The 144179-nt window shown below is 48.2% G+C and overlaps 2 protein-coding genes across 2 annotated transcripts; one reads left to right on the plus strand and one right to left on the minus strand.

Moving 5' to 3' along the window:
• Nucleotides 1-662: 662 nt before the first annotated feature.
• On the plus strand, nt 663-56153 carry LOC140199298 (insulin-like growth factor-binding protein 2). Its single transcript, XM_072261113.1, has 4 exons — nt 663-1100; nt 35228-35433; nt 47133-47273; nt 55971-56153. The coding sequence occupies exons 1-4, from the start codon at nt 758-760 to the stop codon at nt 56133-56135; spliced, it is 855 nt and encodes a 284-aa protein (XP_072117214.1). The 5' UTR covers nt 663-757; the 3' UTR covers nt 56136-56153.
• Nucleotides 56154-73792: 17639 nt separating this feature from the next.
• LOC140199299 (insulin-like growth factor-binding protein 5) lies at nt 73793-99190 on the minus strand. Its single transcript, XM_072261114.1, has 4 exons — nt 98607-99190; nt 85534-85757; nt 85012-85131; nt 73793-78577 (listed from the first exon to the last, which is right to left on the minus strand). The coding sequence occupies exons 1-4, from the start codon at nt 98947-98949 to the stop codon at nt 78455-78457; spliced, it is 810 nt and encodes a 269-aa protein (XP_072117215.1). The 5' UTR covers nt 98950-99190; the 3' UTR covers nt 73793-78454.
• Nucleotides 99191-144179: the final 44989 nt, after the last annotated feature.

Here is a 144179-nt window from a genome sequence, read left to right on the forward strand (position 1 = left end):
CTAGAATCAGGCGGCCGCACATTCTTTTCTAATTCAGCCGGCACTAGGACTCAACGGAGCCCGCCCATCTCCACTCCACCCGCTGTGAATTTGTCAGGCACAGGGATCCAGCAGATCGGTTCGCGTGTGTACAACACTGGCGCTAAGACCCAGCGGAGCCCTTCCTTTCCAGAAAGCTGGCTGAAACTGGTGGACCAGTGCTCTCCTTTAAAACCTCCGGCACCAGCGCTTGCTGGAGTCTTTTCTCTCTCTTCCCCTCACTGCTAGTGAGCCGGAACCCGGCAGAACCCCACTTGTAACCCGCCCGTGCCAGGACCCTGCGAAGACCCTTCCGTCTGAGTAGTCGGCGAGCACTGGGATCCTGCGGATCTGTACTTTGTTATAACATCTCCGGCGCTAAGACCCAGTGGAGCCCTTCCTCTCTAGAAAGCGGCTGGGAACCAGTGGAGCCGTTCTCCCCTTGTTAGACCACCGGCATTAAGACTCAGAGGAAGCCTCCCTCCTGCGAGGCGGCGGGCGCTGGGAACCGGCGGACTCCCGGAACCCACGGTAGTCTCTCTTCGGTAAACCGGCAGGCGCTGGGAACTAGCGACCCCATGCTTCGGTGCTAAGACCCGACGGAACCTGTCCTCAAGTAATCCGGCGGTCACTGGGACCCAGAGGATCATTCCCTCCAGTTGAGCGAAGGGCGCTGGGACCCGGCGCTGCCCCGCTCCACCTGCCGGTTGGACGCCGCCGAGTTGGTGCGCGGCAGACAATGGGCGCCGCCGGGCTGGTGGGACTGGCGATGTTGGTGCTGTTGGCGAGCGGCGGGGTGGCCGAAGTGGCTTTCCGCTGCCCGCCCTGCAGCAGCGAGCAGCTGGCGAGCTGCACGGAGCCGGCCGGCTGCAGTGAAACGGTGCGGGAGCCGGGCTGCGGCTGTTGCTGGAGCTGCGCCCGCACCCTGGGAGAGGCGTGTGGGGTCTACACTCCGCGCTGCGGCGCTGGACTCCGCTGCTACCCCCGCAGCGACACCGAATTCCCGCTCCAAGCTCTCGTCCAAGGGCGCGGGCTGTGCGCCAAGCGCAGGGATCTGGAATACAATCGCTCCCGGGACGCAGGTAAAACTCCGGCAACTCCTCCACCCCACCCCCAACCCACGTAAAAAAAGTTTGCAAGGTGCCAAAAGTTGAGCAAAGTTTGGGTTTACGGTATTGATGAGAAGAGGGATCTTGGGCGCCCTGAAAGTGGCTACGCAGGTTGATAGGGTAGTTAAGGCATGTTTGCTTTTATTAGTTGAGACATTGAGTTCAAACGTTAGAGAGTCACGTAGCAGCCCTGTAAAGTTGGTTAGATCACACTTGGAGTATTGTGTGCAGTTCTGCTCACCTCATTATAGGAAGGATGTCGAGGCTTTGGAAAGAGTGCAGGAGAGGTTTACGAGGTTGCTGCTTGGATTAAAAGGTATGTGCTATAACGAGAGGCTGGATAACCAGAGAAACTTGGGTTGTTTTCTCTTGCTCCATCCCATTGTGAAAAGCTAATGGAGACTTATCCAGAAAGACTACTGTCTGAAAGAGCTGCGAGATGCGGCTCAACTAAGCACTGAGCAAAGAGGAATGAATATCGGTGAAGTGCTAACGTTTCAGTTTTTGAATATCTAGTTTTTCATGCTTCATAGTTTCTCTGTCCTTTGGGCTCCACTGTGAAGAAAGGAGCATGTAATTCACAAATAAAAATTCCAGTTAAATTGAGCAAAATCCATGGTTGTACTACTCAGTTACAGTTGCAAGAAAAAATTTTGTGAACCCTTTGCAATTACCTGGTTTTCTGCATTAATTACTCAAAATGTGGTCTGATTTTCATCTAAATCACAATAGTAGACAAACACAATCTGCATAAATGATAGTACAAATAATTGTACTGCTCCTGGTCAATATTGAGTACACCATTTAAACAATCAGTCTATGTTCAAAAAAAGTACGTGAGCCTCTGGGGTAATGCCTTCTACAATAGCTATTTGGAGTCAAGTGTTCCAATCAATGAGATGAGATTGGAGGTGTGGGTTGTAGAGGTGCCCTACCCTATATTTAAAAAAAAGTCAGGTTACTGACGGAGCCTGCTCTTCTTAAGAACAATCTGTTCACGTGCACCATGCTTTGATCAAAGCAACTTTCAGAGAGGCCCTTAGAAGAATTATAGAGATGCATGAAGCTGGAAAAGGCTACAAAAGCATTTCTAAAGACCTGAATGTTCATCAGTCCACAGTAAGAGAAATTGTCCACAAATAGAGGAAACTTAGTCCTGTTGCTACTCTCCCTAGGAGTGGGCATCCAGCAAAGATCACACCAAGAGCACAACATGCAATACTGAAGGAAATGACAAAGAACCCAAGGGTAACAGCAAAAGACCTGCAGAAATCTCTAGAACTTATTCATGTGTTCACTATAAGAAAAACACCAAACAAGAATGGTGTCCTTCCATGAACACCATTCTTGTTTTGTGTTTTTGGTGCTCTTCAAAAAATCATTGCTGCATGCCTCGAGTTTACAGAAGTCCACTTGGATGTTCCACAACACTTCTAGGACAATGTTCTGTGGACAGATGAGACAAAAGTTGAACTTTTTGGCAGAAATGCACACTGCTATGTTTGGGGGGAAAGGGGCACTGCACATCAACATTCCGATCCCTACTGTGGAACACGGTGGAAGGAGCATCGTGAGTTGGGGCGGCTTTGCTGCCTCAGGGCCTGGACAGTTTGCAATCGTTGAGGGAACAATGAACTCAAAATTGTATCAAGACATTTTACAGCAGAATGTCAGGTTAGTGGTCCATCACCTGACGCTTAATAGAAGTTGGATGATGGAACAAGACAATGATACGAAACACAAGAGTAAGTCAACAATAGAATGGTTTAAAACAGACCTGGCATGACCTGACGAGGGCTGTTCATGCAAGGTATCCCAGAAATATTGATGAACTGAAGCACTTTTATATGGAGGAATAATCTAAAATTCTTCCTCACCATTGTGTAGGTCTGATCAGCAGCTCCAGGAAATGCTTGGTGGAGGTTATTGCTGCGAAAGGAGGTTCTACCAGTTATTAAATTATTAGATTATTAGTTTACGAGAACACTCAGTCCTCTTTTATTGTCATTTAGAAATGCATACACGCATTAAGAAATGATACAATGTTTCTCCGGAGTGATATCACAGAAAACAGGACAAACAAAAGAGTAACGCTGACAGAACCACATAATTATAACATATAGTTACAGCAGTGCAAAGCAATACCATAATTTGATGAAGAACAAACCATAGGCACAGTGAAAAAAAGTCTCAAAGTCCCCAGTCGATTGAGTCCCTAATAGCAGGCGGCAAAAGGGAGAAACTCCCTGCCATAAACCTCCAGGCACCATCGACTTACTGATGCCTTGGAAGCAGCTGACCCCAGCCGACCCTGAGTCCATCCGTCTGAAAACTCCGAGCTTCCGAGCAGCCTCTCTGATACAGCCTCCCGAGCGCCATCCTCTGCCGAGCGCCTTCGACCTCTCCCCAGCCGCTGAAACAGGCAAAGCCGAGGATTTTGAGTCCAGCTCCAGAGATTCCGGTTACCGCACAGTAGCAGCGGCAGCAAAGCAGGCATTTCCGAAGTTTTCCAGATGTTCCACTGTGCTTTCACGTCTGTCTCCATCAAATCAAGATTGTGCACGGTCCCCTACTTGACAGATAACAGATATTCATCACCGGAGTGGCCACGTGCGCTGTCATCGCGCCGCTATCTTCTCCCCCTCCCAGTTTACGTACTTTTTCCAGCCTGGACTGTGAATGATTGAACAATGTGTTCAATAAAGATATAAAAAGTATAATTGTTTGTGTTATTAGTTTGGGCAGATTGTGTTGGTCTACTATTGTGACCTGGATGAAGATCATTACCACATTTTGAGTAATTAATGCAGAAGACCAGGTAATTGCAAAGGGTTCACAACCGTATGTGGACAAAAGGTTGGGAGCTGAATACTTTATCAAGCACTGTATATGCAACCATATACAACCCTGAGATTCATTTTCTCGGAGACAATTACAGGAAAATAAAGAAATACATTGAATTTGTGAAAAATACATGAAGACTGACAAACAACCAATTTGCAAAAGAAAGCAAATTGTGCAAATCAAAAATAAATAGTATTGCGAACAAGTTGTATAAAGTGAGTCTGTACGTTATGGAATTAGCTCAGAGTTGAGGTGAGTGAAGTTATCCACACTGGTTCAGGAGCCTGATGGTTGTAGGGTAACAACTGTTCCTGAACCTGGTGATGTGAGACCCAATATTCCTGTGCCTTCTGCCTGATTGATAGCAGTGAGAAGAGAGCATGGCCTTGGATGGTGGGTGTTTTTAATAATGGATGCTGTTTTCTTGTTAGAGTGCTCCTTGTTGATGTGCTGAATGATGGGAGGGCTTTGCCTGTGATAGAGAGTGCTGTATCGATCATTTTCTCTAGATTAGATTAGATTATGAGGACACTCAGTCCTCGTTTATTGTCATTTAGAAATGCATGCATTAAAAAATGATACAACGTTCCTCCAGAGAGATATCACAAGAAACACAGGACAAACCAAGACTAAAACTGACAAAGACCACATAATTATAACTTGTAGTTACAACAGTGCAAAGCAATACCATAATTTGATAAAGAGCAGACCATGGGCACGGTAAAAAAAAAAGTCTCAAAGTCCCGATAACCTCATCATCTCACGCAGACAGTCGAAGGGAGAAACTCTCCCTGCCATGAACCTCCAAGTGCCGCAAACTTGCCAATGCAGCACCACTGGAAGCACCCGACCGCAGCCGACTGAGTCCGTCCGAAAACTTCGAACCTCCGACACCGAGCACCATCCTCCGCCGAGCGCTTCGACCCTGTCCCGGCCACCAAGCAACAAGCAAAGCCGAGGACTCGGGGCCTTCCCCTCCAGAGATTCTGGACCACACAGTAGCAGCAGCAGCGAAGCAGGCATTTCAGAAATTTCACCAGATGTTCCTTCGTGCTCTCACGTCCATCTCCATCAAATCAGGATTGTGCACGGCACCCTGCTTGACAAATAGCAGACATCACCACCGGAGTGGCCGCTGCGAGCTGCCTCGCGCCGCATCTTCTTCTCCCTCTAGGCTTCCTTTCTTGGTGTTTCCATACCAGGCCATGGTGCAACCAGTCAGTATGCTCTCCACTGCATCTACAGAAGTTTGTCAAAGTTTTAGATGACCTGCTTAATCTGCAGAAACCTCTAAGAAAGTAGAAGTGTTACTGAGCCTTTGATGTGATTGCACTCGTGCTGGTCCCAGGACAGATTCTCTGATATGTTAATGCCAAGGAACTTTTAAGTTACTGACCTTCTGCCCCTCTGCTCCCCTAATTAGGACTGGCTCATGGACCTCCAGTTTCTTCCTCCTGCAGTCGTTAATCAGCTTAATGGTTTTGCTGATACTGAGTGAAATGCCATCTCAAAGGTTCATTTAATATCAAGGTGTACAACTCTGAAACTCTTCTTCTCTGGATAGCCACAGAACCAAGAAAGAAAAACGATGTCATCCACCCCTCTCCGCACAAAAAAAAAATGGAATAGGCACGCTGGCCCCAAATGCCCCACTCCTGCGCACAAAAAACAAGAAAGATCAGGGGAAAAACACAGTCTATAAAAAAATCTATAAGACCGAGAAAGAAAAAGTCTTTAGTCCAAGTCCATATCCAAAACGCAGAAAACCTGGGTAACATTTTCTGGGCACAGCAGCAGCCTCCTCCTTCTCAGATAACGGTTATCCCCAGCACCCAAAAGGCAGGCAACCAGCACTCACCTTCCACATTCACCTCCAAACAAGAAGCAGGTTATCCTGATGCATTTCAAATCATAGTCGGAGACTCGAGACAGGCTTGTTTGAAGAAAACCATGCCCAATTACCATCAGTATATAGCATGTAGCACCAGACGTTCCAACATACTAGACCAAGATAAGGAATGCCTACAGTTCTGTATCCAGACCGTATTTCAGAAAATCTGATCACTTAGCTGTCCTTCTCCCATCTGCATGCTTACTGCAGGCAGAGGCTAAAGAGTAAATCTCCAGAGATTGACAACAAAGAAATGATCGCAAGAGGCAGAGGAGCGATTTATGGGATTGCTTCAAGTCAGTGGACTGGATCGTGTTCAAGATCTCATCGAGGGATCTGAATAAATGCACCATGGTTGTAACATACTTTATTAAAACAGCTGCTGACAAGTGTGTCCCCACAACATCATTCCGAGTCTTCCCCAGTCAGAAGCCCTGGATGAACCATGAGATCTGAAATCTGAGAGCCAGAGCAGAGACATTCAAGTCTGGTGACCAAAAAAGTTACAAGAGGTGTGGGTACAAACTCTGGAAAACCATCTCATGGATGAAGTGGCAATTCCGGACCGAACTTGATTGAATGAAGAATGCTCAGCAGTTGTCAGGGCTTGAATACTATTGCCTCTTATAAAGTTAACTCGAGCAACATACGAGACAGTAGGGCTTCGCTTCAATTCTTCCTGTGCTCACTCTGACTATCAAAATGTGGAGGAATTACCACGAACTCACACATCCCCCAATGATCCTATGATTTCAGTCTCTGAAGCTGATGTGTGAGTCACTTTCAGGAGGGTGAACCCACCTAAAGCATCTGACCCTGATGGGCTACCTGGCCGAGTAATAAAGACTTGTGTTGATCAACTGGCTAGTGTGTTCACTGAGATCTTTAGCCTCTCACTTTGGTAGTGTGTGGTACTCACCTGCTTCAATTACACCGATGCCTAAGAGGAGCGTGGCGACCTGCCTCAGTGACTGTCACCCAGTAGCACTTATGTCCATAGTGTTGAAGTGTTTTGAGAGGTTTGTGATGAAACAACTTGCCTACCAGAGCAGCAGGTCTTCAGCAGATGCCATCTCATTGGCTCTTCACTCAACCCTGGAACATTTGTTCAGCAAAGATGCATGTGTTAGAATGCTCTTTATTCAGCACTCAATACCATCAACCCTCAACTAATCAATAAGCTCCAAGACCTTGTGCAGTTGGATCCTGGATTTCCTCACTTGCAGACCGCAGTCAGTTCAGATTGCCACAACATCTCCTCCATGATCTCCATCAGCACAGGTGCACCACAAGGCTGTGTGGTCTACTTTCTTTACCCTTATGACTGTCAAGCTAAGTACAACTCCAGTGCCATATTCAAGTTTGCTGATCCCACCACTATCATAGGCCAAATCAATAGGAGGGAGATTGAAAATCTGGCTGAGTGGTGTCATAACAACAATCTCTCACTCAAGAGCAGCAAGACCAAGGAGCTGATTATAGACTTCAGGAGAAGAAAACCAGAGGTCCATGAGTCAGTCCGGATCAGAGGTGCAGAGGATAAGCAACTTTAAATTCCTAGATGTTATTTTAAAAACACAGACACGAAGAATTCTGCAGATGCTGGAAATTCAAGCAATACACATCAAAGTTGCTGGTGAACGCAGCAGGCCAGGCAGCATCTCTAGGAAGAGGTACAGTCGACGTTTCAGGCCGAGACCCTTCGTCAGGACTAACTGAAGGAAGAGCTAGTAAGGGATTTGAGAGGGGGAGGGGGAGATCCAAAGTGATAGGAGAAGACAGGAGGGGGAGGGATGGAGCCAAGAGCTGGACAGGTGATTGGCAGAAGGGATATGAGAGGGTCATGGGACAGGAGGCCTAGGGAGAAAGAAAAGGGGGGGGAACCCAGAGGATGGACAAGGGGTATAGTGAGAGGGACAGCAGGGAGACTTCTCAAGCTTCCGCTAATGCCCCACCTCCCCCTTGTACCCAATCCGTTATTTATATACACACATTCTTTCTCCCTCTCCTTTTTCTCCCTCTGTTCCTCTGACTACCCCTTGCCCATCCTCTGGGTTTCCCCCCCTCCCCCTTTTCCTTCTCCCTGGGCCTCCTGTCCCATGATCCTCTCATATCCCTTTTTTAATATAATTTTTATTGAGTTTTCAAAGTGATACATGAGAAAATAATATCTACCCTCCCCCCTCCCCTTAACCCTCCCCCCCCCCAAAATATACTCCTACCTAAAGAGAAAAGAAAAAAAAAGAACCGCCTGAATATTGGAAGGTTTGCACAAGGCCAATGGGATAAAAATAAATTTAATATATTTTTTTACTTTCCCCCAAGGAACTAAGATCTTCATCATCATCGGAGCTATAAATAAGGGGTCCAAATATTCAAAAATGTTTCATATTTATCTCTTAAAATCTAAAACATTACTTAGCTTCTCAACTGTCATAGTTCCCTGGGGAACCTCTTTGAACTTCACCATGTTGCTATGTGTTTCCCTCCCAATCATCCAGGCAAAAAGAAAAAAAAATAGATAAGATACAAAAAAAAGAAAAAACAAAATACCCCCCCACTAATGTTGTGAATGAAAAGATACACAACACTACCCCCCTCCATTGTGTGGGTTGTGGCTAAAGCCACGCTTGCACACATGAATAACGAAGCGGTTGGTCAGTGTTCCTTCTAGCTCCCCCGTAACAAAAAATTGTATGTATATAAAAAAAATTAATGTCATTATTCCCAGCTAATATTCCTCAAATTTTAAGCTTTCTTCCCCTCCCTCATAATTAATAATATATTTATATATTCATCCACCTAAAAATCCAACAGGCCTAATCCTTGATCCAGTCTTCATCTTCAATCCATCTCGTTCCCCCAGGTTTGTTCTTGTATCTGGTGAATAGTCAAAGAGTCTCGCACAAACTCCTCCGCTTTCCGGTAATTGTCAAAAAATCTTTTTTCTCCACCAGGGAAAAAAATCTTCAAGGTTGCAGGATAACGCAATATAAATTGATAACCGTGATCCCATAGGGCTTTTTTCAGTGGATTAAATTTCTTCCTTCTTTTCAACAATTCATAACTTATGTCAGGGTAGAAAAAAATTTTCTTCCCTTCTATCATCAGTGGCCCTTCTCTCTTCTTGGCAGCTTGGACAGCCACCTGTAGAATCCTTTCTTTGTCTTGAAATCTTAAGAATTTTATTAAAATTGATCGTGGATATTGGTCATCTTGTGGTTTTTATCTTAGAGCTCTATGTACCCGCTCAATTTCAATTGATCGGTCTTCCTCTTTCATTTACAAGGTTTTTGGGATCCATCTTTGAAAAAATTCTGTTGGATTATCTCCCTCTATACCTTCTTTAAGACCAACAATTTTAATGTTGTTATGTCTACTAAAATTTTCCAACACGTCCACTTTCTCCAAGAGTCGATTTCTTTCGGTGTTCCAGACAAGCACATCATTTTCTGTTTTTTCCAGTCTATCGTTAATATGCTCGATTGTTCTTTCCGTCTTCTGAAGTTTCTTATCCATTTTATCCTGTCTTTTCATAGCTTTATCATAGCACATCTTCACGTCTGTAAGCTCTGTTCTTAATTTTCTTAGTTCAGCTGTTAACTGCAATAAACCCTCTCATGTCTCCGTCGTCTGCTTTACTTCCAGTCTCTTCCAGTCCTTCCTCCTCTTCTTCATCTGTATTCTCTGCGATACCCAATTCTGACTCTGAGTCGCTTTCAGTTGCAGTGGCCGTCGGTTCTTGTAGTTTAAGTTGTGTCGATTTGCGCATGCGCAATTCCGGCATCTTCTTCCGAGAGACCGCTACCGCCGCCATTGTTCCCTGTTCTTGTATGCCAGAGATAAAATGCGTCTCCTCCGAAGGAGATCCAACCTGAATCCAAGGCTCCATCGCTGCAGTAGGCCCTTTTTTTTTCCCATCTTGCGGCGACTTCACAACAACAGACTTCTTCTGTTGCGGTTTATGAGGCATATCGTAGAGTAGTCTTACGAAGTTTATAAGTAGTTTTTGGAAAATATTAACTTTACTTTGCTTAAACGGTACTTTGCTGATTTTTTACGGGAGAGCTGGATTTACACGTCTCAATCCCACGTCATCACGTGACGCACCCCCCCCCATATCCCTTTTGCCAATCACCTGTCCGGCTCTTGGCTCCATTCCTCCCCCTCCTACTTGCAAATCTCTTACTAGCTCTTCTTTCAGTTAGTCCTGACGAAGGGTCTCGGCCCAAAACGTCGACTGTACCTCTTCCTAGAGATGCTGCCTGGCCTGCTGCGTTCACCAGCAACTTTGATGTGTGTTCCTAGATGTTATTATTTCAGAGGACTTGGCCCAGCGCATAAGTGCAATAATGAAGAAAGCACAACAGTGCGCCTACTTCTTTAGAGATTTGGCATGACATCTAAAACTTTGATAAACTTCTGTTGATGTGTAGTGCAGAGTATATCGACTGCGTGCATCACAGCCTGGTATAGAAACACCAATACCTTTGAATAACGAAGTCCTACAAAAAGTAGTGGATACAGCCCAGTCCATCACGGGTAAAGCCCTCCCAAACAAGCTCACATTATCCATTAAATGCTCCCAATGACGTGCATCTCAAATAGCCTCTGACAACAAAGTCCAGCTCCTGACGTTCACATGTGGCTTAGCTGCTAAGCTCAGCAGAACTGTTCCTACTGACATGAGAAAGGGGAAAAGGCAGGTTACTGGTACATCAAAACCAGTCACAGAAAGGCAGCATCCATCATCAGGGCTTGTCAATATTGGTTGGCAGTTCATCAAGGCGAAGGAAAACTTTGATCTCAAACCTCCGCTGCCATGCATCTTTAGCCACTTGTGGGGAAGGCTTCGAGAGTAAACCCCAAGGAAAAATCTAGAGCTGGAGTTCCTAAGGCAGTCCTATGTGGAGTTCAATGCTGACTGACAACTCCTGTGGTGCGGCTGGTACCAAAAGATGTCAGTCTTTGCCGTTCCTTTGGATTCACCAGCTGTGTGGAGAGGGGGAGGCAGCTGCATAGGCAACAGCTTAGTCTCTGTTATACTGCCCTGGCTTGCGTCTTTGATTTGACAGATAGGACATAACACCCATGGTTGACCCTGGCCAACAGAGGGTCAGTAACCTTAAGCCAATCCACACCAACCCCAGTTACTCACCTGAGGACCATACCCTTCCTAGCCATGGCGATTCCTCCAATCATCTCATTACATTGACACTGTGTGAGTCTCCAGCTTCATCACCCAACCCCCCCCCGAGTACATTTCAAATTCTAGCCACATTCCCCCTCAGAACCCCTTTAAACCTTTTGCCCCAGATCTGCGTCCTCCAGTTTTAGATGCCTCTATTATGGGGTAAATTTCCTCCTATTCACCACATCAGCTGTATCAAAATGGAAGTCGAGTTTATTGTCATCTGCAAAAGTCCGTGTATGCGCAGGTGCAATGAAAAACTTGCTTGTGGAGCTCCACAGGAAGATGGTTTTCTTGTACCATGGTGAGCTCCACATGACAGCTCTGGCTGTACTGACAATTTATAAAGATCTCCTGTAATTTTCCTGCCCAGAAGCTGTAGATGCTACAGGGATTTACACCTGTACGAACCCTTACTGCAGCACCTGTTGACCCTGTGATCTCCGTCTTGGGGGCTGACCTCAGGGCATCTTTCAATAGGGTGAGCCCTTGCAAGGTGTCAGGCCCTGATGGTGTACCTGGTCAAGTACTGAAAACATGATCCAGCCAACTGGCGGCAGTGTTGTGAACAAAGCGGATGAGCTTAGAGCGTGGATCAATACTTGGAGCTATGATGTGGTGGCCATTACGGAGACTTGGGTGGCTCAGGGACAGGAATGGTTACTTCAAGTGCCGGATTTTAGATGTTTCAGAAAGGACAGGGAGGGAGGCAAAAGAGGTGGGGGAGTGGCACTGTTGATCAGAGATAGTGTCATGGCTGCAGAAAAGGTGGACGTCATGGAGGGATTGCCTACGGAGTCTCTGTCGGTGGAGGTTAGGGACAGGAAGGGGTCAGTAATTCTGCTGGGTGTTTTTTATAGGCCGCACAATAGTAACAGGGATATCGAGGAGCAGATAGGGAAACAGATCCTGGAATGGTGTAATAATAAGAGTGGTTGTGGTGGGAGATTTTAATTTCCCAAATATCGATTGGCATCTCCCTAGAGCGAGGGGTTTAGGTGGAGTGGAGTTTGTTAGGTGTGTACAAGAAGGTTTCTTCACATAATATGTAGATAAGCCTACAAGAGGAGAGACTGTACTTGATTTGGTTTTGGGAAATGAACCTGGTCAGGTGTCAGATCTCACAGTGGGAGAGCATTTTGGAGATAGTGATCATAATTCTATCTCCTTTACAATAGCATTGGAGAGGGATAGGAACAGACAAGTTAGAAAAATGTTTAATTGGAGTAAGGAGAATTATGAGGCTATCAGGCAGGAACTTGGAAGCTTAAATTGGGAAAAGATGTTCTCAGGGAAAGGTGCGGAAGAAATGTGGCAAATATTCAGGGGATATTTGTGTGGAGTTCTGCATAGGTATGTCCTGATGAGACAGGGAAGTTATGGTAGGGTACTGGAACTGTGGTGTACAAAGGCTGTAGTAAATCTAGTCAAGAAGAAAAGAAAAGCTTACAAAAGGTTCAGAGAGCTAGGTAATGTTAGAGATCTAGAAGATTATAAGGCTAACAGGAAGGAGCTTAAGAAGGAAATTAGGACAGCCAGAAGGGGCCATGAGAAGGCCTTGATGGGCAGGATTAAGGAAAACCCCAAGGCATTTGACAAGTATGTGAAGAGCAAGAGGATAAGACGTGAAAGAATAGGACCTATCAAGTGTGACAGCGGGAAAGTGTGTATGGAACCGAAGGAAATAGCAGAGGTACTTAATGAATACTTTAATTCAGTATTCACTATGAGAAAGGATCTTGGTGATTGTAGTGATGACTTGCAGCAGACTGAAAAGCTTGAGCATGTAGATATTAAATAAGAGGATGTACTGGGGCTTTTGGAAAGCATCAAGTTGGGTAAATCGCTGGAACCGGATGAGATGTACCCCAGGCTACTGTGGGAGGTGAGGGAGGAGATTGCTGAGCCTCCGGCGATGATCTTTGCATCATCAATGGGGATGGGAGAGGTTCCAGAGGATTGGAGGGTTGTGGATGTTGTTCCCTTATTCAAGAAAGGGAGTAGAGATACCCCAGGAAATTAGAGACAAGTGGTTGTTAAGTTGATGGATAAGATCCTGAGAAGCAGGATTTATGAACATTTGGAGGGGTATAATATGATTAGGATTAGTCAGCATGGCTTTGTCAAGGGCAGGTCGTGCCTTATGAGCCTGATTGAATTTTTTGAGGATGTGACTTAAGACATCGATGAAGGAAGAGCAGTAAATATAGTGTATATGGATTTCAGCAAGGCATTTGATAAGGTATCCCAAGCAAAGCTTATTGAGAAAGTAAGGAGGCATGGGATCCAAGGGGACATTGCTTTGTGGATCTAGAACTGGCTTGCCTACAGAGGTCTGCATGGAGGTCGGTGACCTGTGGTGTGCCTCAGGGATCTGTTCTGGGACCCTTACTCTTCGTGATTTTTATAAATGACCTGGATGAGGAAGTGGAGAGATGGGTTGACACAAAGGCTGGGGGTGTTGTGGATAGTGTGGAGGGCTGTCAGAGGTTACAGCGGGACATTGATAGGATGCAAAACTGGGCTGAGAAGTGGCAGATGGAGTTCAACCCAGATAAGTGTGAAGTGGTTCATTTTGGTAGATCAAATATGATGGCAGAATATGGCATTCATGGTAAGACTGTTGGCAGTGGGGAGGATCAGAGGGATCTTGGGGTCCAAGTCCATAGGACGCTCAAAGCAGCTGCGTAGGTCGACTGTGGTTACGAAGACATACAGTGTATTGGCCTTTATCAATCGTGGAATTGAATTTAGGAGCCAAGAGGTAATGTTGCAGCTATATAGGACCCTGGTCAGACGCCATTTGGAGTACTGTGCTCAGTTCTGGTCGCCTCACTAAAGGAAGGATGTGGAAGCCATAGAAATGGTGCAGAGGAGATTGGGGAATGTTGCCTGGATTGGGGAGCATGCCTTAAGAAAACAGGTTGAGTGAACTCGGCCTTTTCTCCTTGGAGCGACGGAGGATGAGAGGTGACCTGATAGAGGTGTATAAGATGATGAGAGGCATTGATCGTGTGGATAGTCAGAGGTTTTTTCCCAGGGCTGAAATGGTTGCCACAAGAGGGCACAGGTTTAAGGTGCTGGGGAGTATATACAGAGGAGATGTCAGGGGTAAGTTTTTTACACAGAGAGTGGTGAGTGCAGGGAATGAGCTGCTGGTGACGGTGGTGGAGGCAGATACAATAGTGTCTTTTAAAAGACTTTTGGATAGGTACATGGAGCTTAGAAAAATAGAGGGCTATGGGTAAGCCTAGTAATTTCTAAGGTAAGGACATGTTCGGCACAGCTTTGTGGGCCGAGGGACCTGTATTGTGTTGTAGGTTTTCTATGTTTCTGTGTTCGGGGACATCTTCAATCTCTTACTGCTACAGTCGGAGGTTCCCACCTGATTCAAAATGTCAACAGTCATACCAGTGACCAAGAAGAGCCGGGAGAGCTGTCTCAATGACTGTCATCCAATTGCACTCATACCTACTGTGATGAAAGGTTGGCCGTGGCCAGAATCAGCTCCTGTCTAAGCAAGGGTCTGGACCTGGTGCAATTTGCCTGCTGCCATAATAGGTTTACAGCGGATAATAAACTGACAGGCTCTCCACTCGGCCTTGGTCACGCGGACAATAGTAATACTTGCGTCAGGCTGCTGTTTATTGATTTTATCTCAGCGTTCAATACAATCATGCTATCAGTACCAATCAACAAGTTCCAAAACCTGGGTCCCTGTACCTCCCTCTGCAACTGGATCGTTGACTTCCTCATTGGGAGATCTGTCAGTGCTGATCCAAAATGATATCTTCTTATCGCTGGCGATCAACATTGGCACACCTCCTGGATTCATGCTGAGCCTGCTGCTCTACTCTCTGTACACCCGCAACTGTGTGGCTAGGCGCAGTTCAAACACCAGCCATAAATTTTCCAGCTACACAACTACTACTGGCAGATTTTCAGATGGTGATGAGGCACACGGGAGTGAGGTAGATCAGCTGGTTGAGGGGTGTCGTAACAACAACCTTGCACATCAGTAAGACCAAGGAATTGATTGTGGACTTCAGGAAGAGGAACACACATCAGTCCTTGTCAAGGCACTGGCAGTGAAAATGGTGAGCAGTTTCAAGTTCCTTGGTGACAACGTCTCTGAACATCCATCCTGGACCCAACACATAGATGCAATCACAAAGGAGGCATGACAGTTGCTATATTTCATTAGGAGTTTGAAGAGACTTGGTATGTCACCAAAGGCTCGCGCATATTTCAGCAGATGTTTGAACGGCGACCAATCAGAGATCGAGAGCAAGAGAAGAGGCGACTCATTCAGCTCAGTGAGCGTGCATTAAAAAGAAGTGTTTCGCAGGAGTTTAAGCTTTTGAACAGCAGCCAATCAGAGATCGGGATTTATTGCAAAGGCAAATAAAAACAAGGCAGGCATAAGCGGAGCGGCCTTTGCTGGAGTGGTCAGTGTTAGAATGGGCATCTGAGGCTTCATCAAGGAGAAGCTGGAGTGCGAGGAGGCATTTCTTCCTGTATAATTGCACAGTTAGAGCAAGCAGGGATTCCAGGCAGGATAGTTGAATGCTCTTCTTGTGGGATGTGGGAAGGCAGGAAGACCTCTAGTGTCCCTGACGACTACACCTGCCAGAAGTGCATCCAGCTGCAGTTCTAACACTCCGTGTTAAGGAGTTGCATTTGGAACTGGATGAACTCAGGATCATTCAGGTGGCTGAGGAGGTGATGGATAGGACATCGGGAGAGGTAGATGCACCCAAGGTGCAGGAGGCAGGAAACTAGTGACAGTCAGGAATGGGAAAGGGGTTAAATAGCCAGAACAGAGTACCCTTGTGGCCATCCCCCTCGACAACTGATACTGTTGGAGCAGGGTGACCTAGCAGAGGAAAGTCACAGCGGTCAGGATTGTAGCACTGAGTCTGGCTCTGTGCTTAGAAGGGAAGGGGGGAGAAGAGCTGAGCTGTGGTGATGGGGGATTCATTAGGGGAACAGAAAGGTGGTTCTGTGGGCAAGAACAAGATTCCCAGGTAGTATGTTGCCTCCTGGGTGCCAGGGACATGGACATCTCAGATAGAATCCTCAACATTCCTGGGACTACTTGACTTGGGAGGGTGAGCAGCCAGAGGTCATGGTCCCTATAGGTACCAGTGATAGAGGTAGGAAGAGTGACGAGGTTCTGCAAAGTGAGTTCAGGGAGTTGAGTTCTTCCTAGCGATGCTGCCTGGCCTGCTGCGTTCACCAGCAACTTTTATGTGTGTTGCTTGAATTTCCAGCATCTGCAGAATTCCTGTTGTTCAGGGAGTTGAGTGCTAAGTTAAAGGACAGACCCCCAGGATTGTGATATTAGGATTGCTACTTATGCCACGTGAGGCCAGAAATGCAGGGGTCATATGTTTAACACGTGACTAAGGTTTTGGTGTAGGAGGGAGGGAATCGTACTTTTGGATCACTGGGCTCCTCTTTTCCAGGAAAGGTGGGACCTGAACAGAGGTGGTTTGTACCTGAACTGGAGGGGGACTAATATCCTAGCAGGAAGGTTTGCTGGTACTGCACGTGAGTTTGGGGGGGGGGGGAGGAGGGGAATCAAAACCTGACTTAACCTATATATTCTGAGTTGCATATATTTCAATACAAGAAGTATTGTAGGAAAGGCAGATGAGCTAAGGGATAGATCAACGCATGGAATTTTGATGCTTTAGCCATTATTTGCAGGAAGGGCAGGACTGGTAGCTCAATATTCTGGGGCTCTGTTGTTTTAGATGTGATACATTAGAAAGGAATTTAAGGGAGAGGAATGGAGTTACTAGTCAGGCAAAATGTCACCCAGTCAGGACAGATTCGAAAATTCGTTTAGTGAGGCTTGATGGATGAAACTAAGGAATAAGAAGGGTATGGCCACGTTAATGAGGCTATATTATAGACCGCCCAACAGTCCACAGATTTAGAGGAACAAATTTGTAGAGAGATCACAGAATGTTGCAAGAAACACAAGGTTGTTATAGCAGGTGATTTTAACTTTCCATATATTGACTGAGACTCCCATACTGTAAAAGGACTAGATGAGACTTGGGAGTCCTTGTGCAGAACACTGTAATGGTTAATTTGCAGATAGAGTTGGTGGTGAGGAAGGCAAATGCAATGTTAGCATTTATTTCAAGAGGTTTAGAAAACAAGAGCAGGGATGTGATGCTGAGGCTTTATAAGGCACTGGTGAGGCCTCACCTTAAATATTGTGAACAGTTTTGGGCTTCTCATCTAAGAAAAAATGTATTGCCATTGGAGATGGTTCAGAGGAGGTTCACAAGAATTATTCCCGGAATGAAAGGGTTATCATACGAGGGACATTTGACAGCTCTGGGTCTGTACTTGATGGAATTTAAAAGAATGAGCGGGGATCTCATTGAAATCTTTCAAATGTTGAAAGGCCTAGACAATGTAGATGTGGAAAGGATGTTTCCCTTGGTTGGGGAGTCTAGGACAAGAGGGAACAACCTCAGGATAGGGGGGCGTCCATTTAAAACAGATGTGGAGAAATTTCTTTAGAAATTTGTGGAATTCATTACCACAGGCAGCTACAGAAGCCAGGTCGTTGGGTTTATTTAAGGCAGAGCCTGATTGGTGCTTGATTGGACACAGCATCAAAGGTTATGAGGGGAAGGCTGGGGAGTGGAGCTGAGGAGGGGATTGAGTGGTGGAGCAGACGTGATGGGCCAAATGGCCTAATTCTGCCCCTATGTCTTATGGGATAGAGCTTGTCAAATATGTTCAGGAAAGTTTCCTTTGGTACGTAGAAGTCTTAACGAGAGACAGTGTGCAATACTTGATTTCCGATTAGGGAATGAGACAGGGCAGGTGACAGAAATTTGTTTAGAGGAACACTTTGCATCTAGTGATCACAATGTCATTAGTTTCAAGGTAATTATGGAAAAAGATAGGTCTAGTCCTTGGGTTGAGATACTGAATTGGAGAAAGGTCAATTTTGATGGTGTCAGGATTGATCTGGCAAATTTGGATTGGGACAGGTGTACTTGGTAAGTGGGAGGCCTTCAAAAGTATAATTTTGCAAGTTCAAAGCTCATAGGTTCATGTCAGAATAAAAGACAAGGATAACAGTTTTGGGGAACCTTGGTCTTCGAGAGATAATGAGGAAAAAGATACTGGTTAAGAAAATAAAAGGTGCATAGCCGATATAGGCAGGTTGGAACAAATGAGGAACTTGAGTATAAGAAATGCAAGAATAAAATCAGGCTAAAAATCTCTAGTATAAAATTGGGAGGGCTGAAAGAAGGCATGAAGTTTCCCTAGCAGACAAAGTTGAAGAGAATCCTTCTATAGATATATTTTAAAAAAAGGATTGCAAGTGACAAAATTGGTCTTTGGGAAAATGATGATCTATATATGGAGCCAAAGGAGATGGGGGAGATCTTAAATGTATTTACTTGGGAGACGGACACAGATTCTCTGAAGAGTCAGTGAGGTCATGGACCCTATACAGATTACAGAGAAGGGGGTGTTTCCTGTCTTGAGGCAAATTAGGGTGGACAAATCCCCATGGCCTGACAATTTGTTCCCTTGGACCCTGTGGAAGGCAATTGCAGAAACCGCAGAGGCCCTAGCAGAGATATTTAGAGGTACCAGAGGACTGGAGGATAGTTAATATTGTTCTGCTGTTTAAGAAAGGCTTTAAGAATAAACCAGGAAATTATAAGCCAGCAAGCCTGACATGTGTAGTGAGAAAGTTATTGGAAGGTATTCTAAGGGACCGGATATGAGTATTTGGATAGACAGCCATTGATTAAGGATAGTCAACATGGCTTGTGTGTGATGGGTCAAGTCTAACTAATCTTGTAGAGATTTTCAAGGAAGTTACAAGGAATATCGAAGGAGGCAAGGCAGTGGATGTTGTCTACAAGGCATGTGACGAAGTACCGCGTAGAGGTTGGTCAAGAAAGTTCAGTCACTTGACATTCAAGATGAGGTTGTAAATTTGATTAGAAATTGGCTTTTCGGGAGATGCCAGAGTGTGGTAGTGGATGGTTGCCTCTCTGACTGGAGGCCTGTGACTAGTGGAGTGCCACAGGGATTGGTGCTGGGTCCATTGTTGCTTGTCACTACATCAACGGTCTGGATGATAACGTGGTTAACTGGATCAGCAGATTTGCGGATGATGCCAAGCTTGGGGGCGTAGTGGACAGCAAGGAAGACACTTGAGTTTGTAGCGGGATCTGAACCAGTTGGAAAAGTAGGCTGAAAAATGTCAGATGGAAATTAATGCAGACAAGAGCGAGGTGTTGCACTTTGGTAGAACCAACCAGGGTAGGTCTTGCACAGTGAATTATAGGGCACCGAGGAGAGTTGTAGAGCAAAGGGATCTGGGATTACAGTTCCATGATTCATTGAAAGTGGCATCACAGGTAGATAAGGTTCGTAAAGACAGATTTTGGCACATTGGGCTGCATAGATTAAAATTTTGAGTACAGGAGTTGGGATGCTATGTTGAAGTTGTATAAGAAGTTGGTGAGGCCTAATTTGGAGCATTGAATGCAGGTTTTGATTGCCTACATACAGGTAAGATATAAATAAGATTGAAAGTGTATGGAGAAAATTTACAAGGATGTTGTCATGACTGGAGGACCTGAGTTATAATAAGGGAAGACTGGATAGGGTAGAACTTTATTCCCTAGGACGTAGAAGATTAAGGTGAGATTTGACAGAGGTATTCAGAATTATGGCGGGTATAAATAAGGTAAATGCAAGCAGGCTTTTTTTCACTGAGGTTAGGTGAGACTAGAACTCGAGGTCATGGCTTTAGGGTGAAAGGTGTAATGTTTAAGAGGAAAACGAAGGGAAACTTCTTCACTTGGAGGGTGGTGAGAGTGGGGAACAAGCTGCCAGTGCAAGTGGTGGATACGATTCTGATTTCAACATTTAAGGAAAGTTTGGATAGACACATGGACTGGGTGCAGGTTGATGGGACTAGGAAATATAAATGCTTTGGCATGGAGTAGATGGACCAAAGGGCCTGTTTCTGTGCAGTGGTTGTCTCTGACTGTATGAACTATGGAGAGCATTCTAGCTAGAATGACATCACTGTCTGATATGGAGGGGCCACTGCACAGGATTGGGAAAAAGCTGCAGAAATTTGTGAACTCAGCCAACTCCATGGGCACTAGCATCCCCAGCATCAAGAACATCTTCAAAAGATGATGCTTCAAAAAGGTGGCGTCCTCATCACCCAGGATATGCCGTCATCTCATTGCTACCATCAAGGAGGAGGTTCAGGAGCCTGAAGACACTCACTCAATGTTTTAGGAACAGCTTCTTCCTCTTTACAATCAGACTTCTAAAATGGACAATGAACCCACGTACACTACCTCACTCTTTGTTTTTCTTGCTTTGTTCTCTTTTTGCATTATTGTTTGATTTTAATTTTTGGAAGTACATTTCTTATTGTGATTGATAGTTATAATGTTTTGTAATGTACTGCTGCCGCAAAACAACAAATTTCATGACATACGCCAGTGATATAGTTGTTGAAGAAAGTGCAAAAATGAGTCTATCTGTCAATTGCAAAAAGATGGAATGCATGGTGATATCCAAAAAGGAGGAGGACCCTATCTGCAGGCTGAGAGTAAATGGGGAAGACATAAAACAAGTACAGAACTTTTGCTATTTAGGATGCTGGGTGACATCAGATGGCAGGTGCGACATGGACACCAAAAGAAGAATAGAGATGGCAAAAAACACCTTTATGAGAACGAAGAGTATACTGACCAATGCTGAACTAAGCATGACAACCCACCTCAGAGTCATGTTTTATGGCTCAGCATGTTGGACAATATCTAGTAACACGAGGAAACGAATTGAAGCAGCAGAGATGTGGTTTTTGAGGAAGATGCAAAGGATATCATGGACGAAACGAATATCTAACGAGGATGTCGTGAACAGAGCAAACACAAAAAGAGAAATAATTTATGAGATCATGAAAAGGCAACGTAACTTCATTGGACATGTGATTAGGAAAGAGGTGTTTGAATGCACGGTAATTATGGGAAAGATTGAAGGGAAGAAAGCAAGAGGAAGACAAAGACAAATGATGATGGAGACAGCAGCCAGAGAACTGGAAATGAATACCAATGAATTGATCCACTTGACCCAAAACAGGAGTGTGTGGGCCATGGCAGTCAAAGCTCAGTCTGGGCATGGCACCTGATGATGATGCCAATGATATTAAACCTGATTTCGATTCTAATTCTGAATATCCTAGGTTACAATGGGACATTGCAGAGCTGGGCTGAGAAGTGGCAGATGCAGTTCAACCTAGAAATGTTCTGCTGCAGCTAATGACAGCAAATATCCAGTCTGTCGTCTTCAATACGTTATCTCCCTGTGCTGCTGCCTTCGGGAGTCCTTGGGAAGTTTGTTTATTGTCATATGTACCAAGATAGAGTGAAAAACTTGCCTCGTGTACTGTTCATGCATTACACAGTGCATTGAGGCAGGAAAAAGTAAAGCAATAACAGGACCCAGAATAAAGTGTTACAGCCATAGAGAAAGTGCAGTGCAGGTAGGTAATAAGGTGCAAGACTATAATGAGGTAGATTGGGAGGACAAGAGTCCATCTGCAGTACTAGGGAGTCACTTAATAGTCTTAAAACAGTGAGGTAGAAGCTGTCATTTAGCCTAATGGTACGTGATTTCAGACCTTTGTACCTTCCCCCTGATTTTTACAAATGACTTGCATGAGAAAGTGGAAGGGTGGGTTAATATGTTTGAGGATGAACACCAAGGTTGGTGGTGTTGTGGATAGTGTAGAAGGTTGTTGTAGGTTGCAGTGGGATATTGACAGGATGCAGGGCTGGGCTGAGAAGTGGCAGATGGAGTTCAATTCGGAAAAGTGTGAAGTGATTCACTTTGGAAGGTTGAACTTGAAGGCGGATGACAGGGCTAATGGCAGGATTCTCGGCAACGTGGAGGAACAGAGGGATCTTGGGGTTTGCATCCATCGATTCAGAGTTGCAGTGCAATTGATAGAGTTGTCAAGAAGGTGTATGATAAGCAACACGCGCAAAATGCTGTAGGAACTTGAGGTCAGGCAGCATCTTATAAAATGAATAAACAGTCGACGTTTCTGGCTGAGGCCTTTCTTCAGGACTACGAAGCAAAGGGGGAATTCGCCAGAATAAAAAGGTGGTGGGGGGGGAGAGGGGAAGGAAACCAGCTGGAAGGTGATAGGTGAATTCTGAGGGGTGAGAAAGGGCAAGGGGTGGAGAATAAGGTATGTTGGTCTTCATTCATTGGGGAATTGATTTCAAGAGTCATGAGGTCATTGCGACTCTATAAATCCTAGTTAGACCACACTTGGAATATTGTGTTCTGTTCAGCTCATTATAGGAAGGATGTGGAAACTCTAGAGAGGGCACAAAGGAGATTTACCAGATTTTTGCCTGGATTAGAGAGCATGTCGTATGAGGATAGATTGAGTGAGCTGAGGCTTTTCTCTTTGGAGCAAAGGAGGATGCGTTAGAACTTGATAGGTGTGCAAGATGATAAGTGGCATTGATGGAGTGGACAGCCAGAGACTTTTTTCCCCCAGGGTGAAAATGGCTAATACCAGAAGGCATAATTTTAAAGTAATCGGAGGAAAATGGAGCACTATGTAGGAGGCAAGGGTTAGATTGATCTTAGAGTAGTTTAAAGGGTCAACAAGACTTAGTGGGCCAAAGGGCCTGTGCTGTGCTGTTGTTTGTTTTAATACCAGCTCATTGCCCCCCCCCCCACCAGGTGAGACACTAACCCCGGTTAGGTGGGAGGTGTACATCACTGTTCTGGCTGATATCTAGTCTCAGTAACTCTCACCATCACCTGACTGAACATTTCACGGTTAGAACTGAGGTGACATTCGCCTGTGGATCAGTGATCGGCAGACTACACAATGAATTTGGTCTTGGAGTGGTACTCCATGGAAACAAGCCCCTCAGACCAACTGCTCTATGCTGACAAACATTCCAGTTTGCTCGTGTTTGGCCCATATCACTCTTAACCTGTCCTATCGATGTACCTGCACAAGTGCTTTTTAAATAGTAATAATGTACTTACCGCGACCACTTCTCTGGCATCTTGTTCCATCGATTGGCCACCCTCTTAGTGGAAAAAGTTGCCCCTTGGGTTCCTGTTCAGTTTCTGCTCTCTCACCTTAAAACCCGTGCCCTCTGGCTGTTGATTCTGCCACTCTGGGGAAAATAACTGCGTGAATTTGTAAAACTCTGGAAAATGCGGCTGCTGTGGCCACACGTCCATGCTTTGCCTGTTCAACTGCAGCTTCCTCCTGGATAGGGAGCGTGGTGGACAGTGGGGAAGGCTAGCAAAGTTCACAGTTGGAAAAATGGGCTGCAAACTGGCAGATGGAATCTAATGCACACAAGTATGAGCTGTTGCACGGTGAATGGTAGGGCACTGGGGAGTGTGGTATAACTGAGACATCTATGAATACAGATCCATAATTCCTTGAAAATGGCATCACATGTAGATATGGTCATAAAGACAGCTTTTGGCACACTGGCCTTTATAATCAAAGTATTGAGTACAGTGGTTATGATGTTATGTTGAATTTGTACAACATATTATTGAGACCAAATCTGGAGTATTGTGTGCAGCTCTGGTCACCTACCTACAGGAAAGTGGTCAATAAGATTGAAAGAGTACAGAGAAAATTTGCAAGTATGTTGCTGGAACTTGAGGAACTGAGTTACAGGGAAAGGTTGAATAGGGAAGGACTTTATTTCCTAGAGTGTATGAGAATGAAGGGAAATTTGACGAGTATACAAAATTATGAGGGGTATAGAAAGGGTAGATATAAACAGGCTTTTTCCACTGAGGTTGGGTGAGATTACAACTAGAGGTCATGGGTTAAGAGTGAAAGGTGAGATATTTCAGGGAAACCTGAAGGGGGAGCTACTTTCACTCAGAGGATGGTGTGAGTGTTGAACAAACTGCCAGCTGAAGTGGTGGATGTGGGTTCAGTTTCCTTGCATTCTAAGGGCGTGTGGGTTAGGGTTAATAAGTTGTGGGCATCCGATGTTGGGGCGAGAAATGTGGCCACACTTGCAGGTTGCACCCAGCACATCCTCGGACTGGCCATTGACTTCGCACTGTATGTTTTGACGTAGATGTGACAAATAAAGGTCATCGTTAATCCTCCCGTTGACCTCATCCAGACCCCTCATCTGCACACCTCAGTCGAGTCTCCCCTCAGTTTCCTCAGTTACAGAAGAAACCCCAGCCACTCCAATTTTTGCTCAGCCGCAGCTTTCCAGGCTGGTAAATCTCCTCCAAACGCACTACAGTCCAATTGCCTCCCTGCTGCAGCATGATATGTTTTTGGGGCTTGTTTTGCTGCTGTTGAGTTCTGTGTTGTTTGGCCGAACATGGTGGGCATGCTATGTTGGCGCCAGAACGGCTGGCGACACTTGTGGGCTGCCCCCAGCTCATCGTTGGGTGTGTTGGTGGTTTCACTGTATGTTTCAATGTACACCTGATAGATTAATCTGACTCTGGCTTCGGGATGTGGGTGCAGTGCTCAGAGATGTTTATATCACAGCGTCACCTTCCTACATCCCATGCTCCAGCTAGTCATAGAGCACAGAAACAGGCCCTTTGGCCCATCTAGTCTGTTCTGAAGTGTATTCTGCCTAGTCCTATTGACCTTTGTCTTGACTGCTCCCATCCATGTACTTATCCAAACTTAAATGTTGCAGTCAAACTCCCATTGACCACTTCCGCTGACAGCTCGTTCCACTTGGTCACGGGGAGAACGTACAAACTCCTTACAGGCAGTGGTGGGAATTGAACTTCCAATCATTGGTGCTGTAAAGCATTAGGTTAACTTCTATGCTACTGTGTCACCTCTCTACTGGGGAGGTGATTGGTAAAGGATCAGAGGGAAGGTGGGGAGATATTTCCTCAGAGACGAGTTGGGCCAGTCACTGGGGTGGGGGGAGTGGGATGAGATGCTCACTGTGTTTATGCGGTGTGTACTCTGGGCCATGACCTATGGGGCTGTGGGCCCTGTGTCGGAAGGTGGGGTCATACTGGTAGTGCTTTCTGTGATATAAACAACATGTTGTAAATTTTCCATGCTCTTTGCCCACGTTCCACAGCTGCAACTGTGGCATCACGGACACTGCTGAGGTGATTTTGGACCTTGGGGAGAGATGATAACAAGACAGGCAAGCAGAGCGGAGTCGGAATGCGAGGTACGCACTCCCGATATCCGCAGGCTGGCTCGTTTCTCAAGATTGTTTCATCTTTTTCAGAGCACTCAGGTGTAAAGGGGAATGAAATGATTGTTACTCTGGATCTGGTGCAGCACGAGAAAAGCACAATAAGATAAAGAACACAATAATTAAAAAATAATAAATATAAATACATCCGATAATTTTTGTACAGAATTTGATTGTATGTCCATAAAGTGATGTTGGGCACAAGAGTATCTGTCACGAGGTGATTGACTGGAAATGATAAAGTAGTGGTGGTTGGGAGTGTGGAGGGGTGGGTTCGTGGGTGGAGGTGTTGTTCAGCCTTGCTGCTCAGGGAAAGTAACTATTTTTGAGTCTGGTGGCCCTGGCCTGGATGATCTCTCCGATCTTGCTCCAGTTCACAAAAATCGCCCTCCTCTCCGGTGGTCTGTGGAGTGAGGCTGCTGGTCCTACCCCATTCCTGCGGGGATTTGGGTGGTCAATGTGGGAACCATACTCTCCCATGGTTGGGGCAGGAGAGGTGTGAAGGAGTGGGGGGCAGTTGTGAGGTGGTACGTCCTTCCCACACAAGTCTCAGTGATCTCCCGACCTATAGACACGATTCTCAGTTCCATGTCCAGTAGCGTATTGGTTCAATATCCACTGCTGTGTGTGAGGAGTTTGTATGTTCTGCCTGTGACTACATGAGTTTCCTCTTGGAACTCTGCTTTACTGCTTTACTCCTATATTCCAAGATTTAGGGCGAGTAAATTGGCGCTGGAAGCGTGTTGACACTTCTGGGCTGCTCAGCGCAATCCTCACTGATATGATTCAATGCAGAACGACGCATTTCACTGTATGTTTTCATGTACGTGTGGCAAACAAAGCTAATTTCTTACACACAAAATGCTGGGGGAGCATCAACGGAGATGAATAAAGAACAAACGTTTTGGACCCTTCATCATGACCGGAATGGAAGTGGGGAAGATGTCAGAATAAGAGGTGAGGGGAAGAGAAGGGAGTACAAGCTGGCAGGTGAGGGGGGAAGGGAGATGATGTGAGAAGCTGGGAGGTGATAGGTGGAAGGGGTAAGGAACTGGAAAAGAAGGAGTCTGATAGCGAGGAGAGTAGACCATGGAAAAAAGGGAAGGAGGAGGGGGACCAGAGGGAGGTGATGTGAAAAGAAGGGGTGAGAGGAGCCAGAATGCAAAAAAGAGGGAAGGGAAGTGGGGAGACAATACCGGACGTTAGAGAAATGGATCTTCATGCTGCCAGGTAGGAGCCTACCCAGACAATGAAGTCTTGCTCCTCCAATCTGAGAGTGACCTCATTGTGGCATTAGAGGAGGCCATGGAATGAGAGTGGGATTGGTAGTAAAATGGTTGGCCAATGGGAAATCCTGCCTGTTGTGAATGGAGTGAAGGTGCCCAACAAAACTATCCCCAAGCACTCTTGTCTTCAGTAGCCAGGAATCTCTCACGATCCGTTGAAGGTGATTTCTGTCCTTGGCGTCGGCCCTCACTGAGAGATGGTTACTGACCTACTGGAAGAGATCCGCGTTTGATGGGTCTATGGACCTGTACTCGCTGGAATTTGAAGAATGAGTTGGAAACCTATCGAGTATGGAAAGGCCTAGGTAGAATGGACTTGCAGTGGGGAGGGGGTGGCAGGTGGGTCTGTGTGCTGGTGTGGTGGGGGCAGTGTGAGGAGGTTGGGCAAGAGGCATTGTGTTCTGGAGGGGTTGGGTGAGGGGCACTGTGTGCTCCAAGGTGGAGGGGAGATGTTGGGAAGGCATCATAGAACAGTGCAGCACAGGAACAGGCTCTTTGGCTCACAATATTGTACCGACCCAATTAAAATTGATCGAATGCCTACATATTGTCCATATCTTTCCATTTTCCTCACATTCATTTGTCTATCTAAGAGTCTGTTAAATGTCCTTAATGTACCTGCCTCTAACACCACCTGAGGCAGCACATGCCAGACCACCCATCACTCTCAGGGTAAAAAAAAAACTTGTCCCTCACATTTCTTTTGAACTTGGCCCCTCCCACCGTAAATACATGCCCTTTGGTATCACCGTGCATGGAGCAAGTTGGTGCTGTGTGACACTGCAAATTCTCAGGCTTCATTTCCAGATATTTCAGGCTTGGCCTTAAACTTTGTTTTCAAGTGGAAAGCTTTGGAGAAAAGGCAGGAGTGAATGTTTTCATCAAAGAGGGAACTATAGGTCAGCAGGCTGAATGCTCCGAACTGTTCCACATTTGTCCACGTTTGTTTTTTTCCGTTAAATTTCCTAGAATTCTGGTGTTTTACGACTTGCTTTACAAGTGTTGCCAGAGCAGCTATCAGCACTCGTGTATTTTCTGCCTGTGTTTACAGAGTGGAGGGCAGGGAGCTGAGATCTGTCACATTCTCCGGCAGTTCCAACCGGAGCCTCCCTCCCCTTCGCAGTGAATCCTGTCCTCACTTCTTTCCGCAGTGTGGAATTGGTGGTGGCACGGTTGTGTAGTGGTTTGTGTAATGCTTCACAGTGCCAGCGATCTGGGTTCGAATTCTGCTGCTGCCGCCTAAGAGGAGTTTGTATGTTCTCCGCGTGACCGCGTGGGTTTCCTCCGGGTGCTCCGGTTTCCTCCCACATCCCCAGCGCACAAAGGTTAGTGGGTTAATTGGTCACACGGGGTCATTGAGCTGTTACCATGCTACATATCGGAAAAAAAATTTAAGCAAATACATATCCACACCAGGTATTGAAAAGGAAAAATGTTCTGGAAAGAGGGTATGTGGCACGATGGCACGGCGGGTAGAGCCGCTGCTTCACACTTCCAGAAAAGGGGACCAGAATGTTCGACCGTTGCCACTGTGCTCAATTTCAAACTGTGGCCTGTGGATTAGTGGACGCCACCTCAGGGTACTTAGGTGCTGCCTGATCCGCTGAGTTTCCCCAGCATTTTGTGTGTGTCGCTCTAGATTTCAAGCATCTGCAAAAACCTCTTCTGCCTCAGGGTACTTGTGGAGCAAGTGACCTCTGTGCTGGCAGATATATTCTGTCTTATGAGGATAGTTGAGTGAGCTGGGGCATTTCTCTTTGGAATGAAAGAGGATGAGAGATGACTTGATAGAGGTGTACAAGATAATAAGAGGCGTAAATCGAGTGAACACAACTGGAGACTTTTTCGTAGGGCGGAAATGACAAACCTGAGGGGGCATAATTTTAAAGTGATCAGAGGAAAGTGTGGGTTATTAAAGAGATTGGTGGGTGTATGGAACACGCTGTCAGGGGTGGTGGTAAAGACAGTGATATTAGGGGCATTTAAGAGCACGTGGTTGAAGGAAAAATGGAGGGCTCTGTGGGAGGGAAGGGTTAGATTGATCTTAGAGTAGATTAAAAGGTGGGCTGAAGTTCTGTACTGTTCTGTCTTCTGTGTCTGTACGCTATGTTGTATGCTACAGGTCTGAGAGGAAAGTGCAAGCACTGGGATTTTATGGGGATGGAAATGGTGAAGGGACTGTGTGTGACCTTGTTGAATGGCATATTGACTGTAGGTTGCCAAATTCTGTTGCTACGTGGGTGCCCTCCGTGGGTAGGGGTCGAACATGGACGTTTTGTCCAAGCTGTCTCCAGTCGATACGCAAGCCAGGGCAGTATGAAATGAAGGGCCAAAGGAACGGCAGACCGATACAGTTTGCACCAACACCGTCGGAGGAGTCGCCTGTCTGTGTTGAGCTCAGCGTCAGACTGCCTTTGGGGTTCCAGCTCCAGCTTTTTCATCAGGGTTCACTCCTGATGCCTTCCCCATGAATTGGTGTAGCCTCCAGGCAGCAGAGGTTTGAGATCAGAGTTTTCCTTCTAGATGAGCTGACAGCCATGGCTGACGAGCCCCACCTGCCTGGATACTACGTCATTGCCTGATGAAAGCTGGTGCTGAGGAAGAGGAGGGGAGCTGAATGGAGGATTGAGCATTTGCTGTGGGAAGACTACCATAAGACAGAAGCAGAATTAGTCTGTTTAACCCAGTGAGTCTGCTCTGCTTTTGCATTATGTCTGATTTATTATCCCTTTCGACCCATTCTCCCATAACCTTTGATACCCGAACTAATTGAGAGCCTGTCAAACTCCACTTGAAATATATCCAATAACTTGACCTCTACAGTCGTTTGTGGCAATGAGTTCAAAGGTTTAAAGGTCTAATTTAATGCCAGAGAAATGTATACAATATACATCCTGAAATGCTTTTTCTTCACAAACATCTACGAAAACAGAGAAGTGCCCCAAAGAATGAACGACAGTTAAATGTTAGAACCCCAAAGTCCTCCCCCCCCAACTCCTCTCCCTCCCGCACGTAAGCGGCAGCCAGCAACATTCCCCCCTCCCCCCCACTGGCAAAAATAAAAGCAAGTACTGGCACCGCCACCAAGCGCTCAGCGTGAGCAAAGCAACAGCAAAGACACAGGCTTGCAGATACCCCAAAGACTTCATGTTACACCCTGCATTTAACATACCGCGGGTTCTCTCTCTCCCTTATAAGGGACAATGATGTCTCCATTTTCCCAGCGAGTGGGGAGACATAACAAACAACTCGCTGGCTTAAGATGTTAAAAGTCTGTTACGTCACTTTCTTCTGAACTCTGTTCCTGAAGATCTTGAAGATCCCGGGTCTTCGGGCCCACAGCAGTAGATTTTCCAACTCCCCCGACGACACACGGGTCTCTTGCCGTGACACCAATCCTCGATCCACTGGTCTCCAGAGCCCCGAGATCTTAGGCTTCCAAATCTGAGCCGGACTCTCAGGCTGAACCCGGGCGTGCCGAACAACAGCCAGTCCTGAAACCCCGATAATGGGTCCCATTCCACAAAGAACCGAAATCAGCGTGTAACTCCAGGTCAGGGTCTTCTAAAGTCCTGAAAGGGAAAAATAGAGATATTAAAGATGGAAGATGCAAGCAAAGGTGTTGCCGTTTAACGCCATCTTAACTTCTCTCCGCCTCCCCAGATTCATTACCCCTGGCTAAAGAAATTCCTCCTCATTTCTATTCTAAAGGAGCAACCTTGTATTCTGAGGCTGTGCCCTCCGGTGCTGGACTCCCCCAGTATTGGAAACATTCTGTCCATGACCACTCTATCTAGACCTTTCAATATTTGATATGGTTCAATGAGATCCCCCTTCATTCTTCTAATCTCCGGTGAGTACAGGCCCAGAGCCATCAAACGCTCCTCATATGCTAACCCTTTCCCTCCCGGGATCATTCTCATGAGCCTCCTCTGGTCTCTGTCAAACTCCAGCACATTCTTTCTGAGATATGGGGCCCAGACCTCCTGACGGTACTCCAAATGTGTCTGACCATGTCTTAAAGTCTTAACATTACACGTATGATCTGCAGAGGGGAGAGCAAGTCTGACAGGTTTGAGAAAGGTGTCAAGAGTCAAAGTTCAAAAGTTCAATAAAAACTTATTCTCAAAGTACAGAAATGTCACCATATACAGTGGATTCTAGATGTTTGGACTGTCTGTTAATCGGGCAGCCACTATTTGGAACACTCTTAAAGAATAAAACCTAATTGGGAAAACAGCTGGGAGTCGGTCTTTGTTTTTTGGGACACTATGTGCTTAATTGGGACAGGAGACTGTTGCTGAACAGTTTATAACTAGTGTCAGTCACATACGTTTGTGTGGCCGTTAGTACACCATACTTAGAGTGAATCATTTTTAAATAGCATCATTTGTGTGTGTTCGGCTCAAAAAGCAGTGATTTTTTTTGTCACTGACTTTTGGTGAGAAATAAAGGCTGATTTATACTCGTGCATACTAACTTAGGCTGTAGCCTACGCAAGTGGGCTATGCCGTTGTGAGCATTTATACTTGTGCGTTGGTGTGTCTGTGTCACTCTGCAATTCACCACCAAAACGTTAGTTGGCGGTGGGGTTTCTATGCCACTGTGTTGAGTTTCTTCGTGTTGAAGCTCAACATGAAGAAACTCAAACTTCAAACAATGGCGACTGAAACTGAAGGAGGGTGAATTTTCTATGCTTGTCTGGCCACCAAGAGACGTGGATGAGGAAATGCATTTCAAGTATTTTCAGGTGTCGGCAGGTAGATTTGGCGATTTGGTACATTGTCTCCAGCCATTTATTTTACATCAGTGTACGCACAGTATACTCTGAGACTGGCAATCACCATTCGAGTTTTCGCTTCAGGCGGAAGTCAACAGGCTGTAGCAGCTAGCTACAAACTGGCGTCAAGCACAGAGTCCTCCATAATTTTGGAGGACTGTAAAGCTTTATGGAAAGCATTGCAGCCAGAGTTCCTTCCCTGCCCTTCAGTCGCCCAATGGGAAGCTATTGCAGCGTAGGAGGAAATGCGATGCTACCAAGTGGACCAATCACAGTTGCTGCAATCTGCGACGCGGTGACGTGTAGTTACATTTTGGGAGAGGTGCACGTTAGCCTATGGGGTAGGGTTGGCGTAGAGTACAGAGTAGGGTACGCTGCTACGCCATACCTACGGCGTACATTTGACGTACAAGTATAAATCAGCATTAAGCAGTAAGACAATTCACAACTGTTGTGCTCACTCCAGTTTCAAACATTCAGGCTTGGAGATGCCAGAAACGGCTGGGAGTGGAAACTACTTCAAATAATGAAAACGACGATTTGGAAGATGCAATCGTCGAAAACATTGTTTGAAGATGGTCGATTATCTGCATTAGGTGTCTGTTCATTTACAGTCAATCAAAAGATTACAGCAGCGTACACTGGATTAACTATCAGGAACTAATACAGTTTTATAGTCCCATCACCAACAAGTAAATCTTCAATGCTGGAAATCCAAGCAGCACATACACAAAATGCTGGAGGAACTCAGGCCGGGTAGCGTCCATGGTAAAGAGTAAACAGTCGGTGTTTCAGGCCGAGGCCTTTCAATCATAACTGGAGAAAGAAGGTGGGGGGAGGAGAGGAAGAAACATGAGGTGAAAGGTGAAACTGGGGTGGGGGGAGGGAGGGGTGTAGTAAAGAGCTGGGAAGTTGACTGGTGAAAGAGATACAGGGCTGGAGAAGGGGGAAGGCAATGGAAGAAAGAAAAGGGAATATAAAGTGTTGCTCCTCCAACCTGACTGTGGCCTCATCGCAACAGTACAGGAAGCCGTGGACTGACATGTCAGAATGGGAATGGGAAGTGGAATTAAAATGGGTGGACATTGGGAGATCCTGTTTTTTCTGGTGGATGGAGTGTGGGTGCTCGCGAAGCAGCCATGCCATGAGTGTCAATTTCTCCAGCATCCGGTAATGTCTCCCCTCAGCATTCCCCATTCTCTCACCTTATCTCCTCACCTGCCCATCACCTCCCCTATCTGTCCCCTCCTATCAGGTTCCCCATTCGAACCTGTATCTCTTTCACCAATCAACTTCCCAGCTCTTCACTTCCCCCTCTCCCTTCCCAATTTCATCTATCACCTCGTGTTTCTTCCTCCCCTCCCATCACCACTTTCTTCTCTTTTTTTTTTCTCTCCAGTGCTGAAGAGGACTCTCAGACTGAAACGTCAACTGTACTTTTTTCCATAGACGCTGCCTGGCCTGCTGAGTTCCTCCAGCATTTTGTCTGTGTTGCACAGTTTTGTAGTACTATAATGGTGTTGGTAGTGTTCTAATTCATTCTGTATTTCATTTAAATACATAAAATTGTTACTCATTTAAAGTGTAGCTTTTTTAATACCTTTTTAACTATTTCCATGAAACTTCAGCTAGTTGGGGAATTGCTTCATTGGGCCAAAATATTCTGGTCACAATGTGTCCCAACTACCCTGAGATTCTTTTTTTTTTTGCAGCCATTCACTGTGGAAAAACACAATTGAAATTGAAGCGCAATAGAAACGATGAAAAACTACACACAAAGACATCCCACCCTGTAAAAACTCATTTCAGGGAGGTAGCACCATCAATTTGCGGGAGATTTCTGGGAGAGGTGGGATGTCTGCAATAGAGTAGCTCCTTAGCAGCCAGCCAGCTAGTTTAAATAACGTTTGCTATGCTAATGAACGAATGACACCTGTTAAACTCACCTCAACATGTCTTTTACAGTCTTAACCCACCATGGGCAATAGAAAAGTCACTGTTGCAAACAGTTCAGCGAGCAACACTGTCATTATTTTGACCCCTATTAGGCAGGGGTAGTCTGGGGTGACGGACGTTTCATATTTTCTTTTTTTGGAACACTCTGCCACTCTGACTTTTTTTGGAACTCTCTTGCTCTTGCTCTCTATCGCGTGCACGCTCTCTCGCTGTCTCTCTATCGCGTGCGCGCTCTCTCTCGCTCGTGGTCGCGCTCACTTGTGCTCTTGCTCTCTCGCTTTCTTGCTCTCGCTGTCTCGCTCTTGCTCTCTCTCGCTCTCTTGCGCTTGCTGTCTCGCTCTTGCGCTCTCTCACTCTCTCCCTTGCTCTCGTGCTGTCTCTCTATGGCGTGCGCGCTCTCTCTCGCTCGTGGTCGCGCTCACTTGTGCTCTTGCTCTCGCTGTCTCGCTCTTTCTCTCGCTCTCTTGCGCTTGCTGTCTCGCTCTTGCGCTCTCTCGCTTGCTTTCTCGCTCTCGTGCTGTCTCTCTCGTGGTCACTCTCACTCGCGCTCGTTTTCTCGCTCTTGCGCTCGCTCTCTCGCGCGCTCTCAAAAAAAATCAATTTCCGGGACATTGTATATAATTTGCTGGCATCAGGGAGCCACTATTAATTTGCGGGAGACTCCCGGACCTTCCGGGAGAGGTGGGATGTCTGCAAAGACAGACAACCAATGTGCACAGGACATCACACAGTGCAAAGGCAAAAAGAAATAGTATTAATAAATAATACTGAGAACATAAGTTGTAGAGTCCTTGAGCGTGAGCCCAAAGATCATAAAGTCCATGATAAACAAGATTTCCATTTAAGCTAAGTCCCTTTTGCCTATGCTTTGCCCATATTCCTCTAAACCTTTCCTATTGATGTACCTGTCCAACAGCTTTTTAAATGTTGGTATTATGCCTATCTCAGCCACTTCCTCTGGCAGCTTGTTCCATATCCCCACTGTAGCCTCTCAGGTTTTAAATATTTCCCTTTTCTTTAGAAAAATAGTGTGTGCATTCATCTTATCTGTGTCCCTCGTGATTTTATACACCATTGGAAGCCTCAAAAACAAACGAGTGCTGGAGGGAAGGGCTGATCTTCAGGGTTGGGAAACGGAGGCTGTTTTCAATTTGGCAAAAAGAAAATGCAATTCCTGGCAACAGCCTGCTCTAAAAATTAATTTTACAAGCTGATTTATTGCTTGTAGCTTGCGGAGGCCTGAGTCCTGGCACGGGGAGTTTGGAGAGAAGCTGCCACGATTCAGATTCCTGGGGGTCGGGACAACTCAGGTTGGCTGATGGGTTTATAGCTGCCTCCAAATCTATGGAGGAGTTGGACCCTCTTCTGAGTTGGTGGGGGAGAGGGAGGGAGAGAGAGAGAGATAAGGGAGAGGAGAGGATAGGAGAGGAGGTGGGGTGACTGCCACTGACCCTCACGGGAGGACAATGACACACACACACACACACACACACACACACACACACACACACCTACCTCCCCCGAGGGAGAGTGACACTGGGAGGGGAGGTACCGAGTGAGCTTCTCACTTTGGGAGGGGCGATGCCGAGAGAGGGTCATACTGGAAGTGGGGGTACCGAGTGAGCTTCTCACTGTGGGAGGGGCGATGCCGAGGGAGGGTCACACTGGGAGGGGAGGTACCGAGTGAGCTTCTCACTGTGGGAGGGGCAATACCGAGGGAGGGTCGCACTGTGGGAGGGTGACACTGTGCCTAGGGTACTGGGGGTCAGGCAGAGTATGGGGGCTGCCACATGCCTGGTGTGACTTTGCTGTACCTCCTTCCTGCCCATACCTTGCACTGTGAGCATTTCTCTGCTCTGCCCTCTGGAAGGTGCTGAGACCCGTGACGTCTGGCCAAGCTCCGACATCAGCGACAATCACCTCAACTATCCGAATGTCAGCATGGTAGGCCGCAAGCCCAGCCGCAGCGGCCTGAAGACCACGGCGGTCATCCGGGAGCGCAACAACGCCCAGTGGCGATCTATGGACCGAGGGAACAAAGGCAGTGAGGAGCCTCGGAGGGTGCGGCCGCAACTGGTAATCCACAGCACTGACCGCTTGTGTCCCCTCTACACACCCCTTGCTCCACCTTTTACCACAATGAGTGTCACTATAGCTTTTACTGTTACTGTTTTCCCTTGTTCTTCCTCAATGCATTGTGATCTGATCTGTGTGAATACTATGCAAGACAAAATTTCCCTCAGTGAGAACTGAACATAGACCATTACAGCACTGTACAGACCCTTTGGCCCACAATGTTGTGCTGACCTTTTAACCTACTCTTAGATCAATCTAACCCTTCCCTCCAATATAGCCCTTCATTTTTCTATCATCCATGTGCCTAAGAGTCTCTTAAATGTCTCTAATGTATCATCTCTACCACCAACCCTGACATTCCACACACCCACCACACTTTGTAAAAAAAAACACTACCTCTAACATCCCCCCTATATTTTCTTCCAATCACTTAAAAATTATGCCCCTTTGTATTAGCCTTTCCTACCCTGAGGAAAATTTCTTTAACTATTCACTCTATCTATGCTGCTTTTCATCTTAAACGTATTTGTTAAGTCACATCTCATCCTCCTTTGCTACAAAGAGCCACAACTCTCTCAAACTATCCTCGTACAACATTCTCTCTAATCAAGGCATCCTCCCTGTAAATCTCCTCTGCACCCTCTCTAAAGCTTCCACCCCTTCCTATAATGAAGCAACCAGAACTGAACACAATATTGCAAGTGTGGTCTCACCAGCGTTTCATAGAGCTGCAACATTGCCTTGAAACTCAGTCCCCGACTATGAACACCAACCCGTCATATGCCTGCTAACCACCCTGTTAACAGTGCAGCAGCTTTGAGAAATGCATGGACAGAGTGGATGTGGCAAAGTTGTTTCTCATGATGGGGGAGTCTAGTACGAGAGGGCATGACTTAAGGATTGAAGGACACCCATTCAGAACAGAAATGCGAAGAAATTTTTTTAGTCAGAGAGTGGTGAATCTATGGAATTTGTTGCCACGGGCAGCAGTGGAGGCCAAGTCATTGGGTGTATTTGAGGCAGAGATTGATAGGTATCTGAGTAGCCAGGGCATCAAAGGTTATGGTGAGAAGGCGGGGGAGTAGGACTAAATGGGAGAATGGATCAGCTCATGATAAAATGGCGGAGCAGACTCGATGGGCCGAATGGCCGACTTCTGCTCCTTTATCTTATGGTCTTATGGAGAGATCTGTGGCTCTCCCCAACCCAATGACGCCTCTATTTCTCCAACCTGCTAACAAACCTAATGCTGAGAATCCAGCCATTAACCCTGTCCTCTGCCTTCAAATTCGACCTTCCAAAGTGAATCACTTAACACTTTTCTGGATTGAAGTCCATCTGCCACTTCACAGTGCAGCTCTGAATGCTATCGATGTCCTGTTGTAACCTTTGACAACCTTCTACACAATCCACAACTCTATCAAGCTTTGTGTCGTCTGCAAGCTTATTAACTCACCCTTCCACTTCCTCATCCAAATCATTTATAAAAATCACGAAGAGCAGAGGTCCCACAGCAGATCCCTGTGGAACACCGCTGGTCACCGACCTCTCAGCAGAATACAGTCCATCTTTTTTTTAATTAAGTGCAATTGTGAACAATAGCCAGATCAGAAATGCTGATCAAGTCAACTAGTTCCCAAAGAGAACTCTGACAGGCCAATCAGATGGTTCACTGCTGCTCAGCGATAGAACACAAAAAAATCATATGTACAATTAAGAAACATTAAAAAATAGTAGAAATACTGGAGTCATGATGAAGTCTGCTGGAGAGAGACATTTGTACACATGCTGTCCTCCATAATTCAAAGAGATTGAAGGATATGGTTGCAGGGTGACAAAACGTGGCGGGAGCACTTGGAACTAAAAACTAATCCCTACCGGGAGAAAACAGCATCTGCTCTTTCCGCACTGTTCTCCAGCAGTTTAAGGACTAAGTCCAGCCAGAACATAACTCACAAGTGCTCTTGAAAGTCAGGTATTAATGCTACCTACCAACAACCAAGCATTGCCATCCTGGTCCCCTTCATGATAGCTTATGAAGAAGCATGTGACTTCCCTCCCAGAGATGATAGGTGTTTGTGCACTCGACTCTTGAAGGCTTGGACCCCATCATCGCAGATGTTTCCAACCACAGCATCTGGAAGGCTGTTCCAAATTCTGATAGCACAGTGAAGGAAGCGTCTATCCAGTGTGTAGGCTCTGGCATCAGGCATAGAAACAGCATGAGCAGGCATAGATAAACTTGATCGTGTGGTGCATCATCTCTCATAAGATGAAGGCAGCATGGTGCGAAGGTCTGCAGGGCTGTGGCTGGTGTGCATTTCATAAAGCACAGTAGCTGTAGCAACCTGTCGTCTGTGGTGTAAGCTACTAATGGCTAGCTTCTCAGGAGCTGTGGCTTCATCTACACCCATAATCCTGAGAGCCTTTCTTTGAATGGAGTGAAGCTGGCTGAGGACACCCTGTGAGATATTCATCCATGATAAGCAGGCATTCTCCATGATACTTCATCCTGGGCTTTGTAAACCGTGGCTCTGCCCTCTTTGTCTAGCTTGATGCCACTTTCCGCAGAGCTCCAAGCCTTTGTCCATCCTTGTTTGAAATAGTGGAAAGGTGTTTATCCCACACCAACTTGCTGTCAATATTAACACCAAGAATTACTAGCTCCTTCTTTAAATCCAGCTTGCAGTTCCCAAAATACCGGTTGGGGTTAGATGGATTCCTCTTCCTAGACATCACCATCGCCTTACACTTAGTAGGCTCAATGGTGACATTCCAGTCATCTGCCCAGGCTTTCATCCTGTCACGATCCCTATTCAGGCTTGCTGCCACTGTATTACTCTCTCCTGCTACAACCACCATGTTCCTTCTGTGAGCAAGCCAATTCTGTATTTGCTCAGCCAAGTTGCCCTGGATCCTATGTTAGCTGACTTTCTGAATAGCTTACCATAGGAACCTTGTTGAAATCCTTAAAAGTTCATATACACCACATCCATTGTTCTATCTTCATCCATTTGTTTTGTTTCAGTAATAATAAACCACTACCAACTGAATTTACCACTACCCTCTCCAGCCACCAATATACACACAAAAACCCGTGCCATCACCAGCATCCCTAACATCTGACCACATTTCCCTTTGGTGACCTGTCCAGTCAGGCTGCTCTAACCCATCCCAGCGCTAAAACTGACACCTTACTCCCTCCCCTTCTCCACGACCCATCCCACTAGACTCCCCCCCCCACCCCATGACCCTTCACTTGACTGCCTCCCCATCCCTGACCCCTTCCTCTCGTATCTACCCCCTGTGACACTTTCCTCTCTATCCTCCTGCTTCTATCTAACCCTTCCCCATCCTCCCCCACCCTGACCCTTCCCTCTACCCTGCTCCACCTCCTCACACTCTCCAACCCGTCACTCATCTCCCTGTTCCTCCTGTCATCCACCCCTCCTTCATCTCCTGCCTCCCCTCCCTCCCTCTCCCTCCCATCACACTCCTCTCCTACCTCTCCCCCCCCATCCTCCATCTGCTCCCACCCACTCCCTCTCCATTGAGGGGTTATCTCATTGAAACCTATTAAATATTGAAAGGCCTGGGTGGAGTGGACAGGAAGGGTGTTTTCTGTGGTGGAGGAATCTAGGACCAAAGGGCACAACATCGAATCGAGGGGCGTCCATTTGGAACAGAGATAAGGAATTTCTTTAGCCAGATGGTAGTGAAGCTCTGGAATTCATTGCCACAGAAACCATCAATGGGTATTTTATAAGTGGACGTTGACATGTTTTTCATTAGTAAGGGTGTCAAACGTTACAGGGAGAAGGCAGGAGAATGTGGTTGGGAGGATAATAAATCATCCCTGATGGAATGGTCGAGCAGACCCAATGAACTGAATAGCCTAATTCTACTCCTGTGACCTATGGTCTTACCATCTTTCAACTTCCTGATATTTTGGGTTTTGTCTGCTCATTCTCATAGAGTCATAGAAGCAGGCAGGCATTCAACACAGAGAGAGGCCATCCAGACCAGCATGTACATACCAACCTTTTGCCATCTACACAGATCCTGCTTGACCACATTAGAATCAAGAACCAGTATCCCAGTGCGGCCCTTCCTCTACAGTGGTGAGACTGATGGGGAATTGCTTTGTCGAGTGCCTTCGCTTCACGCACAATTTTCCAGTAGCCACCCAGCTTACTTCCACTCCCCATTCACATTCCAACATCACAGTCCGTAGCCTCCTCTACTGCCACAATGAAATTGGAGGAGCAACACCTCATATTCTGTCTGGGTAGCACCCATCCTGACGGCATGAACATCGAATTCTGTAACTTCAGGTAATTTCCCCTTCTGTTCATTTCTCTCTGTTTGGATCCCATTTTCCGGTTCCCCTGTCTCCCCTTCTCTTCTCAGCTCCTTATCTCCTATCTCTGCTTCCCCTCCTCCTTCCCCTTCTCTCCTGGTCCACTCTCCTCTCTGATCAAATTCCTTCAGCCGTTTACCCTCCCAGTTTCTTACTTCTCCCTCCACCACCTTATTCTGCCTTCTTCACCTTTCATTTCCAGTCCTGATGAAGGGCCTTGGCCCGAAATGTTGACTGTTTATTCCCCTCCATGGATGCTGCCTGACCTGCTGAGTTCCTCCAGCACTGTGTGTGTGTGTGTGTGTGTGTGTGTGTGTGTGTTGCTCTGGATTTCCAGCATCTGCAGGTTTTCTCTTGTGTTTGTGTGTAGTGAAGTGTGTTGTTCAGCAGCAGTACTGTGCGATACATAAAACATTACTATAAATTACAGTAATAAGATAAATAAGTATTGCAAATTAGTGAGTTAGTATACATGCTCCATTCAGAAATCTGATGGTGGATGGGAAGAAGCCGTTCCTGAAACGTTGAGTGTGGGTCTTCAAGCTTCTGTACCTCCTCTCTGTGCTGGACTTTTTCACCAATGTATCTGCCCCTCTGATCTCACATGTCACACATTCCTGACTGCAAAACAGCGTTACACAAGTTTTATACATCACTAATTAAACGTGCTGAGCTCGGTACCTGACCCTGGGCCCTCGGCACATGCAGCCGAGGCGGAGGCAGGCTACTTGGAACAGTTCAGGGTCGAGGAGCCCCCCCCCCCCCCGCCTCCTGTGGGGAGACTGTAGTGGTCGGGCCTGGTCCTGGAGCAGGCTGGGTCGAGATGGGGAGGGGTGGGGAGTTTAATAGAGGGGAGACATTCAGGAGGGTGTGCTGGAAGAATGGGGGATACTCTCCCCAGGGTGGGAGGGGCAGAGCACGTGGGGTGGGGGGGTGGGGAAACAGGAGAACTGGGTTAGTGGCCTCACTGTGACCAGGGTCCTGCTGTCTCTGGGGTTGGGGGGAAAGGTCAGTGGGAAGTTGCAGAGGACTGACGGGAAGACAAATAATTTCAGAACTGTGGAGAACAGAACGTGGAACGTTGTATGGCACAATACAGGCTCTTCAACGTGCAATCTTATGCCAACCCTTTATCCTAGTCTAACATCAACCCATCCCTTCCATTCCACATAGCCCTTTTTTCTATCATCCATGCGCCTATCTGAGAGTCTCTAAAATGTCCCTTATGTATCTGTCTCTACCATCATTCCTGGCAATCACCACTCTCTGTGTAAAATACTTACCTCTGACATTCCCCCCACCCCCACCCCGACCCCACACTTTCCTCCAATCACTTTAAAGTTATGCCGCTTCATATGCTGCTTCCCGACATAAGCCGGGAAGATGTGGAATCGATATGGGTAGAGCTGCGTAGCACTAAGGGGCAGAAAACACTGGTGGGAGTTGTGTACAGGCCACCTAACAGTAGTAGTGAGGTCGGAGATGGTATTAAGCAGGAAATTAGAAATTTGTGCAATAAGGGAACAGCAGTTATAATGGGTGACTTCAATCTACATGTAGATTGGGTGACCCAAATTGGTAAAGGTGCTGAGGAAGAGGATTTCTTGGAATGTATGCGGGATGGTTTTTTGAACCAACATGTCGAGGAACCAACTAGAGAGCAGGCTATTCTGGACTGGGTATTGAGCAATGAGGAAGGGTTAATTAGCAATCTTGTCGTGAGAGGCCCCTTGGGTAAGAGTGACCATAATATGGTGGAATTCTTTATTAAGATGGAGAGTGACATAGTTAATTCAGAAATAAAGGTTCTGAACTTAAAGAGGGGTAACTTTGAAGGTATGAGACGTGAATTAGCTAAGATAGACTGGCAAATGACACTTAAAGGATTGACGGTGGATATGCAATGGCAAGCATTTAAAGGTTGCATGGATGAACAACAATTGTTCATCCCAGTTTGGCAAAAGAATAAATCAAGGAAGGTAGTGCACCCGTGGCTGACAAGAGAAATTAGGGATAGTATCAATTCCAAAGAAGGAGCATACAAATTAGCCAGAGAAAGTGGCTCACCTGAAGACTGGGAGAAATTCAGAGTTCAGCAGAGGAGGACAAAGGGCTTAATTAGGAAGGGGAAAAAAGATTATGAGAGAAAACTGGCAGGGAACATAAAAACTGACTGTAAAAGCTTTTATAGATATGTAAAAAGGAAAAGACTGGTAAAGACAAATGTAGGTCCCCTACAGACAGAAACAGGTGAATTGATTATGGGGAGCAAGGACATGGCAGACCAATTGATTAATTACTTTGGTTCTGTCTTCACTAAGGAGGACATAAATAATCTTCCAGAAATAGTAGGGGACAGCGGGTCCAGTGAGATGGAGGAACTGAGCGAAATACATGTTAGTAGGGAAGTGGTGTTAGGTAAATTGAAGGGATTAAAGGCAGATAAATCCACAGGGCCAAATGGTCTGCATCCCAGAGTGCTTAAGGAAGTAGCCCAAGAAATAGTGGATGCATTAGTGATAATTTTTCAAAACTCTTTAGATTCTGGACTAGTTCCTGAGGATTGGAGGGTGGCTAATGTAACCCCACTTTTTAAAAAAGGAGGGAGAGAGAAACCGGGGAATTATAGACCGGTTAGCCTAACGTCGGTGGTGGGGAAACTGCTGGAGTCAGTTATCAAAGATGTGATAACAGCACATTTGGAAAGCAGTGAAATCATCGGACAAAGTCAGCATGGATTTGTGAAAGGAAAATCATGTCTGACGAATCTCATAGAATTTTTTGAGGATGTAACTAGTAGAGTGGATAGGGGAGAACCAGTGGATGTGGTATATTTGGATTTTCAAAAGGCTTTTGACAAGGTCCCACAGAGGAGATTAGTGTGCAAACTTAAAGCACACGGTATTGGGGGTAAGGTATTGATGTGGATAGAGAATTGGTTAGCAGACAGGAAGCAAAGAGTGGGAATAAACGGGACCTTTTCAGAATGGCAGGCAGTGACTAGTGGGGTACCGCAAGGCTCAGTGCTGGGACCCCAGTTGTTTACAATATATATTAATGACTTAGATGAGGGAATTAAATGCAGCATCTCCAAGTTTGCGGATGACAGGAAGCTGGCGGCAGTGTTAGCTGTGAGGAGGATGCTAAGAGGATGCAGGGTGACTTGGATAGGTTAGGTGAGTGGGCAAATTCATGGCAGATGCAATTTAATGTGGATAAATGTGAAGTTATCCACTTTGGTGGCAAAAACAGGAAAACAGATTATTATCTGAATGGTGGCCGATTAGGAAAAAGGGAGGTGCAACGTGACCTGGGTGTCATTATACACCAGTCATTGAAAGTGGGCATGCAGGTACAGCAGGCGGTGAAAAAGGCGAATGGTATGCTGGCAGTTATAGCGAGAGGATTCGAGTACAGGAGCAGGGAGGTACTACTGCAGTTGTACAAAGCCTTGGTGAGACCACACCTGGAGTATTGTGTGCAGTTTTGGTCCCCTAATCTGAGGAAAGACATCCTTGCCATAGAGGGAGTACAAAGAAGGTTCACCAGATTGATTCCTGGGATGGCAGAACTTTCATTGAAGAAAGACTGGATGAACTTTCATTGAAGAAAGACTGGATGAACTAGGCTTGTACTTGTTGGAATTTCGAAGATTGAGGGGGTATCTGATTGAAACGTATAAAATCCTAAAGGGATTGGACAGGCTAGATGCAGGGGGATTGTTCCCAATGTTGGGGAAGTCCAGAACGAGGGGTCACAATTTGAGGATAATGGAGAAGCCTTTTAGGACTGAGATTAGGAAAAACTTCTTCACACAGGGAGTGGTGAATCTGTGGAATTCTCTGCCACAGGAAACAGTTGAGGCTAGTTCATTGGCTATATTTAAGAGGGAGTTAGATATGGCCCTTGTGGCTACGGGGATCAGGGGGTATGGAGGGAAGGCTGGGGCAGGGTTCTGAGTTGGATGATCAGCCATGATCATAATAAATGGCGGTGCAGGCTCGAAGGGCCGAATGGCCTACTCCACCTATTTTCTATGTTTCTATATTAGCCATTTCTGTAGTCTGTGGCTGTCCACTCTATGCCTTACCCTAATCCGAATGCATAGAACAGTATAGGCCCTTCGGCCCACGATGTTGTGGTTGCTCAGTTTAGAGAGCATGCCTTCTGAGAATACATTGAGTGACCTAGGGTTTTCCTCTTTGGAGCAAAGCAGGATGAGATAGAACACAAAATAATCTGAGTTCCTCCAGGGTGTTGTGAGTGTTGAGGATGAGATAGAGGTGTACAAGATGATAAGAGGCATAGATAGAATGGATGGCCAGAGACTTTTTCCCAGGGCAGAAATGGCTAATACCAGGGGCATAATTTAAAGGTAATTGGAGGAAAGTATAGAGGGGATACCAGAGGCAAGTTTTTTTTTACGCGCAGAATAGTGGATGCTTGGAATGTACTGCCAGGGGTGGAGGTAGAAGCAGATTACATTAGAGATGTGTAAGAAACTCTTAGATAAGGCACATGGGTGATAGAAAACCAGAGGACAATGTGGGAATGAAGGGTTAAATTAATCTTTAATAAGATTCTTTATCTTTTCCTGTCACCTAATGCACAGACACTCCTGTGCCTAGTGTCACTTTATGGACATACTGTTAACCTTTGTATAAAAGCTATGTGTTATATTTATTGTGTTTGTTTTTAATTATTGTCCTCTTGATCAGATTGGGTTTCTTTTCGTGCTGTGTCAGATCTGGGGCGATAATTATTTTGCTTGCTTTACTCTTGTGTAATGGAAAAGGTCGGCACGGTATTGCTGAAGAGCCTGCCCTGTGCTGTAATGTGTTCTGTGATGTATGTTGGGACGTCCGATAGGGGTAGTACATCGGCAGCAAATGCTCAGGCGCTACGGAACGCTGGTGGACAGAGGGACCTTGGGGTTCAAGTCGTTGTTCCCTGAAAGTGGTGAAGAAGGCAGGTGACATGCTTACCTTCATAGCGTGGCACACAGAATATGTGGGGTCATGTTACATAACACAGGTAAGAACACGCTTGAAGCTCTGGTCGCCGCACGACAGGAGTGATGCGATTGTGTTGGGGAGGGTGCAGAGTAGACTCACCACAGTGCTCGCTGCACTGGAGAACCTCAGTGACCTGGCGGGGGGGAGGAGATTGGTTAGATTGGTTTTATTTGTCACATAAAGATGAAAACCTACAGGGAAATGTGTTGTTTGTGTCAACGACAACAATTTGAGGATGCGCTTGGGGGCAGGCTGCAAGTATTGCTGTGCCTCTGACACGTGCCAATCATAGCATGCCCGCAATTTACTAAGCGTAACCCTTTGGAAGGTGGCAGGAAGCCAGAGCACCGGGAGGGGAAACGGTCATGGGGAAAATGTACTAACTCCTTACAGGTCGCAGTGGGAGTTGAATCCCCGATCGCTGACGTCTGGCGCTGTTAAAGCATTGTGCTAACCACTGTGCTGCAGTGTGCTCCCTGCTTGGACACTCTGGCCTTGTCTTCCCTGGAGCAAAGCCAGAGGGCTGACCTGATGGAAGTATATAAAATTATAAAGAGACATCACAGGGCTGGTAGAATCTCATTCCCATGGTAAGAGTATTAAAAGCAAGGGGGCCTTGACTTAGGGGAGAGGAAGGAGTTTGTTTTCAATTATGCAGAGTGGGTGACATCTGCAATTTGCTGCCAGAGGAGGCGGTTTCTACATTTAAGAAATGTTTGTACGTGCACATAAATAGGCAAGCAATAGAAAGGTCTCATGGGCACCAGCCTCCACAGATCAAAGGCATCTTCAAAAGGTGTTGCCCCAAGAAGGTGGCATCCATCATTGAAGAGCAAAATGTTCAATGTTACACACATTGGAAGGCTTCAACAGAGTGCATGTGGAGAGGATGTTTCCTATAGTGGGGAGAGTCTAGGACCAGAGGGCACTTCCCCAGAACAATTGAAGGATTGGGACACAGAAGCAGTGTTTTGAGGAACCTCCGTGTAGGAGGAGTGTGATGGATATAGAACACTACACCTCAGAGTAGGTCCTTTGGCTCACGATGTTCTGCCGACCTTTCAACCTACTCTTAAAATCAATATAACTTCCATCACACACAGCCCTCCATTTTCCTATCATCCATGTGCCTATCGAAGAGTTTCTTAAATGTCCTTAATCTACCCCACCCGTGGCAGTGGGTTCCACACACCCATCCCCTCTCGGTGTAAAATGAAAGATCAACCTCTGATATACTTTCCTCCAATCACCTTAAAACTGTGCCCCTCCTATTAGCCATTGCTAACCTGGGAAAACAGTTCATCTCGTACACCTCTATCAAGTCACCTCTCATCCTCCTTTGCTCCCAAGAGAAAAGCTCTAGCTTATCAACCTATCCTCATAAGACATGCTCTCTAATTCAGACAGCAGCTTGGTAAATCTCCTCTGTAACCTCTCTAAAGCTTCCACATTCTTTCTCTAATGAGGCGAGCGGAAGTGAGCACCATTTTCCAAGTGTGGCTTAACCAGAGTTTTATTGAACTACAACATTACCTCGCAGCCTTTGAACTCAATCTCCTGACTAATGAAGACCAACACACCAAAAACCTTCTAAACAACCTATCAACTTGCACAGCAACTTGGAGGGATCTCTGGAACCCTCTTTTCCTCCATGCTGCAAAGAATGTTAAGAATCCTGCCTTTGTTTGATTTTCTAAAGCGAGTAACTTCACAATTTTCTGGATTGAACTCCCATCTGCTGCTTCTCAGTCCAGCTCTGCGTTCTATCAATGACTCTTTGTAACCTATGACAACCTTCTACACAATCCACAGCTCCACCAACCTTCGTGTCATCTGCAAACTTACTATCCCACCCTTCCACTTCCTCATCCAAGTCATTTATAAAAATCGCAAAGAGCAGGGGTTCTCATAACAGATCCCTGTGGAACACCACTGGTCACCAGCTTTCAGACAGAACACACTCCATCTACAACCACCCCCTGCCTTCTGTGGCAAGCCAATTCTGTATCCGTACAGAATGTCTCTCGATCCAATGCCTCTTGACTTTCTGAATGAGCCTACCATGGAGACCCTTGCTCTGTGCTTTACTGTTCGGGTGAGTGGAGTCTCACTTTGGAGCAGAGCTGGGTAAGGGTCTCAGAAGTGGACGAGCTGTGGCTGGGTGGTGAGCCACAGTGGTACCAGGCAGTACTTCCACTCTGGGCTTGTCCCCGAGAGGGCTTCTGACCCCCCCCCCCCAACCCCTGTGAGACACGGTGTGGCGGCCCTACACTTCGATGCCCTCAGATGCTGAGCACTAACTCTGTCTCCTTCCTTTTCTACAGACAACATGTCAACTGGAGCTGGACCAGGTGTTGGAGAGGATCGCGTCTCTACGCTTGCCGGATGAACGCGGCCCCCTGGAGCATCTGTATGCTCTTTACATCCCGAATTGTGACCGTCATGGACTCTACAAACTGAAGCAGGTATCTCCATCCACCACTACCCTCTGTCCAACAGTTGAACATAGAGCTACAGTACAGGCCCTTTGGCCCACAATGTTGTGCTCACCTTTTAACCTACTCAAGATCAACTGACCCTGATTTTTTTCTCTATTATCCGTTTGTTTATCTGAGAGTCTTGAACACCCCTAATGTATTTGCCTCTATCACCATCCCTGTTCCATACACCTGCCACTCTCTTAAAAGTTTCTTTCCTTTTGAGTTCTTCCCTTTTCTCTAATCACATTAAAATTGTGCCCTCTCATATTAGCCACCCTGGGGAAAAAGTCTTTGGCTTTACACTCTATGTACACCTCTTATTATCTTGAGCAACTCTATCAAGTCACCTCTTATTCTCCTATGCTCCAACGAGAAAAGCCCTAGCTCACTCAACCCTCATATGACATGCCGATAGATCCAGGCAGCATCCCAGTAAATCTCCTCTGCACCCTCTCAAAAGCTTGCTCATCTTTCCTATAATGAGGCAACATCTGAACACTATACTCCGAGCGTGGTCTAACTAGAGTATTATACAGTTGCAACATTATCTCACCGCTCTTGAACTGGTGAAGGCTGACACGACTTTGGCTATGCGGAAGATGCTAAATAGATGCAACTTGTTGTGACGTGCACATTCCCAATAAGGTGCCTTGTTTGTTACTGAGTGACACAGTGGGTAGTGCTGCTGCCTACCATCTTCGAATCCATCTTCTGGGATTGTCCGTGTGGAGCCTGGACGTTCTCCCTGTGACCCCCCCCCCCCATGTTACCCGTGGGTGCGCCCATTTCCTTCCACGCCTAACCCCATGAGGGTTGGCGCCCCCAGTGTGTGGGAGAGGGGAGTCGTTGTGAATGTGGGTGGATTTAAAAAGAACAGAAGTTAGTAAATGGCGGGGGGGGGGGTGGTGGTCAGAATGGACTCGGCGAGTCGAGGGGACTGCCCCTGACTCTGCATCATGCTGTGGTATCACTGCACGGACCATGGGAGAAGCTGCGAACATTTTCAGAATTGTACATGACAGAAGCTTGCTGCAGTATATAGAGGATTGAGTTCCAATGTTTACCATTGCTTTGGGACTGTGACAAGGCAGTGTGGAGGGAGCTTTAACAGACCCAGCACTGATCCCTGTGGTACTCCAGTCAGAGAGGCAGCCCTCTACTACCACTCTCTGGTTTCTCCATGAAGCCAATGTCTAATCCCCTTACTACCTCATCCTGAATGCCAAGCAATTGAATCTTCCTGGCTAACCTGCCATGCTTGCTGTACCTTGTCAAAGTCCATGTCGACAACATCCACTGCCTTGCCGTCATCCACTTTACTGGTAACTTTCTCAAAAAGACTATAAGATTGGGTAGACACAACCTACCACACTCAAAGCCAAGATGATTATCTCTAATCAGTCCCTGTCTATCCAAATACTTTATATTCAGTCAATTAGAATGTCTTCCAATAACCTACCTCTGATGTCAGGCACACCAGCCTATAATTTCCCAGCTTTTTCCTCAAGCCTTTCTTGAATCGCGAAAAGAAGGTGTAAGATGGCACAATGTAGATGGGGCTTAAATCTGTGATGAATGAAGGAGTGTGTGTTTGGGCAGTGTAGAGGGAGCTTCACTCTGTGTCTGACCCCAGGAGTGTGTTTGGGCAGTGTAGAGGGAGCTTCACTCTGTGTCTGACCCTGGGAGTGTGTTTGGGCAGTGTAGAGGGAGCTTCACTCTGTGTCTGACCCTGGGAGTGTGTGATGAGACAGTGTAGAGGGAGCTTCACTCTGTGTCTGACCCTTTTTTTTTAAACAAAATTCTTTATTACAAATGTCGGTGCTATACAATATTTACAAACCCAGTGAATAACACATTTACTACACTACAAACAGACAATACATGTTAAACCAATATATTGCCATCCTCATCAATGATGGCATTTACACCCCGCGGAGCCCAACGGTCCCGGAACATCTCGACGGTCGCCGTGGACTGTGCGTATTCCTTTTCAATGTTCACCCGGGCTCGAACATACCCCCTAAACATAGCCAGGCAGTCCGCCCGGGGAGAACCTCCTGCCACCCTTTTCCAGGAGCCACAGATGGCAATTTTCGCCAGCCCCAGGAGCAAGTTGACAAGGACATCCTCATCCCTCTGTGCCCCCCTCCTTACTGGATGACCATATATGAATAGGGTGGGACTGAAATGCAACCAGAAGGCGAGAAGCAGCCCACGCAAATACGCGAAAAGGGGCTGCAGCCTCACACACTCCACGTACATATGGTACACGGTCTCCTCCAGCCTGCAGAAGTGACACGCGGCTGGGAGATCCGTGTACAAACTAAAGAACTTATTGCAGGGCACCGCTTTATGCAGCACCCTCCAGCCGAGATCCCCAAGGTGCATGGGAAGGACTCCCTTGTAGAGGGACTTCCACTGGGGACCCCCCTCACCTCCAGGTGGAAAGACCGACCGCCATGGCGTGTCGGGACGGTGGACAAATGCTAGGAAGTGGAGGGTGTGGAGCAGCAGCCCATAAAGGTACCTCCTGCCTGCATCCCTGAATGGGATTGTGGGTGTTGATGAAAGACGGCTCAAGTTGTGTGGATTCGTCTCTCGGGTAAGGCTGCGGGGCCTGGGCCCGACGAGCAGCTCAGCCCGAGTCGTTCCACACACCTGAGCCGCACTGACATCCGTTGAGACAGGGCAAGGGTCGGCCAGGACCCCGCCCTCTGCCAGAGGAGGGGATTCCCGGCCTGAGGCAACCATGTTCCAGACTCTCAGTAGGTCCTGATTGAAGCCGGGCAGCCTCTGCAAAGCAGCACGGCTGACGCCCGCCGGTGGTAGCTGCATATCTTCGGCAAGACAGCAGCCCCTCCGGAGGAAGAAAGTCGCCAACACGTGCCACCTGGGAGGGTGCTCGGCGTACAGGAATCTCTGCAGCGTCCTGAGGCGGAGAGCCGCCAGTCGTGTGCGTACACACACCAGCGACTGTCCGCCTTCTCCTTCTGGGAGACTCAGAACCGCTGCAGAGACCCAGTGCTTCCTGTTTCCCCAGAAGAAGTCCACTAGCTTCCTCTGCATTCTCGCGACAAAAGGGGCAGGGGGGGGCCAAGGTGACCATCCGGTACCACAACATGGAGGCCACCAGCTGGTTTATGACCACCACCCTGCCTCGATAGGAAAGCACCCTGAGAAGGCCTGACCAGCGCCCTAGCCGGGCCATGACCTTTGTCTCCAGGTCCTGCCAGTTCGCCAGCCAGGTCTCCCCAGAAGGACTCAGGTAGACTCCCAGATAGAGAAGACGTCTGGTGCTCCACTCAAAAGCTCTCATCTCCTCCGGCAGGGAGTCCACCTGCCACTGGCCTACTAAGAGTCCGGAACATTTCGCCCAGTTGATCCTGGCGGAGGATGCCGCCGAGAAAACATCTTGGCACTCGCGCATCCTCCGCAGGTCACAGGGGTCTGTCATCATGAGGAGTACGTCATCGGCGTAGGCCGAGAGGACGACCCCCATGTCCGGTTCGCGCAGAACCAGACCTGTCAGCCTTCGCTGAAGAAGGCCGAGGAATGGCTCGACACAGATCGCATACAGTTGACCGGACATGGGGCACCCTTGACGCACTCCTCTTCGGAAGTGGATAGGTCCTGTCAATGATCCATTAATTTTAACTAGGCACTCTGCGGCAGAGTACAGGAGCCGAACTCGGGCCACAAAGTGTGGTCCGAGCCCAAAAGCCTGCAGGGTGCCCACCAGGAAACTGTGGTCCACCCGGTCAAAAGCCTTCTCCTGGTCAAGAGAAAGAAATGCTGCCGGGGTCCCAGTCTCCTGGAGTAGGTGGATCAGGTCCCGTACTAGGTGGACATTGTCCTGGATGGAGCAGCCCGGGACTGTATAAGATTGGTCAGGATGGACCACCTGTCCAATTACCGAACCCAGACGGTTGGCCATTGCCCGGGCGAAGATCTTGTAGTCCACGCACAAGAGGGAGACCGGCCGCCAGTTCTTTAGCAGGCGGAGGTCTCCCTTCTTGGGCAGTAGGACCACAACAGCTCTCCGCCATGAGAGGGGCATTTCTCCGGTGGCTAGGCTCTCCCCTAGGACAAGGCTGTAATCATCCCCCAGGACATCCCAAAAAGCCTGATAAAACTCAACACTCAGTCCATCCAAACCAGGGGACTTGCCCCTCCGGAGTTGCCGAAGGGCAGTGGACAGCTCCTCCCGAGTCAGGGGGGCATCCAGACGCACTGCGTCCTCGGGCTGACCTTCGGCAAATCCTCCCAGACCTCATTACACACCTCTGCATTTGACGGATCAGGCGAGAATAAGGACCGATAGAATGAACGGACCTCGTTGTTAATTCCATCAGGGTCCGTGATGGAGGAGCCATCGGCAGCCAGCAGCTCCACTAGCTGCTTTTGAACTCCCCGCCACCTTTCCAACGAGTAGAAGAAGGGTGAGCCACGGTCCAAATCCTGCAGCATTTGGATCCGTGACCTCACGTACGCACCTCGGGACTGCTGGAGCTGCAGGTTCCTTAGTGCGTCCTTCTTCTCCTGGTATTCCTGCCACAGCTGTTGGTCTCCAGCGGTCGGACCGAGGCGGGACTCCAGGTCAAGCAACGCTCTCTCAAGCCGCTCAACCTCAGAGCTCCGCCTCTTTGTCGACCCCCTAGTGTACTCCCGACATAAAAACCGGATGTGGGCTTTGCCCACATCCCACCATAGCCGTAGGGAGCAGAAATCTCTCCGCCTCTCCTTCCAGGAGACCCAGAAAGCTCGGAACGAATCCCGGAATCGGCTGTCCTCCAGCAGCCGGTTGTTAAAATGCCAATACCCGGATCCCACCCGAGGGTGTAGTGGAGTAAATTCCATCCACACAAGGTGATGATCCGAGCACGACACCGGCCGCATGGAGGACGCCGACACGCGGGAGACATAGGCCCGAGAGATGTAAATGCGGTCTATCCTGGAACCTCCTTCTCTAGACCTTCTCGAGAAGGCGCTAGAGTTGGGGTGAAGATTCCGCCAGATGTCCACCAAGTCAAAGGAGCCGACTAGCTCCTTTAACTTTTTTGCCGATGCTGGGTCGCGTTGGAGGCCCGAACGGTCCTCCGCCTCGAGGGTACAATTAAAATCTCCCCCGAGGATGACGCAATCCCCAGGATCGATGGAGCTCAGCAGGGTGGACAGCTGGCAGAATAGGCGCGTCTGCATCACACCGCACCTGGGAGCATACACATTGATAAAATGCAATGGTACGCCATCCAGGCGCACAACCAGGTGGAGCAGACGGCCGGGCACAATGTCCTGGACTCTTTCAATTACTGGCTGGAAGGTCAGGGCCAACAGGATCGCCACCCCGCTAGAAATGGAGCTGAGGTGGCTCATGTAGACCCCGCCCCACCACTCCAGGAGCCAAGCAGACTCGTCCCCAGGGATGGTATGGGTTTCCTGCAGGAAACTCACCGTATACCGCCCATCCCTGAGGGCTGAGAGATTGTTATGCCTGCGAAGAGGACCCCTGCTGCCGTTTACATTGAGACTAGCTATGGTAAGCTTCATGGCGGGAGCACACTAGGGCTCAGCAGCTGTGCCCATTTCGGTGAGAGCGGAGGCGCCCTCCACCACACTGTCCGGAAAGAAAGCAAGGTTACTTTTTGCCTTCCGGGCTCGAGCGGTACCAACGACACCCTGTGACCCACCATCCCCCGTAGGAGCGAGGCTGCTTCTCCCTCTAATGTCCCTTACTAGGTCATCTAGGAAAGATTTTAGTTGCCGTCTGTCGTTCCCCGCCACCGCATTCCTCTTTCCCTTTCCCTTTCCCTTTCGTCCGAGGATGACTCGCAGGGACCTCACCAGCCTCGGCATGCTGGGCCAGCGTAGCGAGGCTAGTTGAGGCCGGTGCTTGGCACCCTCAGAGGTAAGAATAAAATGCTTAATTTCCTCTACAGGTATCAATGGGGACTTCTCAGGAGGGGTGAGGATGTCCATTATTTCACTATCGAAAGAGTCCCCCTCCAACCCGTCACTGCAGACAGAATCCCCATCGGCCTCCCCGCATGTTCCAAAAGATGGCTGCGCTTGTGACCCATACCGCGCAGCGGGCACCTCGCTCTTACCTGCCCGCTCCACCGTCGCATCAGCCTCATCCACATTTGCGACAGTGGAGGGACAATCCCCAGGGACTCCCTGCAAGTCATTAATTGCTGGGGTCGACGTGCACAGAAAAATGCCCTCCCCAGGGGGCAGGCATAGAGGGGAACCCGGCACCTTTGGTCCAAGGGATTCACAAGCAGCCTGGAGCTGAGAATGAGAGAGCTTTGTCTCGTCTCCTCTTACATTATTCGGTACACTGGCCTCCAGAGAGGCGCTGACTTGTAGGTCCTGGGTGGAGGCCTCCAGGGCTGCCTCATTTGTGCAAACAGGGCTATCACAAGCTATTTGCACAACCACACCATCTTCCCCAGGACTGGTGGCTACATCTGGGGACTCAGGTTTAGAACCAACCCCTACCCGGATTCCCACCCCTTCCTGGGACTCCTCCGCATCTACATCCCCTGCCCTCTTGCGGGAACGTTCCCTTCTCCTCTTCACACCGGAGGTGCACACAGGTGCAGGCTTCACCGATGGGGCGGCGCTCTCTGTTTCCATCGCCCCGTCTGCTTGCGCACCTCCCCGAGCCCCACGCTCCACTTCAGGCGAAATGGGCGTGAGCTCTGCAGCCTCAAAGGCCCGCTTCTTACTGTGTTGGATTTCCCCTTTGCCTTCTTACTCCGCACAGACTCCACCCCGTCCCCCACCTGAACCACAGGGAGAGGAGCAGGGACCGACCCAACCGTAGGAGTAGGGGTAGGGGCAGGGGCAGGGTGAGGGGCTGGGGCAGGATCACGGGCGGGGGCAGGGTCAGATGCAGGCGCAGACGCACGCGCAGGAGTAGGATCAGGGGCAGAGGTAGCTGGGGTACTGGTGCCTGAAATGGGCTCCCTCGGGTTCCGGGCGGCAGGACAGTCCCTCCGAAAGTGCCCCACCCCCCTGCACGCATGGCACCGCGGGCGCTCGGAGCTCCAGTACACCTGATAATCCACTCCCTCATGCCAGACAGTAAACCGGCCCTCAACATCGTCCTCCCTTTCCAGCTGCATGAATACCTGACGCCGGAAAGAGATTACGGTGCGGAGGGTGCGTCTCTTAAATTTGTGTCGGATGGCAGTGATCTCCGACCTTACTTGCCCTAAACAGGCCAGTGGGGGTAGCAAGTCCTCATTTGGAATGAAAGGCTTAACATGCCCAAGCACGATACGTTGCGTGGGGGCCGTCACCAGCTCCATAGGTAAAAAGATGTTGTCTACCGTGACTCCCCTGCTTAGGGCCCGGTGCACTAGCTCTTCATTCGCCAGATAAAACACCGCCTTTCCGAACTCCTTCTCGGTGGCCAGAATACCACCTTTCCCAACAAGGTCCTCCATTGCCTCCGTACACTTTTCTAGTGTCATTCCAGGGCGCAAAATACATTGCACCCCACGTTCCACCTTCACCGACCGAAACAGGGCGTTGTCCGAGGCCGGGGAGGCAGCCGCCCTTGCGTAACTCCCCGAAGGCCCGCGACTCCCTGGAGACCGGTCCGGCATGCTGGCGCTCTTTCCAGTCCTAGAATCCTACAGCGGTGCCGGTTAGAAGTCCTGGAACGAGTCGAATAACTGGCCGGGAAAGTTTGCAGTCGACAGTTCCTCGCTGGCTCGACGCCAGGAAAGGCTCCGTCGGACTTGCAGAGACCCAGGCCGGGAGAGGCCGAAACGTCCTTCCAGATGCTTCGGCACCAACACCGGACGAAAATCAGGAAAACAATGGAGGAGGAATGTTGCCCCGCTGTCAATGGGGGGGGAACGACGGCGTTTGCCTCCGGTTTTGGAGCGAAAAAGGCTTCCTGGCGAGTTGCCAGTGGCCGCAGCTGGGAGCTACGCAGTTAGCAGCCGCCAACAAACCCAGCCCAAAACCGGCAGTAAAACTGCACACCGAGTTTCCACACCAGCGCCGTCACTCACTCGGTTGTCCAAGAGACTTTTAGAGCCACCTCCAAAGTATTCCACGAACTTTATCCAGTAGTTTTGCCTCGATTTCTCCCAGCTCAGTCAGCACAGCTCCTCTCTGTGTCTGACCCTGGGAGTGTGTGATGGGACAGTGTAGAGGGAGCTTCACTCCGTGTCTGACCCTGGGAGTGTGTGATGGGACAGTGTAGAAGGAGCTGCACTCTGTGTCTGACCCTGGGAGTGTGTGATGGGACAGTGTAGAGGGAGCTTCACTCTGTGTCTGACCCTGGGAGTGTGTGATGAGACATTGTGGAGGGAGCTGCACTTTGTGTCTGACCCCGGGAGTGTGTGATGGGACAGTGTAGAGGGAGCTTCACTCTGTGTCTGACACTAGGAGTGTGTGGTGGGACGGTGAGGAGGGGAGCGCGTGATGGGATGGTACGGGGGGGGGAGTTTGTGGTGGGACAGAACGGGGGGAGCACGTGATGGGAGGAAATGGGGGGAAGCACGTGATAGGACGGTATGGGGGGGTAGTGTGTGATGGGATGCTACGGGGTGGGGGGAGTTTGTGGTGGGACGGAACGGAGGGTGCCTCCTCTTCCCAGGGTGGGGTTTTGCTGCTGTTTTGTGATTGTTGAGGCTGACTGGTTGTGTCCCTGTCTGTCTCCAGTGTAAGACGTCGCTGAACGGCCAGCGGGGTGAGTGCTGGTGTGTGAACCCTCATACAGGGAAGGTGATCCCGGGATCGCCCACCGTCCGCGGAGACCCCGAGTGCCGTCGCTGCTGCTTGTTACCAGAGAACGACACCGATCTCCAGCTCCCACACACTACCTGAGGACTGACCACTGTGCCTGGCGTGCAGGGTGGGGTTGGGGGGGGGGAGGGAGGGGGGATGGGGGTTACCGGGTGGACAGGGATTGGGGAGGTTCCAGAGGGGGTAGGGAGAGGGGATGGTGTTGGGGGTGTGGGGTCAGGGTTTCAAAACCACCCCCCCATGGGTTCAGGCTGTGAGCTGAGCTCGGTGGGAGCCATGGTTGCCAATCTCTTTCTGACAGACCGTGCCGTTGGGCATGGACAGCCTTTGAAGTCACACATGCACTGTTGCATGGACAATCCTTTGGAGTGTTGCATGTGCTGATGCATGTGGTGCATGCATGAGTGTCTGGCCAATCCTTTGGAGTCCTGTTTGTATGGATCACTCCAGCATTGGTACATGCAGTGCTGCACACGGAACTCCAGGAGCAGTGCATGCATTGGTGCATTGGGGAGGAGGTGCTGGTGCAGTGTTTGTCCAGTCCGACTGCCTGCAAATCCCTGAGGATCTCACAGCGTTCCTCGCTGCTGTGAACTTTGGAACGAAACATTCTCTGTACTTGGTGTATGGCAAAAGACAGGCCACTGCAGTCAGCAAGGCCCTGTGGGCAGCACCACCCCGCCCAACCCCACCCCACCTGCTGTTGATGGCGACACGAGGGGCTGACACTGCTGTCATCTGGTGCTAAGACCATCTTCTGGAGGAATTGGTGTTTTATTTAATTCTACTGATTGGCATTTTTGAATAAGTAACATAGAACTCTACAGCACAGTACTGCCCACTATCTTGTGCTGAGCCTTGTAACCTGCTCTAAGATCACTCTAACCCTTTCCTCCCACATATGCCTCCATTTTTCTGTCATCCACATGCCTTTCTAAGAGTTTCTTAAACGTCCCTAAAATATCTGCCTCTCCCACCACCCCTGGCAGCGTGTTACAGACACCCATCACCCTCTGTGTATTTAAAAAAAAACCTACCTCTGATATCTCCCCCACTGTACTTAGTAGATATTAATTGCACAGATATTAGCCTCACATGGGACACTGGTCCAAAAGATTAGGGCCTCCGTCTCACCCCTTCGCCCTCTCTTCATTCTGGGCATCTCCCCCACTCCACTCTCAGTCCTGGTGCAGGGTTTCAACCTGAGAAGTTAACCATCCCTCTTCCCCCAGTGGATGCTGCTCAAACCCCCTGGGATCCACCAGAAGTTTATGTGTGGTCCTAGGAATGATTCTTGGTCCCAGGAGACAGGATCTCGCTCTCTGACGCTGGTCTGCCACCTCTGGTTATATACTGGGACTCGTGGACCTGGAACGTAAAACAGAGAACACTCTAATGCAGACCCTTTGGCCCACATTGTTGTGCCAACCCTTTAACCTACTTTAAATTCAAACTAACCCTTCCCTCCCACGTAGCCTTCTATTTTTCTGTTATCAATGTGCCAACCTAAGATCATCTTAAATGTCCCTAAAGTATCTGCCTCTGTCACCATCGCTGGTAGTGGTTCTGTGCATTCACCACTCTCTGTGTAAAGAAACTCTCCTCTGACATTCCCTGTATATTTTCCTCTCATCACTTTAAAGTTGTGCCTCCCTCCTCTCCTTCGCCCCGGGTAAAAGTCTTTGGCTGTCTGCTCTATCTATGCCTCTAGTACTTCCATCAAGCCTCCCCTTATCCTTTCGCTCCAAAGAGAAAAGCTATAGCTCACTCAACCTATCCTCATAAAACATACTCTCTAATCCAGGCAGCATCCAGATAAATCTCCTCTGCACCTTCTCTGGAGCTTTCACATCCACATCCTTCCTCTAAGTGAGGTGACCGGAACACAATAGTCCGAGTGTAACTGTAACAGAGTTACAGCATCGCCTCGCCGCTCTCGAACTGAATCCCCCCCAGTGATTGAAACAACCCCATCAACTTGCACTGGAAGGTGCCAGGCAGACTGCCACGTGGAGCTGGATTGGCTGTGTGTGGTGATGACTGGGGAGTGACGCCGTGCGTTTGGGTAATGATTCTAGAGTCCTTGGGCAAGTGCAGGGAATGCATGGGACCTCGTCTGGCAAGCAGCTGGCTATGTCGCGGGGTCTGTGTTGTAGCTGCTCTGATGCTGTCCTTTGTGGGTCTTTGAGCCGTGGGTGCGTGGAATGTAGCATGAGAAGGTGTAGAGGCAAGGCAGACGGTGCAATGGTGAAAGGTGGGTCAGGAAGAGAGCAACTTTGCAATGGGGAGGGGTGGGGAGGAGAGGTCATACAAACTGGAGGTTGAGATGGCTTCTCAGTCAGAACACCCCTCCCTCATGCTAATACTGGAGGTGCAGCCATCAATGTTGTCATGCTCTGGGCCCATACGGCAGCAGGGTGCCCAGGACCAGAGAGATGGGGACAGGAGTTGGTTCATTATTGTCGCATGTACTGAGATACAGTGAAAAACTTATCTTGCATACTGTCTATACAGATCAGATCATTACATCGCGCATTGAGGTGGTAGACCAGTAACTAAGTACAGAAAAAGTGTAATTGCGACAGGGAAAGAGCAGTACAGGTAAACAGTAAGATGCTAGATCATAACGATGCACATTCTGAGGGGATTTAAAACTAGAGGTCATAGGTTAATGGTGAAAGCTGAAATATTTAAGGGGAAGATGAGGGAACCTTTTCACTCAGGGTTGCGAGAGTGTTGAACGAGCTGCTGGCAGAAGTGGTGGATGTGGGCTCGATCGCAACATTTAAGAGAAGTTTAGGTAAATACAAGGATGGGAGGGGTATGGGGGGGGCCACGGTCTGGGTGCAAGTCAATGCAATAAGGCAGAATAATAGATTGGCATGGACTTGAAGGGCCAAAAGGACTGTTTATTTTGCAGTGCTGTATGGTAAGAGACCATCTTATCAGAACGAATATAACGAACAGCGTGGTAAAATTGTGCTTGACCCTGGTACGTGCTTTCAGACTTCTGTATCTTCTGCCAGATGGGAGGGAGGAGGGGAGAGAAGGGGTGGAGAGTCAGGGACTGTGATTGATTGGAGAGACAACATAGGCTGAATGACCACCGTGATCTTGACATTTCTGTGATTTAGTCCCTGGAGTGGGGCTTGAACAGAACACCTTAGATTCATGAGAAGGGGGTGATCATCCTGCGAACCAGGGATTAGTATTGTGGGAGAGGAGCTGGAGAGACTGTTCGCACATGTGTGTGACTTCTCTCCCCCAGTGCCCTGTGTCACTGACGATCCCCACTAATGTTAGTTAATCCAGCTCCCTCACGCTGTCCCCCAACAACCTCTCTCCTGCAGTGCCCTGTGTTACTGACTCTATCACCACTAATGTTAATCCAGCTCTCTCTCACTGTCCCTCAGTGCCCTGTGTTACTGACTGTATCACCACTGTTAATCCAGCTCCCCCACACTTTCACCCAGCGCCCTGTGTCACTGACTGTATCCCCACTAACATTAATCCAGCTCCCTCACACTGTCCCTCAGTACCCTGTGTTACAATATTATTCTCACTTGTAAGAATTCATTGGAATATTTTGCTGTGTGCTAGTTAACTGGATGCAGGATCAATAGGATGGTGGGAAGCAGAGGGTAGTGGTGGAAACAAGAAAATCTTCAGATGCTGGAAATCCAAACAAAACTGGAGGAACTCAGCAGGCCAGGCAGCATCTGTGGAAAAGAGTATAGTCGATGTTTCGGGCTGAGACCCTTTGGCAGGATGGTGGATAGATGTTTCTCAGACTGGGGGTCTGTGTTTAGTGCTGTGTGCCAGGGAACTAGTGCCGGGCCCAGTCTTGTTTGCCATCAGTATCTGACCTGGATGATTCTCTACACATTCATAGTGAGAGTTTTTTTAATGGACTACCTTTATTTGTCACATGTACATCAAAACGTACAGTGACATGTGTTATGTGCGTCAACGACCAGCTCAGTATGGGGATTGTGTTGGGAGCAGTCTGTAGGTGTTGTCGTGCTTGCAGCATCAACGTAGCATGCCCACAACTCACTCGCTAACTCTAACCTGCTCGTCTTTGTACGATGGGAGAAAATCAGCGCACCCGGAAGAAATCCACACAGTCCTGGGGAGAATGTCCAAACTCCTTACGGATAGTGGCGGGAATCGAACCCGAATCGGTAATCGCAGGTGCTGTAGAATGATTACACTTGCCGCTACGCTATTGACCCCCCCCCCCCCCATAACCATCTAAGAGCCTTTAGCATATCTGCCTTCACTACCACACTTGACAGTACATTCCAGGCACCCACCACTCTATGAAGAAAAATACTTCCCTCCTCTCGCCTCATATGCATGCCCTCTACCCTGGACAAAAGATTCTGCCGTACTACCCGATGCCTGTCATAATCTAATCAACTTCTGTCAGGTCTCCCTTCAGCCTCAGCTTCTCCAGAGAAAACAACCCACATTTGTCTAACCTCTCCTTATATCCAAGCAGCATCCTGGTAAACTCTTCTGCAGCCTTTCCAAACCCTCCCTATGATTGGGAGACCAGATCTGAATGCACTGCTCCAGATGTGGCCTGACCAGAGTTTTATACAGCTGTAACATAGTTTACAATTTCTTGAACTCAGTGCCTCGACTGGTAAGGGCAAGCGTGCCATATGCCCTCTTTACTGCCTTTTTGTCCTGAGCGGTCCCTTTCAGGGAGCTGTGGGTTTGACCCTCTGTATGTCAATGTTGTTATGGGTCCTGCAATTAACAGTGTACTGATCCTTTACACCTGACACGTATAACACTTCACAGCTGGCGATGTTAAACTTCATCTGTCGTTTCTCTGCCCAGATCTGCACCTGAGCTATATCCCCCTATATCCCACACTATCGACAACGCCACCAATCTTTGTCATTTGCAAGCTTGCTATCCTACCTTTTCCTCCAGGTCACTCACATACGTCACAAACAGCAGAGGTCCCAGTACAGATCCCTGCGGAACACCACCAGCCACAGACCTCTAGCCAGAATAAATCCCTTCGACCACTACCCCCTTTCTGCTCTGGGCAAGACAATTCTGAATCCAAACAGACAATTCAGCATAGATCCCATGCTATTTGTTGACCCTCCCTTAGAACACAGAACAGTACAGGGCCTTTGGCCCATGACGTTTTACTAACCTCTTAGCCTACTCTAAGATCAATCTAACCCTTCCCTACCACAAAGCCCTTCATTTCTCTCTCATCCATGTGCCTATCTAAGACCTTAGTTCGACTGCACTTGGAGGACTGTGCTCAATTCTGGTCACCTCTCTACAGGAAGGATGTGGATACCAGAGAGAGTGCAGAGGAGATTTACAAGATGTTGCCTGGATTGGGGAGCATGCCTTATCAGAATAGGTTAAGTGAACTTGGAGCGACGGAGGATGAGATGTAACCTAATAGAGGTGTATAAGATGATGAGACGCATTGATTGTGTGGATAGTCAGAGGCTTTTTTCCCAGGGCTGGAATGGCTAACATGAGGGGCATAGTTTTAAGGTGCTTAGAAGTAGGTACAGAGGGGATGTCAGAGGTAAGTTTTACACAGTGGTGGCTGCATGGAATGTACTGGCAGCGATGGTGGTAGAGGTGGATACTAAGGGTCTTTTAATAGACTTTTGGGTACATGAAGCTAGAAAAATAGAAGGTTATATGGTAGGAAAATTCTAGGCAGGTTCTTGAGTAGGTTACATAATCAGCACAACATTGTGGGCCGAAGGGCCTGTAATGTGCTGTAGATTCCTGTTTCTATGATGAAGAGCCTCTTAAATGTCTCCAGTGTATCTGACTCCACCACTATTCATGGCAGGCTGTTTCCCACACCCACCACTCTCTGTGTAAATAACCTACCTCTGCAAGACCCCTATACTTTACTCCAATCACCTTAAGGTTACTGTATGCCTTTAAGTATTAACCATTTCGACACTAGGATAAAGTCTCTGAACACCTCAATCAAGTCATCTCCAATCCTCCTCCATTCCAAAGGGCAAAATGAGAATGATTCCGGGAATGAAAGGGTTAATATATGAGGAGTGTTGGATAGCTTGGGGCCTGTGCTTGCTGGTGTTCAGAAGAGTGGTGGTGGAATCTCATTGAAACCCATCGAATATTGCAAGGCCTCGATAAAGTGGATGTGAAGAAGATTTTTCCTATAATGGGGGAGTCCAGGACCAGAGGACACAGCCTCGGAACTAATCAAGAATCTAAGTTCACAGGGAGAAGGCAGGAGCATGGAGTGGAATGGGATGATTCAGCCACGATGGAATGTTGGAGCAGACATGATGGGCTGAATGGCCTAATTCTGCTTCTTTGTCTTATGGTCTCCCATGGAGAATCTCATTGCAAGGTTTCCCCCTATGTTGGGAATTCCAGGGAATAAAACCTTCCTATGGAGTCACCCTTCAAGTTCGCAGAGGGAGGCCAGAGCTGTCCCCGTGCCCGTAAGCTTGAGTCTGTACCCAGGGCTCAAAAAGATCTTCTCCACCCCCCGGTGTTTCCAGACTCTGTGTATAAAGGCCGACATTCCATTAGCTTTCCTATTATCTTCCAGCCTGACACGGACATTGGTCACTGTCCATGGACCCCAAGTCCCACCTGACCCTTGCTACTTTGGAGGGTCCCTGCTCCATCCTTTCTGACCTTGTGTGGGTGACCTCATGTTGACTTTCACCAAAGTCCACTTGTGGATTTGCCATTGGCTCAGCCCAGTAATACTCCAACATTGATTGTCCTCCCAATGTGTTGAAGGGCTTGTGGCTGATCGGCTGGTGTTTACGCCACAGGCGAAAGCTCCCTACGCCGGCATAGAGCCTGTCGGAACCCTTGGTCGTAGCCTAACAGTGGGAGTTTGTCCTCTGCACCCTCGCCCATGTGACAGTCTGGTCAGTAGCTTCCCTTCGACTCCACCAGTTTCACTTCAACAACGCCCATCGGAGACTTCACTGGCATCTCTTGGCGACCATGTAAGCCACCTCCCCAGGCAGTCTTTCATATCTGCAAAGGGAATCCAATCAAGTTCATTGCCTCCTCCAACAAATCAACAGTGATCCATGAGAAACAGAATGCAATCTTTCAAGTTTATTGCCATGGACATGAGAATGATTCCAGGAATGAAAGGGTTAACGTATGAGGCCACCAAGCACATCTTCCCCTCTCCACCCCTCTCTGCCTTCTGCAAGGATCGTTCCCTCCGCGACTCTCTTATCCACACGTCCATCCCCACAGATCTCCCAACCGGCACTTATCCCTGTAAGTGTAAGTGCTACACCTGTCCCTACACCTCATCTCTTGCCACCATTCAGGGTCCCAAACAGTCCTTCCAGGTGAGGCAACACTTCACTTGTGAGTCTGTTGGGGTCATCTATTGCATCCGGTGCTCCTGGTGCGGCCTCCTCTACATCGGTGAAACCCGACGCAGATTGGGGGGCCGTTTCGTCATGCACCTCCACTCCGCCACAACAGGCAGGATCTCCCGGTTGCCACCCACTTCAACTCTGCTTCACATTCCCATTCAGATATGTCCATACATAGCCTCCTCTACTGCCATGATAAGGCTAAACTCAGGTTGGAGGAACAACACCTCATATACCGTCTGGGTAGTCTCCAACCCCTTGGTATGAACATAGAATTCCCCAACTTCCGGTAATTCCCTCCCCCTCTCTTCCCCCATCCCAGTTTCACTCTGCCCCCTCCCCCAGCTGCCTATCACCTCCCTCATGGTTCCGCCTCCTTCTACTACCCATTGTGTTTTCCCCTATTCCTTCTTCACCTTTCCTGCCTATCCCCTCCCTGCTTCCCCTCCCCCACCCCTTTATCTTTCCCCTTACTGGATTTTCACCTGGAACCTACCAGCCTTCTCCTTCCCACCTTCTTTATAGGGCCTCTACCCCTTCTCTCTTCAGTCCTGTCGAAGAGTTCCGGCCTGAAACGTTGACTGATCTTTTCCACGGATGCTACCCGACCTTCTGAGTTCCTCCTGTGTGTTGTGAGTGTTACTTTGACCCCAGCATCTGCAGATTATTTTGTGTTAATGTATGAGGGGTGTTTGATGAGGGTCTATACACACTAGAGCTTAGAAGAATGAGGGGGATCTCATTGAAACCGAATATTGAAAAGCCTAGGTAGAGTGAATGTGGAGAGGGTGTTTCCTGTAGTGGAGGAGTCTAGGACCAGAGGACACAGCCTCAGAATAATGGGACGTCCAATTAGAAGGGAAATGAGGAGGAATTTCTTTAGCCAGAGGGTGGTGAATCTGTGGAATTCTTTGCCACAGATGGCTGTGGAGGCCAAGCCATTGGGTATATTTAAAGCAGAGATTGATAGGTTCTTGATTAGCCAGAGCGTCTAATGTTACGGGAAGAATGCAGGAGAATGGGGTCGAGCAGGATAATAAATCAGTCATGATAGAATGACAGAGCAGATTCGATGGGCTGATTGTCCTAATTCTGCTCCTCGTCCGATGATCTAAACTTATATTAACATAAATTACACATAACCTACACTACAAAGTAAACATAAGATGATTTGCAAGTGAATAGGATATAATTGGAAGTCAAATTAGGGTTTTTCACATTGGTTCAAGAGCCTGATGGCACTGTGGGGAGAAAGGTTGTTGACGACAATAAATAGCAGCTCACGGCTCGGTCATTTCCTGACCGTCCTTGCACACCTTAGGCAGCGGGGGGCTGGGACAATGTTTGGATTAGTGTTGAGGGAGCTGTGGAGGATCGTTGATCATCATGGAGTCATACAACACAGAAGCAAGCCGTTTGGCCCACCGTGACTGTACTGATCATCAAGCACTTGCCCACACGCATTAGTTACCAGCATTGGCCCAGTAACCTATCATCTTGTGCCGACCGTTAAAACTACTCCAATATCAAACTACCTTCCCTCCCACACAGCCTTCCGTTTTTCTATCATCTATGTGCCTATCTAAGAGTCTCTTAAATCTCCCTAATGTACCACCATGGCTGGCAGGGTGTTCCGCACATCTGCCACTCTGTATACAAAAAAACCTCTGACATTTCACTGGCTCCCCACGCCCCACCTATACTTTTTTCCAAACACCTTAAAGTCCTGCCCCATAGTATTGGCCAGTTCTGTCCTGGGAAAAAGTCTATGGCTGTCCACTTGACCTATACCTCTTACCATCTTGTACACCTCTATCCTTTGCTCCAAAGAGAAAAGGCCTAGCTCCCTTAAACTATCCTCATAAGACATGCCGTCTCTAATCCAGGCAGCATCCTGGTAAATCTCTGCACTCTTTCTAAAGCTTCCCCATCCTTCCTGTACTGAAGTGACCAGAATCGTCTATTCTTTTTGATATCAGTTCTTCTGTCTTAAGGGCCGCCAACGGCCCAGCTGACCCCTTCCCCAATAAAATGGTAAAACGTTTTATTGATGCAAGACATCTTGCAAATGCTGGAGATCCAGAGTATACGTACGTATATTTTTACACACACACAATGCTGGAGGAACCCAGCAGGTCAGGCAACATCTGTGAAGGGAAATAAAGAGTTGACGTTTCAGACTGGGACCCTTAATCAGGACTAGAAAGGTAAAACAGTACGAGGTGGAAGGTGATAGGTGAGACCAGGTGAGGGGAGGGGATAGGTGGAAAGGTAATGGCCTGAAGAAGGAATCCGATAGGAGAGGAAAGTAGATGATGGAAGAAAGGGAAGGTGGGGCATCAGAAGGAAGTGATGGGCAGGGGAGAAGAACTAGAATGAGGAATGGTAAAAGAAGGGGGAGGGGGAAGAAATTACTGGAAGTTAGAGAAATATTGTATTGATTTATTTTGCAAGTTCCTTTTCCAACTTCCATCTTGCTGTTCCACCTGCCTATTGTCACCTGTGGCTATTGTGTGTGTTTTTAGCATTATTCTGTGCTCTTCTGCTGAGTTTCCTGTTGGCATTTTGGATTTTCCATACCTGTTGATGTTGGCAAAGGGAGCTCCTGCCTCCTTGGACTTTCGCAGGGCTCCTGTAACAGGGAGCCCCTTTCTCTTCCATTGACCTCTCCTTTACCTTCAATGGCGATGCCCAGTTGCCTGCCTGTCCTCACTGAGGACAATTCTACCCAGCCTGGCAGCCTCTGAATCAGAATCAGGCTTAATATCAGGGCACAGCTGCAGAAAAGAGGGAAACCCGTTTAGAGCGGAGATGAGGATGAAATGTATGGAATTCTTTGTCATGGGTGGATGTTGGAGACTAAGTCATTCAGTATATTTAAAGTGGAGTTTGATTAGTCAGGGTGTCAAAGTTTACGGGAGAAGGCAGGATAATGGGGTTGAGAGGGATAATAAATCAGCTAGGATAGAATGGCAGAGCAGACTTGATGGACCGAATGGCCTAATCCTGCTCCTATGTCTCGTGGTCTTAACAACATCATGAAATTTGTTTTGCGGCAGCAGTGCGGTGCAGTACATAACATGCATACACATACACACACAATGGATTCCGGATAACTGGGCCATTTATTAATTGGGGTAGCTGCTTATTTGGGCCAAATTGTAAAGTCAAAAACTAATCGAGAAAATGCCCATGTTTCCCTTTGTTTATTTGGGGCACTGTGCTGCTTAATTGGGGCAAGAGACTGTTGCCGAACATTTTCTGACTCGCGTCAGTCACGTGCACTTATGTGGCTGTTCGACAATACGCTGTGCTTAGGATGAACAGTTTTTAAATAGCATCAGTTGTATCTGCTTGTGTTCAAGAGAGTATTTTTTGTCACTGATAGCTGGTGAGGAATAAGCAGTAAGACAACTCAGAGCTGTTTTGTTTACTGCAGTTTCAAGCACTTAGGCTTGGAGATGCCAGAAATGGCCGGCAGTGAAAACGAAACAATTTCACTACCTTAATAAGTTAGAAACTACAAAGAATTTGAAGGTATTGACAATCATCTTGCATGTTACAATGAAAATGAAGATTTGGAGGATGCAATCATTGTATGAAAGCAGCCCATTACCCACTCTAGGGGTCTACGCTGATTTTGTTCATTTACAGTCAGTCAAAAGAATGCGGCAGTGGACACTGAGTTCCTCCTTCGATAGCTAATGCACAATTTTATAGTACTGTAGTAGTATTGATAATGTTCTAATTTGTTCTGTACTTCATTTCAATACATTTGTTACTCAGTTAAACAGTTGTTTGTCTTTTTTATACCTTTCTAACTACTTCCATGAACTTTGACTTAATGTGGGCCAAAATGTACTGATCCTGATTTGTTCCAATTAACTGGATTTCACTGTGTGTGTATGTCCTCTATTTAGTTAATTTATATAAATGTTGACCCCCCCCAAATGTTGAGTATGTGTCTGTTCAGATTCCTGTACCCCTTCTTGATGGAAACAATGAGAAGAGGGTGTGTCCTAGGTGGTGGGGGTTCTTGATGATGGATGCCTCCTGTTTGGGGCATTGCCTTCTGAAGATGTTCTGGATGCTGGGGAGGTAAATGCCTGTGGTGGAGCTGGCTGTGTTTGCAAGTTTCTGCAGATTGTTTTGATCCTGTGCAGGTAATACAAGCTTCCAGGTGGAAAACTTCACTAGAAAAGGCTTGAAATCTTAGAGTGGCCTGTCCAAAGCCTCCCTTTGACTTACTGAACAGTTCTGACATTTTCTGAATTATGTGTTTTTTTTTCCCCTAAGATTTTCCTTTTGTATTAATGGTATCTGGTAATCTACAGTCCTGCAAGTAAATTTTAGTGAAATTTAACTTGGGTGAAAGCAAATTTTCAGTTTGATTTAGAAACATCGAAAACCTACAGCGCAGTACAGGCCCTTCGGCCTACAAAGCTGTGCTGAACATGTCCTTACCTTAGAACTACCTAGGCTTACCCACAGCCCTCTATTTTTCTAAGCTCCGTGTACCTATCCATGAGTTTCTTAAAAGACCCTATCGTTTCTGTCTCCACCACCACCGCCGGCAGCCCATTCCACGCGCTCACCATTCTCCGCGTTTTAAAAAAAAAACTTACCCCTGACACCTCCTCTGTACCTACTTCCAACAACCTTAAAACTATCCCCTTTCATGCTAGCCATTTCAGCCGTGGGAAAAAGCCTCGGACTATCCACAAGATCAATGCCTCTCATCATTTTATACACCTCTATCAGGTCACTTCTCATCCTCCGTCACTCCAAGGAGAAAAGGCCGAGTTCACTCAACCTATTCTCATAAGGCATGCTCCCCAATCCAGGCAACATCCTTGTAAATCCTCTCTGCACCCTTTCTATGGTTTCCACGTCCTTCCTGTAGCGAGGTGACCAGAACTGAGCACAGTACTCCAAGTGGGGTTTGACCAGGGTCCTATATAGATGCAACATTATCTCTCAGCTCTTAAACTCAATCCCACGGTTGATGAAGGCCAATGCACCGTATGCCTGCTTAACCACAGAGTCAACCTGCACAGCTGCTTTGAGCGTCCTATGGACTTGGACCCCACGATCCCTCTGATCCTCCACACTGCCAAGAGTCTTACCATTAATACTATATTCTGCCATCATATTTGACCAACCAAAATGAGCCACCTCTCACTGATCTGGGTTAAACTCCATCTGCCACTTCTCAGCCCAGTTTTGCATCCTATCAATGTCCCACTGCAACCTCTGACAGCCCTCCACAGGATCCACAACACCCTCAACCTTTGTGTCATCAGCAAATTTACTAACCCATCCCTCCATTTCCTCATCCAGGTCATTTATAAAAAATCATGAAGAGAAGGGTTCCCAGAACAGATCCCTGAGGCACACCACTGGTCACCGACCTCCATGCAGAATATGACCCATTTACAACCACTCTTTGCCTTCTGTGGGCAAGCCAGTTCTGGATCCACAAAGCAAGGATACCGTGCCTCCTGGGGTACCTGATCGAATGCCTTGCTGAAATCCATATACACTACATCTACGGCTCTACCTTCATTAATGTGTTTAGTCACATCCTCAAAAAAAATTCAATCAGGCTCTTAAGGCACGACCTGCCTTTGACGAAGCCATGCTGACTATTCCTAATCATATTATGCCTCTCCGAATGTTCATAAATCCTGCCTATGCAGAACCCCACGCAAATATCCCCCGAACATTTGCCACATTTCTTTTGTACGTTTCCCTGAGAACATCTGTTTCCAATTTATGCTTCCAGGTTTCTGCCTGATAGCCTCACATTTCCCTTTACTCCAATTAAATGTTTCCCTAACTTATCTGTTCCTATCCTTCTCCGGTGCTATGGTAAAGGAGATAGAATTATGATCACTATCTCCAAAATGCTCTCCCATTGAGAGACCTGACACCTGACCAAATTCATCTCTCAATATCAGATCAAGTACAGCCTCTCCTCTTGTAGGCTTATTTATATTATGTCAAGAAACGTTCCTGAACACACCTAACAAATTCCACCCCATCTGAACCCCTTACTCTATGGAGATACCAATCAATATTTGGGGAATTAAAATTTCCCACCACAACAACCCTGTTACTATTACACCTTTGCAGAATCTGTCTCCCTCTGCTCCTCGATATTCCTGTTACTATAGGTCTATAAAAACCACCCAGTAGAGTTATTGACCCCTTCATATTCGTAACTTCACCCCACAGAAACTCTGTAGACAACCCTTCCATGACTTCCTCCTTTCCTCCAGCTGTGACACTATCCCTGATCAACAGTGCCACTCCCCCACCTCTTTTGCCTCCCTCCCTGTCCTTTGTGAAACATCTAAAGCCTGGCACTTGAAGTAGCCATTCCTGCTCCTGCACCGTCCAAGTCTCTGTTATGGCCACAACATCATAATGCTGATCCAGGCTCTAAGCTCATCCGCTTTATTCATAATACTCCTTTCATTAAAATAGACACATCTCAAACCATCGGTCTGAGTGGGTCCCTTCTCTATCACCTGCCTATACTCCCTTTCGCACTGTCTCCAAGCTTTCTCTATTTGTGAGCCAACCTCCTTTTCAGTTTGGTTCCCGCCCCCAGCAATTCTAGTTTAAACTCTCCCCAATAGCCTTAGCAAACCTCCCCACCAGGATATTGGTCCCCCTGGGGTTTAAGTGCAATCTATCCTTTTGTGATCTGCAAATGAAGCTAGTTTCATTTTCTCATTCTGAAGGTCATGCTAAACTTTCCTGTGATGAAGTACAGTCAATGCCAGGTAGTCTGTCCATAAAATTGGTTTGTAACTAAACTCTTTTTGGTTCTAGGCACAACTGTGGGAAGTTCTTCAACCTTTCCCTGTGTGCTTCCCCCTATCTGTGTGGGCACCTAGCTCTCACTCACACAGAGAGATGAGTGGGGAGAATGGGATTGAGAAGGGTAATAAATCAGCCACGATGGAATGGTGGAGCAGACTCGATGGGCTGAATAGCCTAATTCTGCTGCTATGTCTTATGGTTTCTCACACACAACATGCAAAACAAAATTTTCACTAAGTACAATAAATTCTGCAGATGCTGGAAATTTGGAGCAACTCACAGGTCAGGCAGCATCTATGGAGAGAGATAAACAGTCAACATTTTAAGGTTCTCAACCCAAATCTTTCACTGTTTATATTCCTCTGTGGATGCTGCCTGACCTGCTGAGTTCCTTCAGTGTTTTATGTATGTTGCTCAAGTTATTCACAGTACCTTGGTACATGTGACAATAATATATCAATGTACAATCTCTCTTTCTTCCTCTCTCCCTCCACCTCTCTGTCTCTCTCTCGCTCTTTTAGTTTTGCCTTTTGCCTCTGGTTCAGTATTGACAGCAGAGCATTCTGTCAGTCAGCTCCTAGCCCATCTCCTGTTCTGCCTGGTCAGTGTGCCTGTGTTAGCAGGGCCTTTTAACTCAGCCTCTTGACACATCTGAAAGAGTAAGAGATGTGCCAAGCACTGTTAACACTAAACTTATGTTAATTAAACATTATTAAACATGTCATCGGTTGCTGGAACTGAGGCCATGGAGTATAGAAGAAGATCTGCTCAGTGGTTCAGAAACCTACCTACAGGAAAGACATCAACAAGCTTGAAAGACGACAGAGAAAATTGACAAGGATGTTGCTGGGACTTGAGGGCCTGAGTTATAGGAAAAGGCTGAATAAGTGTCTCTGGACCGTAGGAGACTGAGTGATGACAGAGATCAGGGGAGGGGCAACATTTCAAGAGAAATTTAGATAGGTACGTTGCTGGGATGGGTAGGGAGGGCTATGGTCTGGGTGTGGGTTGATTGGACTTGATAACAGTTCAGCACAGTATAAATGGGCCAAAGGGTCTGTTTCTGTGCCTTTGTGCTCTGTCATTCTACACAGCACTTTGACCACACCCTTCCAACCCCCATCTTCTCATATATGTCCAAAAGGCCACCCCTCAGCCTCCTACACACCAGAGAAAGCTTTTTTAACAATTTATTTAGAGATCCAGCGCAGTAACAGGCCCCTGTGGCCCAATGAACCTGTGCCGCTCAGTTAAATGTGGCTAATTATCTACTAACCGGAGGAAACCGAGGTACCCATGGGGAGAATGTACAAACTCCTAACGGACAGTGGCAGGAACTGAACCTGGGTGGTTGGCACCTTAATTAAGTTAACCTCTATGCTAGTGTGGCACCTCACCTTGCAAGGTACAGGTCAGGATTGTGGTGGAACACTCCCCACTTCCCTGGGTGAGTGTGGCTCCAGCATTTCATGGCGGTGCGGTAGTGTAGCGGATTAACGCAACACTATTACAGCTTGGGACATCAGAGTTCAATTCCAGCAGTGTCTGCAAGGAGTTTGTATGTCTGACTGAGCGGCTTTCCTCCAAATGCTCCTGTTTCCTCCCACATTCCAAAGATGCCCCCGTTAGTAGGTTAATTGGTCATTGTACGTTGTTATTAATTGGTGGCAACTGTTGACGCAGCTCCAAGTTCTGGCATGGCCTTCTGCATGCTGCATCTCCAAATACATAACTCTCAAGAAAGTTGACACCATCCCATACTTGATCATCACCCCATCCACATGTCCCCCCCATCCCAGTCATTCCGCTCTCCAACACCAGCGCACAGTAGTTACAGTGTACGTGCTCTACAAACGTAACGTGTTTACTCCAGAGCCCCTCCCAGACCCACTACCGCTTCCACCCAGATGGACAAGGGCAGAGGTGCAGTGGGTAAGTGGTTATAGCATCAGTACGACCGCCTGCAGGCCCCCCTCACCCTCTCTCCCTCCTCCCTCACATTTCGTACTTGGAATTATTTGAATTGGCTAATCATTTTCATAAAGATTAGCTTTATTTGTCACGTGTACATTGAGGCCGACAGTGAAATGTGTCATTTATGTCGATGACCAGCACAATCTACAGGTGTGCTCGGGGCCGCCCGTAAGTGCTGCCGGGTTTCTGGTGCCAGAGTGGCGCCTCCACAACTCGCTAACCCTGACCAGTGCGTCTTTGGAACGTGGGAGGGAACGAGAGCGTTTGGAGGGAAGCCTGTCAGTCGGGTGGCGATCGTAGAAGCTCCTTACAGACAGCAGCAGGAGTTGAACCCAGACTGCTGGTACTCTAATGCTTTTGCATTGAGCACTACGTTACCATGATTGTTTGCACCAAAGTGTACCACCAGTGTTTCACCAGCACTGTGTCTGTACTGCAGACCTCCATCTCCAACAGCACCGTGGGAGCATCTACACCAGAAGGGCTGCAGAAGATCACGACGCTGCTAGGGGCCCCTCGGTGGCATATTGCAGCGTGGGCGTCAGAGTTCAGAGTTCAATTCTGCCCTCCACTGTAAGGAGTTTATACACCCCTCCTGTAAGCGCATGGGTTTCCTCCCAGTGCAAAGGTTAGTAGGTTCATTGGTCATTGCAAGTTGCCCTGTGATTAGGCTAGGGTTAAACAGATGGGTTGCTGGGTGGTGTGGTTCATTGGCCTGGGAGGGCCTGTTCTAAATAAGTCAGTGCTTACTCCCACCACCCCAACTGGCCATCATCCCCGACACCCCAATTCCCACCATGAACAGAATCCATTGTCCTTGGTCTCAGTCGGACAGGGTCCGTGCCCATATGGACTCGGTGCTGCTCGGGTAGTCGTGGAGCACCGCAGCAGAGAAACAGGCCCATCAGCCCATCTAGTCTGTGCTGAACTATTAGTCTACCTAGTCCCATTGACTGTACCCAGGCCACGGCCATTCATACGCCTCTCATCCATGTAGCTATCCAAATGTCTCTTAAATGTTGCAATCAAATGGTTTGCATTGGTGTCATTAATTTATCCGCTTTGCTACAAATGCCACGCTCACTCCGGTGGAGTGGTTGTCTGCCTCCACTAAGTGAAGGGTATGTCCTTACACCACCCTCCCTGCCACATTCTGGTTATCAATACCTGTGCTATCATGAAGGAATGAAGTGAAGAAGTTCCCACTCTTGTCCTTTGGCCCATCTAGTCTGTGCCAAACTGTTACTCAGACTTGTCCCACCTGGACCATAGCCCTCCATACCCTTCCCATCCACGTACCTATCCAAATTTCTCTCAGGTGTTGAATTTGAATTTGAATCTGCATCCGCCACTTCCACTGGCAGCTCGTCCCACACTTGCACCACCCTCTTGAGGGAAAAAGTTCCCATTCAAGATTTCACCCTTAACCCATGACCTTTAGTTCTTGTGTCACCCAACTTCAGAGGATAAAGCCTGCTTGCACTTACCCTAAAAATGCCCCTCATAACGGAACGGGCAAGTTAATCTAGCTCACTCATTGGCTGTGTACATATCTTTATTAAATAAAGGCCTTGTCATAACAAAAGACAAAGGTGAAGGATAAGATAAATTAGAGTTGAATAAATAGCATACAGTGTCCACCTCATCAGAAATATAACAAAAATATTTAGTACAAAACATTGAACGGAATATTAGCTAAAACTTTCTGCTTCATTAGACATGAAAGAAAGTCTCGTCCAGTCACAAGGTTGTTGGGTTGGGAGTTACACAGGTTGTGACACTCAGGGCTGAAATGTTAGGCAGTGTGTTGCTGAAGATGAGCACATTTGGTTTGGGTAGGGCAGGGTGATCACTCATTCTGAAGCTTATCCTCTTTCTGTTACAACAACACGACATCGAACCAGGCAGGGACCATCCCTTTGATCCTGATGTGGCCTCCTGGGGATGTCATGGAACACTGTCCTTCCCAGTTCTCCCATTCCCGCAAACCCACTCACCAACCAGGCGGAATGCTCCCTGTCGTAGCACCACTCTACATAGAGCGAGGGCAGGTTCTCACTGCAGTGACCCTTGCAGACCAGAGAGTTACTGGAGCACTGGGGAGATACCCAGCTCACAGGAATGCCAGAGAGACACTTGGTCATGGTCACCGGGAGATCAGAGGCACACCTGATCATGGTCATTGGGAGATTAGAGACACAGGGAGATTGGAGGCACCCGGGATTGTGGTCACTGGGAGATGAGGCACACTAGTTTATGGTTTCTTGGAGATTAGACACTAGGAGACACACTGGGCTGTGGTCATAGGAGATTGGATGCACTGGGCCGTGGTCACTGGGAGTTCGGAGACACTGGATCACGTTGGAGGGGTTGAAGGGTAGATAGTCAGGATAGACTGACTTCTTGGGGTGTTTATGAACATATTGACCTGTGTCACTTGGGAACATCATTGGCGCTGAAATGTTGGCGTGGAGCAGGGCCCAGACTGGATTAGATCAGGGATCTCCTTCCCTGAGGAAGGCCTGTGAACCAAGAGAGATCCTGGTCTCCTGATAACCAGTCCATGATCAGATTTCCTCAGAACACTATTCTCCCTGAACTCTGGACAAGTCCTCCCTTTGTCACATCAATCCTCTCTTACCCAGCCCTTTCATTATACCTGCTTCTCCCATTTGGAATGGAATCTGTAACCTTACATGCAGCACAAGCCAGGATGCCCCTCGATTGCTCCCCCCAAAGACCCTCAGGGACTACTGCAGGCAACAGACCCAGGGACAATCCACTCAGGCACACTTACTTCCAGTCGGTCAGCCTCTTGGGACGTGAACAGGAGCAGGAGGGTGAGGGTCAGACCCCCGCGTCTGTTCCTCAGTTTTGGTGTGAAGCTGAGGATGTACCAGGCCCAGCTTAGGTCAGGGAGCATCTTCCTCCCAAGAAAGGTCTGTGAACCTGCAGGCTCCTGGTCTCCAGATCACCAGTCTATGATCAAATTCTATTCATCTTCGTGGGTTGATAAGAGGGTGATCCAACCTCATCCTCACAACGTTCAATATAACCACTTCACCTCAACTGAAACTCTCACTCTGAGTTCTACAGCCCCTCATCATGCTGATCGTTCAAATGTTTATCTCCCTCCCCAATCCTGTTAGCTCTCAATGAACTGCCTCCAGGCATCATAGATGATAGAAATCCACAGCAACATGCACAAAATGCTGGAGGAACTCAGCAGGTCAGGCAGCACTTATAGACAGAAATGAACAGTAGATATCTCAGGCTGAGCTCCTTCATCAACTCTCATCAGGACAGCCTCACTTTCCTTCAGCTCCTTCACTTTCTTGACAACGGATCCAAACAGTTCCTCTCCACCACCTCCCTCATCTATCTGGCAGAACTAGTACCTACTCACAGCAACACACACAAGATGCTGGAGGAACTCAGCAGGACAGGCAGCATCTATGGAGGGGAATAAACATTCAAAGTTTCAGGCCGAGATGTTTCATTAGTCCTGAGGGTGAGATTCCTCAGACTCACTCTCTGAAGGTTTTGCCTTGTGAATAAAAACTTGTCTAGTTCCCTGTTACGTGTGGCTCAGTTTTAGTTAGTCCTCAGCAGCTCACAGCACAGGGGATGGGAATGAGGGGGAGAGAGGGAGATGACTGTATGATGGAGGGGCTGTGGAGAGAGAAAGGGAGTTTGTGTTTCGGATCAGCAACACAGACTATCTCTATATCTCCCTGTATGGTCGACGTCTGCCCTGCTGAGTGTCTAACCCCCATTCTTTCCAGTGCTGATGAAGGGTCCTAGCCCAAACCATCAACTATACATCCCGCTGTGTATGTTGCCTGAGCTGCTGAGTTCTTCCAGAGTTTTGTGTGTGTCCTTTCAGGATAAAGACCTGCAGAAATTCACCACCTTGGTGAGAAGGTCCAAACGACTACCCCCTAATCTTGTAGCTCTTGTTCAACACCTCCCCCACCGGTGAAATACCTTCCCTGGTCTCCTTCCTCTGAGCATCCGGCTCCCTCTGAGGGACGGATCTCCACACATCCACCATCCTCCACTCTGATCAGCTGATCTCCTCACCCACAACGTTCCATGTGGAGGACCCCAGCTGTGCCTGGGTCCTGTTTATGGCTGTCCCCACAACAGGCACTGGGGACGTGGATCTTGGTGCTCACAATGTTGAGAGATCCTGAACTAGTTTACAATTCCTTAAACCCATAAATGCCTGGATTGATGCAGGCCAACTACACAATCCCATTGTTTTAACACTTGGCTAATGCATTTGTAAACGTCTCATGGTCACCATTTTGCAAACAATATCTCATAGTCTGTGGGCCAGCCTGTGCTTTTAACTTCAATTTACAAAAAGAACTGAAGACTGGTTCTGTCTTGAACTAATATCTGCTATATTCACATAACTCCAGAATACTCGCTAACAGGGACCAGGGGATAAAGAGAGTCTATGATGAAACCTCTCAGCTATGGTTCTAATCTCTGAGGAGTAATGGAGTTAAGGTTTCAAGCGATCCCACAAATACAACACAGAGAGTAATGTGGTCAAAATGCAGTCGTAATATTCAGAGTTCATCCCATTTTCAATTTCGCACAAAACCCACCGACGGAATTTCTTCCACTGGGAGCTGTGTTTCGTCATGTTTCCCACCCCGGGAACTCAGCTTATTCACATTCCCACCTCCTCCTCCTCCAGGTTCAAAGATCCTACTCTGCGGAGGAGGGAGACTCCACTGGTTGGTTGAGTTCACCATTTAGACTTGGCTGAGGGGCACCCACTCGAGATGCGGCTGGGGAACAGTGAGATACATACAGCCTCTACAACGCTGTTTGATTAGGGTGGGGACCCTTTGACCCACTGAATCTTTGCTACCTCATAGAACAATCCCACTGCCCCCCCTGTTCCCCACATAACCATCAACTCCCCCCAGATTCTACCCTTCACCAACACACTGGGGGCAATGTACAGAGGCCAATTGAGCCATCAACCCCAGATGTCGTTGAGATGTGGGAGGTAACCAGAGTATGTAGTCACAGGGAGAATATGCAATGACCACTCTTCACAGTGCCAGGGGTCAGGATCGAATCAGGGTCTCTGGGGCTGTGAGGAGGAAGAGAAACCGCTAGGTTGGCTTGGTCTGAGCCAGGGTCAATGATGGGCAGGTAAGGAGTGGGCACTTTGACAGGTGCAACGGCGCAGAAGGTCGAACAGCTCTACAGTGACCGTTGGGGCTAGTTGCCCCAGAACCCAGCTGAACAGAAGTGGATAGCGAGGAACCGGCCCAGTTTGCACATGCTCTGGTCCAGTGGAAGGCAAGGCCATCTCCCCAGCAGGTGTGGGGGTGGGTGGGTAGGTTAGTAGAAACCTCCCTAAACCCCTCAAACCCTCCCACCCACCAAGAAGAGTTAAGGCACAAAGGGTTTCACATTGCGGTACCAGCTGCTGGCAAGTAGAGGGCGCCACTGCTGGCTCTAAAGAGTCGCCCCTTAGTGGCCATAAACAGTACTGCAGCAGCACCAAATGGGTGGGTTCTCAGCCTATGCCCTGTAGCTAGCTAGGGTAGCGGGTTTGGACTGGAAGTTGGGGGTGCTGAGTGGTATTCATCCCTTCCTCGCCTCACATCATCTTAGCCACCTCGACTGACAGCACGTGGCATCACCCCTCTTCCACAGACTTGTCGCCCACCACCCCTCCTCCTCCTCCCACCAGCGCCAGAGAGGAGGAAGATACACAAAGCGACAGATCTCTCCTCCCCTGCTCTATCCGGGAACCTCCCAGCCTGTGGGCTCCATCACTGGGCACCATTCATCCCACTACCTCACTGGGAGTTTGGGAGTGAAAGATCATCTTACATTACAGGAAGGGTATCTCACGCAAACAAATGACAAAATTACCCAATCTTGACCCTTCCTTTTGTCTCAAAAGTCAAATTCCATTTAGCAACAGGTTCTTTCACAAGAGAACAAAAAGTAATTAAAACTAGCTGCTCGTAGCTTGACATATCCGGTGTCCCAAAAAGTAATGATAGCATACTATTTTGTAAAATTATTATACTTTAGGTTTCTTGCTGCACTCATGGCTGAGCTGTTGTACAGTCCTGAGTTGGGCTAACAGCTCGGGAGGGAAGTCCTCTGGAGATGGTCGGTTGGTTGAGGAGGAGGAGGAGAGACTGGGCTGGAGGACGCGTGTCAATCTGTCTCGAGCGTCTGGCACTGGAAGTCATGGTGCATGTAATCGGAGCCGGGCAGCTTGAAGCCATACTTGTCCACGCACCAACACAGGCCTCTCCGCTTCCCCTTTGATGGCTTACACTGAAAGAACAGGTCAGAGTTTGTGTTAACATGGTAGAAAGAGGGCTGACCTTATAGAGATGTACATAGAACACTACGGATATTGTGCCGACCCTTTAACCTACTCTAAGATCAATCTAGCCCTTCCCTCCTACATAGCCCTTCATTTTTATATCAGCCATGTGCCTATCTAAGAGTTTCTGAGATATCCCTAATGGATCTGCCTCCACCACTCACCCACCAGGTTCCTCTGTGTAATTCCACTTAATACTTCCCTCCAATCATCTCAAAATTATGACCCCTCATACTAGTCAATTCCATCCTGGGAAAAAAGTCTCTGGCTCTCCACTCTATCTATGCCTCTTGTACACCTCTATCGAGTCACCTCTCATCCTCCTTCGCTCCAAAGAGAAAAGCCCGAGCTCGCTCAACCTATCCTCATAAAACGTGCTCTCTAATCCAGGCAGCGTCCCGGTGAATCTCCTCTGCACCCTCTCTGAAACTTCCACCTCCTATAATAAAGCAAATAGGACTGAACATAATATTCCAAGTGGAATCTAACCGGAGTTCTATAGAGCTGCAACACTTGCAGGCTGCCCAGCACAATCCTCTCTGATTTGATTTGATGCAAACGACAGATTTCACTGTATGTTTTGATGTACGTGTGACAATTAAAGCTAATCTTTAGTCTTTTGATGCAGGCAAATTGTGTTGGTGTAGAAGGGGATCTTGGTCAGCACAGGCAACAGGGCTGAAGGGCCTCTGAGAAAACACGGACATCCTGACCTCTTCTACCTATCCCTTCCCAACTTCTTACTTCATTCCCCCTTCCTCCACCCACTCATCTTCCCTCACCTGCTCGGACTCCTCATGCCCCCCACCCCCTGACCTTCTTACAAACAAGAGAAAATCTGCAGATGCTGGAAATCCGAGCAACACACACAAAATGCTGTGGAACTTAGCAGGCCAGGCATCATCTATGGAAAAGAACATTGTCGACGCTTCAGGCCGAAACCCTTCGAAAGGACTTCTTCCCCATCCTGTCAAAGGGTGTCGATCTGAAACTCTGACTGTTTATTCCCCTCCATAGATGCTGCCTGACCTGCTGAGTTCCTCCAGCATTTTGAGTGTGTTACATCCATTAGATTATGACTTCAAGTTCAGCCTGTGGCCAGGGGCAAGAGGGTACGACGGTGAGTGAGGCAGGTAGGAGGGTCCAAGAAGTAGTGCTGGAGGGGCTTCAGCCTTTGAACTTACCCAACAGGTTTAGGATTGCTTGCTGTGAGGATCAGAGTGACAGCTGTAGGAAGGATGAGCAACCGAACCAAATCACTGTGGTTCAGGGAGCCATTAGGGGGCAGGTGGAAGAGAAGAGAAGAGTGGATGTGATTGGACATAGGGGAATAGATAACAATTCTCGGTTCAAAGGATCAAGAGTCCTGAAGGCCGTGATGTCTGCTTGCACAGGAATATAGAGTGGGAAGGGTAAAGTGCAACTGTGGCCCAACAATGAAGGGAAAACAAAAAAAAAGGTTTTGCTGAGGGAATTTGAGTAGCTCGGGACTAAAGCACAGAACCAATAACCTCTAGTCTTTTAACTGAGGTGTGTGCAAATTGGCAAAGAGACAATAGGATCAGGAAGCTAAATGTGCAGCTCAAATATTGGTGTGGATATGAATTTGTGGGATTTGGCACCAGTACTGGGGAAGGAGGGACACCTGAACCATGTTAAGACCAGGGTCCTGGAGAACTGTTAACTAGGACTGTGGATAAGTCTTTAAACTAAAGGTGGGGGTGGGCGGGTTTAACAGCTTGGAAAAGTGACGAAAAAATAAATGAGAGGGACAGTACCGAGTGCAGGAGAGGTTATGGAAGTGTCTAGAATAAAGAACAGGAGAGAAAGTTTAACAGCGATAATGAGATTTTGCTTGATGGTATGCTGCCAGGGTCAGGGACATCTCAGATTGAGTCCACAGCATCCCTAAGTGGGAAGGTGAACAGCCAGAGGTCGTGATCCACATCAGCACCAATGACACAAGTAAGAAGGGTGACAAGGTCCTGCAAAGTGTGCTCAGGGCTTCAAGTGCTAAGTTAAAGGACAGGACACCCAGGGTTGTGATCTCAGGTTTGCTACCCATTCCACACCTCAGTGAGGCCAGAAATAGGAAGATCATACAGTTTAACACGTGACTAAGGAGTCAGTGCAGGAGGGAGGGCGTCAGATTTCTGGATCCTTGGATTCTCTTCCAGGGAAGGTGGGACGGTTTGCACCTAGAGGGAAAGTAGTACCCTTGTGGGATGGTTTACTTGTGCTGCACGGGGGGTGGGGGGTGGGGGGTGGGGGGGGGAAGAAGTTTTAAATGAGAATTGCATGGGGGTGGGAACCAGTGGAGTGGTTGTGAGGAAGGATGTTGTTAAGCCAGGAATTGAAAGATTGAGTATGGTGAGACTACTATTCTGAGGAAAGGTGTATGAGGTTGGGGCATGGATCAGCATGTGGAATTATGGTATTGTAGCCATTAGTAAGACTTAGCTGCTGGAGGGGCGGCTCTATATTCCAGGGTTCCATTGTATTAGGTATGATAGAGTGGGAGGGTGGTATTACTAGTCACAGAAAATGTCACGGCAGTGCTCAGACAGGATAGACCAGAGAACTCAGCTAGTGAGACTATGAGCGTGGAAGTTGAGAAAGGGATAACCACATTAATGGGATTATATTATAGACCAGCCAATAGTCAGTGGGATTTAGAGTTGTGATCATAAGGTTGTGATAACAACTGATTTCCAAATATTGACTGAGCCTCCCATACTGTAAAAGGGCTAGATTGGATACAGTTTGTCAAGTGTGTTCAGGAAAGTTTCCTTGTTCTAAACATAAAGGTCCCATCCAGAGGGATTGCAATTCTAGATCTTCTCTTAGGGAATGAGACAGGGCTAGAGATAGAAGTTGGTGCAGGGGAACACTTTGCACCTGGTGATTAGTTGCAACATATTTATGGAAAAGAATAGGGCTGGTTCTCAGGTTGAGACTCTAAATTGGAGAAAGGCCAATTTTGATGGTAACAGAGAGGATCCAGCAAGTGTGGATTAGGACAGGTTGTTTTCAGGCAAATGTGTACTTGATATGTATGAGGCCTTCAAAAGTGAAATTTTGAGAGTACAAAGTTCGTATGTTCTTTTCAGCATAAAAAGTAAGGATAACAGGTCTGGGGAACTTGGTTTTTAAGACTTATGATAGCTTTTGCTAAGAAGTATGTAGCAAGTACAGGTAGGAAAGAACACATAAGGTACCTAAGGAGTATAAGAAATGCACGAGAACACTTAAGAAGGAAGTCAGGAGGGCTTAAAGAAGGCTACATGAGGTTGCTTTAGCAGACAAGGTGAAGGAGAATCCCAAGGGCTTCTACAGATGCATTCAGAGCAAAAGGACAGCAAGGGACAAAATTAGTCTGCTTGAAGGTGAGTGGTCATTATGCATGGAGCCAAAAGAAATGGAGGGGATCTTCAATGGATTTTTTTGCATCTGTATTTACTAGGGAGACAGAAACAGAATCTATAGAAGTAAGCCAAAGCAACAGTGATGTCGTGGACCCAATACAAACTACAGAGGAGGAGGTCTTTGCTATTTTGAGGGAAATTAGGATGGCTACATCCTCCGGGACTGACAAGGTGTTCCTGCAGACCTTGTGGGAGGCTATCGCAGAAACAGTTAAAACACCCTTAGCAACAGGTGAAATGCCGGAGGGTTGGAGGATAGCTATTGTTATTCTGTTATTTAAGAAAGGCTTTAAAAATAAGCCTGGAAATCATAGGCAGTGAGCCTGACGTCAGAAGTGAGTAATTTATTGGAAGGTATCCTAAAGGACTGAATATATAACTATTGGATAGACAGATATTGATTAAGGATAGTCAACATGGCTTTGTGCATGGTAGGTCGTGCCTAACCAATCTTAGAATTTTTTCTAAAGAAGTTACCAGGAATGTTGATGAAGACAAGGCAGTGGATGTGGACTACATGGACTTTAGCAAGGCCTTTGATAAGGTTGCATTTGAGAGGTTAGTCAAGAAGTTTCAGTTGCTTGGCATTTGGGATAGTAGTAATTTGGATTAGACATGGACTTCATGGGAGAAGGTAGAGTGTTGGCTCTCTGACTGGACGATTTGACGAGTGGAGTGCCGCAGGGATCAGTGCTGGCTCCGATCCATGGTGGATTGTCATCAGTATCAACGTTCAGGATGATAAATGTGCTACACTGGAGCAGCAAGTTTGTGGATGACAAGATTGGGATCTTGCTGGACCGTGAGGAAGGCTATCATGGCTTGTAGCAGGATCCGGACCAGCTGGAAAACTGGACTGAAAAACGACAGATGGAATTTAACGCAGACAGTGTGAGGTTTTTCACTTTGGGAGGACAAACCAGGGTAGGGCTTGCACGGTGAGCAGTAGGGAACTGAGGAGAGAGGTAGAATAAAGGGATCTGGGAATCACTATTCCATCTGTGCGGGTGCTCAGTCACGCATTAACTGAAATGCTCCCGCGCAACTGGAATAAAGACAGACGAGAAAGTGTTTGCACTACATGAAAGATTGTCTTTGCTGTATTTCATTATACCCTTCAATGAATAAATATGTTTTTTCAATTTTTGTTCTAATTAATCATAGTATGCATATGACAAAAACAAACACATTTGAAGTGCCACGCAGTTTTGAGGCCGTGTAAGAATTTCCTGTTCAGAGCAATGGCTGCTCCTTACAGCTGCAAGAAAAATTAGAAGGAATGTTGAGAGAGGAGATCTGATTGAAACATATAAGATCATTAAGGGATTGGACACGTTACAGGCAGGAAACATGTTTCCGATGTTGGGGGAGTCCAGAACCAGAGGCCACAATTTGAGAATAAGGGGTAGGCCATTTAGAACAGAGTTGAGGAAACACTTTTTCACCCAGAGAGTTATGGATCTGTGGAATGCTCTGCCTCAGAAGGCAGTGGAGGCCAATTCTCTGGATGCTTTCAAGAAAGAGTTAGATAGAGCTCTTAAAGATAGCGGAGTCAAGGGATATGGGGAGAAGGCAGGAACGGGGTACTGATTGTGGATGATCAGCCATGATCACAGTGAATGGTGGTGCTGGCTCGAAGGGCCGAATGGCCTACTCCTGCACCTATTGTCTATTGTTGCTGTTAATACAGATTTCTAATTCCTTGAAGGTGGCATCACAGGTAATTAGGGTCATGAGAAGAGCTTTTGGCACATTAGCCTTCATAAATCAAAGTATTGAGCACAGGAGATGGGATGTTATGTTGAAGTTGTACAAGGTGTCGGTGAGGCTGAATTTGGACTACTGTGTGCACTTCTGGTCACCTACCTACAGGAAAGATATTAATGACACCGAAAGAGTGCAGAAAAAATTTACAAGGATGTTGTCAGGACTTGAGGACCTGAGTTATATTGAAAGGTTGAATAGGTTAGAACTTTATTCCTTGGAGTGTAGGAGAATGAGGAGAGATTTGATAGAGGTATAGAAGATTTATAGATAGGGTAAATACAAGCAGGCCTTTTCCACTGAGGTTGGGTATGACTAGAACTAGGAGTCATGGGTTAGGGATGAAAGGTAAACTGTTTCACGGGAGCTTGAGGGGAGACCACTCAGATGATGGTGAGAATGTGGAACGAGCCTCCAGCGGAAGTGGTGGATTGGAGTTGTATTTCAACACGCAAGAGAAATTTGGATAGGTACATGGATGGGAGGGGTATGGAGGGGTAGAGAGGGGTAACCCAAGGTAACATGGGGACAAAATTGAAAAGGGTGATGAATACAGGACTGAAGATGTTATATTTGAATGCACGCAGCGTATGGAATAGGAATAGATGATCTTGTAGTGCAGTTGGAGACTGGCACGTATGACATTTTGGGCATCGCTAAATCGTGGCTGACAGAAGATCATTGTTATAAACACAACAAGGATACACATTGTATCGAAAGGATAGGCAGGTAAGCAGAGGGGGTGGGGAAACTCTATTGGCAAAAAATTAAATCGAATCTTTAGAAAGAGGTGGCGTAGGATTGGAAGATGTTGAATCCTTGTGGGTAGAGTTAAGAAACTGCAAGGGTGAAAAACAAACCCTTGATGGGAGCTATAAACAGGCCTCTGAACAGTAGCCAGCCTTGTGCATCCTCCGCCCGATGGGAGAGCAGGGGAGAGAACGTTTTGGGTGGGTTGGGTCTTTGATTATGTTGGCTGCTTCACTGAGGCAGTGAGAAGCGTAGACAGTCCATGGAGGGGAGCTAGTTTTCTGTGATGTGCTGAGCTGTGTCCGCAACTCTCTGCAGTTTCTTGCAGTCCCGTGCAGAGCAGCTGCCGTACCAAACTGTGATGCATCCAGGCAGGATGCTTGGTGGAAGTTGGTCAGGTGTGTGACTGCAGCTCGACACCAGAGGACAAGAGGACTACTAACCTGTTTCCGTTTATAGAGACCCTTGCGGTCGCAGTTGGGGATGTAGACCTCATCGGGGCTGAGGTAGACCGCCTTGTTCAGGCTCTGTAGCACCACCTCCATCTGCCGTCGACACGGACCCTGCGGAGAGAGCGTCAGCCAGTTACAGCGGGAACTGTCTCTACGTGCCGGCCCACCGTGACCTGACTGTCCAGCGGTGACCCCAACCCCTGAGCCCTCCCCACGGCACAGAGTCTACAGTCAGAGCGCCGGCCTGGTACGGCAGGAACCGTCAGAGAGTGCTAACTGCCCTCCTCCGCCAACTTCAAACCCCCGACCCCACCCCCTTCCCCCAGCACAGACCCTGCAGAGAGAGTGCCAACTTGTCACGACAGGTCTTCACCCACAGCCCACTGCTAGCCCCAGTGATGGGGAGGTATTGTTCATCTACATATCCCCCTGGGATGGGGAGTGGGTGCGGTGAGGAGAGATTGTGGGGGAGCAGAGGGACGTGCTGCCGGGCTGCGGGTCTGTCTGACTCACCAGCTCGGAGTCGTGTTTGTACGGGGACTGGTGCCGGTCGTGGGCCGTGTTTTCCGAGGACGAGATGATCTTGGACACGCGCAGCCGCTTCTTCTGGTCCCGTTTCAGCGCCTCCACCTTCTGGTTGGACAGGCGGACGTGCTTCTTCAGTGCAGGTTTGGTGATGTAACCATCCTCTGTCCCCTCGGAAACCGGCGCCTCCTCAGTCATGGAGGACCCCCTCTCTGTAACAGAGACCGGAGAGTGATGAGGGAGGGCAGTACTGAGGTGGGGGGCACTGCTGGTGGGGGTGGCACTCACACTGTGTTTGATAATCCTAGATGGGAAATGAATTCTGAACAATGCCCTGGGAAAAAGTCTCTGTCTATGTATATCTCTATCAAGTCAGCTCCTTCACTCCAAAGAGAAAAGCCCTAGCTCACTCAACCTGTTCTCATAAGCCATGCTCTCTAATCCAGACAGCATCCTGGTAAATCTCCCCTGCACTCTCTCTAAAGCTTCCACTTCCTTCCTATGATCAACTGAACACAATTCTCCAAGTGTGGTCTAACCAGGGTTCATTTAGCTGCAGCATCGCTCTGAATTCAATCCCCTGACCAACGAAGAACAAACGCCTTCTTAGCCACCCGATCAATTGTGCAGCAACTTCGAGGGTGTGGATCAAAAGATCCCCCTGTCATTGAATAACACTGAGGCCTTGAAGTACAAATTTACAGTTTCCCAAAAAAAGATAGCGATGCAGGTGGAGAGGCTAGTGAAGAAGGCATCTCACACACTTGCCCTGATAGACTTGGGCATCAAGTATTAATGTTGGGACATCATGCAGGAAGTTGAGATGAAAGTTAGACCACACTTGGAGTACTGCATGCATTTCTGGTCTCCACGCTACAGGAAGGATGTGGTAGCAATAGAGAGAGTGCAGAGGAGACTCTCCAGTTACAAGGACAGATTAGAGAGTTAGGGTTTATTCTCCCTGCAATATTGAATGCCGAAGGATGACCTTGTAGAGTTTTATAAAATCATGAAGGGCACGTCTGGAATTGAAAGAATTGCACGGTAGCGTAGCAGTTAACACATCGCTTTACAGCACCAGCGATTACCGATCAGGGCTCAATTCCTGGTGCTGTCTGTAAGGAATTTGTACGTTCCTTCTGTGACCATGTGGGTTTCCTCTGGGTGTTCCGGTTTGCTCCCAAATTCCAGAGACATATGGTTAGTAAGTTGTGGGCTTGCTATGTTAGCCCTGGAAGCCTGGTGATACTTGCGGGCTGCCTCCAGCACATCTTTGTTGACGCAAAGCAATGAATTTCATTGTGTGGTTCGATATACATGTAACAAATAAAGTTTATCTTTCTCAAAGTTCCAAGTATATATATTATGAATGTAGGTATGTATATTTCGCCATATACTACCTTGAGATTCATTTTCTTGCAGGAGTTAACAGGAAAAAAATAAAAAAAACAATAGAATTTTAAACATAGAACATTACAGTACAGCACAGGCCATGGTGTTTTGTTAACCATTTAACCCACTTTAAAACCAATCCAACCCTGCCCTCCCACACTACCCTCCATTTTTGTCCAGGTTAAACTCCATCTATCATTTCTCTGCCCATATCTGCAACTGATCTACATCATGCTGTATTCTTTGCCTGCTTCCACGCTATCCACAACACCACTGATCTTCGTGTCATCTGCAAACTTTCTAACCCATCCATCCACATTTTCATCCAGGTCATTTATACACATCACAAACAGCAGAGGTCCCATTTCGGATCCCTGCGGAACTCCACTAATGATAAACCTCCAGCTAGAATAAGTCTCTTTGAGCACGACACTCTTTCTTCTATGGGCAAGCCAGTTCTGAATCCAAATTGCCAATTTACCATGGATCCCGTACATCTTCATCCTCTGGATAAGCCTCCCTTGTCAAACACCTTACTAAAATCCATGTAGTCAACATCCACTGCTTTAACTTCATCAATCACCCTCATCACTTTGTCAAGAAACTCAATCAGGTTGGTAAGGCACAACCTGCCCCGCACAAAGCAATGCTGGCTCACCCTAATTAGCTCGTGGTTTTCCAAATGCTCATAAATCCTATCCTAAGAATTCGCTCCAGTGACTTCCTACCACTGATGAGAGACTCACTGGTTTATAGATTCCAGGATTATCCCTGGTTCCCCTTCTTGAATAATGGAACAATGTTAGCTACTTGCCAGTCCTCCGAGACTTCACCTGTGACTAAAGAGGACATGATGATATTGGTCAAGGTCCCAATGGTCTCTTCACTTGCCTCTCTCAATAACCTGGGGTATATCCCCTATCCTTTATCCACCTTAATGCTCTTTAAGTGATGCAACAATACGTTCTCCTTTAACTCGAAATGTCCTAGTGTGTTAATACACTTGGCACTAATCTCTCTAAGCAGCCAGTGGTGCAATTTGGATTCAGAACTGGCTTGCCCATAGAAGAAAGAGTGTCGTGCTCAAAGAGACTTATTCTGCACCGGAGCTCCAGGCAAGTGGCCCTGGGTTTGAATCCAGCCACATTCCGTTACCACTTTGGTCGAGCTAGCAACTCAGCCTCATAAAAAGCAGATAAAAGTGCTAAAGGAATGGCAAGATTGCCGCCCGGTGCAGAAAGAAACAACAAGCTGATCTCCCTATCCTGTATATCCTTCTCCTTGGAAAAATGTGCAGAGAAAACAAGGGAACGGAACAGTAACACGAGGAATTCTGCAGATGCTGGAATTTCAAGCAACACACATCAAAGTTGCTGGTGAACGCAGCAGGCCAGGCAGCATCTCTAGGAAAAGGTACAGTCGACGTTTCAGGCCGAGACCCTTCGTCAGGACTAACTGAAAGAAGAGCTAGTAAGAGATTTGAAAGTGGGAGGGGGAGGGGGAGGGGGAGATACAAAATGATAGGAGAAGACAGGAGGGGGAGGGATGCAGCCAAGAGCTGGACAGGTGATTGGCAAAAGGGATATGAGAGGATCATGGGAAGGAAAAGCGGGAGGGGGGAAAAGAACCCAGAGGATTGGCAGGGGATATAGTCAGAGGGACAGAGGGATTAAAAGGAGAGAGAGAGAAAGAATGTGTGTATATAAATAAATAATGGATGGGGTACGAGGGGGAGGTGGGGCATTAGCGGAAGAACAGTGCGGCCTTGAGTGGTTCGAGAAGTACTGTAGGGCAGGAGTGCCTGGAACTGGGGAGCACAGGTCTAAGGTGAGAGGGTAGACGTAGATAGCAATCTGAGGGATAGGTTTTTCACACAGAGGGTGGTGGGAATCTGGAAGAAGCTCCCAGAGGAAGTGTTAGAACCAGCTACAGCAACAACATTCAAAAACATTTTGGCAGATATTTGGATGGAAAAGGAGCAGAGAAATAAGGGTTGAATGCAGGTGAATGGGATTAGTGTAGGTTGGTACCATGCCCAGGTGGGATAAAGAGCCTGTCTCTGTGTAACTGCATGAAAGTAAATTCGGGACAGGACTGGGGGAGGGGGAGGGAGACAGGCTGGGGCAGAGAGTGTGTTCTGAACATCCTGACAGAGAACTGGTCCAAGGCTGGCGGAGGTGCGGAGGTGGGGAGGGGGAGCACAGTGAGGAAGGGCAGTGTTTCATAACTCCTGGAACGAGACAAAAGCAAGAACAGATTCCACTCCGGAAGCCGACAAGGACTGACTGGAGTTTAAATATATCACACTGACTGGTGTCAGTTTACAGACAGAACACACACAGGAGCAATCAACCAGTATGTGCTTGTGTGTCGAGGCACACACAGGACCCATTAGTGTGTGTGACACCGTCCCCCAGTGAAGGTCAGTGTGTGTGTGTGTGTGTGTGTGTGTGTGTGTGTGTGTGGGACTGTCCCCCCAGTGAGGGTCAGTGTGTGTGTGGGACCGTCCCCCCAGTGAGGGTCAGTGTGTGTGTGGGACTGTCCCCCAGTGAGGGTCAGTGTGTGTGTGGGACCGTCCCCCCAGTGAGGGTCAGTGTGTGTGTGGGACTGTCCTCCAGTGAGGGTCAGTGTGTGCGTGAGACCGTCCCCAGTGAGGGTCAGTGTGTATGTGTGTGTGGGACCGTCCCCCAGTGAGGGTCAGTGTGTGTGCGGGACCATCCCCCAGTGAGGGTCAGTGTGTGTGTGGGACCGTCCCCCAGTGAGGGTCAGTGTGTGTGTGGGACCGTCCCCCAGTGAGGGTCAGTGTGTGTGCGGGACCATCCCCCAGTGAGAGTCAGTGTGTGTGTGGGACCATCCCCCACTGAGGGTCAGTGTGTGCGTGAGACCGTCTTCCAGTGAGGGTCAGTGTGTGCATGGGACTGTTCCCCAGTGAGGGTCAGTGTGTGTGTGGGACCGTCCCCAGTGAGGGTCAGTGTGTGTGTGGGACTGTCCCCCAGTGAGGGTCAGTGTGTGTGTGGGACCGTCCCCCAGTGAGGGTCAGTGTGTGTGTGTGGGACTGTTCTCCAGTGAGGGTCAGTGTGTGTGTGTGAGACTGTCCCCCAGTGAGGGTCAGTGTGTGTGTGAGACTGTCCCCCAGTGAGGGCCAGTGTGTGTGTGGGACCGTCCCCCAGTGAGGGTCAGTGTGTATGTGGGACCGTCCCCCAGTGAGGGTCAGTGTGTGTGTGGGACCGTCCCCCAGTGAGGGTCAGTGTGTGTGTGTGGGACTGTTCTCCAGTGAGGGTCAGTGTGTGTGTGGGACCGTCCCCCAGTGAGGGTCAGTGTGTGTGTGTGGGACTGTCCCCCAGTGAGGGTCAGTGTGTGTGTGGGACTGTTCTCCAGTGAGGGTCAGTGTGTGTGTGTGACCGTCCCCCAGTGAGGGTCAGTGTGTGTGTGGGACTGTTCTCCAGTGAGGGTCAGTGTGTGTGTGGGACTGTTCTCCAGTGAGGGTCAGTGTGTGTGTGTGTGGGACCGTCCCCCAGCGAGGGTCAGTGTCTGTGGGACCGTCCCCCAGTGAGGGTCAGTTTGCGTGCAGTATCTGTCATTTTAAAAGCACGGTGATCTGACCTACGCTGGTTTGAATGAACCACCCTGCTCTAGAGAATGAAGATCCTGTTTGTCATCAGCTGATATCACATTAAGTTCAGGGAGTGGCGTGGCTGCTGCCAATAACCGCTGCTGTGTCTGCGTTCGACCCTCACGGGTCTTTCTGTGAAGCTGCCCCCAGTCAATGTCCTCCTGTGCATTGACAGCAGTAAACTCCCAACGAAAGCAGAGGCGGAAGAAACCCTTGCAGTCCCTTCCAGGGCCGGAGTGTACCATTAGTTTTGCAACTGTAAGTATGCCAACGCAAGGAACTGGAATTGGTTTATTATTTTCACATGTGCTGTGGTGCACAGATTCCAAACCTTCGCTCCATCTGCAACAGGCAGGATTTCCCAGTGGCCACCCATTTTAATTCGACTTCTCATTCCAACATTCAAGCTGATGCCCTCCTCTCGCGCTGGAGGAGAAACATCTCATATTCCATCTGGGTAGCCCCTAGCCTGACATGATCCTCGATTTCTCCCCCTCCCCTTCCTCTTTTTACATTCCCCATTCTGGTTCCCCCTCTTACCCCTTCTCCTTACCTACCCATCACCCCCCTCTGATGCCCCTCCTCCTTCCCTTTCTCCCAAGGGCAGCTCTCCTCTCCAATCAGATTCTTCCTCCTTCAGCCCTTTACCTTTTCCACCTAACACCTCCCAGCTTCTCACTTCATCCCCCTCTCCCTCACACATCCACCTACCCTTCATCTGGTCTGACCTATGACCTGCCAGCTTGCCCTGCTTCCCCTGCCCCACCTTCTTATTCTGGGCTTCTCCCCCCTTCCTTTCCCTCCCTTTGCATTCCTTTCAGGGGCTTGACTTTCCACAGATGCTGCCTGACCTGCTGAGTTCCTCCAGCATTCTGGCAGCGTTGCCCTGGATCGCGGGATCTGCAGAATCCCCCGTTCGATAGATGGAGTGAGGTCGACGGGCAGAGCAATTGTCTCAGCCACATCACCGTGGCTGTGGACTCCCGCTCCCTGAACTCTGACCCCTGGCCTCATGGGCTGGTTAGCGACTGTTCGGCCCCCCGCCACCTGCACAATACACAGGCTGCTGTGGGTGAGAGGCTGAGTGTTCGACAAAGCAGTAAAAATAAACCCGATCCGAGCAGTTTAAAAATAATATCGATATTTTTAAAAGCTTTGGCATTCTGTCAAAGATCACATCGACTGTTCCAGAGTAAGCACATGGCTTGTCTTGCAACCACACATTAACCCAAACCTTGCCAATAAACTGTGACTCCGTACAGTTACACAATGAGTGATCCTCAGAGTCGTAAAACATCAAGTCCGAAAGAGAGCTTTTGGCCTTCATAAATCAATGTACTGAGTACAGGAGAAGGGATGTTGTACTGAAGTTATACAAAACATTGGTGAGGCCTAAATTGGAGTATTGTGTGCAGTCCTGATCACCTACCTGCAGGAAAGATGTCAATAAGATTGAAAGAATGCAAGGAAAATTTACAAGGGTTTACAAAATTATGAGGGGTATCGATGCAAGCAGGCTTTTTCCAGAGGTTGAGTGAGACTAGAACTAAAGGTCGTGGGTTAAGTGTGAAAGGTGAAATGTTTAAGAACATGGTGGGGGGTAATTTTTTCACTCAGAGAGGTGGGAGTGAAGAATGAGCTGCCAGTGTAAGTGGTGGATACGGGTTTGATTTTAACATTTAATAGAAATTTGGACAGGTACACGGATGGGAGGGGTACTAAAGACTAGGTCAATGGGACTCGGCTGATTAGTAGTTTGGCACAGACTAGATGTAGTGTTTTAAGAATATTCCTCTAATACAGCACATGAAGAGACCCTTCTTCAGTGCCCCATCTTTGTCATCCACAATGCCAACCCCACCTGCCTGTACATGATCCATTTCCCTCCATTCTCAGTCCATTCATGTGCTTTTAAACTTCACTTTGTATCTGCCTTCACCACCACCCCTGGGTGTGCGTTCCAGTCACACACCATTCTGTGTAAAACAAAACCTGCCCCACACATTCCCTTTAAACTTTCCCATCTCACTATGCTCTCTATTAACTGACATTTTTAAAAGACTGATTATCGATCCATCTATGCCTCTCAATTTTACACACCTCCATCAGATCCCCCCCTCAGCTCCACCACTCCAGGAAAAAAAACAAGTTTGTCCATCTTCTCGTAGGTCATACCCTCAAATGCATGAAGCATCCTCGTGAAGAGCACACAGTAGTATAGTGTTGAGACCCCGAGAAAGGTCTCGGTCTGAAATGTCAACTGTTTGTTCATCTCCATGGATGCTGCCTGACCTGCTGACTTCCTCCAGCACTTTCGACAGTGCTACATTTAAGATATGTTTGAATTGTTATATGAGTGGGAGGGTTATGGTCCAGACGTAGGTCAATGGGACTAGGCGGAATTACAGTTTGGCATAGACTAGATGGCCTGAAGAGTGTATTTCTGTGCTGAAGTGCCCTATGACTATAATCTTTTCTGCATCCTTTCCCTCATAGTCACATCTTTCCTACAGCCGAGTGAGCTGAGGTGTACAAGATGAGAGGCATTGATCGTGTGGATAGCCAGAGGCTTTTTCCCAAGGCTGAAATGGCTAACATGAGGAGGTGCTTGGTGCTTGGGAGTAAGTACAGAGGGGGTGTCGGGGTAGGTCTTTCCACACAGAGAGAGGTGGATGCGTGGAATGCACTGCCAGCAAATGTGGTGGAGGTGGATACAATAGGGTCTTTTAAGAGACTCTTAGAGAGGTACATGGAGCTTAGAAAAATAGGGGGCTATGCGGTAGCCTAGGCAGGTTCTAGAGTAGGTTGCATGGTCGGTACAACATTGTGGGCCGAAAGGCCTGTAATGTGCTGTAGGTTTCTATATTCTATTGTTCATGGACTGAACACAGTACTCCAGGTGGGATCTCATCAATGTCTTGTACAGTTGTAATATGATGTCCCAACTTTCATACGAGTGTTCTTTCTGACTAAAGGCGAGTGTGCCATATACTTTCTCAACCCACCCCCCTGTCTACCTGTGTTGACTACCTTTACATAGCTCCCTGAAATTTACCAGCCACATAAACACCATTGTCATCCAAGTTATTAATATAGACGACAAGCAACAGCGGACCCAGAACCGATCCCAGTGGCGCTACACTGGTCATAGGCCTCTAGACTGACCATTCAAGTTGTTGATGCTGCATCAGCATTATACTAACTGCTGTGTAACTTGTTGGTGCGCAACAAAGCTTTCCTTTATTAGTCAAGGCACTGAGATCAAAAGTCAGCAAATTATATTGCAGCTTTATAAACTGGTAAGTCCGGAGTACTGCATACAGTTCTGGTCACCCCATCAGAGGATGTTAAGGCTTTGGAGAGGGTGCAGAGGAGGTTTCCAGGATGCTGACTGGAGAACATGTGCTAGAGCGAGAGGTTGGACAAACTTGGGTTGTTTTCTCCAGAGAGGCAGAGGCTGTGTGGAGACCTGGTGGAAGTTTATAAGATTATGAGAGGCATAGATAGAGTGGACAGATAGCATCTTTGTCCTGCTGTTGAAATGTCTAATACAAGAGGGCTTGCATTCAGGGTGAGAAGTAGAGGGGACAATTTTAAAAGCGATGAGGAAGGCAAGTTTTTTTTGAAACTCTGAGAGTGGTGAGTGCCTGGAATGTGCAGCCTGGAGTGGTGGTAGAAGCAGATTCATGGGGGACCCTTAAGAGAGGTTTAGATGGCACTTGAATGTGAGGACAATGGAAGGATATGAATGCTGTGTAGGCAGAAGAGGTTAGTTTATCTGGCCATTTGATCACTAATTTATTTGGATCGACACAACATTGTGGGCTGAAGAGCCATTCATTTACTGTACTGTGTAATGTTCTACGTTCTGAGAAAAATACTTAATAGCATTGACCTCTGGTGTACTCCCATCACTATCTACTGTTGTACATTGCTGCTCACCGACAACCACTGCTGCCCAGCGTTGCCCACTGCTGTCCACCACTCCCGATTACTGATCTATGTCGCTCACCACTGTATATTACGGTCCACCATTGTCCAATTCCATCATTGTGCACCACTGCCTGTCAATTTCCACTAACAGACACTGTTGTCCGGCACTGACCCTCACTCTGCCCACTATTGTCCACAATTGCTCATCATTTCTACCATTGCCAATGCCCACTGTTGTCCAGCAGTAACAGACATCGCTCCCACACTGACCACCAATGCCACTGGCCGTGACAGATGAACAATACTCACCATTGTCCACCACTGACTGCAACTGACCATTACAGATCGACTCCTGACGACCACCAATGCTACCACTGGTTAGTGCTGAATTTTGCTCACCACGGTCCAAAAGAGACCACCGATGCCCACTGGCAGCTAGTGTTGTCCACTGGGAGTAACAAAACCAACATTGCTCACCACTGTCCACCACTAGCCACATGCGGGGGGCCACCGGTTACCACATTGACTATTGTAGGTGGGAGGATGAAGTGTGGGATCTCACTGGGCACCAGACCAATCATTGTAGGTGGGAAGGTAGGGGATGGGGTCTCATTGGATACCATACTGACCATTGAGGTACGAGATCTCACTGATCATTGTAGGTCAGATGGTAGGGTGTGGAATATCACTGACCATATTAGGTTGGAGTGTGGGGTCTCACTGGACACCACACTGACCATTGTAGGTTGGAGTGTGGGGAGTGGGGTCTCACTGGACACTCCACTGACTATTGTGGGTGAGAAGGTGAGGTATGGGGTCCCACTGACCATTGCAGGTGGAAGCATGAGGTATGCATTCTTAGTGGACATTGTGCATAGGAAGGTGGCATTGGAGGGGTAGGGTTTGAGATCTCACTGGACACGTAGTAGGAAGATGAGTTTTGAGGTCTCACTGGACTATTGTAGTGGCAACAGCAGGGGTTTCCCAAACACCCACCAGCCACTACATGGGGAAATCCCAATCTTGGTGTCACTGGGAGGACACATAACAAAGTCCACAACAGGGATTAATAGCTGAGCTACCCTCCCACCCGCTTCCCTTCAGTCCTTGTAGACGGGGGGGGGGGGCACACGGGGTAAAGGAGTAGTGTCCAGCAGCCAAGGGAGAATGAATGCAAGACTGGTCATAAAGTCATAGAACTCTGCAGCACAGAAACTGACCATTCGGCCCAACTAGTCCATGCTACACTATTATCCTGCCTTGTCCAGTCGATCTGCTAGACCATAGCCCTCCACACCTCTCCCATCCATGTACTTATCCAAACTTCTTAAGTGTTGAAATCAAACCCACACCCACCACTTGTGATTGTTCAGTTGAGGGGACAGATATGCAGTGCACAGAATGATCCCACAGCGCCATTGGACGTTTATTGGGAACTACATCTTCCCTGAGTGCGCGCGCGTGCGCGTGCACACACACACACGCACAGTTGTCTCACCATCCGCAGGCTGTTACTTAACACCTCATCCAAAACGCAGCTTTCTGACAGTGTGACCCTCCCCTAGCACCACCCTCCTCCCACAGTGCGGCACTCCCTCCACCGACAACCCCACAGTGTGACCCTCCCTCAGTGACACCCTTCCCACAGCGCAGCACGCCCTCAGTATCGCCACTCCCAGAGAATCATCCCCTGCCACAGTGTGACCCTCCCACAACAGGATCACGGGCTTTAGTCTCCCGTCTGTCTCCTATCAGCGTGACACTCTCTCACGGAGATAACGGTTCGGGGGCAGCTCCGGGATCACATGAGGAAATTGTCCCAGACCTTCTCACACTTCACTCCGTCTACCTACATACTCCCCCACCCCACAGCCGGGTTCTCTCCCTACAACCCACTGCATTCCCACAAACAGTAACCGCACCACAATTGTTGCCGGCCAGCTGATGTAGAACACCACCAGGATTCCAGGGAATCCTGCATGGGATCCGCATGCAGACGTGTCGACACTGGAGAGGGTCCAGAGGAGGTTTACGAGAATGATCCCAGGAATGAAAAGGTTAATACGAGGAGCGTTAGATGGCTCTGGACCTGTACTCACTGGAATTCAGAAGAATGAGGAAGATCTCATTGAAACCTATCGAATGTTGAAAGGCCTAGGTAGTGTGGATATGGAGAGAATGTTTCCTGAAGTGGGGGAGTCTAGGACCGGAGAACACAGCCTTGGAACAAAGGGACATCCATTTAGAACAGAGATGCAGAGGAATTTCTTTAGCCAAGGGTGGTGAATCTGTGGAATTCATTGCCACAGACAGTTGAAGAGGTCTTTGGGTATATTTAAAGTAGAGGTCGACTAATCAGGATGTCAAAAGTTATGGGGAGGAGGCAGGGTTGAGAGGGATATTAAATCGGCCATGATGGATTGGCAGAGCAGATTCGATGGGCCGAATGGCCTAATTATGCTTTTATGTTTTATGTTCCATGTTCCAATGCACAGTCAGCTGAACCTCTGACAGCTGGATTTTAATGTCAGCATCTGGAATCACAGCTGGAGTCAGCCAGGCAGGAAGGGCGGGAGCACCAGGAAAATCCGGGCTGGGAGCAACAAGCATCTGGCAGTCACTACACATCTGGCAGAGGTAGTAGACAGTCAGAAACAATGTTAGCAGCTGGAAATCACATCTGGAGGGGACACTGGGCATTGCCAGTGGACAGGACACCCACACACACATCAACAGGTTCCTGCAGCTGGCGGGCTTATTCTAGTGCACTGTTGCCTTATCAACCCATCTCCCTCCCTACCACTCATCACCCTCTCCTCTCCCCTCACCCCTGTCTCTCAGTACCTCCACCTCCCTCCACTACCCTCCTCTCCTTCATCCCCGACACTCAACCCATCTCCCTCCCTACCACTCATCACCCTCTCCACTCCCCTCACCCGACTCTCATTACATCCACCTCCCTCCCTCTCACCTCCATTACCCTCCTCTCTCCTTCATCCCTGACACTCAACCCATCTCCCTCCCTACCACTCATGACCCTCTCCTCTCCCCTCACCCTTGTCTCTCAGTACCTCCACCTCCCTCCACTACCCTCTTCTCTCCTTCATCCCCAACACTCAACCCATCTCCCTCCCTACCACTCATCACCCTCTCCTCTCCCCTCACCCCTGACTCTCATTACGTCCACCTCCCTCCCTCTCAGCGCCACTACCCTCCTCTCTCCTTATCCTCGACACTCAACCCATCTCCCTCCCTCTCACTCATCACCCTCTCCTCTCCTCACCCCTGACTCTCAGTACCTCCACCTCCCTCCCTCTCACCTCCACTACCCTCCTCTCTCCTTATCCCTGACACTCAACCCATCTCCCTCCCTACCACTCATCACCCTCTCCTCTCCCCTCCCTCCACACCTTACTCTCCCTCACCCTCCAAACCCTCATACCCCCTGATCCTTACTCCTGTCCTCGCTCCCTCACCTCCAATCCTAACTTTACTCCTCTACCCTCATCATCACTACCTGCTCTCCCTCCTCCTTCCCCAACTTCCTCTTCTTCATCCCAACCCTCATTCTCCCGCCCCTCAATTCCTTCTCTTCACCTTTCCCTTTCTCAGTTCCCCCGTCACCCCCCTCCTCTTCGAAACCCTTTCTCTCACACTTCATCCCACCTCTCCCTCACCTTGCACTGCCCCCGCGGAAACTCCTCCATTTCTACCCCCCTCCACCTCATCCTCCCCCTTCCCCACGATCAGGCTGTCGCCCTTTACTCTCTCCCCGACGCCCGTTCCACTCTGTTTATTCCTCCCCCGGATTCTCCTCTCTCCTCCATCCCATCAGGCTCTCCCCCTCTTATTCTGAAAGTTTGAGCAGAGAAACTGTGAGGTGTCAGCACGCTCGTTCCCGGGGGCTGCATGGCTCTCTGGCCGTCCTTTTGGGAGTTCACACCGGTCTGGGGGGTTGCGCCGGTTCTTACAGAATAGCGCTGTCCTACCCGGGTTTCACTGTGCTGCAGTTGCGCCGTTCTCCGCGAGTTCACGTCGCTGTGCCGGAGTTGCGCCAATCCCCGCAGGTTGCGCCACCGTGCCGGAGTGCGTGCGCTCCCCGTGACTTGCACCGGACACTCACCTGGTGTGGGCACGGGGCTGTGGTGGCTCTTGACCGGGCTGCAGACGCCGCGGCCGTGGAGCAGGGCGCGCAGCGGTTTCTCCTCCTGCGGCTTCGGCAGACACTTGAGTCCCGCGGCGCAAACCTCGGTGTAAACACCGCAGTTCTGACCCTCCTCCAGCGCGCAAGTGAGGCAGCAGCCGCAGCCGGGCTCTTTCACCAGCTGGCAGCCGGCCGGCGGGGCCAGGCAGACGGACTCAGCCTTCTCGTCGCACGGCTGGCAGTGGACGCGGGGCCCCAGCGCCAGCGAACCGCTCCACTGACCCCCAGACAGAAACAGCAACACCGGGATGGAGACCAGCATGTTGGGGGAAGAGCCCCGCGGGGCTTCTCGCCAAACAGGCAACCTTTGCAACAAAAAAATAAAGACTTAAAAAAAAACTTTTCCAAAACTTATGCAAAAAGTTTTCAAATCGCCGCTCTGAGTTGCAATGAACAGAACAAAACTCTCCGGCTCCTCTGCGGTCTGCAGGCTGTGGTGAAGAGGGAGGGTGGGAGTGAACCGTGTCTGTGTTATCCTCTGCGATCTGACTGTCCCCGCTCTTCGGCAGCTCTTTTTAAATCGGTTTCACGCAACTGCCCCGCGATCTGAATAAATCCCTCCTCCCTGCCCGAGAAAGGAGAGTATTTGGGAATGTAGTTGGCAGCTGGGAGCAGCGGACCTCGACAGGCTGTAAACTGACACCAAGCTAGAGATTTCATCCGGCGATTTTTCTGCACAGCAGCGGCGGCGGCGGCGGACCCCTTTCCTTCCCACCGCTCTCTCAGCGCCTCTCGCCGGAGTGCAAAGCGAGGCGGGGGGAGAGAATGAGACTGGAGTGTGGGGGAGAGTGGCAGGAGAAGGGGGTGGGGGGAGAGAGGATGTCAGGGGCAGAAATGGAGAGGATGTGGGGAAGAGAGGATGGGGCATCCTGGGGGTGAATTATTGTTTTCAGGAGGAGAGAAGAAGTGGAGGAAAATGGAGAGTCAGACAAAGAAATTCAGAGAGAGAGAGGGAGAGAAAGGGAGTGTGGACGCAGCAGGAGGGCGATGGAGGGAAAGGAGAAGTTGGAGAGGAAGAGCGGCACAAAGCGACAGGAGCGTTTGTTCTGTATAATTATCACTGAGGTTCTCGGGTTGATGTGATGAAAACCCCTCGTTCGGCAGAACAGTGGAGGCCTTTCTGCCCGTCAAACCGGCTCTGATCCCCATCCAGGAGCCATAGAGTGACGGAGCATAGAAACAGGCCCTTCGGCCCATCATGGCCATGCCACCTGCTCTGCCCAACTGCATTGTTCCCATTTACTCACATTTATTTCGTACCTCGAAACATAGAGTGAAATGTGTCTCTTTTCAAACCAACCTAGTTTGGGGACATGCTGGGGGCAGCCCAGAAGTATCACCGTGCTTCTGGCACCGACATTACACGGCCACAGCTTACTACCCCTAACCCTCTCACTGCCACAGCTTACTACCCCAACCCTCTCACTGCCACAGCTTACTACCCCACCTCTCTCACGGCCACAGCTTACTACCCCTAACCCGCTCACGGCCACAACTTACTACCCCACCTCACTCACGGCCTCAGCTTACTACCCCACCCCGCTCACAGCCTCAGCTTACTGCCCCTAACCCTCTCACGGCCACAGCTTACTACCCCTAACCCTCTCACTGCCACAGCTTACTACCCCAACCCTCTCACGGCCACAGCTTACTACCCCTAACCCGCACACTGCCACAGCTTACTACCCCAACCCTCTCATGGCCACAGCTTACTACCCCTAACCCTCTCACTGCCACAGCTTACTACCCCACCTCTCTCACGGCCACAGCTTACTACCCCTAACCCGCTCACGGCCACAACTTACTACCCCTAACCCGCTCACGGCCTCAGCTTACTACCCCACCCCGCTCATGGCCTCAGCTTACTGCCCCTAACCCTCTCACGGCCACAGCTTACTACCCCAACCCTCTCACGGCCACAGCTTACTATCCCACCCCTCTCATGGCCACAGCTTACTACCCCACCCCTCTCACGGCCACAGCTTACTACCCCACCCCTCTCACGGCCACAGCTTACTACCCCACCCCTCTGGAATGGGGGAGGAAGGACACCCAGTCACTGGGAGAAGATACACAGGCAGCGGCGGCAATTGAACCCTGATTATTGGAGCTGTAAAATGTTGCATGAACCACCATGCTATCGTGCTGCCCCTCTGACTTCCCACGCCTTCTGTCTCCATCTGCCCCCCACCCCCTTCGTTCCACGTCCCTCACTAATCCTTGATTATCTATGATGGCACTGAGGCCATTCGATCCTGGCTGATTCACTTTCCCACTCAGTCTTATCCTTCTACCTTCCCCCTTTTGATGCCTTTACTAATCAAGGACCTGTCAGCGCCCAGTGGTCCCTCTGACACCTCCCAGTCTGCACCCAGCTAATAGGATTCACCCGCCACTCACTATCACCCGCAGCCTATTTAAAACAGTTCTCACCCACAATCCTTGTTCACTCTTTGAACGAGGCAGACTCAACCCGTCGCTGTTAGCTTTCACCTCCCTTGCCTAACGTTCACCTTGTTGCCGTTTGCATTCAGTTTCTGTTTCCCCTTGCTTTGTGGCCCCTTGTTATTTAGTGGTCTATTACTAAAGTTATTGTTCACCACTGAATCGGCTCTGCTTTTGAGTTAGGCCTCCCTGGCGTTTCCTGACACCCACGGGATGGCCGGACAGGTGGGAGAGGCCTGGTGTCCAGATCCCTTGTGATGGCCGGCAAACACTAACCAGCCACAGTTCTTGTGAGCCCCAGAACAAGCTGCTCTCATGCATGTTCCATATCCCCCTGTGTATGTGAGGGCAGGATACACACAATACCCTGACTGATCTGTGGAATGATGTTCTTTCCACTCTCCTGAACTTCTCCCCTGCTGTAACCCCAATTTCTCCGAGCCTTCAAAGCTCAATGCAATGCAGCCCGGATCACCACTTAACCCTTTCAGCTCAGTCATTGTCGTCGTGGCTGTCCCTCGAGGTCGAGGATGATGGTCTTCGTTCTGTGGATCTACTTATGGCCCACAGAGTGAAGACGCCTGTGCATGTATTTGTTTAACGTGCACTTGATGTTGCACTCCAAGAAGCACACGATACTTCACAAATCAACCAACTGATTCCAATGGCATGGAAACCACGATGATTGGAGCTGATGGATTTGTTGCAGCCTTCATCCGCCTTCACAGCCGTTGAGTTTGAAGTAACTTCATCCGCCTGTTCCACCGTTGAGGTCTTGGTTGGATTGTTCTTTGTCAGGGACCTCACCCTCGACCTTACCGCCATGGGTGACCCTACCAGGAGCATAGCTCCAGACGGCATTGCTCTCGGGATCACAGGACCACAGAAGCTTCCCCACCACAACAAGGTGACAATCCATGGACAAGTTCAGCTCAGTATCATTCCAGTGAATTCTTCATCTCTGTGGGTGATCGTCCCCTCCTGAGGCTTGGGGTCGACACAGGGCAGTGGGGAGTCACTTAAGAAGATGAACCAGGAGGAGGCTGGTGAATTGGTTTATGAAAGTTATTGAGTTATAGAGTCCTACAGCATTGAAACAGGCCCCTTGTCCCAACTGGTCCACGCCGACCACAGCATCCTCCACATCCTCCATGTAGCAGATCACAGTGAGAAATCTGTATTGTTTTTAGGAGATACAGCTCTGTAACAGGCTGCTCCAGCCCAGGGAGCCTGCACTGCCCCAATTACACTCTTGTGACCTATTAACATACTAACCTGTATGTCTTTGGACTGTGGGAGGAAACCACAGCACCTGGAGGAAATCCATGCAGTCACGGGGAGAGCGTACAAACTCCTTAAAGACAGTGGTGGGAATTGAACCTGGGTTTCAGGTGCTGTGACAATGGTCTATCAACCAAGCTGTCTTGCATACCACTCATACAGAACAATCCATTGATGTAGGAATAACAATCATAACTTATTATAGAGTGCTTTTCATACAGACGATGTAGTTCAAAGTGCTTGACAATGGGATAAAATTTTTAAAAAACATGAAAATAAAAGACTAAAAAGATGTTTGTTGAAAGTAAGGTTAAAGAAATAGTTTTTATTTTGTATAAGGTAAAGCAATTACAGAATGCAGAATTAAAGTGTTCCGATTACAGAGAGAATGGTGCAGGTAGACAATACTGGTGAAGATCACAATGAGGTAGATTATGAGGTCAAGGGTCCACCACTAAAGTGTTTTATAATATTGGGGTGGGAGTTATCCATGATCCCGGTGGTACGTACTTTTAGGCTTTTGTATCTTCTGTCTGATGGGAGAGGGGAGAAGAGAGAATGTCCAGGCTGGGTGGGGTTCTTTGACTATGCTGGCTGCTTTGCCTCGAGCCGCTTGCTGCTGAGTAGATATCTTTGCCCTCTGCTGCACCCTCTGACCTGGTGTCCCCGGCACTGGATTACTCTGTAGTCTCGGCCCTGAATGAATTCCGTAGGACAACACCAACAGCTCCCTGGGACAAAGAATTCCAAAAATCCCTAACCACCCGAGTAGGGATTTCTGCTTCTTGTTCCCAAGGCCTTGGGGAAAACGCCAATATTCCAAGACCCTTGTGCGTGTTATTGTACTTGGCTCCCACCCATCATTGCCCCTCCTCACGGGATCCCCTATGCTCTCCACAGCCTCCACCTTTTTCCCCTTCTCCTTCTCCTTCTCACCACTTGCAAAAACTCTGACCGAGCTGTCTGTGACCCTGCTTTCCCCACACGGATTCCCTCCTCACGTGACCTCTCAACGCCCCACTCCCTGCACCTGCTTCAGAGTCACTGGATCCGATTCCCACCCAACCTGTGTCCCGTCGCTCGTGCGCTCTGGGATACACGGAGGATAGGACACAGAATGGTACAGCACAAGAACAGGCCCTTCGGCCCTCAACACCCTTCCTGTGAACAGGAACCAGAACTGAACGCAGTACCTGTACTCCAGACATAACCTAACTAACCTTTATAAAGCTGCAACATTACTTCATGACCTTTGAACTCAGTACTCCGACTAATAAAGGCAAGCATGTCAACACCGGTCTCACCTTCAGACAATCTCTTCATTCACACCAGCCCTCGTGACCGACCCTGAGTCCTGTCCACCCATGGAAATAGCTGGCCTCTAGTTCTGAGCACTTTCCTGCGCCGTCCGATGAAACACCGACAGTTAACATCTGTAGACACTTTGACCCACCCTCTTAAAGTCTAGTTGGACTTGAACCTTCTGTTACACATTCATGCCACACTCTCTGACTGACTCATATCTGTCCAAATCCTTTGTCACTCGGCCCCTAATAAAAAAAAATTTGAGGAACCCCCACCAACCGGAATTGGATTGGTACTTCTGGGTCACTGTCTCTGACTCTGCTCGCAGAGTGGGCATTTTCTGCCCCTAGGGGACAGCCCTTCACTCTGCTGATCATATCTTTCGTTTGTTTGGGTGGTGATTAATTCTGGGGCCCTGGTGTTCAATGATAGATTGGTGTCAGGTCAGGTCCCATTTGCTGCTGTGTAACAAAGCCACAATTTACAATCCACCTGTTCCTGTATGTTCATCTTCCAGCAGACTTACTGGCCATCCCCAGTCAAATCTCATCTCTCCATGTCTCCCATCTCTCTCTCTCTCCCTCCTTCTCCACCACCCTCTATCCCTGCCTGTCCCATTTCCTTCTGCTCTTTCAGGTATCTTCCCCTCTCTGTCCCTCCCCTTCTTCACCCTCCCAGTTCCTGTCACTGACTCTCACCATCCCTCTCCCCATCTCAACCTCTCTCCCTCTTCCCATCCTTCCCTCTCTCCCACCCACTTACCCTCTCCCAATGCTTGCCTCTCTCTTCCTTTGCCTCCCCCTCCCCCTCTACCCCTCCCTGCCCTCCTATATCACCCTGCTCTGTCTGCTTCCCTCCTTCCTCATCAATCTCACCGACTATCTCTACAAGTACAGGGATGGGAGAGTATGGAGGGCTATGCTCAGGGCGTGGTTGGATGGAACTAGGCAGGACAAGAGTTAGTCACCGTAGATGGGCTGAAGGGAATACTTTAGTGCTGTAGTACTCTATGATTATGTACCTCTTGTCTCTTTTCCCACTGTAGCTCTCCTGCTGACCGGAGTCTTTTAAAGGCAGACAACTTTTTGGTGATCAGAACACTGAGACCAATATGGAGCATAGATAATCCCTGGTCGTATTGTAAGGAGGAATGGGCTTGAAGGGCTGAGTGGCCTATTCCTGGTCACATTGCCTTGTGACTGTGTGTGTTCTTTCTCCTCTGTGCATGGAATATCCTGCTGGGGTGGCGGTGCAGGCAGATACATTAGGAGCATTTAAGAAACTCTTGGATAGCTGTATGGGTGATAGAAAAATGGAGGGCTATGTGGGAGTGAAGCATTAGACTGATCTTAGAGTAGGTTAAAGGATCAGCACAACATTGTGGGCCGAAGGGGCTGTACAGTTCTATGTTCTGTCCCATTGTCCCTGCTACGTTGTGTCTGTCAGTTCACTGCGCGCTGCTTTATAGAACATAGAATATAGAACTGCACCCCACTGGATAGTCCATTTAGCCAGCGACGTTGTGCCGTCTTTGATGCCAATTTGTACTAAATGTCCTCCTTCCGTGTATCATCTGACACCCCTCCATTGCCTTCATATTCATGTATCTATCTAAAATCCTCTTAGACTCTACCAAACTGCCTGATCCACCCACTAGCCCGGTAACCCACTCCAGGCAACTGTCACCGTCTGTGAAAATAATCCTCTCAAACTGCCTGCCTCCACGACCACCCCACCCCAGTAACCACTTCCACACACTACTTCACTTTTCTCTTTGTCTCGTTAAATCTCTTTCCCTCCTTTTGATGATATCAAAAAGTCAAGCGAAAGTCAAAAGTCAGAAAAATTGAATGTAAATTTATTCTCAAAGTACCTATATATTCACCATATACCACCCTGACATTCATTTTCATGCAGGCATTCACAGTAGAACAAAGAAATACATTGGAGTCAATGAAGAACTACACACAAAGACTGACAAACGACCAATGTCCAAATGAAGGCAAATCGTGCAAATAATAAATAAATAAACAAGTAAATAAATAATTAAACAAATAACTAAGTAACTAATACTGGGAACACGAGTTGTAGAGTCCCGGGTTGTGGAATCAGTTTGGAGTTGGAGTGAGTAATGTTACCCACACTGGCTCATGATGGCAGAGTAATAACTCACTCTCACTCTCCCCTGTCTGTCTCTCAGCTTTCCCAGCTCTCTTTCCACGTTCACCATTCAGAAGCTAGCAGCTTCTGTCAGTGGATAATTCCCAGAAACAGCTGACAAGTTACTGAGACGTTACAAATGCTTGCCGTGATCTCCTGCTCATTGGCAAAGTACTCTGAAGCCACGTACGAGTTTCTCTGAGCTACCGAAGCTCCGGGAGCAGACTTACAGAAAGTACGCAGAGAACTCAAACAGATTTTAAACTTTTTAAAAAGTGAGATAAATAGTTTTAAAAGTTTGGTAGAATCTGTCCTCCAGTCACTTGCCGGGTGACGATTCCACTTGCAATACTGGATTCATCCACTGGGAGGCAACAGCATCTTATCGAGCGAGATGGCAACGTTTTCCCAAGAGTTGAATTCCCGAATCGCTGGATCATTAAACTCCGCACGGATTTGTCATATGTAACTAGCAGTCCCACGAGGAGAAGCCATTCCTGGAGTCACCACCGCATTCTCAGCTCTTGTTTCACCAGATCTCACTGCCCCTCCAAGCCACTGTTCTGAGGACCTTGGTATCACCTGCAGGGCGATGGGGTGCTGTTCTCTGCCGGATCCAGTGATATTGATCGAGAGGTTCTTCTGAGGCATAAAACTTGGTGGTTATGGCTGATGTAATTTATTTTATTTAGCAATACAGCACAGTAACAGGCCCTCTGGCCCAATGAACCCACCCCAACCTATTATATGCAAATGACCAATTAACCTACTAACCTGTACATCGTTGGAATGTGGGAGGAAACCAGAGCACCCGGAGGAAACCCACGCAGCTAGTGGAAGAACGTGCCGCAGCGGGAATCGAACCTGGGCCACTGGCACTGCAATAGCCTTACGCTAATCGTGTCAGTGGCATAGCGGTTAGTGTAACAGGATGACAGTGTTACAAGAGCAAATAATTAACAAAGAAAAGAAGACAAAGGAGAAGACAGTTGTGGTTGTCTCACACTCAGACTAGAGAGAAACAGCACTCAAATGATAACAATTAACCTGAGATAGCCAGATTCCACCAGCATGACACCTGCTACTGAAAAACCGAGAGGTTTCTAAAAATACAGAATAAACTCTACTACAATTACGTGACGATGTACTGAACAATTACGCATATATAAAAAATAAAAGGGAGCAGAGGAGAGTTAAAGTACAAAGAAAATACTAAAAAAAAATCTACACCCTGATGCAGCTCCACAGAAAAGCAATGTGTTACTGAAACGGTGAGAGTCTGGGAAACGTAATATACAAATGTGTGCACTGATACCTGAGACTGTAACAATCATCAGAAACCTAATTAGGCTCATACTGCATAATCCCATTTCATTGAAATGGCTCTGTGTGAACAAATTAAATTAGTAGTTGAAAGCCTAACCACACAAGTCTCTTCCGTTTACACAGTGTCCATGGCTCTCCATTCTTGCCGGCTTCCTGGCCAAGTTTGTGGGTGATATGAAGATAGGTGGAGGGGCTGGTAGTGTTGAGGAAGCAGGGAATCATCGACAGAAGGACTGAGGCAGATTAGGAGAATGGACAAAGAAGTGACAGATGGAATATTGTGTAGGAAAATGTTTGGTCATGCACTTCGGTAGAAGAAATTCCAAAGAAATTCAAAAATCAGAGGTGCAAGGGAACTTGGAGTCCTCGTGCAGGATTCCCAAAATGTTAGCTTGCAGGTTGAGTCAGTGGTAAGGAAGGCAAATTCAATGTTAGCATTCATTTCAGGAGGCCTAGAATATAAAAGCAAGGATATAAACCTGAGGCGTTATAAGTCATTGGTCAGACCACACTTGGGGTATTGTGAGCCATTTTCAGCCTCTATTGAAGAAAGGATATGCTGCCATTGGAGAGGGTCCAGAACAGGTTCACAAAAATGATCCGGGGAATGAAAGGCATAGCATACGAGGAGCATTTGATGGCTCTGGGTCTGTACTTGCTGGAAATTAGAAGAAAGAGGGAGGGGTTCTCATTGAAGCCTACTGAATATTGAAAGGACTCGACAGAGTGGGTGTGGAAAGGACGTTTCCTATAGCGGGGGAGCCTAGGACCAGAGGATGCAGCCTCAGTCTGTCCTTTTAGAATAGAGAAGAGGAGGAATTTCTTTAGCCAGAAGGTTTTAAATCTGTGGAATTCATTGCCATAGACAGTTGTGGAGGCAAAGTAATTGAGTGTATGTAAAACAGAGGTCGATAGGTTCTTGATTAACAAGGCCGTGAAAGGTTATGGAGAGAAGGCAGGAGAATGGGTTGAGAGGGTTAACAACTTAGCTGTGGTGGAAGTGCAGAGCAGAATCAATGGGCTGAATGGCCTAATAATGTGTTTATTCTCTTATAGAGTGATAGAATGATAGAGCACTGCAGCGCAGAAAGAGGCCCTGAGGCCCAACTAGTTCAGGCTGAGCTGTTATTCTGGCTAGTTTCATTGACCAGCATTTGAATCACAGCCCTCCACACCCCTTCCATCCATGTACCTCTCCTAAATCGAATCCACATCCGCCACTTCCCCTGGCAGCTCGTTCCACTCTCCCCGCCACCCTCCGAGTGAAAAGGTTGCCCCTCAGGTTCCCCTTAACCATGACCTTCAGCTTCTTCCCCTCCATTATCAGATTGCCAAATGGTCCATGAATCCATGAAGACTATCTCATGGACACAAGAGACTCTGCAGGGGCTGGAAATCCAGAGCAACGCACACAAAATGACGGACCTGAAAAATCAACTGTTTATTTCCCTCCATAGATGCTACCTGACCTGCCGAGTCTCCAGCATTTTGGTGTGGCACCTATTCTACCCGTGACTGCAAGGAACTTCATTGTTGTGGGTACAACTCATCATGTCACGGAAACTCGGCCTCTCCCCTATGGCCTGTGTTTACATTTCTTGCTGCTTCAGTAAAGCAGCCAGTATTATCAATTATACCATCTGGTTACTCCCTTTTTCACGCACAATTTAGTTTTGTAATTCATAGTATCGATAGTATTAAACTGTTCCTAAAACATTGGGTGTGTGCCTTCGGGCTCCTGTGCCTCCTCCTTATGGTAGTGATGAGAAGAGGCATGTCCTGGTTGGCGAGGATCTTTAATGATGTGTGCCACAGTAGTCCGGCGTTCATCCTGAGAGGACCTGAGTGTGCAATGGCATGGGGTTTGGTTGAGACCACAGATGAGGTGCCAGGTGCCAGGTGCAGGTTTGGCCTGACTAGACATGGTTGCAAAAGTGATGGTACAGGGAAGGGTTCACCAAACTATGTCCTGGGAGGGCAGGACTGTTGAATAAGGAATCATAAAGTCATGAAGCACTACAGTACAGACACAGGCTCTTCAGGCCGGCGAATCAGTGCTGGCTTGGGCTTCTGCCCAGTCCCATTGACCTGCACCAGGACCATGGCCTTCCATATCCCTCCCAGCCTTGTACTCATCCAAACTTCTCTTCGGTATGATCAAATCCACAGCCCACCACTTCTGTTGGCAGCTTGCTCCACATCCCTCCTCCTCGTGAAGAAGTTCCACCTCATGTTCCCCTGAAACATTTCACCTTTCACCCTTAACCCATCACCTCTAGTTCTAATCTCACTTAACCTCAGTGGAAAAAGCCTGTTTGCATTTACCCTACCTATACCCCCATAATTTTGAATGTCTCTATCAAATCTCCTCTCATTCTCCAACACTCCAGGGAATGAAGTCCAAACCTTTCCCCACAACTTAGGTCCTCAAGTCCCAGAAACGTCTTTGAAAGTTTTCTCTGTACTCTTTCAGGCTTATTGATATCTTTCCTGTAGGTAGGTGACCAGAACTGCACACAATACTCCAAATTTGTCCTCAAAAATGTCTAATATAAATTCAACATAACATCCCAACTCCTGTGTGTAATGTCTTGATTTATGAGGCCAATGCGCCAAAGTTCTCTTTACAATCCTAACTACCTGCAAAGCCATTTTCAAGGAATTATTTGTTCATCTGTTTCAAGGAATTATGCATCTGTATTACCAGGTCCTTTTGTTCTGCCACACTCCTCACTGCCCTACCATTTACTGTGTAAATCCTACCCTGGTTTGTCCTCCCAAAGTGCAATACCTCACACTTGCCTGCATTGAATTCCCTTTGCCATTTATCAGCCCATTTTTCCAGCAGGTCCCCATCCTGCTGCAAGCCTTGATATCCTTTCTCGCCTACCAGATCCCTTCTGATGTCAGCAAAACTGACCTTCTCTACCTTAGACTCTTAACCCAAGGACCAGTCCCATCCTTCTCTATAGGGAGACACCAGGAGGACTCTAGATTTGTTGTCAGTGGACAGTGAGAGGAGATCTCATGGTAATGTATAAAAGGGGGGAGGAGAAGATGGCGGCGCGACGCAGTGCACGCGGCCGCTCTGAATGATATCGTATTTGTGAAGTAGGATGCTGTGCACAATCCTGATTTGATGGAGACGGACGTGAGAAGCACAGAGGAACACCTGGAGAAACTTCTGAAATGCCCGCTTCGCTGCCGCTGCTACTGTGCGATCAAGAATCTCCGGAGGGGAAGGCCCCAAATCCTCGGCTTTGCCTATTGCCTGTTGTTGGGGCCGGGGTCGAAGTGCTCGGCAGAGATGGTGCTTGGTGCTCGGTGTCGGAGAGCTGGTCGGAGGCTCGCAGTTTTCAGACGGACTCAGAGACGGACTGTGGTCGGGTACTTCCAGGATGCTGCATCGGCAGGTTTGCGGCACTGGAAGCTCATGGAAGGGAGAGTTTCTCCCTTCAACCTTCTGCGTGAGATGATGGGACTTTTGTGAGACTTTGAGACTTTTTTTTTACATGCTCATGGTCTGTTCTTCATCAAATTATGGTATTGTTTTGCACTGTTGTAACTATATGTTATAATTATGTGGTTTTTGTCAGTTTTTTCAGTCTTGGTTTGTCTTGTGTTTCTGTGGTATCATTCTGGAGGAACATTGTATCATTTCTTAATGCATGCATTTCTAAATGACAATAAAAGAGGACTGCGTGTCCTTGTAATCTAATCTAATTCCATCAGGGCTCTTCTATAATTCAGGTACAGTGCAATAGCAGTATGGTGCATATGGATTTAGTAAGGTGTCTGACAATGTTAGACTCATCCAGGACGTCGTGAAGCGTAGGATCCATGGGAAATGGCTCCCTGGATTCAGAATTGCTTTGTGGTCATAGATGGAGAATATCTTGGCAGCGACATGGGTCTTTGACTATGTCAGCTGTATTACTAAGAATCGGAATCAGGTTTAATATCTCTGGCATATGTTGTGAAATTTGTTGTCCTTGCGGCAGCAGTGCGTAAAAATAGAAAATAAAACATGACTAACACAGACTGCCCCAGTACTGGAAACATCCTCTCCTCATCCACTCTGTGTAGGGTTTTCAATAGTGTTCAGGTTTCAATGAGATTACCACTCTGTGTTCTAAAGAACATACCCCGAGCCATCAAATGCTCCCCCTGTGTTAACCCCTTCATTCCTGGGATCATTCTCATGAACCTCCTCTGGATCCTCTCCAATGCCAGCACATCCTTTCTTAGATATAGGCTTAAAACCGCTCACAATACTCCAAGTGTGGTCTGACCAATGCCTTTTAAAGCCCCAACATTACACCTTTGCTTTTATTTCTTGGTCCTCCAGAATCGAATGCTAGCATAGGATGCCGTGGTGGTGTGGTGGTTGACGTGACCCTGTTACAGCTCAGGGTATCGGAGCTCAGATTCCATTTCCGGAGCTGTCTGTAGTCCTCCCGATGGGACCAAGGTGTTGCTTTGGGTGCTCCAGTTTCCTCCCACAGTCCAACGACGTACCAACAAGGTTAATTGTTCACTGTGAAGTGTCCTGTGTTTAGCTTAAGGATAATCCGAGTTGTCAGGGCTCACTGGGTAAGAAGACTCAAAGGGCTGGATGCGCTGTATCACTAAATAAATAAATACAAATTAAAATAAACATTGCATTTGCCTTTGAACCATGGATATTTCCACTTTCTGATGGAATCCATGCCTATAACTGTGATCAATGTCTACTGAACAGAATGAACCAGCTGTTGAAATATCTGGCACGGCTCATCGACTGATCTGCCCCCGAGCCTGTTCAGCCTTTCCACCTCAGACAACTCCACCCTCACACCCGTGTAATTGCCCGTCTGTAAACTGAGGTCACTGCTCTGGACCCGGCTGTTTGCCTCAAGCTTTATGTGAAGTTTTACAATATTGAGATCACTACTCACAACCGATCCTTCATCATAACATCTTTTATTCATCCATCTCATTACCTATGAGCAAGTTTAAATAGCCTGCTGCTAGTTAGGTCTAGGAAACTGCAGCTCTCGGAAACACTCCCTGATACACTCCACAAGCTCTTCACCCATTCCATAGCATTACAGTTAGTACAATACAATGCTTTACGGTGCTAGTGATCAGGGTTCGATTCCTGCCACTGTGTAAGGAGTTTATAGCTTCTCCTTGTGACCACATGTGTTTCCTTCAGTTTCCAAAGATGTATAGTTTAGTGAGGGTAGTAAATTGTGAAGAATGGTAACACTTGCGGGCTACCCCCGTCACACCCTTGGACTGTGTTGTTGGTTGATATAAAACAACACATTTCGCTGTATGTTTTGAAGCTTCAATGTATACATGACAAATCAAGCTAACCTTTAACCTTTAATTCCCGCTTATCCAATCAATATGTTAGATGAAAATCTCTCATGACCATGAAAATAGTGCCTGGAGCACTCTGCTGGGAGTGGTGGTAGAGGCAGATACATTAGCGACATTTTAAATGAACTTTAGTAAAAAAACTAAATGGATGATAGTAAAATTGATGGCTATAGGTTCCGTATGAAGGGAGGCATTGATTGATTATGAGGTAGGTTAAAAGTCTGGCACAACATCGTGGGCCAAATGTCCTAGGTTCTTGAGACTCTTAGATAGGTACGTGGATGAAAGAAAAATGGAGGGCTATAGGCTATGTAGGAGGAAAAGGATTGATTGATTATGGAGTAGATTAATTTTGGTTAGCACAAAATTGTTGGCTGAAGGGCCTCTACTGTTCTATGTTACTGAACAGTGCTGATGAAGGATCTCTAGCCAAAACACTGACTGTTTATTGCTTTCCACAGATGCAGTCTGACCTGCTGAGCTCCTCCTGCATCTGGTGTGTTTTACCCCGGATTTCCAGCATCTGCAGAATCTCTTGCGTTTACGATTTGCTGTTCTACGTTAGTTCCCTTATCACCTGGCTTTATCATTTCACCACTTTGTCCAGCACTCGGGAGCTTGTAAAGCACTCATACCTGTGTCTTCTTTCCCTTGCCGGGCATTATTTCCACCAAAGGTGATTCCCATTATCATCTCCTGCCTTTATATCGCCACTCACCATCACGCAAATAAATTAGGCCTTACGGATTTACTGAGCTCTTCTCCAAATGGGCCGTCCCGCAGAACAGTTGACAAATTTCAATCCAATTTCTCATCCTTTCCATAAACGTCAATCCTTTGGTTATAATGTAATTTGAAACATTCTTTTTCTTTGGACCGGAATCATGGCAAGGTAATTGAAGCCATTCTTCTACATAGTTGCCCATCCAATAACAAAAAACCTGCCTCACATATCAAAGTTAGATCATCACAGTTTGAAACAAGTGTTAAGAAAAATGATGACATACAGAGTCACAGAGTTAACCTTGGATTTGGACTGTAGACAGCCTGAGGACCAGATGAGAAAAGAAGCATTGGTGCTGTGTGGGGTTCGAACTGTAAGGGAACTACATGTGAAACATCCTCGGGGGGGGTCAGGGACACTGAGTCACTGCAATAAAGACAAGCATCAGTTACATTTGGAACCTGTTTAAATATTTACACTTAATAACAATATGCTTTTAATTTTATAACGAGGGAAACAAAATTCATTTTAAAATAATAAAATTTTTTGGAAAGTATTAAAACATCAGGCCTAAAGCCCACAGATCACGAAAGCTCACCAGTGACTCTGCTTCCTTGGGAGGGTAAGCAAATTCAGGATGTCTCCTATGATCCTCGTCGGAGTACGTGTCTAACTTCCTCACTTGTTGAAAGCCACTTCCTTTGTGGTAAGCGGGGATTAGCCTGTGTAAGGACCATTGCAACTCCTTCCACCTCCCGAGGTCCAGCTGATGACAACATGGCCCCAATGGAATTTAAATTTAGCGCGCGGTGACAGCGCGACCTCTTTTCACTCTCCGGGTCATCATGGGCGTGAGAACAGTAAGTAGTGGAGGTATGCTGCAGTAAAGAGGGCCCGGGCACGCATTTTAGATAAATATCTGCCACAGTGTGCATGCTTAGTGTCCGTCTTGTCCTGTAAATAAATACAAACTGTTAACCTACTTACCACTCTGCAAATCCATGAACCTGATTCCTCAGAATGACCCTCACCTGTTTTTATCAATGCATTGTGTAGAAAGCATCTTATCCAGATGCATCATGGCTTGGTATGGTGTAAAGGACCTGCAGGGAGTTGCTCAGCACATCGCAGAAACCAGCCTCCCCTCCACTGGACTATGCAGAGCATGCAAACATTTGCATGGACAGGGCTCAATTAGAGATATTCAACATAGCTTTGTGTGTGGTAGGTCATGTCGAACCAATCTTATAGAGTTTTCCAAGGAGGTCACCAGTAGAGTTGATGAAGGAAAGGCCATGGATGTTGTCTACATGGAATTTAACAAGGCTTTTGACAAAGTCCTGCATGGGAGGCAGATTTGGAACATTCAGTCACTCGGTACTCAGGATGAGCGAGTGACAATAGAATGTGACTTTATTTCCTCTGCTAAAATGCATGAGCATAAGCTTCCCTGCTCTGTATTCCGTCTGCCATTCCAGAATCTGGTCATTCTTGAAAGATCATTACTAATGCCTTCACAATCTCTTCAGCTACCTTTCTCAGAACCCTGGGGTGTAGACCATCTGGCCTTCAGACCTTCTAGCTTCTCAAGTACCTTCTCCTTTCATAACAGCAAGTACACTCACTTTTGCTTTCGACACTTTCAAACTCCTGGCGTACTGCTAGTGTCTTCCACAGTGAAGCCTGATGCAAATTACTGATTAAATTCTCCTGCCATTTCTTTGTTCCCCATTACTACCTCTCAAGCATTATTTTCCAGTTGTCTGATATCCACTCTTGCCTCTCTTCTACTCTTTATATATCCATAAAAAACTTTTGGTATCCTCTTTTATATTATTGGCTGAAATAATATTTTATCTTTTCTCTCCTCATAGCTTTTTAGTTGCTTCTTGTTGGTTTTTAAAATCTTCCCAATCCTCTAACTTCCCACTAATTTTTATTATATTGTATGCCCTGTCTTCTGCTTTTATGCTGTCTTTGACTTCGCTTGTCAGGCACGATTGTCTCATCCTCCCTTTAGAATAGTTCTTCATCTTCAGGATGTATGCTTCCTATCCAGAGCCTTCCGAATTACGCCCAGAATCTCCAGCCATTGCTGTTCTGCCATCATCCTCGACAGTGCCCCCTTTCAATCAACTTTGGCCAGCTCTGGGTTCCCCTCTTGGTATGTACAGAATTTCTTAGCTGTGTTGGTCGAAGGAGTTGATTCCGTGCTGTCCGACTCTATAAGGGGCAAGACCAATCCCACACCATTCCTGGAACCAGGAGCCCATCCTGAGGTCTGGGTGATCCTGAGATCCAGCCTCTCCGAGCCCCTCTGCTTGGTGCTGTGGTGGAAGGTTGCATCTCATGTGGAGCTGGAGTCCCTCCTGACCACAGGCACTGGGAGCTGTTTTAGATTGCATCTGCATCCTTGACTTACTAATCGGGAGACTTCAATCAGTGTGGATTGGAAATAATATCTCTTTCTCACAGACAATCAATGCCACTGCACATCAAGGACGCCCACCGCTGTACCCTCTGTACTCCCATGACTGTGTAGCTAGCTCCAGTGTAAATCCCACCCATAAATTCAGCAATGATACAACTATTGTTGGCTGAATTTCAGATGGTGACAAGGAGGCGTACAGGACTGAGTTAAATCAGCTAGTTGAGTGGTGTCCCAACAACAACCTTGTACTCTATATTAGTAGGACCAAGGAATTGATTGTGGACTTTAGGAAGAGTAAGTCAAAGAAACACACACCAGTTCTCATCAGGGGATTGGCAGTGGAAAGGATGAGCAGTTTCAAGTGCCTGGGTGTCAACATCTCTGAAGATCTATCCTGGGCGCATTAGGAGTCGGAGGAGCTTTGGTACGTCACCAAAGACTCTAACAAATTTCTACAGATGTACTGAGAGCATTCTGACTGATTGCATCACTACCTTGTTGGAGGGGCCACTACACGGGATTGGAAAAAGCTGCCGGGTGCTATAAACTCTGCCAGTTTCATCACGGGCACTCGCCCGGCATCGACGACATCTTCAAGGTGCGACATCTCAAGAAGTGGCACCCATCATTAAGGAGACACAACACCCAGGATAGGACCTCTTCTCATTCCTACCATCAGTGAGGAGCTACCGGAGCCTGAGGATACACACTCAACGTTTCAGGGACAGCTTCTTCACATCCACAGTCAGATTTATGGACGGATGGTGAACGACCCCATGTACATCACTATTTTTGCTCTCATTTTGCTCCGTCTACTTATTTCCCAGTGTAATTTATGGTATATTTTGCACTGTACTCTTGTAGCAAAACGACAAATCTCACAACATGTCAGTGAAAGTAACCCTGGTTCTGAAGTCAGGAATGCCTGTAGGTCTCGGGAGATCATTCTGCCCCTGTGCAAGGCCGCTTTAAGCTTGGAGATGGGCTGACAGGCTGTTCATGGGAAGATGTCCTTCCATGCGTGTGGGTTCACCGAGGGGAGCTTCCCCCCCCACCAGATTCATACCACAGTAAACCACAGGGCAGGAAAAACAGGATCGTCAGAGGTGTCTGCACTCTGCACGCACAGCAAGTCATGTTACGTATGTTACAACACATGTTGTAACATGTACTCCACAGCTGGCTGCACCTGTGATTACATGGACGCAGTTACCTGTAGTTAGACAAGGTACACAGGTGGATGTACCTGTGGTTCAAGGCAGGGCAGAGCATATATATATATATATATATATATACACACCTGGGCTTGCAAGGTGCACATTTGCCTATCCTTCCTCACACACTCTCTACACTTTGCATCTAGCATCACACCAAGTGAACCGTCCTCTGACCTCGCTGGTTCCCATCACCTGCTAACGTAGTTTAAACTCTCCCCAACAGTTCCAGCAAATATGCCCACGAGGGCATCGGTCCCCATCGGGTTCAGGAATACCCGTCCTTTGTGTACAGGTCATAACCTTCTCCAGAAGAGATCCCAGTGATCCAGAAATCTGAAACACTGCTTCCTGCACCAAATCCTCAGCCACTGATTCAACTGCCAGATCACCCTATTCCTACCCTCACTGGCATGTGGCATGGAGAGCAATCCAGAGATTACTACCCTTGAGGTCCTGCTTTTCTGTTTTCTACCCAACTTGAGGACCCCCTTCTTTTTCTTACCCAAATCATTGGCACCAACATGTACCATGACTTCCACTGTTCACCATCCCACTTTAGACTGTTGTTGAACCCTGACCCTAGCAACTCGAAGGCAACCTACCATCCAGGAATCTCATTTTCATCCACAGAACCCCATGTTTGTTCTCCTAAACAATGAATTGATGATGAAGGTAGAGCTGTGGATGATGTTCTCATGGTACGTAGTAAGGTGTTTGATAAGATTCCTTATGGCAGGCTTATCCAGAAGATTCAGATGCATGGTATCCATGGTGACTGGACCATTTGAATTCAGCATTGACTTGTCCATAGAAGACAGGGAATATTAGTTGATGGGGCTTATTCTGACTGGAGGTCTGTGACCAGTGGTGTTCTGAGGAATTGAGTTCAAGTGTAGGGAAGTTATATGGCAGCTTAGACTGCATCTGGAGTATTGCTTTCATTTCTGGCTGCCCCACTATAGGAAGGATGTGGATGCTCTGGAGAGGGTGCAGGAGAGGTTCGCCAGGATGCTGCCTGGATTAGTTGGCATGGGCGACCACGACAGGTTGAACAAACTTGGATTGTTTTCTCTGGAGTGGCGTAGGCTGAGAGGTTCATAAGATTATGGGGGGCATAGATTGACAGCCAGTATCTTTATCCCAGGGTTGAAATGTCTAATACTAGAGGGCATGAATTTAAGATGAGAGGAGATAGTTCAATGGAGATGTGTGGAACACATTTTTTGCCACAGTGAATGGGGCTATTAATATTGGTATTGGTTTATTATTGTCATATACAGTAAAAATCTTGCCTTGCAATTGTGATTACAGATAGATCATTACACAGTGCATTGGGGTAGGATAAGGTGAAATAATAATATAGAACATAGAATAGTACAGCACAGTACAGGCCCTTCGGCCCACAATGTTGTGCCGACCCTCAAACCCTGCCTCCCATATAACCCACCCCTTAAATTCCTCCATATACTTGTCTAGTAGTCTCTTAAACTTCACTAGTGTATCTGCCTCTACCACTGACTCAGGCAGTGCATTCCACTCACCAACCACTCTCTGAGTAAAAAACCTTCCTCTAATATCCCCCTTGAACTTCCCACCCCTTACCTTAAAGCTATGTCCTCTTGTATTGAGCAGTGGTGCCCTGGGGAAGAGGCGCTGGCTATCCACTCTATCTATTTATCTTTAACAATGCAGAATAGAGTGTGACAACTACAGAGAAAATGCAGGCAAACGATAAGGAGCACGATCACAATGAGGTAGACTAGGAGATCAAGAGTCTTTCTTATCGGACTAGGGAATGTTCTATAACAGTGGGGTGGAAGCTGCCCATAGGCCTAATGCCATGTGCTTTCAAGCTTTTGTATCTTCAGCCTGGTGGGAGAGGGGAGAAGAGAGAACGTCAGGGGTGGGTGGGGTCTTTAATTCTGCTGGTTGCTTCACTGAGGCAGTGAGAAGTGTAGACAGAATCTGTGGAGGGGAAATTGGTTTCTGTGATGTGTCCACAACCCTCTGCGGTTTCTTGTGGTTACAGCCTGAGCAGTTGCCAAACCAAGCTGTGATGCATCTACAGAGGATGCTTTTTATTGTGCATCAATAAACATTGGTAAGAGTCCACAGGGACATGCTGAATTTGTACAGCCTCCTGAGCAAGTAGAGGCCCTGGTGTTACTTCCTGACCCTGACATCAGTATGTTGGACCAGGATAGATTTTTGGTGATATGTACCGCTAAGGGGAGGCAATTATGATAGGGCTGTTTACGAAGCTCTTACTTGGGCATATGGATATGCAGGAAGAAGTGCATCTGATTACTCTTTTAATGAATTCAGCACAACGCTGCGGGCCGAAGGGCCTGTCCTGTGCCATGTCCCACGTTCCTGGAGGTACAGAAGCCCAAAGTCCCACAAGAACTGAAGCTTCACTTCAATCATTTGGTTCTTGAACCAACTGGCACAACCCTAATCACTACAGTTTAGCAACACTGTGACCACTTTGGTTACTTTGCTCTAAAATGGATTTATTTTACTTTCTTTTACTTTCATTGTGTTCTTTTGTTGCAAAGATTGTAAATAGTACAGGCCCTTCAGCCCACAATGTTGTGCCAACCCTTTAACCTCCTGCAAGATCAAACAAACCCTTCTCTTTCTTAAATATTCCTAATGTATCTGTCTTTACCACCACCCCTGGCAGTACCCACCACTCTCTGTGCAAAATACTTACCGCTGACATCTCCCTCTATACTTTATTTCATTCCCCTTAAATTTATGTCCCATTTTGTTAGCCATTTCTGCCCTGAAAAGATATCTCCGTCTGTTCATGCCTCTTATCATCTTGTACACCACTATCAAGCCACCTCTCATTCTCCTTTGCACCAAATAGAAAATTCCTAGCTCGCTCAGACTTTCCTTATGACGTGCTGTCTAATCCAGGCAGTATCGGTGCAAGTCTCCTCTGCACCCTTTCTAAAGCTTCCATGTTCTTCCTTTAATGAGGCAACCAGAAATGAGCACAAACAGTAGTTCAAGTCACTGGCATGTATGCTTGAGTTTACGAGAATGAGGGGTGACCACATTTAAATATACAAGATCCTAAAGGCTCTTGGCAGGGTAGATATTGGTATGTACTGAATAGCGTGAATCACCGTGAGACATATTTACAGAACAAAACCCAGTCATTTAAGATTGAGGTGTGTGGTGTGTGGAACTGTCTTCTCTCAGAGGGAGTCAATCCCAGGAGCTCTCAACCACTGAGGTGGGGACTGGGTATATTTAGGGTGCAGATAGATAAATGTTTTGAAAGTTCGAGGAACTGAGGGTAACAAGCAATCCGCTGGAGGAATTCAGTAGTCGAGCAGAATCTGTAGGGGAAAAGGAATTGTCGATGATTCAGGTCAAAACTTTGCCTCAGGACTGAGGGACTGAGGGTCCCGGCGATCTGGGAGAGAGAGAGAGAGAGAGAGAGAGAGAGAGAGAGAGAGAGAGAGAGAGAGAGGGAGAGAGAGAGAGAGAGAGAGAGGGAGAGAGAGAGGGAGAGAGAGAGGGAGAGAGAGAGAGAGAGAGAGAGAGAGAGAGAGAGAGTGAGTGTGTGTGTGTGTGTGTGTGTGTGTGTGTGTGTGTGTGTGTGTGAGGGCAGTGTAGATCAGCTGTGGTCACATTGAGCAGTGGGACAGATGGGATGAATAAAAGATGTTATGATGAAGGATCGGTGGTGAGTAGTGATCTCAGGATTGTAAAGCTTGAGGCGAACACCCGGGTCCAGAGCAGTGACCTCAGCTTACAGATGGGCAATTACACAGGTGTGAGGGTGGAGTGCAAGGGTGCGAGGGCCGGCTAAACAGGCTCAGCAGCTGATCAGTGGGTGAGCCATTCCAGATGTTGTGTTGGAAGCTTGTTTATGCTTGCAGTAACCTGTTGCTCAGAGTTCAGGGGATGGAGCCTGGCTCTCCATGCTAACCTGACAGGAACCAGCAATGTGGCTTATTGAGTCGGATGTACCTTCTGATTGTGTTTAGGTTGGATCCTATCAGGCCCAGCATTTTATTGAGTCAGATGCACTGTTCCCTCCAAGCTGTGTGGGTGCGTGGCCACACAGTAGCTGAAATGCTCCCAGGCACATAGCCTTCGTTGCCATGCAGCTGGAATTTTCTTTTATATAATGTTAATATAAAGTGCCACACAGCTTTCAGGTGGTGTAAAGATATCCTGCTCAGAACAATGGTTGGTCTATGCAGCTGTAAAAAAAAATTAGGGGAAACATTGGTCAGATGTACCCTCTGAACATTTTTGAGTTGGGTCTGGTCCCGCAGTTCCAGCCAGGCTCAGCATTGTATTAGATCAGGTGTACCGTCAGATCATGTTTGAGTTGGATCTTGCCTGAGTGATTTGCTTCATATCACTGCCTGTATTCACCAGGGGGTTCTCACTGAAACCAATCAAATATTGAATGGTCTAGATAGTGTGGAAGTGGACATCCAGTTGGAGCATTGTGGGTATCACAATCCACTGCGATGTCCACTTGGAATATTATAAATAGTCCTGGACCCTTTATATAATACAAAATAAGTTGGCATTGGAGAAGGTACAGAGGAAGTTCTTGAGAATGATTCCAGCAATGAAAGGGTTAATATATGAGGCGCATTTGACGACTCTCGGCTCATACTCATTGGAGGTTATAAGAATGAAGGGAGACCTCATTGAAACCTATTTAATACTGAAAGGCCTCGACCGGGTGGATGTGGAGAGAATGTTTTCTACAGTGGGTGAGTCTAGGACCAAAGGGCCCAGCCTCAGAATAGAAGGACATCCATTTTTTTAGATTATGGGGACACTCAGTCCTCGTTTATTGTCATTTAGAAATGCATGCATTAAGAAATGATGCAACGTTCCTCCAGAATGATATCACAGAAACACAGGAAAACCAAGACTAAAACTGACAAAACCACACAATTATAACATATAGTTACAACAGTGCAAAGCAATGCTGTAATTTGATAACGAGCAGACCATGGGCATGGTAAAAAAAAGTCTCAAGTCCCGATAGCTCCATCATCTCACGCAGACGGTAGAAGGGAGAAACTCTCCCTGCCATGAACCTCCAAACATCGCAAACTTGCCGATGCAGCACCCTGGAAACACCCGACCGCAGCAGACTCTGAGTCCGTCCGAAAATTTGGAGCCTCCGACCAGCCCTCTGACACCGAGCACCATCGGCACCATCCTCTGCCGAGTGCTTCGACCCCACCCCGGCTGCTGAGCACCAAGCAAAGCCGAGGACTCGGGGTCTTCCCCTCCGGAGTTTCTGTATCACACAGTAGCAGCGGCAGCGAAGCAGGCATTTCAGAAGTTTCTCCAGATGTTCCTTCGTGCTCTCACGTCTGACTCCATCAAATCAGGATTGTGCACGGCACCCTACTTGACAAATAACAGACATCACCACCAGAGTGTCTGCTGCGAGCTGCGTCGAGCCATCGTCTTCTCCTCTCTCCTTCCCCCCCACTGTTCTTCTGCATTTCGAACAGAAATGCAGAAGAATGGGGTTAAGAAGGATAATAAATCAGCCATGATTGAATAATGGAGCAGACTCGATGGGCTGAATGGCCTAATTCTGCTCTTGTGTCTTATTGTCTTATGTTTCAACAGCTGGTTCATTATGCTCTGCAGACATTGATCTTAATTCCAGACATGGACTCCATCAGAAAGTGAAACCATCCGCGGCCCAAAGGCAAGGCAATGTTGGTGTTCATTTTGAGATGACTAGAACATAACAGCAAGGATGTAATGCTGAGGCTTTATAAGGCATTGGTCAGGCTGCATTTGGAATATTGTAAGCGGTTTTGGGTACATTTTCTAAGAAGTGTTGGTCATACAGTCATAGAATCCTAGGAAAGTGCAGTACAGAAATAGGCCCTTCAGCCCATTCAGTCCCTGTCATCCATCTAAACTACCCAATCTCATCGACCTGCACCAGGACCGTAGCCCTCCATGCACCTACCCAAACTTCTCTTAAATATTGAAATCAAGCTTCCACACACCACTTGTGCTGACAGCTCATTCCACACTCTCACAACCCTCTAAGTGAAGAAGTCTCCTTTCATGCTCCCCTTAAACTCCTCACCTTTCGCCATGACCTCTAGTTGTAATCCCATCCAGCCTCAGTGGAAAAGGCCTGCTTGCATTTACCCTGGCTGTAACCGTCATCATTTTGAATACCTCTATCAATTCTCCCCTCAATCTTCTACATTCCAAGGAATAAAGTCCTAACCTATTCAATCTTTCCTTATAACTTGGGTCCTCCGCTCTCGGCAACATCCTTGTTAGCTTCCTCTGTACTCTTTCAACCTTATTTACATTTTTCCTGTAGGTAGGTGCCCAAAACTGCACACCAACTCCAAATTAGGCCTCACTATCATCTTGTACAACTTCAATAAAATACCCCGTCTCCTGTACTCAGTAATTTAATCTATGAAGGCATTTGTGCCAAAAGTGTTGTTTACAACCGTTGTGACACCACTTTCAATGAGTTATGGACCTACATCCCTTTGTTCTACTGCGCTGCTCAGTACCCTACCATTCACTGTGTGTTACGTACCCTGGTTGGTCCTACCAAAGTGTAAAACCTCATTCTTGCCTGCATTAAATTCCATCTGCCATTTTTCAGCCCTCTTTTCCAGCTGGCCCAGACCCCACTGCAAGCTCTGATAATCTTCCTCACTATTCACTACACTCCCAATCTTGGTGTCATCTGCAAATTTGCTGATCCATTTAAGCAAATTATCATCCAAATCATTGATATAGATAACAAATAACAATGGACCCAGCACCGATCTCTGTGGCACTCCATAGTCACAGGCCTCCAGTCGGAGAGACAACCATCTACTATCACTCTCTGACTTCTTCCACAAAGCCAGTGTCTAATCCAATTTATTACCTCATCTTGACTGCTGAGCAACTGAACCTTTTTGACCAACTTCCCACGTGGGACCTTGTCAAAGGCCTTGCTAAAGTCCAAGTAGACAACATCCACTACCTTGCCTTCATCAACTTTCCTGGTAACTTCCTCAAAAAACTCTATAAGATTGGTTAGACATGACCTACCATGCACAAAGCCATGCTGACAATCCCTAATCAGTCCATGTCTATACGTATATATCAGGTCCCTTAGAACACCTTTCAATAACTTTCCCATAATTTCCTGGTTTGTTTTCAGTGCCTTTCTTAAACAGTGGAACAAGTTTAGCTATCCTCCAATCCTCCGGTACCTCACCTGTCACTAAAGATGATTTAAATATCTCTGCTAAGGCCCCTGCAATTTCTGCACTTGCCTTCCACAAGATCTGAGGGAACACATTGGCAGGCTCCAGAGATTTGTCCACCCTAATTTGCCTCAGGACAACAAATACCCCCTCCTCTGTAATCTGTATAGAGTCCATGACCTCGCTTCTGCTTTGCCTCAGTTGCATAGTCTCCGTGTCTGTTTCCCAAGTAAATACAGATGCAAGTAACCCACGTGATATCTCTTCCATCTCATTTGGGTCCAGGCACAGATTACCAAACTGATCTTCCAGAGGACCAGTTTTGTCCCTTGCAATCATTTTGCTCTTAACATATCTGTAGAATCCTTTAGGATTCTCTTTTGCCTTGTCTGCTAGAGCAACTTCATTTCTTCTTTTAACAACCCTGATTTCTTTCTTAAGTGTTTGGTAGCACTTATCAGACTCTGTCAGTGCCTCATTTATTCCTACCTGTCTATACCTGCCATGCATCTCCGTTTTTGCTTAACCAAACCCTCAATATCTCTTGAAAATCAATGTTCCCTAAACCTGTTATCTTTAATTCTACAGGCACATAGGAGCTTTGTACTCACAAAATTTCACTTTTGAAGGCATTCCACTTACCAAGTACATCTTTGCCAGAAAGCAGCCTGTCGCAATCCACACTTGCCAGATCCCTTCTGATACCATCGAAATTGGCCTTTCTCCAATTTAGAATTCAACCTGCGGACTTGACCTTTTTTATTCCATACTTGCTTTGAAACTAATGGCATTACGATCACTAGACGCATAGTGTTCCCCTACACAAACCACTGTCAGCTGCCCTGTCTCATTCCCTAATAGCAGATCAAGTATTGCACACTCTCTTGTTGGAACTTCTATGTACTGGTTAAGGAAACTCTCATAGAGACATAGAAAACATACAGTACAATACAGGCTCTTTGGCCCACAAAGTTGTGCTGAACATGTCCCTACCTTAGAAATTACTAGCCTTACCCATAGCCCTCTATTTTTCTAAGCTCCATGTACCTATCCAAAAATCTCTTAAAAAACCCTATCGTATCTGCCTCCACCACCATTGCCGACAGCCCATTCCACGCACTCGCCACTCTCTGCGTAAAAAACTTACCCCTGACATCTCCTCTGTACCTACTCCCAAGCACCTTAAACCTCTTGTGGCAGCCATTTCAGCCCTGTGAAAAAGCCTCTGACTATCCACACGATCAATGCCTCTCATCATCTTATACACCTCTATCAAGTCACCTCTCATCCTCTGTCGCTCCAAGGAGAAAAGGCCAACTATTCTCATAAGGCATGCTCCCCAATCCAGGCAACATCCTCGTAAATCTCCTCTGCACTCTTTCTATGGTTTCCACATCCTTCCTGTAGTGAGGTGACCAGAACGCATTTGACAAACTCTATCCCATCTAGTCCTTTTACAGTATGGGATTCCCAGTTAGTACATGGGAAGTTAAAATCACCTACTATATCAACCTTATGTTTTTTGCAACAGTCTCCGATCTCTATAAATATTTGTTCCTCTAAATCCCGCCGACTGTAGGGTGGTCTATAGTATCGCCCCATTAATGCAGTCAGTATCTTTTTTATTCCTCATCTCCACCCATAATGCCTCTTCAGTCTGTCCTGACGGAACACTGCCATGATATTTTCCACGACAAGTAAAACTAATCCCTTAATGCCTCCTGCTCCGTCATGTCTGGAGCAACAGAACCCCGGAACACTGAGCTGCCAGTCCTGCACCTCCTGCAACCAAGTCTCACGAATGGCTACAATATAATTCCACGCGCTGATGCATGCCCTGCGCTCACCTGCCTCTCCAGCAATGCTCCTTACTTTGAAATATCTTCAGCTCAGGACATTAGCTGCACCATGCTCAACATTTTGAGTCTTGACTTTGAGGTCTTAATAAGATCTGTCTCTACAAACTCTCCACTATCTGTTCTGGCACTGCCCCTGCAACCCTAGTTTAAATGCCCTCCCCCCATTCAGCATTAGCAAACCTCCTGGAACTCCCTCTCCAGTTCAGCTGCAAACCATCTCTTCTGTACAGGTCCCACCTTCCCTGGAGGAGAGCCCAATGATCCAAAAATCTGATGCCTTCCCTCTTATATGAGCTCCTTCTCCATGTGTTAAACTGTATGATCATCTTATTTCTGGCCTCACCGGCATGTGACACCGGTAGCAACCCTGAGGTCACAACCCTGGAGGCCCTGTCTTTTAACTTGGCACCTAACTCCCTGAACCCACTTTACAGAAGCTCATCACTCTTCCTACCTATGTCACTGATCCCACCACCACCCCCTTCCCCGCATGGACCATGATCTCTGGCTGTTCACCCTCCCACTTCAGAATGCTCAGGACTTGATCCAAGATGTGTCGGAGAGAGTCCAGAGGAGGTTCACAAGAATGATCACGGGATAGAAAGGATTAACGTATGAGGAGCTTTTGATGGCTCTGGGCTTGCACTCGCTAGAGTTTAGGAGAATGATAAGGAACGTCATTGAAACCTATTGAATGTTGAAAGGCTGCAGCTTAGGTGCAAAATGCCCCTCTTGTGCAGGTCACCCCTGCCCCAGAAGAGGTTCCAATGATCCAAGAACCTGAAACTCTGCCCCAAGCACCAGTTGCTTAGCTACTCATTCATCTGTGCTATCACCCTGCTCTGACTAGTACTCTCCCCCCTTTCTACTTATATCATTGGTGCCAATGTACACCACAACCTCTGGCTGCCCACCCTCTCCCTTAAGAATATTCTACAGCTGCTCTGAGACATTCTGGACCCCAGCATCTGGGAGGCAATACACCATCCTGGCATCTCTTTCGCGGCCACAGTACCTCCTGCCCACCCCCTTAACTATTGAGTCTTCTATTGTCATTGCTCTACATAAGTTTACCCTTCCCTGCTGAGCCTCAGAATTGGCCACCGTGCCAAGGGCCTGGCTGCAGCTGCTGTGTCCTCATAGATCACCACCCCTCCCCCCCCAGCAGTATCTGAAGGGGTATATTTGTTGTTGAGAATAGCCACAGGGAAACCCTGCGCTGCCTTTTTAATCCCATTTCTTCTCCTCATGGCCACCCATCCACAATCAGAAGACTGCGCTCTGGGTGTGACCGCCTCAGTGAAGCGTTCACCCATAAGGTTTTCAGGCTCCTGGATGATCCTGAGTATATCCAGTTCCAGCTCCAGGTCCTTGACCTGGTCAGTGAGGAGCTGGAGTCGGATGCCATTTCTCACAAACGTTAGTCATCAGGGAGACTGCTAGGTATCCTGGAATCCCACATCTTACAGGAGGAGCATTCCACTACTTTAAGTACCATCCTGCCTGCACTGAATTAAGGACTAAAGATTTCTAGACAATAAAATAAAGTTTGCCTATTGTTACCTGTGTCAGAGGTCGGATCTCGAACTCCAGGCCTTAAACTCTGAACTCGCACAGACTTTTGACCCCAGGAGAAGCTGACCAGTGGTTGTTTGGTCACTATCCTTCCTGCTTGCTTCCCACACTGACCTCCATTCCCGGGACCCACTGACGTCCTCCTGTTGATGTGGTGAATGTTTGGATCATGCTGCCTGACAAGCTGGAGGACACAGACAACATTACAATTAAGAATGCTGCAAAGCGGTTCGTTGGTTTATTGGTGGGACCAACAGTGGGAAAGCGGTGTGGCTGCGGTTGTAGCGCGCAACAGGCCTCATGCCACAGTATCGCTTGTTTCAGCCGCACGGGAGAGGTGACAATGGGGGCAGGTTGGTGTGGCATCAATGCGGGCATCGGTGCTGCCCTCTAGTGTTCCCTCAGTGAAAGACAAACTGGATTGCGTTCATCTGTAGACTGCTGTGGGCTTGTTCTTGCTGATAACATCCATGGACTCAGGGGCTTGGGCTACGTTATAATTTTAGTGTGACTGGATGTTTACTGCTTTCTTATATATTCTTTGTGCTATGTATGACTGTCAGTACTGTGTTTTGTACCTTGGCTCCCAGACGAACACTGTTTCATTTGGCTGTATTAATGGTATTTATGTATGGTTGAATGACAATTAAACCTGAACTTGAAGATGCATTTATAAAGTTATGAGAAGAATAAATACAGCAGACATTCAGAGTCTTTTTCTTGGGGTAGAAATGTCAAGTACTTGAAGGCATACATTTAAGGGGAGAGGGGATAAGTTTAAAGGAAATTCAAAAGGCTTTTTCCTGAGGTTGGATGAGACTAGAACTAGAGGTCATGGGTTAAGGATGAACAACAGGAATTCTGCAGATGCTGGAAATTCAAGCATGGGTTAAGGGTACTTACTTTTGCCCATCACACCACTGGCATTTAGGGCAGCAATGAAGGTCCTCCACCTCTGGCAGAGTTCAGGGCTTCCTGCATCGTGTCAGTAGCTTCCTCTGGGTTTTCACCACTGTCCATCGTGCAGGTCTGGGGTGGAGACTCAGGAACCTTCATTGCTGTTCCTGTAACAATTTCATTTTACCAGTCCGGTTTGTCAACCCTGAGCTGAGCCACCGAACCTGGAGGACCGGTGGACCACTCTTAGTCTGGCCTCTAACCTTTGACCTGACTGACATGGGTGACCTTACCAAGAGCCAAATCATAAAGCCCTGATTCCAGCCAACATAGCTCTCCAGATCATTCAGGCACACTAGCCTCCAAACCCATTGACAAGGTTGTGGTCCTCTTGGAGGATGGTTAAGGGTGAAAGGTGAAATACGTAAGGAGAAGAGTCCTGATGATGGGTCTTGGCCCAAAAGGTCAGCTGTTTACTCTTTTCCGTAGATGCTGCCTGGCCTGCTCAGTTCCTCCAGCATTTTGTGTGCGTTGCTTTGGATTTGCAGCATCTGCAGATTTTTTCGTGTTTGGTATTTAAGGAGAACATGAAGTGGAGTTTCTTCTCTCAGACAGGGTGAGAGTGTGGAATGAGCTGCCAGTGAAACTGGTGGACGTGAGTTGGATTTCAATATTTAAGAGAAGTTTGGATAGGTACCAGGATGGGAGGACCGTGCAGGGCTGTGGTCCGGGTGTGGATTAATGGACTGAGGAGAAGACCAAGTAAGCATGGACTAGATGGGCCAAAGTGCCTGTTTCTGTGCAGTACTGTTCAACTACTCGGTGACTCTATATGTGGGTGCCTGGAATGGGTTGCCAAAGATGATGATGGAAGCAGATACAATAGAGGTGTTTAAGAGGCTGTTAGACACTGCAGGGAATGGATGGATATGGATCATGATCCAGCAGAAGAGATTTAGTTTAAAATATCACCTGCCAGTGAGGGTCCGTGTGTGTGTGGGACCGTCCCCCAGTGAGGGTCAGTGTGTGTGTGGGACTGTCCCCCAGTGAGGGTCAGTGTGTGTGTGTGGGACCGTCCCCCAGTGAGGGTCAGTGTGTGTGTGGGACTGTCTCCCAGTGAGGGTCAGTGTGTGTGTGTGGGACTGTCCCCCAGTGAGGGTCAGTGTGTGTGCGGGACCGTCCCCCAGTGAGGGTCAGTGTGTGTGTGTGGGAACGTCCCCCAGTGAGGGCCAGTGTGTGTGTGGGACTGTCCCCCAGTGAGGGTCAGTGTGTGTGTGTGTGGGACCTTCCCCCAGTGAGGGTCAGTGTGGGTGTGTGACCGTCTCCCAGTGAGGTCACTGTGTGTGTGGGACTGTCCCCCAGTGAGGGTCCGTGTGTGTGTGGGACTGTCTCCCAGTGAGGTCACTGTGTGTGTGGGACTGTCCCCCAGTGAGGGTCAGTGTGTGTGTGGGACTGTCCCCCAGTGAGGGTCAGTGTGTGTGTGGGACTGTCCTCCAGTGAGGGTCAGTGTGTGTGTGGGACGGTCCCCCAGTGAGGGTCAGTGTTTTTGTGTGTGGGAATGTCCCCCAGTGAGGGTCAGTGTGTGTGTGGGACCGTCCCTCAGTGAGGGTGAGTGTGTGTGTGTGTGACCATCCCCCAGTGAGGGTCAGTGTGGGTGTGGGACCTTCCCCCAGTGAGGGTCAGTGTGTGTGTGGGACCGTCCCTCAGTGAGGGTCAGTGTGTGTTTGGGACTGTCCCCCAGTGAGGGTCAGTGTGTGTGTGTGGGACCGTCCCTCAGTGAGGGTGAGTGTGTGTGTGTGTGTGACCGTCTCCCAGTGAGAGTCAGCGTGTGTGAGACCATCCCCCAGTGAGGGTCAGTGTGTGTGTGGGACCTTCCCCCAGTGAGGGTCAGTGTGTGTGTGGGACTGTCTCCCAGTGAGAGTCAGTGTGTGTGTGGGACTGTCCCCCAGTGAGGGTCAGTATGTGTGTGAGACCATCCCCCGGTGAGGGTCAGTGTGTGTGTGGGACCGTCTCCCAGTGAGGGTCAGTGTGTGTGTGGGACTGTCCCCCAGTGAGGGTCAGTATGTGTGTGAGACCATCCCCCGGTGAGGGTCAGTGTGTGTGTGTGGGACCTTCCCCCAGTGAGGGTCAGTGTGTCTGTGTGGGACCGTGTCCCAGTGAGAGTCAGCGTGTGTGAGACCGTCCCCAGTGAGGGTCAGTGTGTGTGTGGGACTGTCCCCCAGTGAGAGTCAGCGTGTGTGAGACCGTCCCCAGTGAGGGTCAGTGTGTGTGTGTGACCGTCTCCCAGTGAAGGTCAGTGTGGGTGAGAGACTGTCCCCAGTGAGGGTCAGTGTGTGTGTGTGACCATCTCCCAGTGAGGGTCAGTGTGGGTGAGAGACTGTCCCCAGTGAGGGTCAGTGTGTGTGTGGGACCGTCCCCCAGTGAGGGTCAGTGTGTGTGTGGGACCGTCCCCCAGTGAGGGTCAGTGTGTGTGTGGGACTGTTCTCCAGTGAGGGTCAGTGTGTGTGTCTCCCAGTGAGGGTCCCTTGTATTTGGTGTTGGGGGAAGATATTACATGTATTACATGTTCTTGTATTTTACTACTCTCTGGGTAGAAACAACTAATTCGTAGTGTTGTTGTGAGGTTGCATACCTTGTGGCGAGTTACCACCTGTACGTGCACACACCGTTAATGTGGGGTTTGTTTGTACACTCATAAGTCTGCTATGAGGTTCTGACGGTATGTGCACAGGTCTGTGATAACTGTGATGCTCTGACTCTATGTGTACAGGTCAATTGTGAGGTTCTGACTGTGTATGAACAGGTTTACGGTAACATTCTGACAGTACATGTACATATCTGTGGTGATATTCTGACTACGTGCACAGGTTTGATGTGAGGCTCTGACTGTAGGTTCACAGGTCTGTGCTAAGTTTCTGATTGTAGGTTCACAGGTCTGTGCTAAGTTTCTGACTGTAGGTTCACAGGTCTGTGCTAAGTTTCTGATTGTAGGTTCACAGGTCTGTGCTAAGTTTCTGACTATGTGCACATGTCTGCTGCCTGCATTGTCAGTGCGTTCTCTAGCACTCTTGCACAATCACTCATCTCTTCGCAAGGCCTGACTGCTGCCTATCAAACGTTCGCCCCCACACAGGGGAGGACTGGGAAGCTAGCCAGCGAACTGCTAATGTAGCAGCGGGCAGGGAATGCGTCGCCGTGTGGGGAGGGGAACAGGTTTGGAAAGGTGAGCTGGAAGGAGAAATGGTCTGCGTGATCACTTTACAAACGGTGCTGTTGCCTGCCCCCAGGGAAGGCTGGGCCGGCCCTCCCACACACTGCCTGACGGCCGTGTTGAATCTCAAACTTGGAGAGCAGAGAACACCCAACCCTCTGGCTGTTGTGAGTTCCTGACAGGGGTTTTCAGTAAAGCGTTCAGGAAAGGCCCTGTTTCGTGCAGCTGTGGTTGTAAATGTAGTAGCGTACAGCCAACTTCCCAGTGCACAGGACAACACATTGGATTCCAGCCTGTAACATTCTCCAGGGTCTGTTGATTTATATAAACCCCCACCCCCGCAACTCTCCACGCCAGCCTAGCCTTACCCCTTAGTATCTGCTCGACCCCTCCAGCTGATGAGACAGCAGCAGGGCTCGGTTCAAACCTCACTTGCAGTCTGGTAAACTGCAAAAGAACAAGGACATTCGGCCCCTCAGCCTTGGTTGTACATAGAGCATAGAACGTAGAACGGGAACAGGCCCTTCGGTCCACAATGTTGTGCTGAACCGAATAAATTAATAATCAACTAATCCCTTAGGCTCCACAATGTCCCTATCCTTGCATTTCCCTCACATTCATGAGTCTATCTAAATGTCTCAATGTATCTGCTTCTACCACCACCCCAGGTAGCTCATTCCAGGCACCCACCACTCTCTGTGTAAAAAACTTGCCCCTCACATCTCCTCTGAAATTACCCCCCCTCTCACCTTAGGTGCATGCCCTCTGGTGTTAGGCATTTATACCCTGGGAAAGCGATACTGACTGTCTACCCTATCTACGCCTCTCTTACAGACCTCGATCCAATCTCCCCTCAGCCTCCGCTGCTCCCGAGAAAACAACCCAAGTTTGTCCAGCCTCTTGTTGGAGCACGTGCTCCCTAATCCAGGCAGCATACCGCTCCAGGACCTTGTCCAAAGCCTCGACATTCTTCCTATAATAGGGAAACCAGAACAGTTCCCCCTGAAAGTGGTGTCGCAGATAGACAGGGTGGCAAAGAAGGCATCTGGCGCGCTGGCCTTTGTCAGCCAGGGCACTGAATCTTGGAGTCGGGGCTTTACAGACATTTGGAATATTGTGTTCCGTTTTGGTCACCCTGACGTAGGGAAAATACAACTTAGCTGGAAAGAGTGCAGAGGAGTGCTGGGACTCGAGGGATTGAGTTATGGAGAGAGGTTTAAACATAGAACATAAAACATTACAGCCAATGTAATATTGCCCTATAATGTTGTATTGACCTTTTAACTTACTCTAAGACCAATCTAACCCTCCCCCTCCACACACACAACCCTCCATGTTTCTATCATCCATGTGCCTATCTAAGAATCTCTTAAAAACCTTATGCCTACGCAGTGTATCTCCCTCTACTACCAGCCCTGGCAGGCCATTTCACACACTCCATGTAAAAAACCTACCTCTGACATCCCACCACCCCCATACTTTCTTCTTTGAAATTATGCCCTCCGTGCCCACCCCCAAACCCCGAACCAGCCATTTCTACCCTGGGAAAAGGTCTCTGGCTGTCCACTTTAAATATGTGTCTTATCACCTTGTACATTTCTGTCAAGTCACCTCTCGTCTGCCTTCGTTCCAAAAGAGAAAAGCCCGAGCTCACTCAGCCTGTCCTCATCAGACATGCTCTCTAATCCAGGCAGCATGCCTGGTAAATTTCCCCTGCACTCTCTCCAAAACTTCCACATCCTTCCTACGATGAGACGATCAGAACTGGACACAATACCCCTGTTGAGTATGATGGTGAGGGAGGAGTGTCTGTGCATTCTGACTATCTGAGGTCTGTTCGTTAGGAAGTCGATCACCCACTTGCACAGTGGTTTACTTAGGCCGAGCAGAAGGGGTTTGTTCACCAAGGTCTGTGGGACAAAGGTGTTGAATGCTGAACTGGAACCTAGAAACAGTACTCTGACATGTGTCCTTGTTTTGTAGGTGTGTCAGGGCAGGTGAACGACAGATGCATGGCGTTTGCTGTAGGAGTGGTTCTGTCACTATTTGATGAGTGTCTATGTGACAGGAATGGAGTTTGTGATCTGTGCCATTACCAGCCACTCAAAGCACTTCATGATGATTAGTGTCAGTGCCACCAGACAGTGGTCATTTAGTTCTGAAGGTGTAGAGTTCTCCGGTCCAGGGATGATGGTGGCTGATTTGAAGCATATGGGGACAGCAGCCTGGGTGAATGAAGTGTTAAAGACATCCATTAAAGATGTCAGTGAGCTGGTGTGCACACTCTCCCTGAATACTTGGCTTGGGATGTTGTCTGGCTCCAGCTGCCTTACGGGAATCCACTCCCCACAGAGTTCTCCGCACGTCTGCTGCTGTAACAGACAGTGGCTGTTCAGCTCGGGGTGGTGGCGGGTAGCTCTGACGACTGCCGTTGTGTTGCACGCCTTGAGATGTGCATAAAGTTTGCTTCGAGCATTAGGCAGGGAGGCGTCACTGGTACAGCTGATGCTGTTTTTCCCTGCTTCGTCAGAAATGCCTGCGATAACCAGCCTTATTCGCCAGCAATAATTATCCAACGGGTGCTCCTGAATATTTTGTGTGTAGGCATTCTTTGCTCTCTTCCTGCCTAGGACGGTATTCCTCCTGGCTTCTCTGAGAGCTGTCTGGGCTTTTAGCAGGGAGTACACCTCTGCGTTCATCCAGGGCTTCCGACTGTATCCTGTCAGTCAGTCCTACGCTGAGTTCAAAGCTGACTAACAGCTCCTGCGACACCCACCACTTGTGCCAAGCTGTATCGGTCTCTGCCGTTCCTTTGGGTTTATCAGCGGCGTGGAGAAGGTGAGGCTGCTGCATGGGCAACAGCTCGCTCTCCATGTTGTTCTGCCCCGTCTTGCGTATAGACTGCGTAGACAGCCGCAATGCAGCACCCATGGTTGACTCTGACCTATGGAGGGCCTCACCATTGCAATACGTAATAAACAGTACTATAAATTACAATAAGTATATATATAAAAAATAAATGTAGTGCAAAAAGAGAGAAAAGACACTGATGGTAAACAGTGAGGTAGACTCTGCCCTCTGCTTTTTCATTCCCTTCCCCTGAGTGTATTCAGCCTAACTCTGCCGCCCATGATTTTAAACACCTCTACAATTTCATCGCTCATTCTCCTCCACACCAAGGAATAGAGACCTAGCCGGGCCAACCTCTCCCTGTAGCTCAGGCCTCAAGTCCTGGCAGTACTCTCACAAGTCTTTTCTACACTCTTTCTCGTTTAATAACATCTTTCCTATAACAGCGCGACCACAACTGTACACAGTATTCCAAGTGCGGTCTCACTAACGGAATATCTGGAGCACTTTTTCCTGGAACCATTCCCTGTTTCAGGGTCATTCCAACAGCCACGGATGTTTAAGTTTCAGGACAAGTGTTTGACGTTTCTTGTGGGCAAGGTTTATGCTGGCTTTGATTAGGTCCGCAGCGGAGGGCTCTGGGGAGAATTCAGTGAGGTTCTTTCGCTCAAGATCAGTGAACACCATTGTGGATCTAACTGGCCAAACAGCCCCAAGCTCTGGTGTAACACTAGCCCAGTAAACGGTTAGGGAATAAAGCGGAACCGAGGACGAGAAGATAACGGCCTGCTGTCTTGGGGTATTGCGTTCGGTTCAGACCACACCACTACACTACATGGTGGATTATAGATTAACACACAAGAAATGCTGGAGAAACTCGGCAGGTCACAGTACTGTAGTGGCCAAGTGGTTAAGGCGTTCGTCTAGTGATCTGAAGGTCGCTAGTTTGAGCCTTGGCTGAGGCAGCGTGTTCTGTCCCTGAGCAAGGCACTTAATCACACATTGCTCTGTGACGACACTGGTGCCAAGCTGAATGGGTCCTAATGCCCTTCCCTTGGACAACATCGGTGGCGTGGAGAGGGGAGACTTGCAGCATGGGCAACTGTCGGTCTTCCATACAACCATGCCCAGGCCTGCACCCTGGAGACCTTCCAAGGTGCAAAGCCATGGTCTCATGAGACTAACGGATGCATACATAGTACGGTACCAGCAACTCAGGTTCAATTTCCACTACTGCCTGTAAGGAGCTTTTACGTTCTTTCTGTGACCACGTAGGTTTCCTTCGGGTGCTCCTGTTTCCTCCCACAGCCCCAAAGACATACTGGTTGGTAGACTAATCGATCATTGTAGATTGTCCATGATTAGGTGAGGGTTAAATCAGAGATTGCTGGGTGGTGTGGCTCAAATGGCCGGAAGGGCCACGTTATAGTACAATAGATAAATAAATAAGGTCGAGCAACATCAGTGGAGGGGGAGCAAACTGTTGATAGTCCGGGCTAAGATTCTTCATCGGATCCAGGGTTTCCCGCCCCAAGTCCCAATGGAGGATCTCAGCCAGCTCCCCTCCAGGGCTGCCTGGCCTGCTGACTCCCTCCAGCGAGTGGCAGGCTGGCGTTCACAACCATGTATCCACTGCTCATCTTCGAGGGGCCAGGAGGGGATGGTGTCAGAAGGCATCAGACCATGGGGAATGGTGGCAGAGAGGGATAATTACTCAGTTATGATGGAATGGCAGGGGAGGCTTGATGGGCTGAATGGCCTAATTCTCCTACAGTATGTCTTATGGCCTTGTAGGGTCATAGAGTGATACAGCACTACAGCGCATAAACAGGCCATTCAGCCCATCTAGTCCATACTGTCCTATGAATCTGCCTAGTCCCATTGACCATAGCCCTCCATACCCCTCCCATCCATGTACCTATCCAAATTTCCCTTAAATATTGAAATTGAGCCCATATCTACCACTTCCACCAGCATCTTACTAACCTCTGAGAGAAGAAGTCCCCCCTCAGGTTCCCCTTAAACACTTCACCTTTCACCCTTAACTCATGACCTCCAGGTCTAGTCTCACCAAAAGCCCATTTGCACTTACCCTATCTAAACCCCTCATAATTGTATATACCTCTATCAAATCTCTCCTCATTCTCCTGTGCTCCAGGGAATAAAGTTCTAACCTAATTAACCTTTCCCTATAACTCAAAGTTCAAAGTGAAATTTATGATCAGAGCACAGATGCATGTCACCACATACAACCCTGAGATTCTTTTCTGTGGGCACACTCAGCAAATCTATAGAACAGTAACTGTAAACAGGATCAATGAACAACAAACTGTGCAAATACAGATACAAATAAATAGCAATAAATAACAGGCATAAAAGAACAAGATAAAAGAGTCCTTAAAAGAGTGCAGTTATTCTCTTTTGTTCAAAAGCCTCATGGTTGAGGGGTAGTAACTCCTTGAACCTGGTGGCAAGGGTCCTGAGGCTCTTGTACCTTCTACCTGATGGCAGCAGTGAGAAAAGAGCATGGCCTGGGTGGTGAGGGTGGTTGATGTTGGATACTGCTTTTCTATGGCAATGTTTCATCTAGGTGTGCTCAGGGGTTGGGAGGGTTTCAGCAGTAATGTTTTAACAGTGGACCTGTGGAATTGACTTGCAGACATTGGGCCCCTGACTTTCAGACACTCCAGCCCGGCGCTTTGACCTACAGGTCTTGACATCCAGGCGCATTGACTTTGGGCTTTGATCTCTAGTTTTGACACCGGGTCATGCAACAACAGGACACTGAAATCCAGGCCTCAAACTGCGGACTCCACCTTTTGGTGACTCACTCCCTCTCTGCCTACTCACAGTGTATTTAAAACAGCAGTTCATAGAATCTTGATTAGTAAGGGTATCAAAGATTAAGGAAGTAGGCAAGAGAATGGTGTTGAGAGGGATAATAAGTTATCACCGGTGGAATGGGGGAGTAGATTGGGATAATGGGCCGAATGGCATAATTCTGCTCCTGTGTTTTATGGTTTTATGGTCAAGCCATGCAGTGCCAACTGCCTGGAACATACAGAATCCTAGCCCCTTGATCATATTGTCATGATGCCAACAGTCACTCAAGATCTGAGATCCCAGTACAGATTGGCACAGAACGGAGCTGAGAATCCCTGGCATGCCTCAAATTGCCAATTGTGTCAACTCTCTATTTAATACTTGGCAGCAATATGGGTTTACTTAATTAAATAAATGTTCTTCTAATTTAATCCATTTTATTTACAAGTATATGACAAACTGTACAGAATTTCTTCTGCCTCCTCCACAACTTCCCATCCCACCTAACATGTTAAAGTTGCACATTCAGAAAATGTATCTGGTGTCTGAGTTATGCCCTATCAGTTTGTAATGAGACAGTATAGAGGGAGCTTCACTCTGTGTCTGACCCTGGGAATGTGTGATGGGATGGTGTAGAGGGAGCTTCACACTGTGTCTGACCCTGGGAGTGTGTGATGGGACGGCGTAGAGGGAGCTTCACTCTGTGTCTGACCCCGGGACTGTGTAATGGGACAGCGTGGAGGGAGCTTCACTCTGTGTCTGACCCCGGGAGTGCGTGATGGGATGGTGCAGAGGGAGATTCACACTGTGTCTGACCCTAGGAGTGTGTGATGGGACAGTGTGGAAGGAGGTACACTCTGCGTCTGACCCTGGGAGTGTGTGATGGGACAGTGTGGAAGGAGGTACACTCTGTGTCTGACCCTGGGAGTGTGTGATGGGACAGCGCAGAGAGAGAGTCACTCTGTCTCTGACCCTGGGAGTGTGTGATGGGACAGTGTGGAGGGAGCTTCACTCTGTGTCTGACCCCGGGAGTGTGTGATGGGACAGTGTGGAGGGAGCTTCACTCTGTGTCTGACCCTGGGAGTGTGTGATGGGACAGTGTAGAGGGAGCTTCACTCTGTGTCTGACCCCGGGAGTGTGTGATGGGACAGCGCAGAGAGAGAGTCTCTCTGTGTCTGACCCTGGGAGTGTGTAAAGGGACAGTGTAGAGGGAGCTTCACTGTGCGTCTGACCCTGGAAGTGTGTGATGGGATGGTGTAGAGGGAGCTTCACTCTGTGTCTGAGCCTGGGAGTGTGTGATGGGACAGTGTAGAAGGAGCTTCACTCTGTGTCTGACCCTGGGAGTGTGTGATGGGACAGTGTGGAAGGAGGTACACTCTGCGTCTGACCCTGGGAGTATGTGATGGGACAGCGCAGAGAGAGAGTCACTCTGTCTCTGACCCTGGGAGTGTGTGATGGGACAGTGTGGAGGGAGCTTCACTCTGTGTCTGACCCCGGGAGTGTGTGATGGGACAGTGTGGAGGGAGCTTCACTCTGTGTCTGACCCTGGGAGTGTGTGATGGGACAGTGTAGAGGGAGCTTCACTCTGTGTCTGACCCCGGGAGTGTGTGATGGGACAGCGCAGAGAGAGAGTCTCTCTGTGTCTGACCCTGGGAGTGTGTAAAGGGACAGTGTAGAGGGAGCTTCACTCTGCGTCTGACCCTGGGAGTGTGTGATGGGACAGTGTAGAAGGAGCTTCACTCTCTGTCTGACCCTGGGAGTGTGTGATGGGATGGTGTAGAGGGAGCTTCACTCTGTGTCTGACCCTGGGAGTGTGTGATGGGACAGTGTGGAGGGAGCTTCACTCTGTGTCTGACCGTGGGAGTGTGTGATGGGACAGTGTAGAGGGAGCTTCACTCTGTGTCTGACCCCGGGAGTGTGTGATGGGACAGCGCAGAGAGAGAGTCTCTCTGTGTCTGACCCTGGGAGTGTGTAAAGGGACAGTGTAGAGGGAGCTTCACCATGTGTCTGACCCTGGGAGTGTGTGATGGGACAGTGTGGAGGGAGCTTCACTCTGTGTCTGAACCTGGGAGTGTGCGATGGGACACTGTGGAGGGAGCTTCACTCTGTGTCTGACCCTGGGAGTGTGTGATGGGATGGTGTAGAGGGAGCTTCACTCTGCGTCTGACCCTGGGAGTGTGTAATGGGACAGTGTGGAGGGAGCTTCACTCTGTGTCTGACCCTGGGAGTGCGTGATGGGACAGTGTGGAGGGAGCTTCACTCTGTGTCTGACCCTGGGATTGTGTAATGGGACAGTGTGGAGGGAGCTTCACTCTGTGTCTGATCCCGGGAGTGTGTGATGGGACAGTGTGGAGGGAGATTCACTCTGTGTCTGACCCTGGGAGTATGTGATGGGACAGTGTAGAGGGAGCTTCACTCTGTGTCTGACCCCGGGAGTGTGTGATGGGACAGTTTAGAGGGAGCTTCACTCTGTGTCTGACCCTGGGAGTGTGTGATGGGACAGCGCAGACAGAGAGTCACTCTGCGTCTGATCCTGGGAGTGTGTGATGGGACAGTGTAGAGGGAGCTTCACTCTGTGTCTGATCCTGGGAGTGTGTGATGGGACAGTGTGGAGGGAGCTTCACTCTGTGTCTTGACCCTGGGAGTGTGTAATGGGACAGTGCAGAGGGAGCTTCACTCTGTGTCTGACCCCGGGACTGTGTAATGGGACAGCGTGGAGGGAGCTTCACTCTGTGTCTGACCCCGGGAGTGTATGATGGGACAGTGTGGAGGGAGCTTCACTCTGTGTCTGACCCTGGGAGTGTGTGATGGGACAGTGTAGAGGGAGCTTCACTCTGTGTCTGACCCCGGGAGTGTGTGATGGGACAGCGCAGAGAGAGAGTCTCTCTGTGTCTGACCCTGGGAGTGTGTAAAGGGACAGTGTAGAGGGAGCTTCACTGTGCGTCTGACCCTGGGAGTGTGTGATGGGACAGTGTAGAAGGAGCTTCACTCTGTGTCTGACCCTGGGAGTGTGTGATGGGACAGTGTGGAAGGAGGTACACTCTGCGTCTGACCCTGGGAGTGTGTGATGGGACAGCGCAGAGAGAGAGTCACTCTGTCTCTGACCCTGGGAGTGTGTGATGGGACAGTGTGGAGGGAGCTTCACTCTGTGTCTGACCCCGGGAGTGTGTGATGGGACAGTGTGGAGGGAGCTTCACTCTGTGTCTGACCCTGGGAGTGTGTGATGGGACAGTGTAGAGGGAGCTTCACTCTGTGTCTGACCCCGGGAGTGTGTGATGGGACAGCGCAGAGAGAGAGTCTCTCTGTGTCTGACCCTGGGAGTGTGTAAAGGGACAGTGTAGAGGGAGCTTCACTCTGCGTCTGACCCTGGGAGTGTGTGATGGGACAGTGTAGAAGGAGCTTCACTCTGTGTCTGACCCTGGGAGTGTGTGATGGGATGGTGTAGAGGGAGCTTCACTCTGTGTCTGACCCTGGGAGTGTGTGATGGGACAGTGTGGAGGGAGCTTCACTCTGTGTCTGACCGTGGGAGTGTGTGATGGGACAGTGTAGAGGGAGCTTCACTCTGTGTCTGACCCCGGGAGTGTGTGATGGGACAGCGCAGAGAGAGAGTCTCTCTGTGTCTGACCCTGGGAGTGTGTAAAGGGACAGTGTAGAGGGAGCTTCACCATGTGTCTGACCCTGGGAGTGTGTGATGGGACAGTGTGGAGGGAGCTTCACTCTGTGTCTGAACCTGGGAGTGTGCGATGGGACACTGTGGAGGGAGCTTCACTCTGTGTCTGACCCTGGGAGTGTGTGATGGGATGGTGTAGAGGGAGCTTCACTCTGCGTCTGACCCTGGGAGTGTGTAATGGGACAGTGTGGAGGGAGCTTCACTCTGTGTCTGACCCTGGGAGTGCGTGATGGGACAGTGTGGAGGGAGCTTCACTCTGTGTCTGACCCTGGGATTGTGTAATGGGACAGTGTGGAGGGAGCTTCACTCTGTGTCTGATCCCGGGAGTGTGTGATGGGACAGTGTGGAGGGAGATTCACTCTGTGTCTGACCCTGGGAGTATGTGATGGGACAGTGTAGAGGGAGCTTCACTCTGTGTCTGACCCCGGGAGTGTGTGATGGGACAGTTTAGAGGGAGCTTCACTCTGTGTCTGACCCTGGGAGTGTGTGATGGGACAGCGCAGACAGAGAGTCACTCTGTGTCTGATCCTGGGAGTGTGTGATGGGACAGTGTAGAGGGAGCTTCACTCTGTGTCTGATCCTGGGAGTGTGTGATGGGACAGTGTGGAGGGAGCTTCACTCTGTGTCTTGACCCTGGGAGTGTGTAATGGGACAGTGCAGAGGGAGCTTCACTCTGTGTCTGACCCCGGGACTGTGTAATGGGACAGCGTGGAGGGAGCTTCACTCTGTGTCTGACCCCGGGAGTGCGTGATGGGATGGTGCAGAGGGAGATTCACACTGTGTCTGACCCTAGGAGTGTGTGATGGGACAGTGTGGAAGGAGGTACACTCTGCGTCTGACCCTGGGAGTGTGTGATGGGACAGTGTGGAAGGAGGTACACTCTGTGTCTGACCCTGGGAGTGTGTGATGGGACAGCGCAGAGAGAGAGTCACTCTGTCTCTGACCCTGGGAGTGTGTGATGGGACAGTGTGGAGGGAGCTTCACTCTGTGTCTGACCCCGGGAGTGTGTGATGGGACAGTGTGGAGGGAGCTTCACTCTGTGCCTGACCCTGGGAGTGTGTGATGGGACAGTGTAGAGGGAGCTTCACTCTGTGTCTGACCCCGGGAGTGTGTGATGGGACAGCGCAGAGAGAGAGTCTCTCTGTGTCTGACCCTGGGAGTGTGTAAAGGGACAGTGTAGAGGGAGCTTCACTCTGCGTCTGACCCTGGGAGTGTGTGATGGGACAGTGTAGAAGGAGCTTCACTCTGTGTCTGACCCTGGGAGTGTGTGATGGGATGGTGTAGAGGGAGCTTCACTCTGTGTCTGACCCTGGGAGTGTGTGATGGGACAGTGTGGAGGGAGCTTCACTCTGTGTCTGACCCCGGGAGTGTGTGATGGGACAGTGTGGAGGGAGCTTCACTCTGTGTCTGACCCTGGGAGTGTGTGATGGGACAGTGTAGAGGGAGCTTCACTCTGTGTCTGACCCCGGGAGTGTGTGATGGGACAGCGCAGAGAGAGAGTCTCTCTGTGTCTGACCCTGGGAGTGTGTAAAGGGACAGTGTAGAGGGAGCTTCACTCTGTGTCTGACCCTGGGAGTGTGTGATTGGATGGTGTAGAGGGAGCTTCACTCTGTGTCTGAGCCTGGGAGTGTGTGATGGGACAGTGTAGAAGGAGCTTCACTCTGTGTCTGACCCTGGGAGTGTGTGATGGGATGGTGTAGAGGGAGCTTCACTCTGTGTCTGACCCTGGGAGTGTGTGATGGGACAGTGTGGAGGGAGCTTCACCATGTATCTGACCCTGGGAGTGTGTGATGGGACAGTGTGGAGGGAGCTTCACTCTGTGTCTGAACCTGGGAGTGTGCGATGGGACACTGTGGAGGGAGCTTCACTCTGTGTCTGACCCTGGGAGTGTGTGATGGGATGGTGTAGAGGGAGCTTCACTCTGCGTCTGACCCCGGGAGTGTGTGATGGGACAGTTTAGAGGGAGCTTCACTCTGTGTCTGACCCTGGGAGTGTGTGATGGGACAGCGCAGACAGAGAGTCACTCTGTGTCTGATCCTGGGAGTGTGTGATGGGACAGTGTAGAGGGAGCTTCACTCTGTGTCTGATCCTGGGAGTGTGTGATGGGACAGTGTGGAGGGAGCTTCACTCTGTGTCTGACCCTGGGAGTGTGTGATGGGACAGCGCAGAGAGAGAGTCACTCTGTGTGTGACCCTGGGAGTGTGTGATGGGACAGCGCAGAGAGAGAGTCACTCTGTGTGTGACCCTGGGAGTGGGCCTCTACTGTGGTGCACTGTTTTATATTCTATGTTCTATGAACTATGTTCAATCTGTGTCTGACTCGTTCTGTCCCTGCCTCATGGCTGCATGACAGGTCATGTTAAAAGCAGAGTTTTGGCAGCTGTGTGTCTCAGTTTAGAAACAGCACAGTGTGTAGCGTGTGTGACAGGATCTAAAGTGCCACTCGTTTTTCAGGTGTCTCATGCTCCACTGGTGACTCACCTGTTTTGGCGTCCGCTTCACGTCGTGTTTGACATCTAGGGTGAGGTTGTGGGCTCTGCCTGCGGCCGAAAGGTTTTAGTCAACGAGTTCTCCGCACTCCTGGCTTATGCACTCGGCCCCATGACTCCTAAATTGTAGGTTGTTAGAGATAATTACACCAATTCCACAATAATCTTCTGGCAACTCCCTCAATTCAGAGAATATTTTGTTTTTAAAGGAACCGGTTTAAAGATGGAAACTATTTTTAACCAAAGGTGTTTGTAGGTTGGGTGACCACACACAGGGTGAATTGACGACTCGTGCTGATCCTTTTGTGGCTCCTTGTGGATCTCCCTGTGTGTACAACATTGCAGCCTGCACGCTCCATCAACTATTCACACTGGGTGCATTAGTAAGTTTGTAAATAATAGAGGTTAGAGGCATTGTGGATTGTGTAGAAGGCTGCCAGAGGTATGTAGATTATAAACAGAAGAGGTTCTGCAGACGCTGGAAATCCAAAGCAACGCACATAGAATGCTGGGGTACTCAGCAGGTCAGGCAGCGTCTATGGAGAGTAATAAACACCCAATGTTTCGGGCCGAGACCCTTCATCGGGACTGGCGAGGAAGGGTGAAAAAAGACAA

This window comes from Mobula birostris, chromosome 6, assembly GCF_030028105.1.
Source record: "Mobula birostris isolate sMobBir1 chromosome 6, sMobBir1.hap1, whole genome shotgun sequence".
NCBI lineage: Eukaryota > Metazoa > Chordata > Chondrichthyes > Myliobatiformes > Myliobatidae > Mobula > Mobula birostris.

Excerpts from the sequence above, each read along its gene's own strand:
- LOC140199298 (XM_072261113.1), top strand. The coding sequence starts at position 758 with ATGGGCGCCGCCGGGCTGGTGGGACTGGCGATGTTGGTGCTGTTGGCG. Across the intron at positions 1,101-35,227 it reads CAATCGCTCCCGGGACGCAG|GTGCTGAGACCCGTGACGTC; the intron begins GTAAAACTCCGG and ends GCCCTCTGGAAG. Across the intron at positions 35,434-47,132 it reads GGAGGGTGCGGCCGCAACTG|ACAACATGTCAACTGGAGCT; the intron begins GTAATCCACAGC and ends CCTTTTCTACAG.
- LOC140199299 (XM_072261114.1), bottom strand. The coding sequence starts at position 98,949 with ATGCTGGTCTCCATCCCGGTGTTGCTGTTTCTGTCTGGGGGTCAGTGG. Across the intron at positions 85,758-98,606 it reads CAGCCCCGTGCCCACACCAG|AGAGGGGGTCCTCCATGACT; the intron begins GTGAGTGTCCGG and ends TCTCTGTTACAG. Across the intron at positions 78,578-85,011 it reads GTCTCTATAAACGGAAACAG|TGTAAGCCATCAAAGGGGAA; the intron begins GTTAGTAGTCCT and ends CTGTTCTTTCAG.